The sequence below is a fragment of the Neopsephotus bourkii genome, unplaced genomic scaffold (assembly GCF_033783945.1).
Source record: "Neopsephotus bourkii isolate Nb327-2 ecotype Australia unplaced genomic scaffold, CSIRO-AGI_Nbou_v1 NB_463, whole genome shotgun sequence".
Taxonomy (NCBI): Eukaryota; Metazoa; Chordata; class Aves; order Psittaciformes; family Psittacidae; genus Neopsephotus; species Neopsephotus bourkii.
The window spans coordinates 1268569-1380919 of record NW_026900965.1 but is presented as its reverse complement, the minus strand read 5'-3'; the positions used below and the strand labels follow the sequence as shown (position 1 = coordinate 1380919).

General features: G+C 48.6%; 2 protein-coding genes across 3 annotated transcripts; both read right to left on the bottom strand.

The window, feature by feature from the left end:
- Window positions 1-2538: 2538 nt before the first annotated feature.
- Window positions 2539-46100, bottom strand: BBS4 (Bardet-Biedl syndrome 4). Of its 2 annotated transcripts, none has more exons than XM_061349944.1 (16): window positions 45973-46100; window positions 43732-43783; window positions 26293-26372; window positions 22179-22242; window positions 21076-21187; window positions 19523-19595; window positions 16712-16765; window positions 14547-14674; window positions 12531-12585; window positions 11042-11110; window positions 9675-9827; window positions 9372-9543; window positions 8230-8299; window positions 4646-4787; window positions 4073-4283; window positions 2539-2719 (listed from the first exon to the last, which is right to left on the bottom strand). In XM_061349944.1, exons 1-16 carry the CDS (start codon window positions 46015-46017, stop codon window positions 2568-2570), a joined length of 1632 nt encoding a protein of 543 aa, XP_061205928.1. In that variant the 5' UTR covers window positions 46018-46100; the 3' UTR covers window positions 2539-2567. The 2 variants fall into 2 exon arrangements, with proteins under 2 accessions (XP_061205928.1, XP_061205929.1); XM_061349945.1 differs by having other exon boundaries at window positions 45988-46100.
- A 1544-nt stretch (window positions 46101-47644) lies between these two features.
- ARIH1 (ariadne RBR E3 ubiquitin protein ligase 1) lies at window positions 47645-108241 on the bottom strand. The gene is made up of 14 exons (XM_061349943.1): window positions 107803-108241; window positions 82652-82719; window positions 75015-75159; window positions 69622-69714; window positions 69178-69233; window positions 65599-65665; window positions 64351-64457; window positions 63976-64018; window positions 63097-63168; window positions 54449-54579; window positions 54295-54352; window positions 52780-53040; window positions 50984-51096; window positions 47645-48438 (listed from the first exon to the last, which is right to left on the bottom strand). Exons 1-14 carry the CDS (start codon window positions 108169-108171, stop codon window positions 48354-48356), a joined length of 1668 nt encoding a protein of 555 aa, XP_061205927.1. The 5' UTR covers window positions 108172-108241; the 3' UTR covers window positions 47645-48353.
- Window positions 108242-112351: the final 4110 nt, after the last annotated feature.

The following is a 112351-nucleotide window of genomic DNA, read 5'->3' as shown; positions in this document are numbered from 1 at the left end:
AGAAACTAAGCTCATTATTCTTTTCAGTCTTCAAATTTCAATTAGGGGTCGAAAAGAGAAGATGAGAATTATGGCTGATGCCAGAAACAGGTTTTGGAACATAAGGTGTGATTTCCAAACTCCCTAAATGAGGGAGTATAGGCCTGCTGAAAAAGCCCTTGCTTAATTCCAGTTGAAAGAACTGTTTGGCCTCAATTCTCATCATTAGATAAGAAAAGCTCTCCGTAAAGATACCATGAATGTACTGTATGCAAATGCTATCATCACCATACCCAGGGGGAGGAGAGAGGGCAGGACAAGGACCCTCAGCTCTGTTTATTATCCAACCATAATTACACCTTCAAAAATGCTTCCTTAGACACGGAGCTCACTTCTGCTCCCTTCAGATGCAGGAAGTAACAAGGTGCTGCTGCTCCTTTTCATAGACAAACTGATCAACCGTCTGCAAAAGCTTCTCACTAAAATATGTATTTATTTTAAACACGTTTACAGGACCTCCACACAAGCAGAGGGCAGGGCAAAGCAGCTTCTGAAAGCCAAACAAAGGGACATGAGCAGATGGAGCTAAAATCTTCCTGTATTGAGAACGCTGGCACTCACCCACCTGTAACCTGCTCTCGTCACTGTTCCTTGTGTTGGAGCTTCTTCAAAGCCTTTGTGATAAAAGATCACAGTAATCAATTGCTATTGGGAAAGAACATCTTGAACTGAAGCTTTGGGGGTGATTTAACAGTTGCCATATTCTGCATCTCTGCTCTGCAATCATAACCTCTTCTCCACAGGCACTCCATCATGCTGCAGTAACTGGCCAGGTAAGATGGCCAGTGTGACTGAAGTGGCTGCACTGTACCTGCTCACACTGCTGCGTGTTGGCTTTGATCCATACTGCCAGGGGTCCACAAAAAATCCTGTTTTCTTCAAGTCTAGCACAAGGGGAGCCTTACAGGAGTGCTGCCCTGAAGCTGCACTGCCACAAACCCAGTGGTACAGGACAGCTGGGGGATAAAAGCCACCTTTGAGATAAGCAGGCAGTTTTGGCAATCACAACAGAGGAGAAAGTGAAGGGTTCCTGCTCTCCTAGTGTTCTCCAGGGAGCAGGATAGCACTTTAGTTCCTCGTTGTACTCTGAAGATGCATTAATGTCATTTTGGATAATAGCAGCTAACCACAAAGCACAGCTGAAGGATGTTAATGTACCCAGGGCCGTGGTCATGCTGCTTTTCCATTGTTGCTATGGTGGAGCTGCCATCAGTAACCCTCCTCTGCTGGATTTGTTAATTGTGGAGTGACACAAGGCAGCAGCACAGAGCTAAAAGCAGGAAATCCATTCTCAAGAGCTGGGCTGCTTCACCAGCAAACATTGATCCCTGAAGCTTCAGCTTCCCACAGCCATGGCAGCTTTCTGCATGACTCAGTACGCAGCGGGGAGGATGAGGAAAACTGCTTAACCCAGTACTTGATGTAAAGTCTCATGGTTCCACCTTTAGTTCCCAAAAGAAGCTGGTTTAGGACCTGTACCAAGCTCTGAATAAATCCCAGAGGCAACAAACTGACAGTAGCAGAGAAGAGGAAGGCTGAGATTGGGCTGTTTGAGGGTAAAAACGTTTTGAAAGCAACTCCAGTGCCACGTGGGCATTAAAATTCCCTGCTCTGCTCACCAGGGGCTGCTTTGCCACCTTGCAGCTGCAGCAAATGATCTCTCCTAGAACAAACTGCCAGGAGGGTGTAACTAAACCCTTCCGAGCATGGCTGCTGGTACTAAACCAATTTACTTTCAGCCCTGAGGCTGACCTATCATCTTTGCTCCAAAGGCTTGCTCATTTTTTCCCCTGCAAACCAATCTTACACCCCATGCTGGGCAATACAACCTCTCAAGGCAGAACTCCGATCCCATGGGCAGAGCTTTCCTGAGGCTCATTTACCCTCTTTCTCAGCACAGTGAGGAATTTGGCAGACTTTCCTGCTAGCGGCTTCCCTAACAGCCAGCCTTGAGCACATGCCTTGCCGTAGGCCAGCTTTACAATGTGCTTAGCTCCCACAGAGAAGCTGAAGCTTAAGGGTAAGCCAGGCCGTGCTAGTCCTGAGCCTGGCTTCCTGCCCTGCACTTGCCCTGCTGAGGTGCCACCTTCACCCCTCTCTGAGCATTATTACCACTGACCTTACTACAGCCTCTGTAGGCCTTCCCCCATGCTTACAAGTTCAGCCACTGGAAGGGTTTGATCTCTTCAGGGTCCAGGATCCTAAGTCACTACTGCTGGCTTTTCTGATCACACAGCGTACCTCAGCATCCTCCTGGAGGACTTACACCAAACCCCTGAAGATTGCATCTATCCTGGGGATAGATGGATCTCCAGCCTCCAGCCTCTTGTAGTAAGCTCTGACCACAGTAACAGTAGCTACACAGAAACCTCTTCTGGTTGCTGCAACTACCCCTTGGGACAAGGTAGGGACCACGTGCTAGAATCGTCAACAGGAACTGCTGTATTTGGAGTGACTGACAGTGGGGTGAAGCCCCTGAGGGTCAGGGCAAGGGCTCCTGCCCCTGCCTGTCCTGACCAGAGTCCCTCCTACTCCACTGCCTGGGAGCTCTTGCGCTTCTCCTTCCTCTGCTCCTCAGCCGCTGCTGGTGCCGGGGTTTCCTTGGGGCTCATTTCTGAGCCCGGTTCTGGTTCCAGGGGCAGCGAGGGAGACTTGGCAAGTGGGGCTGGAGCTCTAGCGCCTGTGGAGAGAACACAGTTACAGTCACTGTATGGCTACACGTGTTTTGTCTATTCTCTTTGCCCTTCCAGGCAGCACGGAGACGCAGAACGACCACAACTATCAGTTCCTCTCAGGTGTCTTCTGCCTATCAATAGCACTTAACTGTTTGTGAGTTACTGAGGCAGAGACCTTACAGTACCCAAAGCTCTGCTGAAGGGAAGCCCAGTATCTCATTCAGCTGTGCTGCTGTGGTAAGTCAGTACAAGCTTAGACATTAATTCATGCTTTGGAAAGGAAAAGAGTTCCACTGAAGCTGGTTTATACTCAGGTATCATTCTTAGTTCACAGTTTTAGCAGACTCAGGGAGAGATTCCAGGGGGTTCATGTAGCTGCTTTGTGAGTAAAATCAAAACAGGACACTGCCGTGCTCAAGTTGTTTCTGTACTTAGCTTTAGGCTGACAAGTGATGGTTTGAACTAGCCCCCTTCTCCAATATGGGTAATGAGGTCCTTCAGGTAAGCCCTAAACTCCTGTTGCATTTTATTTTACAGCTTTTCTGGCTAAGTCTTCCCTGCATGGGAAGTTTGTTCCATGCATGAGAAGTGGAACAGGTCCTTAGGGGGAGCAGAGCAAGAGGCCTGGACTACACAACCTCTTTCCTGCTTCAGTCTGCAGGCAACAAGACTGATGGTGACAGAACATCACCATGACGAACCCAGCGCATTCCTCCTCAGAAGCCAAGGGGTGAGAGGAGGTCAGGCTATGATGGTGGCTCAGGAGATGCTCCTCCCCAGCCCCAGCAAGAAGCAGCAAGTACAGCTGTCAGGGTAAAGCTCCTAAGGCTGATACTGATACCATCTCCTGAGCAAGCTCCAGCCCAGGAGCCGCCACTAGAAGGTAATCCAGCTTCAAATCAATCCAACTGCAGTTACTTCTGTAACAGAAATGATAAATTGCTTCAGAATGTCCTTAATTCCCTTCCTCTCCAGCAACCTCCCTGTGCAGGCACCTCCTGCGCTCTTCCAAAGGCAGACAAGAGGTCTGGTTTCTGAAACCACCCCCTGTCCAGGGCAAGAGCTCAACCCTGTGCTAACAGAGTCCTGCCCACAGTGGCTCAGCCAGGAAGGGAAATCTCACTGGCTCTCCACCCCCCTGCAAAGCAGGACAGTATAATGTACCACAGAGAGCACCTTCTTTCCATGCTTCCTTCACTCAGAAATCTGGGACAGTTAGTGCCAAATATTGACATCACTGCTGTGCAAGCAAGTCAATACCTTCCTACACATGTGCTGTAACTCTTTACTCAAAGGAAGAGTGATTTCTCTTTTCCCCTCCCACAGTTCTCCTTTTAAGAGAAGCAAAAGCGAAGTACCTGAGGGAAGCTGCATGGTTTTCCCATAGCCTGCAGCTGAGGACATGGCTTGGCCCAGGGCCTGGTTAGAGCCCAGTGGCTGCTGAGTGCTGGAGGATTTGCCTGACAGAGCAGCTTTCTGCTTGGGTTTGGATTCTTTAGAAGACTTAGTCCAGACCAGGCTCTCCCCCACTTGCAGGGCAGCTCCCATCTTCCGGGCAACCTCCACCATCTCAAGAAGCAAAGAGAGGAAACCACTGTAAACAGGAACAGTAAAATCAACAATAGCACAACCCCCCTGACAAAATGAGAGCTGGCAGGGCTGGCCACTGCCACGGTGCTCGAGGGAAACATCCCCACTAATTCAGTCCTTTAATTAAGAGGGAATCTTCTCTTGCTGTGTATTGATTGAAGCACTGTGCTTCAAAGAGCAGGAATGAAGCAAGCAGCTCTCAGCAGGCGCCTGCTCTGCCTGGAAACCTCAGAAGCAGAATTTCTTCCCAAGAACTGGGCTCTAAAGCCAGATTTCCTCCTTGGCTGTTGCCAGCCTTGGTGTGGCTGCTCCGTTCCTGCTGACAACTGTCGGGCACATACCTCAGGGTCAAAGTCAGGAGTACTGCTCTCCTTCAAGGCATTGACCTTCTTCTCCATCTCCTGGTACTGACAGAGGGCTCCCTTCTTGTCACCCTGGTTATACAGCAGGACAGCGTAGTTCAGGTTAACCAGGGGGTTGCACCTGCAGCAGACACACAGGATCCATCACATTCCCTGCGGTAACGCTTATCCAGACCTGTGCCCAAGCAGCAAAGCTGGAGACACCATTCTGCCTGGCACAGACAAGCCATGGGCACTGTGACTCCAAAGCAGATGAGGGGCTGCACAGACAGAGCTCTTTGGGAACATGAGAGTCCCATGTGCTTGGCAAGAGACCCGGCACTTGGGCTCAGCAAAGTATCCCAGTGTCCCTGGCAACACAATCAATCCTGTGGGTCCCCTCACCCCTGCAAGGCTCTTCCCTGCAACAGCCACTTCTTTGCACTTGGGACTGCCTTCAGTTGGTGCCTGGTGGCAGAGCCCCTTGCTCCTGGCACAGGTATAGCAGTGAGGGGGGATCACTGTGAAAGCTGAGCTCTGCTGTGACTTACCCCAGGCTCTCCCAGCTTGTACAAGAGCAGCTTGTCATGGGACAGGGCAGTGGAACAGACTCAGGCTTATTGACTGTGTTTTGCAAGCCAACATGCTACAGAACATGATGTTCACATTTTATTTTCCTCATCTCTTTCCTCATTCGCCCAGTACACGCACACATAACTGTATGGACTGTTGCAGAGGAACAGGAGGTGATAGCCATTAGTGAAGGACTCGAAGAGGAGACCAGCACCCCAAATAACACTGATACCTGTGCAGTCCTGCCTCCCTTCTTGATGCAGAAAAGCACACGAAGAGGGGAGGCTGAGCTGAGCTCTTAGGCAGAAGCTCTTCCCTGTGAGGGTGCTGAGGCGCTGGCACAGGGTGCCCAGAGAAGCTGTGGCTGCCCCATCCCTGGCAGTGCTCAAGGCCAGGTTGGACACAGGGGCTTGGAGCAAGCTGCTCCAGTGGAAGGGGTCCCTGCCCCTGGCAGGGGTTGGAGCTGGATGAGCTTCAAGGTCCCTTCAACCCAAACCAGGCTGGGATTCTGTGATGCTTTCAAAAATTACTCCACAAGTTCTTATTTTCTACAGTATCCATTTTCTTCACATTAACCCCAAACAGCAACTTTCCTTCTGGCATAGCCAGGAGTGAGCAAACTAAAGCAGAGGGAAGAGTGAGCTGACTCCTTGGCTCTGTAATTGATACCTGAAGCTCTCAGAGAGCTGATCCTTGCCTGACAAGCCACACTCAGCAAACTGCTCTGACCTTTATCAGCCTGACTCTCACCCTTATGGACTGTATATGTATTATCTGCCACAGAAATGGAATGCAAGAACCCGTGTATCTGCACACAGGTCAGTGAGAGATGCTTTGTAGTTTGCTCAAGAAATGTGAGCAAGGGACTGGTGCCCTCTCCTGGAGCTTGGCAGGGATAACTGGAGCCATCCAAGGACTCCAGCACCCACACTTAGTGCCAAGCCAGAGAGAGCATCCTTTGTGAGGAGCATGGAAGGGAAGGCTTCTGCTCATACTGTTCAGTAAATAGGAGTGACATCTGCAGCCCAGGACTATCCATCCTCAGTGCTGCAAGACAGTGACAGTGACAGTGCTGCAAGAACAAAGACTGTTGGCAGAAACCTGAGAGCATATATAACCATTGGTTTTCCTTTAAGTGGAGCTGGAATGCTGCTCCTGCATCCCACAAAGCCCCTCCTCAATGTCTTTGCCAAAGCAAAGGAAGTAGTGCATGAACAAATAAATAATCAAAACCCCATCATTTTGCCATCTCCCTCAAAAAGTCAAGCTACACAAAACCAAACCTACACAGCAAAACCCTGCTGAGATCAGATACATCTGGGAAAAGCCAGTTTCAAATCCATGAAGCCAATTCACCATCAAGAGCTGAGAAGCAACCTGACACTTAGAAAAAAGCCAGTAGCTAAAGAACCCCAGAAAGAAGGAGAGCTGTGAGCCACAACTCATAGTACTAAGAAGAAACAGCTTTTTGAAAGGTTTTTCCAAGATGCTTTCCACTGCAGAGCCTATGGCACCCATGGCACCCAGGCCAATGTCAACCAAGTACTTTTGGCAATGCAAACAAACACGGCTGCCTTCATCCCAGCCAAGCAGTTCTTCATATGCCAGCAAAGCAAGCCTGTGGGGACAGGGATTCAGCCACACAATAACAGTAAGAGCAGTCTCTAAGGTCCTGCACTGCCTTTCTGGGCCTGGAAGGCTGTGTAGGAAAGCCAGGAGTCAACGGGACTTAGTGCTGTTGGTAGGAACAACTGATGCATCATTGCAAACATTCTCCCACAGCAATCCATGTACAAACCCTTGAGCACAGTTTGCCCAGGTTTGGTTCCAAGGAGGAGGCTGCACAGACCTACCACGTTTGAAACAGATTAATTTTAACAGATTTGCAAATTTTAACAAATTACAGATTAATTTAATTAACAAATTAATTTTAACAGATTACAAAGCACTACCTGCTTTGTAGTTCTTTTGATGCATAAGTATGAAGAACCCCAGCATCAGATGCGTGCAGCATGTTCAAGCCAGGTAATCCCCAGTAAATATCTGAAAGCATTTACAGCACCTCATCACAAGAACTGCACTGCAGTGGGTTTGGAAACCTCCTGCCCTTTACAATGGGCTTAGGAGTTTCCAGAATTCCCCAAATTGAGCCTGGCCATGGCACCCATGTTAGAGAGGACAGAGGAAAAGGGACCAGCATCTTCTCATGCCACCTTGTGGTGGCCACTGCAGGCGGAGAGTGCTTTTGCCACCGCCCTGTGGCCAGCATACAGACTCCAGGCTCAGGAGCAGTGTGCTGGTGGCTCGAGTATGCAAATATCCCCAGTAAAGTGGGGAGAGAGACAGAATTTGAGACAAATTTGGGTTTCTGTCTTAAATTCTGAAACGCTGTGAGGTTCAGCTTTACACTTCTGAAGCCAAGAATCTCTGATTTTTAGAGCTGGACTGCAAACAGAGAGATGGGTCTCAGAATGGAGCAGAAAGGGCCACACTGCTGCCCTACTCTGTGCTTTGCATGAACTTCTTGCCCACATTCTCCAAGCTAAAAATCGTCCCTCTGCCCAAGTCAGACCAGGCTTTACCCAGAGCACGCCACTGCTCCGCACCAAGCTCAGCCTTTGGGTGTCAAAATACTTGGGAATGGCTGGTTTTCTTCTATTGAATCTGCTCCACTGTGTACAAGTCTTCACTGAAAAGAAGGCTGGAATCCAAAGTCATCACCACTGACTCACTGACTAAACAGCAAAACAGAAACCAGCTTTCGGTTGCTCTGAAACAAAATTTCCCCTTCAGTTTTTCAGAGCTGACTTGAAATTTGGGGTTGTTTTCTCTTTTTTTGTTTTAAGTATGGGTTTAAAACTGTCACTTGAAGCACTGCAGGAATAAAAATGTTCCCTCACTGCAAACCTTTTAGGGTCAAAGCAGACCAAGGAACAGAGCATGCAAAGGAAACCAGGTTCAGGGAGGCAAAGCGATGCACTCAAATCCTGACAGCCACCAGCAAGACTTACTTGTCCAGTGCCACAGCTTGCTCATAGGAACGCTTTGCATTCTCGATGTCCTCAAGGTTTGTGAGAGCAACTGTAAAACAAAATGTGCACACACAAGCTGATGCTTCACAGGGACTTCATTGCCATTGCTGTGCTGGGCTGCACCCCCAGAGTGTGAGCAGCAGCTCAGGGAGGGGATCCTGCCCCTCTGCTGTGCTCTGGGGAGACCCCCCCCTGCAGCCCTGATCCAGCTCTGGGGCAGCAGCACAAGAGGGACCTGGAGCTGTTGGAGCGAGGCCAGAGGAGGCCATGGAGATGCTGTGAGGGCTGGAGCAGCTCTGCTCTGGAGCCAGGCTGAGAGAGCTGGGCTGGGGCAGCCTGGAGAAGAGAAGGCTCCTGAAGGGGAGACCTTAGAGCAGCTCCAGTGCCTAAAGGGGCTGCAGGAAACCTGGAGAGGGGCTTGGGCCAACGGCCTGTAGGGACAGGCCAAGGGGAATGGCTTGAACCTGCCTGAGGGGAGACTGAGCTGAGCTCTTAGGCAGAAGCTCTTCCCTGTGAGGGTGCTGAGGCGCTGGCACAGGGTGCCCAGAGAAGCTGTGGCTGCCCCATCCCTGGCAGTGCTCAAGGCCAGGTTGGACACAGGGGCTTGGAGCAAGCTGCTCCAGTGGAAGGGGTCCCTGCCTGTGGCAGGGGATGGAATTGGATGAGCTTTAAGGTCCCTTTCCAACCCAAACCAGTCTGGGATTCTGTGATTTTTAGGACAATTCTGAATAGCATTACATCATCAAATAAACAGGTGCTACCAGGGACTGCTGCCACAATTAACCCTCACAATGTCGCTTCTGACACACTTGTCTCACTTGACCCCAAAAATATCCAGTCTTGAAAACGCACACCCACTCCTTAGGCAACCCAAACACAAACTCTAACATGTAAAAAGTCTTTTTTAATGCTTAATCTGGATCTGACTGCAATTTAACCTTCCTATTCATCACTGAGAGAGAACGACTAGTAAGACTTCATACCTGTCAGTGACCTCCTGGGGAACAGCTTCTTAGTTTAACCTTCATCCAGCATTTACTTCAGCCCAAACTTTCTGTATCTACAGAGTTGCATCTCCTAAGGTGGCTATACACAGACCTGGATAATGGAGCATTGCCTACCTGCAAGGAGCATATAGAGCTCTCCCATCTTGGGCTGGAAGTTGATGGCAGCACTGAGGAAGTGGAAAGCAGACGCATACTGCTGCATTGTGAGGTGAACTAATCCCAGATTGTACAAAATCTTCCAGTCAAAGGGAGCCAAGTAGTTTGCCCGCTTCAGGCAACTGATAGCCTTGAAAACAAGGAATGAATGTGCTGTAACACAGCCCTCCCAAACAGACCTCCTGCCTCTGCCACAAGAGGAATCTTGTTCTTGCATGACGTTAGCTACAGATCTAAAAGGAAAGGAAACCGGATACTTACAGCTACATACTTCTTCTTCCCAAAGAAGCACATCCCGATGTTGTTCCACAGCGGGGGGCTTTCAGGCGCAGTGCTGGCTATCACCCGGTACTTGGAGAGGGCAACGTCAAAGTCTCCATGCGCCTGCATCATGCTGCCAGCAGCCAAGGTAGCCTTTGGGAGAAGACAACAGGCTGAAGAACTGCATTTTCCCAGATAGAGAAGACGACAACAGGACAAAGTGAATAAACAAAAGCCATCTCGAGCAAGCCTTTAACTTCTTTAGGTGTTTTCCTCCAGGGGCAGCCAAAACCAACAGTGGGGAGCAGGTGAGGACTCTGGAATCTCTTGACATTGAGCAGAAGACAGGGGAAAGAAGGGACTCAAAGCCTCCTTCTTCCTGCACTATCTCAATCTTGGAAACATCACAACATGACAAGTGTTGAGGGTCTGGTCTGGGGTGACAGTAGTACCTCTGACAGTCTGAGTCTCTGAGAAGATCCACACACTAAATAGGTTCCTTTTACTGACAAGCACAGATAGAAATAGTGCTGGTGCAAGTTAAGTGGAGAATAAAACACACTCCAGCAAGACACCCGCAGCAAAGCCAGCCTAGTTCGCACTGACTGCCTGAGACTGAAAATTCATGGAAATATGCATGCGGGGAAAGGCAAGCAATTACAACACATTTATTTAAACCACATTAGAGAAGGCCTTTCTAGTATTCCACAGTGACACGTCGGATTTGTAAGTGTAAAGGTGTTTGCACAATAACATTTGCCTTGCATTCGTGTATCATTTGTCAGCCGCACGTTTCAGTACTCCCCGTTGTTAGCATGGTGCAGAAGGGGAGGAGAAGCAGACAGAAATGAAGTAACATGCTTAAAAAGGGAAGCAGTTTCACAATCAGGGAGGAAAACCAGACGCCAAGCTCAGCTTCCCAAACCGGAGCCAAGGAAAGGCACATTTCTATCCAACAGCTGGAAGCACAGACAGGGTTAGTAGCAGAATGCAACACCACCTGCATCTGTGCTCTGTGCTTAGGCAGAGGGACCTGGGCACAGCTCTTGGAATTCTGGAAACACTTTTAGAAGACTTGCCTTCCAAAGTAAATTCCGCTTGGTTTTGCTGCAACTTCAGATTAGAAATCAAAGGGATCCATTTAATGTCCCATATTCTGCTTCTTCCCCTTTCCCTACCTCCACACACATCCAACTCCCTGCCCAGGGAAAGGTCCCAGAAATGTACTTCAAAGAAAGCTTTCTGGGTGTGAGCCTTTTCAGCCTCTCCAGGCTGACCCCCACTACGGGTGGCAAAGCTCTGATACTGGAATTAGCTTTGGGAGGTGTCTCATCATCATTCAGCTGGCTCATCTCCACTCCTCATACCTTGTAGTTGCCTGGGTCATAAGTAAGTGCATTCCCAAGGTGTTCAAAAGCCTTCTGGTACTCCCCAAGCTGGGAAAAGAAGGAAATAAGCATCAGAAATACAGGAATAAGGGGGTTAAGAAGGAGAAATCCTCCCTTGTCTTCCAACAGGCTGCAAGTGGTAGTGGGCATGACTTTGCCCATATAAAAGCAGATGACTCTTTAGAATCACTTAAATAAATCCTACAATCTTCAATTGAGTTATGCCAGAATTATACCAGTCCAAACAGGATAAAATTCTGGATACTGGTGTCCTTTTTTGGTCACAAAAATTGATGAGAAGCCCATCTGTCACGCCAGCAATTGTACTGACGCATCCAAGTCTAGCACCTTCTGTAATTAGCAGCAAGTGGGAAAGCTGTAGAGGCATCTTTAACACTCCTGAAGGTGAGCATGTACCCAGAGACATGACAAACGGAACAAATGAATCACAGCACAGACCTGGCAGCTAAATTCACAGGGTGAATGTTACACTCGTGCTACCTCCATCTTACAGATCCCCCTTCCCACGTCATACTCCCCTTTATATCCACACACAGCCACCTCAGACATCCTAAGCTCCTGTTGAATTTCCATATCTCTGGAGCAAGGCAATTCTTTTCAAGATCTACATTTTACTCTCAAGCATCTAAACAAAGCCAAGGGGAATGGCTTGAATCTGCCCAAGGGGAGACTGAGCTGAGCTCTTAGGCAGAAGCTCTTCCCTGTGAGGGTGCTGAGGCGCTGGCACAGGGTGCCCAGAGAAGCTGTGGCTGCCCCATCCCTGGCAGTGTTCAAGCCCAGGTTGGACACAGGGGCTTGGAGCAAGCTGCTCCAGTGGAAGGGGTCCCTGCCCGTGGCAGGGGTTGGAGCTGGATGAGCTTTAAGGTCCCTTCCAACACAAACCCCTCCACGATATGATTCTACAAAAGGTTCAAGGATCTTTCCAAATCCACATTTGGTGCCACATTTCCAGCCCATCAATCCTTTCAGGAGTAGAGACTACTGCCTATTCTTTGCTTGTTCCCTCTGTGGGAAGCTTACTTTTGGAATAATGAGACAGTCCTTCCCATACGTTTTACAGACCCGAGTGATAAGCATTCCTTTGTTATTTAAATCGATTCCCATTCCCTTCCACGGTGTGTTAGCACTAACAATTTCATGGCTGCTTTTGCAGGAGAATAACTTGCTAGACTCCTGCTCCAGAAACAAGGTAATGACTAGTCATGTTCTGTTATACCTGGCGGATTTATAACAGAATTAGGCTGGTTGCCAAACAGAATTCCTGCCCTGGCTCGGGTCCAGGAAATCAACTTGCTTTTAGTGGCAAAAGGGAAAAAGAGAGAGAAAAGCAAGCTCTGTCGTGTTGAGGGCAGGCTTCCGAGAACCGTGCGCAAGTCATGGGCAGGTGGACAATGAAAACCCTGGATCATTCTGACAGTCATTAAGTTCCTCAGAACAGCTTCAGTACCTGCAAGTACAGCAGCCCCAGTGTTGTAAGGAGGTCTGCGTTCTCCGGGGAAAACCTGCAATACAAAAGCCAGAGCTGGTTGCTTATTAACACTGCTAGAACAAGGTAAAACCAGTCCACGCAGCCGTGACACTACATTATAGCATCATAGAGAGTGAACCCTAACCCTATTATATCATTATATCACTCCAAGAAATTAACTGTTATTACTAAATACAAACATTAGAACAAAAATTGTCATCGTGGGGGCTTCGATATGACACCCAAGCTTTCAAAATCTCTTTACAAATGGGAAGGTGACAGAGTTCTGTGAAATAGAACTGGATGCATAAGAAGATAATGTGGTTTTGTTAAGCTTCAGTGTGAGTCTGCATCAGTGACCTGGAAATAGAAAATGGGATTTTCCACAGTCTCCCATAAACCAAGCTGTAAAACCATCCTAAGCCTCCTGGGCCATGTAGGACATGCAAACTTCAGCATTTCTGACGGATCCTACACACACTCAACATCAGACTTTTAATTCACCCTATAAAATGATTACAAACCTGGTTTCACAGACCAGCTGTGGACCAGAGTGCTCAGAGAGGCACTACTTGTTAATGTAACCCTGGCCATACACACCAGTCCTTTCAGCACAGAGAAGCCTGACAAAATATGTCCCAAGGGCTTTCAGTTACTGTGTGCAGCTCCCCATCCTTTGCTGTGTGAGTTCACACAGCAACGCTGTGAACCCTTTTAAAAGCATCCCCATTCCCAGTAGCTTCTGAAGACATGCATAGGATGAAAAGAACAACAACAACCAAAAAAAAGCAGAAAGAGACATTGTATTTGTGGCATCCCTCACCTTAAAAGAAGGAAGTTTTCAGCTCCCTGTTATCAAGGCTTATGAAATGTAACATACACACACTGGCACCTTTACACCCCAAGCAGAACAAAGCGGCCTGTGCCTGTTGTTGAGTAACCACAGAGCAACAACAGTCTGTCCTGGGGCTAGTAACAGCAGGCAGATGAGAACACAAGAAACCTCCAAAAACCAGAGGAGTGAGGAAGAAGGGAGGGCACAGGAGCACTGAGATAAGAGACATCAACCTGGTAAGATTTTTTCAAGGCCAGGTTGGACGAGGCCTTTGGTGATATGGTTTAGAGCAAGGCCCCCCATGCCCATGGCAGGGGGTTGGAACTTGATGATCTTAAGGTCCTTTCCAACCCTAACTATTCTATGATTCTATGATGCTTAGCAAGCAGTATTCATGTAATAAACAATATGGATTAGAATAAATGTTTTCCCAACCCAATACACTGTCAGACATACTGGGTACAATACATCTGACATTGGGTCAGAAGTACAAAAGCAGCTGTGTAAAGCAGCAGCCTGGAAAGCGCCTGTACAGAACGTGGATACTCCAGTGGCTTCTGACATGCTCCTGCTTTTCTTTAGTGTTTGCCTCCATTACAGAACTACATCTTAAAAGCACTGGTAAATCAGATGCTCAGGAATGCCCTAACCCAAGATAGATCAGTACTGAGAAACAGCAAGGGGGTGGGAGAAGCTCCCTGTCCACCACCCCATCATGTGCTTGCCTACTTACCCGCTCTCCAACACAGATCATTCCAAGTGAAAACAGCATGTAAAACCCAGCAACTGATTTGTGCCAGAATCAGGGTCAGAGAGACACCCAGGTTCCATCTTTTTAGTGCATAAAGTCAGGTTTGGATAGTTTTGCTCCCAGGTATCTCGGTCCATTTGGTTTTCCACTTTTGCTTTGGTGGCCCTTCCAACATCTGCCTTTTTCCCTAACACACTGTCAGCAGGAGCAGGACTATAGCTGAGAGCAGAGACAGCTGAAGAGCTTGAAAGTGCCAGCTTTGCACAGAGGATCCATTGTACCATCAATGGTAACCCATAATCACCATTGCCTTTTTAATCATGTCCTCAATTCAGTCCTGGGACATCAATCAAGTTCCTCCTGGCACAGGATAGGACATGGGCAGATAGAAAAAAGGATTTATTCTTACTCTATGGCTTTCTTATAGACTTCAATGGCTTTCTCCATCTCCCCCTCCAACAGGTGAATTTTCCCCAGCATCATGTAAGTCAGATCATGTCTGCTCAGCTCCAGGGCATTGTTTAGCTGGTCTCGTGCCTAAACACAACCACAGAGAATAGAAACAAGTAAAAAGTGATTACAGAGACCTCAGGGAAGCAACAGCTCAGGAGCAACCCCCAGCAGGCAGTGGAGAGAACAGCCCCCACCCCCTGAGCTCGGAGAGCCCGCCAGCACAACCCAGCCAGCTAACTGTTGAAACAAGTCCTGTACCAGGAGCCACGCACTTGCAGGGACAGCAGAAGGCAAGGCAGTGTGCTTCAAGCCAAGCCAAGAGGCAATGACCTCCCAGGGAGGAGAGGAGCATGGGCCTGTTCCTCTATTTGAATGCGTTTGGCTTGAGGGAAGCTCCAGATTTGTGAGGTTAACAGGTACATTGCAGTTTATTCTCTGCTAAAATGCTTATTCCAGCAACGAGCGTGGATTGCCAAGGAAACAAGAGGAGGGAATCAGCTCTTGTCAGGCACACACTGGTCCCCTCCAACAGGAGACACTTGGAAGTATATCTTCTTGCCTCCTTGGGCCAGCATCCTGCTGTCTCTGAGCACATGATATATTAGAGAGAGATGCTGTCACACTAATGGAATTCTGCAATACAGGGTATTTGTTACCAGCCCCTACTGAAGAGTTGTCCTGAAGGCTTCATTGTATTTTAGATATCCTCATGGAAGTATTGCTGCCCATGGTGACCAGTACATCTCAGACAAGGTGTCAGCAGTTTGGAAGTTTGGAAGCTGTCAGTGCAGGCAACATATCCCAGGTATGAACCTGCACTCCAGAGCTTCTTGCTTCATTGCCTCGAACACAGAACACAGCAGGGGTTTGCTGCAAGGGCCACAGCACTCCACCAGGAAGAGCAGCAGGGAGCAGCATGGCCAAATTGGGAACTAAAGGTTTCCAAATGCTGGATTTTCCCTTACAAAGTAACCCCAGCGGGTCAGAGACAGCTCAGTGCTCATCCCCAGCACCCAGGGCAGGGTTAAGTGAGGAACTGGCAATGGCATGCTCAGACCTGGGAAAGAAAACTCCCTTTCAAGCTTCCAAGCTTTTGATGAGCTCCAAAGCTAACAGTTAGTGCTGCCACACTGCAGCTATGCTCTTAGGTGACTTTTGCTCCAGGCTTGGTGCAAGAGGAGCTTTGGACACAGGAGCAAATCCTTTCCATGGAGGACAAAAAGAGCCTGCTGCACCTCCAGGAAACCAACCCCATGACTCTTCTCCCTGAATCCTGCCAGACCCAAGGGACAGCAAGTTTTCTTCTGAAGCTCTCTGCACAAGCTGCATCTGCATGCAGGGGAAATGGTTTGGGTCTTTACCATCCCGCTTCTTCCCTCAAGAAGACGGAACTGGCACACTCTAAGGACTGCAGCTCCTCACAAACCCAGCAGTGTTCATGGCTCTGGCTTTGACAGGCTCAGAAACAGAAGGTGCTCCTGTTGGAGCACAGCTGGTCTTCTGTCTAGTTTGAGGTGGCTCTTTCAGGTTTCTCAAACATTCCCTTTAAAACCAGAAATGCTCCCTGGCACAGGACCAGCCTCCCGACCTGCGACGAGGCTGCCTCCACTCCACAAGCATCCAACTTCACTGCCCTGCAGCTGGCTCAAAGTAACTCAACAGGCAAATGATACCAGAGGCAGCTCCCAAACTTTTGCTCCCAGAAACAAACACTGAAGCAAAAAACTTCCTTGATACCTATCACTGCAAATGATCCACTTCCACCTACCAAAGAAGGTGAAATTCCTGGGAACCCGCTTCCCCTTCATCAGGGAGATACAACGCAAACAATGGCAAACAATGATAAAACAAGGGGTAATAGGTACAAACTGGAACACAAGAGGTTCCACTTAAACTTGAGAAGAAACTTCTTCTCAGTGAGGGTGACGGAACACTGGAACAGGCTGCCCAGGGAGGTTGTGGAGTCTCCTTCTCTGGAGACATTCAAAACCCGCCTGGACACGTTCCTGTGTAACCTTATCTAGGTGTTCCTGCTCCGGCAGGGGGATTGGACTAGATGATCTTTTGAGGTCCCTTCCAATCTCTAACATACTGTGATACTGTGACGAGCATTTCCATTACCTTGTTGAAGTGCTTCAGGTACATGTAGCAGACACCCAGGTTGTGGCTGATCTCCTGTATGAAAACAAAACCGAACGAGCATTACGAAAAGCGCCCCATGACCAAGCTTCAATGAGCGCTTGAGGCCAGAATCCCCCCATGTGCTGGGCTGCACCCCCAGAACGCGAGCAGCAGCTCAGGGAGGGGATCCTGCCCCTCTCCTGGGCTCTGGGGAGACCCCCCCTGCAGCCCTGATCCAGCTCTGGGGCAGCAGCACAAGAGGGACCTGGAGCTGTTGGAGCGAGGCCAGAGGAGGCCATGGAGATTCTGCGAGGGCTGGAGCAGCTCTGCTCTGGAGCCAGGCTGAGAGAGCTGGGCTGGGGCAGCCTGGAGAAGAGAAGGCTCCTGAAGGGGAGACCTTAGAGCAGCTCCAGTGCCTAAAGGGGCTGCAGGAAACCTGGAGAGGGGCTTGGGACAAGGGCCTGTAGGGACAGGCCAAGGGGAATGGCTTGAACCTGCCCGAGGGGAGACTGAGCTGAGCTCTTAGGCAGAAGCTCTTCCCTGTGAGGGTGCTGAGGCGCTGGCACAGGGTGCCCAGAGAAGCTGTGGCTGCCCCATCCCTGGCAGTGCTCAAGGCCAGGTTGGACACAGGGGCTTGGAGCAAGCTGCTCCAGTGGAAGGGGTCCCTGCCTGTGGCAGGGGCTTGGAGCTGGAGGAGCTTCAAGGTCCCTTCCAACCCAAACCAGGCTGGGATTCTGTGATTCTATGAAACACAAGCTACAAAATCTGCCAGTGATAACAGTCATGGGGATGAGCCCTGTGCCTGGCCACAGACTTCTTGCTGTGTAGATCAAGCAAACCTATACATTCAAGTTACTTCAGGAACTTAGAGAGCTTAATGGTGATTGCACACAAATGACTCCAGGCCACTGAGACTAACAACACAGAAATGATGATAGTTCTTTAGAGAGCAGGGAGCAGACTGGTTTCTTCATTGAGATGTGATTCAGTTCCCAGCGAGGTCTCTGAGGCTCAGTAAGTTGCCCTTATGTGAGGCTCTCAGTGCAGCTGTACAGTCACTGTGATACACTCACTGCTGCACCCAGCTGGGCACAACTGGGAGACAATGTCTAGTTCTCCAAACTAGAAGTTGAGCATTGGAAGAGCTGATACCCCTCTGGGATCTTAAACCATTTAGCAACAGAGTAGGAAGATCACTTAGGGATCCCAAACACTCTGATGACACTGTAGGGAACAATCACGCCTCTAGTTCATCAGTGTAACAGACAAGCTTCTTGACACCTTCCCTACCTGCCCGTCTTGGGAAGCTGAAAGCGAGGTCCACTAGAGTTCCTCCTTTCCATTCCAGTGAGCCTTTCACTGCTTCATCAGCTTAGACAGCCTTGACCTTTAAAAGGAAACTCTCTCTTATTTCCCCATTAACCCTCTTAGAATGGTGTTTTCTTCTCCAGCTGTGTACAACAGTAATGAATCAGTAGCTCCTGGTTACTGCAGGTTGCACGACGAGATGGCATGAGGAAGAGCACAGGCTGGCTCTCCTTCCCCTGCTGAACCAGGCATGGGAAATAACTAATCTAAATACCCACCAAGGTCTGCCTGCTGTGGCTGTAAGCAGGGTTATAGGATGTCAAGCACATACTGCAGGTAGTATGGTCAGTGAAGGGAATGCAGACTTGAAAGGAGACACACAGTCTAAAAGGTTTGAGTTGATGGGCACAGGATAAGTTGAATAATACCAAACGCATCCTTGTATCAGGCCTGAATTTTCAGAGCACCAAAGGCACTGCCAAAGTCAGTGAGTGCCTGATGTCTTCAGGAAGGAGATCACATGTAGCAAGTCTTAACTTGGAAACACCACCACCGCAGGCAAACCAGGCTCTTGCAGAAGGCTGCCCCCAACTAACTGCAAGCCACATCCTCTCTCCTCTTACCCACTGCCACACATTTCCCTTTGCAATGCTCTTCCTTCCTTTTTTGTCTTCTGTGAGGATGGAGGCACGGACCCAGAGGCAGAGTGCAAGCTGGATCTTTTATTGCAAAGATTACACAATATTTATACGCTTCCAAGCAATTAGCCAAGCACACCTGCGTTTGCGGTGTGGTTACATCAGGTGAAAGGTCTACCTGATTTTCTTACTGACATCCTTTCCAACGTCTTTGTTCCTTGCCAGTTCCAACATCTTCCAAGTACCAGTCAGGGACTGGTCACTCTCCATTGCCTGCTGTAGTTCCTCCTTCCCATGGTCTCTGACAGTTTTGATACATTCCACCTCCAATAGTCTTCTTATTTAGGAGGTTGAATATGCATACCGCTCCTTAGCATCAGCCTACATTTTGCCAAAACAGGCAATGCTTGGTAGGTAACAAGTAACCCTCGCAGCCAGTTTGAGGACAACCTTTTCACTGGTGTTTTGCATTACAAAGCTTTCCCAGTTACTCAACCACGTCTTAATGCTACCTGAGGGTTTCCAAACAGCGAGCTCATCCCATCTTTTCCTTCATGTATAAACATGGCTATGTGAGCACTGACACTCTGCAAAGCCCAAACATGTTGCTGGGTTCTCTGTGAGCCCCGACAAGGAGTGGGATTTGCAGGCAGAAAGGAAGCCTTGCTCCTGTGATCCCAAGCTGGCGCTGCAGGGTCTCAGCCGTGCTTGGGAGCCTGTGCTAAGAGGCGATGCCTCGCAGCCCTGCAGCTCCTCATCTGCTCAGGCTGAGCTCACCTCTGCTTGGAACACATTTGCAGATGTCTTCATAAAGCCACAGAAACATCGTGCACTCCAACAGCCTGCACCTCACTGAAACACTTACCCAGTCCTTTTCATCGAGTTTAGCTGCTTCGTTGTACACTTCAATGGCTGCCTTGTGCTTCCCCAAAAGAAACCTGCAAAAGCATTTCAGGTTTTATTGTTAATTGCTTTGAAACCCTGCTGTGCAACCACTATCACCTCTGCCAGTGAGAAATGATGCTATTTGCTGGCTCTCCAGAGACCTGCACGAGAAGCCCTGAGAAGTTTACAGTCTCAGCAATATTACAATCTGAGTACTGCTCCCTTTCGGGGCTAGGCCATCAATCCTGAGAGATGCTGAGGCACAGCCTGGCATTACTGGAGATGCAATGAATGAATTCACAGGCTCTGAAGTCTGCCTTTGTCTCAAAGGATAAAGAGTGATCTAATACCCAAAGGGGCTGCAGGAAACCTGGAGAGGGGCTTGGGACAAGGGCCTGTAGGGACAGGCCAAGGGGAATGGCTTGAACCTGCCAGAGGGGAGACTGAGCTGAGCTCTTAGGCAGAAGCTCTTCCCTGTGAGGGTGCTGAGGCGCTGGCACAGGGTGCCCAGAGAAGCTGGGGCTGCCCCATCCCTGGCAGTGTTCATAGAATCACAGAACAGAATCATAGAATAGAATCATGGAATGGTTTGGGTTGGAAAGGACCTTAAGATCACCCAGTTCCAACCCCCCTCACATGGGCAGGGACACCTCATACTAAATCATGGCACCCAAGGCTCTGTTCAACCTGGCCTTGAACACTGCCAGGGATGGAGCAGCCACAGCTTTCTTGGGCAACCCATTCCAGTGCCTCACAATCCTAACAGTAAAGAACTTCTCTTTATGTCTAATGATATATAAACTTACCCTGTTTCAGTTTTAACCCATTACCCCTTGTCCTATCACTACAGTCCCTAATGAAGAGTCCCTCCCCAGCATCCCTATAGCCCCCTTCAGATACTGGAAGGCTGCTATGAGGTCTCCACGCAGCCTTCTCTTCTCCAGGCTGAACAGCCCCAACTTTCTCAGCCGATCTTCATATGGGAGGTGCTCCAGCCCCTGATCATCCTCGTGGCCTCCTCTGGACTTGTTCCAACAGTTCCATGTCCTTTTTATGTTGAGGACACCAGAACTTGTTCAAGGCCAGGTTGGACACAGGGGCTTGGACCAACCTGGTCTAGTGGAAGGTGCCCTGCCCATGGCAGGGGCTTGGAACTGGATGCGCTTTAAGGTCCCTTCCAACACAAACCAGTCTGGGATTCTGTGATTCTAAACCAGACATTCAGGGACACAAAAGGGGTCTGTAGGGCAAGTTCACACAGGTCAGGTCAGCTCCCTTAGCTCTGGACCTAGAAATCAGCATGTTACTCCTCATGCTTGAAGCACAAAGAAAAAGTAGAATAGCAGCCAAGCAGATAACAGAGATTCTGCTTCTAAGGGTAGCCCATGCTTCTGGAAACCAATTTAAGTGCTGATAAGGAGTCAGCATGCCTGGAATTAAGCAGCCTGGGATTTCACCTGATGACAGGGCAAAAAACAAACCATGGAGAGTCCTGGGTGGCTCATCAAAGAGAAACAACAAACCAGGACTCACAGCGATCGTGCCACCTGCTTGAGGTTGTCTGTGCTTCGGGGGTTCAGAATGGAACATGTCTGGAAAAGTTCAAGAGATTCTTGAATCTTCCCTTCCAAGCGAAATATCAAAGCTGTAAAGACAACATATACCAGGCAAATTAGTCTGTTGTGTGCAGGAAAACCGTGCTTCCCTGACAGCAGGGGAAACAGGGGGAGTATGGATATAACAACACTCATTTGGTCTTTCCCCCTCCTGCAGCCTCAGCCAGATGCTGTGTTTGCAGGCAGAACTAAACACAATCAAAGGATTTGTGTGTGTGTGGAAAAATGGCTGGGTTTCAGAATAAAGGCAGCTTTAAACCCCAACTTCTATGGGCTGCAGTATGCCCTTGGATAACAAATCTCTGCAGCCCCCACCACAGCAGTTTGAATTGCAATGCCAAGTGTTGGGGCATAGTTTTTAGGGGGCAGAGGACAGGAGGAGGAATACCACCCTTTAAGCAAATAGGGAGGCTGGGGAGGGACTCTTCATTGGGGACTGTAATGACAGGACAAGGGGTAATGGGTTAAAACTTAAACAGGGGAAGTTTAGATTGGATATAAGGAGGAAATTCTTTCCTGTTAGGGTGGTGAGGCACTGGAATGGGTTGCCCAGGGAGGTTGTGAATGCTCCATCCCTGGCAGTGTTCAAGGCCAGGTTGGACGAGGCCTTGGGTGCCATGGTTTAGTGTGAGGTGTCCCTGCCCATGGCAGGGGGGTTGGAACTGGGTGATCTTAAGGTCCTTTCCAACCCTAACTGTTCTATGATTCTATGAATTACCCAAGACAGATAGCTCTAACAGAAAACATGCTTCTGTAATACAATCAAACACCCCATCCAATGCAATGAAGGCCAAGAGCCCCTAGTCAAAGGAGGAAATGATGAGAAACGCATCGATACGGAGAACACAGAAAATCCCATCTGCCCATTGTGCAAACCCCAAACTTCTAAACTAGGCCAAATATTTTTCACATGTTAATTTTGTACATTTCTGTCACCTGTCCCCTTCTTATTGTTGCTGTATCTCAAATCAGAACTTGCTTGAGCAAAATTCAGACTTCCAGAGGTGTCCTGCAACGTACCTTGAACGTAGACTGCATATTCACACAGCCCATGAGATTCCTGGAGCTGCTCTTTGATGAGGGCCTGGAATGACAAAGCACAGCGAGTACAACTCAAACACAAAGCACAGAGAGTACAACTCAATCGCAGCCTTCCTCACTGAGAAGCCCTCTATCTGCTCCACTCTTCCCCCATCATTAAACTGCAGCATCAGCAGACCATAAAGCCTACAAGTATTTCAATAAAGGTAATCTCTGTGCACAAAACCTGATTTCTGGCTGGCCAAATGCCTTTTGCAACCTTGATTTGGAGAATGTTGTGGAAGGGCTACATATAGCTGTGCTGTATCTGTGCTTACTGCAGAATGCCTTGAAATAACTTGAATTTAAACAACACCAAACCCATGGATGGGCACAGCTCTTCCTTACGGTATGGTGACAGTGGTATCACACAGGACAGAACTACAAAATGCATTTAAATGCTTGGGAAAGTCAGTATTCATGCACCATTTGTAGCTAGTTGCTGTAAGATACTACATTTAGCAGCTATAAAAGTTGCAAACTCCCATCACTGTAAGAAAGCTAAGGGCAGTTACAGAAACACATCCTTGCCTATAACAACAGCACTGGACTGTGGCTGGGACAACTACAGGAGTGCACAGAGGAGCGCAAGCTCATCGCTGCACGTGAAGAGCATGGTGCCAGGAATACTGCAGCCCTTGTAGCATTTCCTAGGACAAAATTAATTAGGTATTACATGGAAAGTGCCCCAAGGAATCTCTGGAAGCATCCTCTGCTGGTAAGGGTATCTGCTTCCAGCCATTTGTGAAGAAATAAACTGTATTAGAGCAACTGCAGCTGTGTCAACGGAAGTCAAATGAACAAATGAGGAGTATAAGGAAAAAGGAAGAGGAAAAAAGTAAACTAATGAAAATGTCAGTTCTTGCTGGCTGCATTCCTGCAGTGACAGGCTTGGGGTGGGCACAGTTTGGCATTATTCCATAGTCACACGTGATCTGAAACTAAAACTGGTCAAAAGAGTGAGTGACCTTTGGGAAGATGAGGGCTCTGACTGTGAACTGAGAGCATCATTTCTGCTCCAAGACCCCTCTTCTGCTCGAAGTGGCAGAGACAAAGGGCAAAAGAAAGATTTCTGGGTTAGGAATAAGGTGGTGCTCATCTAGCACTCCTGTCTGGTGTATGATCAGCACCAGCATCCCCTGCCTCCAAGCCAAATAAAACTGAAGGACCTGATAACAGGAAGGAAAACTGAACCTCAAATACAGCACGCAGAAGAAAAGTGGAATGAAGACAAGGAGGGTTATTACTGGCAATCCGCACCTTGCCAAAAGAAAACTAAAGAGAGGAAGGAGAAGGAAGAACAAGTTGAAACTGTTCATCCGTATCTGTTAACAGATCTACATTATACCCTTTATAAAGTACGTTAAGGTAGGAGCTATATCTGCTAAGATATCTTTTACAAAGTCCATTATTACATGACATTCAACTCAGATATAACCAAGCATCTCCTGAATATGGATACTCTCTATTGCTCCATCTACATAAACCCAGTTTCTCAGAGCAAGAGAGGGCAATAGAGAGCTATCTTTTGGAGAGATCTGCCTAATTCTATAATATCCCAGAGCAAAAGGCCCTGAGCTGAGAAATATGATGTGTAATCCCAGTTTTTCCTCCCAGATTTATTTAACCGACAGAATTCAGACACTGGCAGGAGACCAACCAGCACGAGGGATTGTAAAGCATCTGCTAATTTTAATAACTCCTTCCTTGCACACAGCAGAAGCAGAAGAGAGCAGAGCTGGAACTGATGTGGGAGCAGAGAGCTCAGTGATGCTCAGGGCCTGTCTCTGCTCTCTCCCCGGGCCTGGCTGTGCAGTCACAGAGGATGCTGCAGCTTTACATACACTGGGTACAAGGAGAGGCAAATCAAGCACTCAGCATCACTCATCTCTTGCTGTAAGGAGCACAGAAACATTTGTCAAGAGCTTGGTGACACCAAAATGGATGCAGGAGTGGCACTATAAGGGGTAAAACCAATTTAATGCCTTCACTTTAAGGAAGTAATGTTGGTAAATACACAGCTTTTTCTTGGCCTTTTATATCATTGAAAAATAGGGGAGTGTTTAAAACAGTGTTAGAGAAAAAGCATTTTAATGCCCTGAGTGGGAAAGAATGTCTAGCAAAATTCAGACCCAAATGAATATCATGGGTTATTGGTTTCTTAGCTGAGTCTTAAAAGAAAATTAATGGGCTCTAACAAATGCCCAAACTATGCTGAAATCAAGGAGATAACAGCAATTTAAGCCACTGGGGATACTATCAATAACCTTCTTAGTTTTGAAGCTATTATCCCCAAATAGCATGTTTGAGAATAATGGAATCCCAGACTGGTTTGTGTTGGAAGGGACCTCAAAGCTCATCCAGCTCCAACCCCTGCCACAGGCAGGGACCCCTTCCACTGGAGCAGCTTGCTCCAAGCCCCTGTGTCCAACCTGGACTTGAGCACTGCCAGGGATGGGGCAGCCACAGCTTCTCTGGGCACCCTGTGCCAGCGCCTCAGCACCCTCACAGGGAAGAGCTTCTGCCTAAGAGCTCAGCTCAGTCTCCCCTCGGGCAGGTTCAAGCCATTCCCCTTGGCCTGTCCCTACAGGCCCTTGTCCCAAGCCCCTCTCCAGGTTTCCTGCAGCCCCTTTAGGCACTGGAGCTGCTCTAAGGTCTCCCCTTCAGGAGCCTTCTCTTCTCCAGGCTGCCCCAGCCCAGCTCTCTCAGCCTGGCTCCAGAGCAGAGCTGCTCCAGCCCTCGCAGCATCTCCATGGCCTCCTCTGGACTTACATCTGTACTTAACATGTGCAAGCATCCAGGGCATCAGCTTAGATCCACAATCCCATGTAGCACCAGTGGAGCAAGGCAGAGACTACCATAGAGCAGCTCAGCCCACCTAAGACCTGCACTGCCTTCTGGACATGCCTATTGACCCCCATTGACTGATGAAGCAGCCTGGCATGCTGAGGTTCCCATCTTATCCATGTCAAATCCAGGCCTCTGAGCATACATCCATCACATCTGGGGAAAGGATGGAAGATCATTCAACCTGCTATGGTCTGTATGGCCAAACTTGTTCATATTTACAGCAAAGACCCTCCTTTGTGAGCCCTGCGTAAAGGCTTTACTGCCTTTTATTTTTACAGCTACAGCAAAGCTGGCCTGCCCAGTACAAGCTGACTCCTCCCAATTCCCCCCCCTATTTTGTTTGCTGCTGTGACGGATGAGGACATGGAGAAGTCAATGTTGCCATTATGTCATCCACTTGGTTGCTCTGTCTCCCTGAGCCATGCATCTTCTCTGCACCCTGTGATTCCACATCACATCACAGAAACAGTGACTGTACACAGAGACCAAACAAATGCAGTCGGATGAACAGAAAGTAGAAACAATTTTCCATTTGGATTGCTGGCCCAGCCTTTGTTTGTATCTATTTAAACCAAGACTGCTGATAATGCAACCCTCCAGCTCCATTAAGTAAGAGCTAAATGAGTTTACTCCAGCTGCCCCCAGGAGTTCTCCAGCAGAGACAAGTCCTGACCAACCCTGGTGTTTCAGAAGCAAGAAGTCTCTTCAGCTCTTCTTTGCCCATGACCGAAGCAGAAAGCCAGCTCTTTGTGCCCCCCACCTGCCCACTGCCAATCCGCTTCAACAGCTCCTGTTCATTTTAGCAGGAAAACACATTGCTTAATACTAGATTTGCCATTTCCTTACTCCACTTGTCAGTATAATCCTGAACAACCACTTCCACGCCACCCACCAACCGAGGAGGAATCAAAAGGTGCAACGTACAACACACAAACGAAAGAATTTTGTTCAAAGGTAACCAAGATTTCTCTTTTTAGGCTTGGCAGTGATGTTTTACTCGGTCGCAGTGTTTTTCATAGTCTCTCTGTAGTACCATCAAGAGACCTGCACTATAGAACTGTGTTATCATCAGTTTGTATTTTCTCTTGGTCCCTTTATCCCAAAACAGTCAGGAAAGAGGGTGCTTTCATAAGTGGTATGAAAACTATCACTCATAACATCAGTAAAATACTTCCTAATGCAAAGTCCTACTAGCAGCTCCTACCTTGCACTCGTCGTAGTCCCTGCGGACATAGAGCAGGTAGATCAACCAGTTCTTCCTCTCTAGGACTGGTAACTCTGGTGCTGTAGATGGAAAATAGTAAGAGAAAACAGGAGATCAGTTTGATGAGCAGAGAACCAGGGCACAGAGATCTGCAAGCACAACACCACTGCTTCAGCAACTGCAACTGCACTGGCTGGTGCAATCAATCACTTGACTTGAAGCCTGGACTGTGAATGTATAAACAGTGTCTGGGTTTAGTTTACTTCTCAAACTGATGCATTGCTCAAGACAGACATTAACTAAGGCCTCTTAGCACAAAACTACACCTCAAAAGACTTGAGGCACTGGCTCCTTCCAATCCAGTTACTGGAGCAAACAGCCCCAAGCACCAACTATATTTGAATCCAACACTAACACTGCTCCACTGCTCTGGGGGAATTGGTGCTTCCAAAAACACAGGCAGCAGGCTGGAGGAACAGACTCAGATTCACATTTAGGAACTAGGGCAGAAGAATCAGAGGGCTTTAAAATCGGTTTCTGGGAGTGAACAAGAAGGAAACGGGTGAAACACACAAAAGGAGATTTTGGGGTTTTTGGAGATGTTGCTGGTCTGAAGGTGTGAATAATTTAAAGAGGTCAAACTTAGTTCTTTGAAACTGTGAAGGGACTATGAAACATCACACGTCTGAGACACTCTGAAGCTCCTGGCAGAGAAACGTGTTTGATGCAGCAGAGACTGGCTGGTGCTCCAGCATTCCAATTCTCGGGAGCCAGCAGCAGTAATTATGGCACATCACGAATGGATGTTGCTTAGTGATATTCACGTTGGGTTTCAAAGTTGAACACACTGCTGTGCATTTCATTAAGGCTCGAAATGTATTGCCTGTTATTCCTCTCTACTGCGAGATGCAGGGAGCTGAGAGGTAACCATAGCAACTGGCCCAAAAGCTCTATGTTTGCAAGTCAATATTATGACAGAAGTGCAGTGGCAAAGCAAGGACCAGGCTGCCTTCTCCCAGCCCGTGGAGCACGGCACAGACCCACACCACTGAGAGACACAGGCTCAGCTTCCAGCACCCTGGAGCATGAGGTATGCCTTGGAGTGTTCCACAGGCTCGTCTGCCAGCTGGTGGCAAGGGTCATGATCACAGAATCATTCAGGTTCTAATCCTCTGGAGATCCTCTAGTGCAAACACCTGCCAAGGCAGGGCCACCCAGAGCAAGTTACAGCCCCAAGGAAGAAGAAACTCCGCAGCTGGAAGGAGTGAACCATGCTGGGAGATGTTCTTGGGGCAGAGGGCTCTTATCTTTTATAAGGAACACAGAGTTTAATCCAGGAGAACGGCACCTGCAGCGAGCAGCAAACACATCCCTCAGGCACACCAGGTGTTTCCCCACAATTCACACCAAGTCTGGTATCATAGAACCCCAGCCTGGTTTGGGTTGGAAGGGACCTTAAAGCTCACTCAGTTCCAAACCCTGCCACAGGCAGGGACCCCTTCCACTGGAGCAGCTTGCTCCAAGCCCCTGTGTCCAACCTGGCCTTGAGCACTGCCAGGGATGGGGCAGCCACAGCTTCTCTGGGCACCCTGTGCCAGCGCCTCAGCACCCTCACAGGGAAGAGCTTCTGCCTTACATCTAACCTGAACTTCCCCTGTTTCAGTTTGAGCCCATCACTCCCTGTCCTATTGCTCCAGTCCCTGATGCAGAGTCCCTCTCCAGCACCCCTGTATCCCCCTTCAGACACTGGAAGCTGCTATCACCGAGAGCACTTCAAAACAACCAGAGTTTCTTCAGCTGTTGAAGTTGGCAGAAACCTGTAAAACCATTTCTGGTTCTGGTGGGGTTTTTTCAGTAAATTCTGGAATACCCAGCCAGATTTACTCTAGAGCTGAGGTTTAAGTGTGCACACCAGCAATATAAAGGCAAATATCTTATAAAGAAGGAGCAAGTGCCCTCAAAAACACAGCCCAAACTAAAAAGTAACCCAAACAAGCTAAGCTTACACAGACACAGAGGTCAGGGATCCAACTGCTGCTCTGTGTGATGCCTGGATCTCTGTAAGTAAGGCATTTTAACATCTGTGTTCCCAGACCAGATTCATTGATTTCTGATGACTTAATGTTTCCCATTCATCCTTTTTATAATGAGACCATGAAGGGAAGAGTTAAGAGGTGCCTGAATAGCTACACATTGACTGAAATAACACCATGTCATGAACAGCCTGAGAGCTGCTCTGAAGCTGGTTGAGGGGTTACCTGATCCATCAGCAGATTTATAATGACTTCCTTGTGAAAGGATTACTAGAGGTGCAATGGTTGAGGTGGACAGAACTTCTCCATCTGAGAAGCACAGCACTTGGGGATGCCAGACGTGCAGGAAGCGGTTGGACATGTGTCCTCTTCCTGCCACTGTCCAACCCAAAACCCCAAACCAGGCACATGTCTGATACATCTGCACACTTCCTACCTCCTTTTCTAAGTAGGGATTTAAAAGCAGGCACTGCAAATTCTGTTTAACCACAAACATTTCAGTTCAAGTCAAAACTAAAGCATACTTCACCATTTTGTGCCGGATACAGCTTAAAATTACAAAATCCTTCATCGTTACATACAATGAAAACCACCATAAATAGGGATTAATCAGAAGACTCTCCAGAGATACCACAGCAGGTTTCCCACCATCTGTAGCGCACACCTTGCTGAGAGGTTAAAATGAAACAGCACCATTAAATGTCCAGAGGAGGCCATGGAGATGCTGCGAGGGCTGGAGCAGCTCTGCTCTGGAGCCAGGCTGAGAGAGCTGGGCTGGGGCAGCCTGGAGAAGAGAAGGCTCCTGAAGGGGAGACCTGAGAGCAGCTCCAGTGCCTAAAGGGGCTGCAGGAAACCTGGAGAGGGGCTTGGGACAAGGGCCTGAAGGGACAGGCCAAGGGGAATGGCTTGAACCTGCCCGAGGGGAGACTGAGCTGAGCTCTTAGGCAGAAGCTCTTCCCTGTGAGGGTGCTGAGGCGCTGGCACAGGGTGCCCAGAGAAGCTGTGGCTGCCCCATCCCTGGCAGTGCTCAAGGCCAGGTTGGACACAGGGGCTTGGAGCAAGCTGCTCCAGTGGAAGGGGTCCCTGCCTGTGGCAGTGGTTGGGACCGGGTGAGCTTTAAGGTCCCTTCCAACCCAAACCGCTCTGTGGTTCCACGAGACAGAAAAGCACGCGGGCTGGGGTGTGTTGCCAGATGAATAAATTATGTTAAAGCCTACACAAATGTTTTGGGCTAAGCTAAGGGGACAGCAGAGCAGCGAGCGGATGGAAGATCAGTTGTTGAATTCCTGGAGGAAAGAGCTTTTTCACACTTTGAAGACCAGAGGGACATCACACTCCACTCCCACGCTATGGAAACGCCTGCTGAGGATAGGGCTGGCAAGGAAGACATGCTGCACGCAGAGCGGGTGCTGAGCAGTGTGTCAAGCTGAAAGGAAAAGGGTAAACCTGACAGCAGCTGCCTTCTGGGGCCAGGGCTGCAAAAACCCAGCAGAGCCACCTAAAAGAGCTGGGCTGGAGAGAAAACAGAGATCAAAACACCACAGGACACAGGAGTGAACACGTCCACATCCACAGACATGAAACAGTTTTGCTTCCCCCAGCGACACACTAAGGGTAACTACGTGGAACTGGGAAACCACATGGAGCTTTTACACTCCTAGGACTCATTTGGAAATGGCAACAAACTCAATTGAGGGGACATTACTCTCCTTCTCTCTTTCCCTAAGACAAGCCAACTGCAAAAAGGCAGTTCCAATGCCACTCGGAAGAGATGACTGGATTAATTCACAGCTCTGGAAGGGAATCTCACATCTGAACACAAACACAAAGCTGTGTAGAAGAAGGTTGATGCGCTCCCCAAGTCTGTTCCAGACAGTGAATGTCAACAGTTTAGCCCCTCCTCTGAAGCAATCCAACAGCACCACCAAGAACCAAATCCGGTGTGGATCCCTCCCAGGACCAAAGAGAGAGAAGGCCACAGGAACTGGGAGAAAGGCAACAGATTTGACACAGGAACATGCCTGATGCTCTGTAGGAATCAAAGGGTTACTACCAGGCTCTATACAGACAGAAGCCATGGAAATTATTTATACGCCTCTCCAGAGCCACAAGCACCTTCATCTGCACTTGTTTGTCAAAACAGAGCAGGAGATACCTACCTCTGGTGCTTTTATCTCGCTTGGGGTTGCTCCCCAGCCTGCTGGTACACTGCAAAGGGTCACTGCATTCTTTGGAAGAAAATTAAAATGGAAATCCCCATCTCTGTGGGGCTCTAGCTCCACAGAAAGGGAATACAACATTCCGTGCCTTTCTGAGGACATGAATCAATCATCACTGGTCCTGATATTTTCATCATGTTTAATGATTACCCACAGAATACCCTAAAAAAAAAAAAAAAAATCCCACATGTAGCTGATGGCTTTAAGCTGAAAAGCTTAAATTAATGATTTTTAACCTGCCCGAGGGGAGACTGAGCTGAGCTCTTAGGCAGAAGCTCTTCCCTGTGAGGGTGCTGAGGCGCTGGCACAGGGTGCCCAGAGAAGCTGTGGCTGCCCCATCCCTGGCAGTGTTCAAGGCCAGGTTGGACACAGGGGCTTGGAGCAAGCTGCTCCAGTGGAAGGGGTCCCTGCCCATGGCAGGGGTTGGAGCTGGAGGAGCTTTAAGCTCCCTTGAACCCAAACAAGGCTGGGATTTTATGATGATGATGCGTCACTCAGCTCTTGCTGCATCAACCTGAACAGCAGTGTATGGGTGGATCTGGAGACCGGGGGCTGCTATGAGGGGCAGAAGAACAGAAAGCAGCATGGGCACTGCCTTCCCAAGTACAAGGATGATGGGGAACTCTGGAGGCTCCATATGGCATACAGTGGTTTGCAATCTTACATTCATTATACCAGAAGCACATACTGCTGCAATGGATCACTTCAAAGGTTCCTGCACAGGGAAAGGCTGATGAATTTGGCCTCACCAGGAGGAGCTGAGCACATGGATCAGGCTCCTCAGGCTGCCCACACTGCAAGTTGCCACCTTGCTCAACATACAGCTCTTCAGGAGTTTCCCATATGCAACTGCTGTGGATGAGATGAAGACATGCTTGTCGCCTTTCACAGAGCCTTGCAAACAACCCCAGCACCACAGGGATACAGGGACTACAGGTCAGGAAATAATAGTTTCTCCCATTCCAGCAGTGGGGCCATTATTTGCTGTAAATCAATCTGGTCAAGGGGCAGTGCAAGAAATGCAATTATCCCCCAACTGGTATCTACAGTGATGAGTTTATAACTTGCATAATTATCTTCCAGCCTCTCTTCCTGGGCTTACTGAAGTCTGCTCTCATTAAGCAACAGTGACAGGGAGCCAGGCACCAAGTACGTGATGAAATACCTCAGCCAAGAGACACACCAGTTCCTCTGAAGTGTGTTTTGATTGAATTCCAAAGGGAATCCATCTGATCCCCACTTTCTCGGTGGCCAGTGATTGATTGCACGACCCACTTCCCACAGGGTGATTTTTCTTTCTGACAACGCTCCTTTAAGGAAGCCACTGGAGCAGAAACCCGGCAGAATCCGAGTGAGATCATCAGGTTTGTCTCTGTGCTGCGCTATCATCACTCCTGGCTTTGTTCATCCCCTTAGAGATTTTTTCCAAGGACTGAAAAAATGATACAGAATCAGAGTTAGTTCCTTTTGTGCAAACCTCCATTGGAAATTGTTTTGTGCTTGCATCTTCAGGTTGGGTAATTATATCTTAGAGAGGAACTATCAAACTATGGGGTTTAGTTGTAATAAAAGGGGCCTGAAATCAATGTAAAGAGAGAGGAAGGAGTGGGGAGAAACCCCGAAAGGCTCCTATCAGATGGGAGAAATGGTTGCTAAAGCACCAGCCATCCTCCTACGGAAATCACAAGTGTAAGCAGGCCACTTGTGCTGTGGGCACAGCCAGAGGATGGTGGCTTTCACCAGAACTGCCCAACTGCAGCCATCAGGCAGCTTTCACCTTATTTCCTCCAGTGTGCAAACTGTGAGGGGCCAGGAGCAGCTAGGACCATTCCTATGGAAGGCACTGGTCAGTTATGGCTCTCTGTATGATCAGAGCCCAGCCTTTTTCCACCCCAGCTTATAGGAAAGAATCTGAGCCCCAGTCCACTCCCCATCCTCCAGCTTTGCAACCCAACTCAGCAAACTGAGTAAAATCAGCAACAAGAGCCTTGCAGGAGAAGCAGAGACACAAAAGACTTACGGTGACACAAAGAAGAACCTGTTGTCAGACCAAAATCCATAATAATCTAAACCATACATAATACAGAGCACATAGATCCACAGTCTGGATCCACTGGGATAGGCAACATGCACACGCGTAAGATTATCCAAAAGGTCTCATTTGGATCTTGACTCAACTGTCCCTTTCCAAATCCTAAGTAAAACTGTGTGGTGCAAACCAGCATTCAGGCACACAGGTATCTCATATCATCTGCAGTGACTCCAGCCTCTGTTGGAACATTCTGCTATTAAGAGAGCAGCACCAAAGCACAACGTGGTAAAGCACATCTTGCTTTGCAGAAACCAAAGCAGGAAGCTTTGCTGTGGTGAAGGGCATCATCTCCCATTGTGGGGCCAGGCTTACCCTAACATACAGAAGCAGGATTCACCTTTGATTAGAGATCAGTTGCCCATTTCCAAGTCATTCCATCACCACCTAGTAATGGCACAAAGGCAATTCCCTGACCACGGCAGGAGAGCAGCCAAATCTGAAGGCCAACACATCAAATTCCTTAAGGGGTCTTTCAAGGCCAGGTTGGACACAGGGGCTTGGAGCAAGCTGCTCTAGTGGAAGGGGTCCCTGCCTGTGGCAGGGGATGGGACTGGATGAGCTTTAAGCTCCCTTCCAACACAAACCAGTCTGGGATTCCATGACCAACTGCACCCAGCTCAGCCTCCGGAAGGCATTTGCTGCCATTATTGCCAGTGTTACAGTTATTCCCACTGGGAGAGCTTGGGGAAGATTTACCATGGGGCATAGCTTTGGCTGCAGTCTGAAATGAAGCTCGGTGCTCTCACAGCTGTGTTCAACAAGCACTGATAAAGAAGGAAATGCAGGATGAAACCAGCTGCACACGTCTCCTTTTGCCTTGAGCTTCCCAAGCTGCCAGTGCCAGGAATTATGCGATCGGCTGTGAAACCAGTGACACAGAGCTAATGAGTATCTGCTAAACAAAAATAACACTGAAATCATAAGGCTCAAACTCAAATAGCTACTAGAAAACAACGTGCCACTGCCAGGGAACTGTATTTTCCACAATAAGGGATGAATAATGGATAGGAAGCAGTATTAAGCTCAAATATCAAGGGGTTTAGATTTAAAAATAATGGCCTGCCTTTATACCACAGGAGCATCCTACATATTCCTACTTAGGCTGGTGCACAGACAAACTGAATGAGAAATCCTCTTCCTCACTCAGACATAGGCTTTCATTGAGATTCTAGCAATATCAATACATTCCATCTTGGGAAGGGAATTCGTGGAGGAATATTGGTCTCCTACACCCGGATCCATCCTTGGAGTTTGAAAATGGAGCCATAACGTATTCAAAACTCAACAATGATGAAAAATCACTCCAAACCCCTCTACCCAGAGGAGGTTTTATATGTTGTATTTCACCCATTGTGAGTACACGCATACATATGTGAGCATACAGGTGGCGTGTACACAAACACCTGTAAAATGGACAGAAACAGCAGAGAAAAGGAGAGCTCCTGCTGTAGCCATCCTCTCTGTTTATCCCCTTCCCTTGTTTTCCCTTTTGCAAACTGCTGCTGGCACACCTTTAAATCACACCTAAACCGTATGGCTGCTCATTATTCAAGGCAGTAGGGGTTAATAAAACTCATCAGACACAATTCCGGTGCTGGCGACAAAGTCATCATTCCTAGCGTGATCTGCCTGGGGTGGAAGAGCAGCTTCCCAATGCGCAGGGGCAGCGACGAGGAGGCTGGAAAACAGCAGGTTTCAAGAAAAAAAGCAGCATTTCTGACTCTACACCTCCCCCTGCAGGAAAATGAGCCAAAGCTAAAGGGAAGAGCTGGAATTCTGGCTGAAGACTGATTCATACACAAGGGAGAAGGAAAAAGGGGGATTCTGTGGTGGTAGTTTACTCTGTCTAAATCCTGAAGACTTGCTAGCTTCAGTGGGTTTTCTGACTTAAGGCGTTTCAAGTTGTGAGTTACTCCACACAGAAATGGTTTCACACACAAGACAAATTCCTACCATGGTTATTCAATGTAGATATCTTCTAGTGTGTGCTGCTCAAGTTTAACCTTAAGGGAAAGGGGGAAGATCTGTAAATACACACCTTTGACACCCTGGTCCTTCCAGTGCCACAGCATGGTTCCCAGTAGCAGAACCAGGCTGGCTACTGGGAAATCTCCATTAGGAGGACGAGGCTGGTGAGACACTGCTCCGCAATCCTTGCTCCGTTCAATGTATAATCACCACCACACAAAACAACTGAATCAAGCCTAACAGTGCTTGAAGGTTGGACTTGATGATCTTAAAAGTCTTTTCCAACCTGGCTGATTCTATGAATCTATGAAATTTAGTGGCAAATGAGAACTTTAACAAGGACTTCGAAGTATCATCATCTTTATTTGCTTCAGAAAAAGTCAAAACTGAAAGTGTTTCCTCTGCACGAGCTCATTCTGCCCATCAGCACTGACTGCTGAGCAGAGGCACACGCTCCAAACAGAAGGAAAACAAGGATCTGAAAGAGCCTTTGCTATTTTGGGGTTTAAACACCAGCTAATCTAGCAAAAAGCAGGCTGATTCACACAACAGTTCTCAAGTCCCTGAGGATGCAGACACTGTGCTTGGAGCTACTCAAGGAGCCAAGCCCTGGCACAGCATCCCAACTGTTATTTTCTTCATTGAAACCATTTTGTTTCCTGGTTGATGCCTCAAGCTCCTGTAGGCAAGGAGACTGAGAACGCCATCACAGCAGGCTCCTGAGAAACACGGCTTATCAGCAGCATAGGACATCTGAGGTATTAACTGCAGCCACACTTTCTGCCTTCAGAGATGCACCTATTGCAGCGTGGCCTTACCCCTGTCTGCAGCCCCTCCAGGGGAGTATCTGCTCTGTTGTGGGCTTCTCCATGGCCACAACCCTTCAGGATCATGAAGACAGAAAGGCCCAGAGAGCTGAATTTGTTCAGGCTGGAGAAGAGAAGGCTCAGGGGAGACCTTATCACCATATTCCAGTATTGAAAGGGTGGCTACAAAGAAGATGGAGATTCCCTTTTTACAAGGAGTCCCATGGAAAAGGTGATGGGCACAAGTTACTAGGTCATGCTTTGCCTAGAAAGGTTAGAACAGATGATCCTTGAGGTTCCTTCCAACCTGGGATTCCATGGTCCCTTCAGAGGTACACCCACTGCAGCACAGATATAACCACAGCCACAGACACTTCATGATGTACCTGCTCTGGTGTGGACTTACTCACAGCCACAGTCACTTTGGGTTGTCCTGCTCCTCATCCACAGGTCACTCATCCCTTCATCTCGAGCTCCCACTGCCTAGTACAGCAGCACAGACACGGCAGCGATGCCCCCATCACCTGCCACACCAGGCACCTAGAGCTTTCCAGTCAGATCTGTTGTAATCTCAAACCCTTCAAACCCCACGCTGGGTGCCAAAAAGGGCGGCTGTGGTTGAACCCCAGCCGGTAACTCAGCCCCACACAGCCGCTCGCTCGCTGCTCCCGTGGGCTGGGGGAGGGAATCAAGAGGACAAGTGAGAAACCTCGTGGGCTGTGCTAAAGACAGTTTAACAGGCAAAGCAAACACTGCACATACAAGCAAAGCAAAAAAAGGAAGTCATTCCCCCATTCCCACCACAGGCGTGTGCTCAGCCACCTCCAGGACAGCAGGGCTCCAGCACACGTCACTTGGGAAGGCAAACACCATCACTTCCAGCATCCGTTCCTCTTCTTCCCCCAGCTTTATACATTGAGCATGATGTCATAAGGTGTGGAATACCCCTTGTCCCACCTGTGTGCCCTCCTAAATCCTTGTGCCTCCTTGCTGGTGGGGTGGGATGAGGAGCAGAAAAGGTCTTCACTCTGGGAGCACTGCTCAGCAATAACTAAAAGCTCCCTGTGTTATCAACACTGATTCCACCACAAACCCACAATATCACCCCATTCCAGCTACTATGGAGAAAATTAACTGTATCCCAGCCAAACCCAGTCTGTCACTGTCTCCTCCCACAGCAAAGCAAGGACAGAAGATATTTCCCGTGCAAACAAAGCCACACTGGCTGCAGGCATTCCCAAAATAACCTGTGTAACCAGCTTCTCAGTAATTCCACTATCAGGAGCATAGCAGTTTGGGGATTTCCAGTCTAATCCTTCCTTTGGCTTATATTCTTTATGCTTAGTCTTTTTCTGTCTACAGCACGAGGTGTTTTCCACAGGAATTGAAGCTAAAATCACTATAAAGCATTTGTAAGAAAAAGCTTTCCTCTGAAAAAGCAAACTGAAACTGTAATGGGGGGGGCACAATGCAGCCCTGAATGTTCTCACTCAACAGGAAGCAACACCCAGAAGCTGTCCTCACTCCATCCCTCCACCAGCTTTGGCTGGAAAGACATGAGAGCTGGTATCTCCCAGGCAACACTCGCTCTGGCAGGCAGGGCAGGCAGCAGCCGTGCTCCAGCCATGGATGTGTTCATCTGCAGCTCTGCAGAAGCAAGACCTCAAGCACTGGGGAACCCAGGATGTCTTCTTCACAAGCAAGTGTTGTCTCTTAAGAGACCTTAAGGTACCATGGGCAGTTTGAGTACAACACAGAAGGTCCTTGCAGCAATCCTGCAGGATTTGATAGCTGAAGATAAACACCACAACTGGCTGTATGCTGAAGCCAGTCCCATCATTCCTGTTCAGTGGATGATGCTGGAGACCCAAGCTAAAGCCAGTGGGGAATTATGTCACTGAAGACTCAAAGGCTCCAACTCAAGTTGCACAGACAACATTAACTCTGACACCGAGCAAATGCATCTCCTTTGACTCACATGTCTGAAAATGAAGACATCCCAGCTACTTGCCTTAGGCTGTCTCTAAGGAGAGGAATATGTATGCTTGGGAGTGGATTCCTTGCATCCCACCATAGGTAGATAGGATAGAATGCAGAGGAATGGCATCAGTGGATTTTCCACCAACTACAGAGCACAGGTGATCTGCTGAGACTTGTTCTACCTCAGAGGTATCTCAGTTCAGGAAGATGGATCCCACCCTTCCTAAACCTGTCACTTACTATTTTTATACAACTATTTTTAAACCCACACTGGGAGATGCCATTTTACCTGTAAGCAGGATGCCAGCAGAAGCTGAATGCTTTAAAATACAACAGAAACTTGCCTTGACTTTCAAAGGAATTGCACAACCTGAATTTACCAATTCAAATGTGATGCTAAAGCAACATGTTGCAATAGGACAGTCAGACCCTCTAAAGCTGAGCTACTGCACTCCACTGTACTCCCCCTCAGCCTAATCCAGTGTGCTGTGATTCTTAATTACCAAAAGGCACTCAGGTTATACTCACTGTCTGCAAAAGGCACTTTGATGGCACTTGTCATTCAGTTTGCAACCGGCCTGAGAAGCAGATAGAGATTTTCCTCTTTACAGAGAGGAAATAAGTAGGTTGAGATCTGCCAAAAGACGTAATGCTGGAACTGGAGCTATAAATCTTCTGATTTAGAAACTAGCACTCAAATTTCAGTGCTACCAGCCTGTCCCTGCGAAGGTTTCCCTGTTCCTGTAGTCATGGATATTAATGTACACACACAAGAGGGCAGAGCTGTGCCAGCACATTCAAACTTCAGCGTGATCAGTTTGTGGTGCAGGGATTACTGGGCTGGTTTGGGGGGAAGAAGAGGATGAAGCAGAGTGAATTATACAAGTGAAATACCCAAGAATGATAATTCATTCTTTCAATGTCACTATTCAAAACTAACAGCTGTATCAGGTCCTGAACAAGATATACACAGCACTACTACCCACTTAGGGCAGAGAGAGGAAAGCATCAATGTCTCTTCTATAAAACAACATTGTAATTACCCACTAACCTATGTTATTTAGAAACCATTTTCTTCCCAGAAGGTTGTAGGTTCAAATGGGGTAAAAGACCTTGGCTTGCGGTACATACAGGGACAGGAACTGTATCTGCTCCCCTCCAACCACAACATTTCCACTAACAGCTTTTCCTTCTGACACACTTAGAAGTATTAATTCATTTAACTCAAGGGGGTTGCTTTTATCAGGATTTCTCAGGCAGCTTCACTCTTACAAGTTCAAAGGCAGCTTTGAAGCTGGCTCCAAGAATGGATTTCTATTGATTTCAGAAAATGTATCAGGAATTCAGAAATGATCAGCTCTGCAAGCACATGGAATCAGCTCCTCGGGGTAGGAACATCTCCTGCTCCTTGGAGTACTCGAGCCATTCAAATACTTACAGGACCCCTTAAAGTATCTGTGGCAGCAGGAGGCATCCCCACTGCTTCATCTGTGTGAGCAGGAGCTGCCCAGAGAGAGCAGCTGTCCATCTGCACAGGACTCACCATAAAAAGCCACTTCTCCTTCTGCATAACCTGAAAGTTAGATGTTACCTAACAGTGACATTTGGGATGGCTTAGCACTGTGAGCATCTCAGCAGCAGATAAAGCCTGCTTCGCTGCCCATCAAAGCAGTGTATGCAATTAGTTCCTATTACAACCCATGGATGACACCCTTGGCTTCAAGAACGAGCACCCACATGAACAGGATGGTATTTGAGCTTAATGCTGCTGTGGGATTTTGCTGGGCAAGAGTAACTCATACTGCTTGAGAATAAAATCTATTAAACAAAAGAAACTACCCTGGTAAGATACAAAACACCACGGTGTTGTACCCAAACCCCACGTTTCTGTGTGGTAGAAGCGTGGTAACTTTGAGCTTCAAAGAACACCCTCATTACCACTGAGCTCAAGCACAGGATACAACCACAGCTTCAAAACACACACACACACATCACACACTTCCCTATTTCTACTATTTATCTGCAACATCCAAACCTAATCAAACTTTGCTGTGACTTACAAAGGGACACTGAGCACTCACGTGTTTATCCCTGATAAACCTACCTCATCAGCTGTTGAAATCTCAAGTCAGTACCTTACTTTGCCTCTGAGAGAGTGTAATAAAAGCAGGGAGAAGTTCATTTCCTCCCTCTCAGTGACCCACGCGGGCCTGACAAGACATTTTTGCTAGTTTTGATCATAATTATATGAGACTGAAGTGGAATTCACCAAACCCAATATAAGACAAAGACTCACACCATCCTTGAAACATCCAGACACGAGGCTGACTTTGCTCCAAGGTGAAGCCAACAAAGTAAGTGCTTTGCCAAAGGTCACAGTTAATCCAAGGCAGAATTCCCTGCTTCAGACTCTAGAAAAACACATACCTAGAAACCATCCCTAAAATATCCCAATGCCCAGGACCGAGAAGAACACTTAATCCCTGCTGATGCTTTTCTACTTCACAAAGGGAAGGTTTTTGCTTTGACAGTTATCTACCTGACCCTTCCTTGGACAAACATAAAGGTGGCTGGTAACAACTCAGCCTTCTTCACAGTCTAATGGATTTCTAGCCCAAGTTCTCAGGTGAAAACTACTACTTTTGCTCTGGTTTATTTATTACAACACACACATCTTTAGGTTCCTACCCTGTTATTAAAAAGCCATCACTGTACCTCACAAAATCTGGTATTTGTGTGGAAATCCAAATGCATTTGAAAATGTTCCATTAACCTCTGAACTGTTCTGAGACTAAAAGGAGCCCAAAGCTTCCCTTCTGAATACGTTTTTCCACCGTAAAGGGAAATAAATTCAAGTTGTGTTCCATAAAAATCAACAAGTGGTAAAAGCACTTCTCCACTACCAGAAGATACTCCAAAATGGCTTGATTTGCCCACGTGGCCACAGGAAAGTGGGAAGATGGGAATCTTCAGCTTACTGCAATTCAAAACCAGTTTGGAAAACATCCAATTCATTTAGAATGCAGAAGGGAGATTAACCCCCCATCTCAGCAGGATGACAGTAACTCTACATGGCTTCAAGACACAGAGCTCCCTTCATTATACCATTAATTGCTTGGGGACAAAATATGAGCCTGGGCAGAGTTATGGATCTCAAGGTAGCAACAGAGGGAATTGATTTTGAGAGCAGCTCTCCCCACGGGGCGAAAGGACAAAATAATGAGTGGGTTTAGCTCCTAACGTGTCAACTGCTGAGTAATGACAGTCACCAAGTGCAGCCACAACATACTCTGAGGGGCTTACCTTCTACTGGTCCCCTTAGATTGCTAGATGTAGAGATTTCACATCCTATCACCATGTACAACACCTTTCCCCACCACCACCACCACAATCTGCTCCTGACCCTTGATATGCTTGTTGGACGCTCATCCTCTTCCCTGCAAGAGAGGCTCTCTGAAATCCCAACCCTTTGGGCCTTTGCAGCCTAAAAGCTGCACAACAGAGTGACCCCAGCAGCTACTTCAAGAGCAAATTCCACCTCTTAACTCCAAGTTATTGTTCAGGAGTTGTAAAATGAGGTTGAAAACACTGGTTCCAGGTTTCTGCTCTGCCTTCATTTACACACAGGATTGCAGGAGCATCCAGGAGAGTAAAGCAACACAACAGTGAAGGGAAGCCACTTGACAGATCTCCCAGTTCAACTTTATTCAACATATTATCATCTGCATCACAGGTCAGACTGAGAACACGTCCGCTGCCGTGCCTCCTGGTTAAGCACAGAACTCACAGCTGCCTTCCATCATTCACATGATTCCTTGCAAACTTGAGATCATGTCCATAGGAACATGTTTAATGCCTCTGCCCTACTCAGTACAAACACAGGCAAAGATGATATAATCTGAATCCAAGCACTGTGATGATTAAAGTTAGGACTTCAGCAGTGACAAGGTCAACTGTAAGGTCTTGCCCCTGGGTCGGGGCAATTCCCAGCACAAACACAGGCTGGGGAAGACTGGATGGAGTCCTGAGGAGAAGGACTTTGGGGTGTTGGTCAATGAGAAGCTCCCCATGACCCAGCCTCAGTGTGTGCCTGAGTTCAGAACCCCCCCACCATGTGCTGAGCTGCACCCCCAGAGCATGAGCAGCAGGTAAAGGTGAGGCTAGATGGAACTAGATGAGCTCTGAGGTCCCTTCCAACCCAAACCACGCTGTGATTCTCTGATTCTATGACGTGGTCATACTCTGCTACATTTCTGCACAACATTGTTTAGTTATTGCAATACATCCTCTATCTGGGCAAAATTTCATTCACACTAAACTTCATAGGAGACCATATTTTACCAGATAATCTCTGTAGTTCATAGATCTTAATGCTGGTTTCAGTCTGTCTCTGGCATACAGTGTAAACCTAAAAAGGCAAATTGCTGCACCAGAAAGCTACCAGGGTTCAAAAACGTCAGTTTAAAACAAGTTTATTCAAACAGAACTGATGTACATTTGCCTGGCTCCTTAAATTTCACCAGGATTCTCCTCAGGCAAACTAAAATAGGATAAGACACTTCATTAAGATATCCTATGAAAATCCTATTTAAAACAAAACAAAGCAAAAGCCTGTCATGGGAACAGGATGCTGTTCTTTGCTGCCAAACCCCACAGAAGCACATATAGCATCACTTTCAGTATCTCCCCTCCTCTCTTACATGACCCCAGCATCACACCCACACACAAAGGACACTGTTACATCACTCCCCATTACAAATCTTTCTGCTGCCCTCATTTCCTAGAGATTAACCATCAGGCAGCTCAAATCAGCTTCTGCCCACTAAGCTAAAGGCAACACAGTCAAGTATTAAACAGCAAAGCACAAAGGCTTCCAAGGCATTCTGTTTCAGAGGTATGACTGGGACTGGAGATGCCTCAGTTTACCTTAAGAGACAGAAAAGAGAACTACAGAAGTCACAGGCTGGATTACTTTTTGTCTTCACTGTAGTTAATTTGGAGTCAAGAGTCATATCAGTATAAAAGAGAGATCCAGAGCCACAAGTAACTGGATTTCATTCATTACTTTCTCCCCTCTGGTGTTTTCCCCAGATGGGTGAACACCAACAGAAGGAGGTGGAAGGTGGCTGGTGGTGGATGCCTCCTGAGCGTGTCTGGGAGGCCCATGGCACCATCTTTCTTTTTCAGCTACTCAGTTCATTCATGAATTATGCAGAGTTGGTTTATAACCCTCACCCCACCATGAAAGACTGCTGGAGTTGCCAAACAAACTCCTTTTGAATGCCAGTGTGATCACTGAGGCAGTTTCCACCACAAGGAATTTAGTAATATGGAAGATCTCCTCCCAAACCATGCTCCAGTGGGCACATCACACATTCAGGGTAGAAAATGGCCAAAGTACAGCGCTCCCCAGCTGAGTTTCCCTGCATTAAAAGGTGAGGGAAAAGAAACACTGTTTTGACTGGCACTGCATCAGGGTTCTAGCAACACTCTTAATTATAATCTGAATTGATGGGGTCCTCTGGATACTTGATAAAGGAAAAGCCACAGAAAAACACCCAAAGTTCATCTTAGGTAGGCACAAAAATCTCTGTAGTGGACGGATCTGTACAGGGATGTGTGCACAGCTCAGTACCACCAAGAAGTGTGCTCATCACATGCACTGGGATGAGTTACACCACAAGGGCGAGGGAAAAGGGGAAAGGAGGGGCTGCAACACCAAATTGTGCTGCAGGCTTTGTAAAGGGTCTGGGAAAACATCAAGCTTCAGCCTAACATTTTCAACCAGTAACTGAAATTGTTCCTGTTCCAGTTCATATTCAACCAGGATTTGAAAACAGTAACTGGGACCGAGTTAAACTGTTTTCACCACAGCCAATCAACCAATAATTAAACGCAGTTACAACCTGACTGGTCTCATCTCACCTGCACATTCCTTTTAAATCAAAGCTTAGAACATGCAACATGAAAAATCACCAAGATGCAGCATTAGTTTGCCAAGATCCTTTTTATAGCAAGAAGACCCTAAAATGAACAAAACCCTCTTATAGCTTAAGGAGCTAAATGTATATCCAAGTCATTAGCATATACACCATACAATATACAGTCTCTTAGATTACAAGCAAACATGATTCCGGCTGTAGGTACAATAAGTAAGGCAGCAACAACACTGAGCTGATTATACAGACCCTAGAAAGAACCACTCGTACTCAGCAGCTTACAGTCTAATAGTCCTGTCTGTTCCCAGTGGACATTTATTTCTTACTAGAGAGCTGCCCACACTATAAAAGGAATCTTAAAATCAACCTGCCCAAGAAACACAACTGTATCTTCAAACAAACCTTTCTTAGGATGGGGTTTCAGACGTTCTGTAGCCGCTGGCAATGAAGAAACCTGAAAAGACAGAAAAGAGGAGTATTAAATACACCAGGGGAGGTTTCTTGAAGATCTGTTCTAGAAAATAATCAGAAAGGACAACTGGCAAATCCCAAATAAGGATATAAATAGCATTGTTGCTGCGAGGCACAGCCTGCCCTGCCAAGCACTGCTCTTCCCCAGCCTAGCTAGGTCATTCCTTAAAAACCTCACTTGCTTTAGAATCACAGAATCATAGAATGGTTTGGGTTGGACAGGACCTTAAGATCATCCAGTTCCAACCCCCCTGCCATGGGCAGGGACACCTCGCTCTAAACCATATCACCCAAGGCCTCGTCCAACCTGGCCTTGAACACTGCCAGGGATGGAGCATTCACAACCTCCCTGGACAACCCATTCCAGTGCCTCACCACCCTCACAGGAAAGAATTTCCTCCTTATATCCAATCTAAACTTCCCCTGTTTAAGTTTGAACCCATTACCCCTTATCCTATCACTACAGTCCCTAATGAAGAGTCCATCCCCAGCACCCCTATAGGCCCCCTTCAGATACTGGAAGGCTGCTATGAGGTCTCCACGCAGCCTTCTCTTCTCCAGGCTGAACAGCCCCAACTTTCTCAGCCTGTCTTCATATGGGAGGTGCTCCAGTCCCCTGAGCACACTCCCGTTCCATAGGTTCACTGCTACTTGTTAGGATTCTAGAAAGCAATCCCTACCTCGCAAACACAGAACTCAAGCGGTTAAGATGCCAATTAGAGATCACAGAGGCAAACCTCAAACACAGTTGCTATAAAATGCATGGGGAGTTAATTAGAACAAAGCTGTTCCTGGGGAGCCAGCTGAGGCCGCAGGCAGGTAACGCAGCCACGTCCCATCACACAGCAGCCAACCTCAACCTGCAAACACTGCCCCGATGTCATGGACCAGCAGGGGCCCAGCCAGGGGAAAACAAATGCGTTTGATATGTTCTTCTGTCTTTGCATCCAAACTTGAGCCTTTGCAGAAGAGAAATGCGCAGGAAATTGGTGTTATTTCTCACTTCCAGGTTCCTGGGGACAAGACATTCCTCACTCCTCTTCTCCAAACACAACAGGACTGCGCAGGCCTGTGTCACCTTCCCTCTCCCTCATAAATACGCTTTTAAAGGGGAGATGCTTGGGAGATGCTTGCGATGCTTTGGGAACACTTTCTAGCTGACTGGAGATGGGGAGGATGGGAGATCCTGAGCGCAGTCTGAAACATGGAAAATAACCCAGATGGACACAGGCGAGGTTTTATATCTTCATAATTTCCAACATTTTGTTCATTTCTCTGATTCCTGGAGTACAAGGCTGAGTCGATGTCACAGAATGTGGCCTATCTGCTGTATGACAGAATCACCCCTCGCTCCTAAGCAGCAATAAGATGCACAAACCCCTGAGGTTTTAGATATTTACAATATCCCAGTTCCAAGTCCTGTCACTCAGCACTGCCAACACTTCCCTGCATTTCCCTCCTTCACCTCAACAGCTTTCCAGCCATTGCTTCCCCCGGGCCCTTTGGACACGCTTTCATCACCACAGACCTGGTACGGAGCTCTGCAGGGCTGCACGAACCACCACAAAACCAGAAGCGTTTATTCCTTCTCACCTTTCAAAGATACTTATCCACGAGAGGATTTTTGTCCCAATAATTCCAAGACCATTTATTTTCCTTAAGAGCTTTTGACAGTCATTTAGAATCATGGAATCCCAGCCTGGTCTGGGATGGAAGGGATCTTAGAGCTCCTCCGGTTCCAACCCCTGCCTTGGGATCAATGTGTTACAGCCTGGATGTCACACTGAGCTTCTCAGTGCACCTCTGGAAGATGAGGAAAAAACCACTTCCCCTTCCAAAAAGGGTACTTTGAGGTACCTTAACATCTCTTTAACAAGTACGGGTTCTCAGGTAGGATCTATTAGCATTATGTAAGTCAAAGTATTATTCTATGACTACCTATGTAACACCTGGTTAATTTAACTCCGCATGTGAAGCAAACACAGGCCGGTGACGGAGCCGCGAGAGGCTGAGCTCTCAGCAGCCACCCCGCTGAAAGCCGGACCAAGGCTGAGCTCCCGTTGCGTTTCCAGCACCAAGCGTGCGCAGGTTCAACCCCTCTCTCAGGAGTCCGCCCCTCCCGCCGCCGCAGCCTCCCCCCCGCCCGCAGCCCCGGGGCAGGACGCCCCTCACCGTGGCGGCCCTCACCGGTGCGGCCTGGGCCTGCGGCTCCGCCATGGCGCCGGCAGCGGGAACGAGCGCCCCGTTACCATGGTTACCAACACCCGCGGAAGCACTTCCGGGACAACCATAGAGGCGCCCGGCGCTAGGCCCGACGGGAAGGTGGCGGCGGGAGCATCCCCGTCTGTGTTCGCTGCGGGTCCGCCGTGAAGAGCGATCACGTCAGGAATGGAGCAGGACCATACACGTTTATTAGGAAGGGTTTGCTCGGCTCCCCCGCTGTGCCAGGGGGAACGGGGCCGCCGGTGAGGCGGGACGCGCCGGCCGGGGGTGCCTGAGGGAGCGGTGATGGGCGGGCGGCAGCGCGGAGGTGCGGGGAGGGCTCATCCCTTGGCGCTGTCCAGGGATGAGGGGCCGGGCAGCGCTCCCACAGCATCAGCTGGTGAACCGCCATTATCTGCTTAATTATCATTATCTCAAGGTCTGCCATCAGACCAGGGAGCCTTTGTGGACCCACCGCCAGGTCACCCCCGCGCTCCGGGGGGCACAGAGCTTTCCAGAACGTGTTCATGCGCTGACAGGGAGCTGCGAGCCAAGGGAAGCCCAAGGAGCCAGTGCCTGCAGGTAGAGAGCAGCAGGCCCCAAGCAGGCTCTGAAGCAGCTGTGGTCTCCCACAGGAATCCCATAGGAAAACAGGCCAGTGTTGGGAGGGCTGAAGGGGAAAACAGGTGCAGAGGGATCGAACTACATCACTGGAAGTGATGGGAGCCATCGGTGAGGCAGATGAAGCAACATTTGGTGTTTAAGCCCTGCCTTCATTCACCTCTTTGCAGGCGATTCCCCCTCGCAGCTGGCAGAAAGCCTTCGAGGCCGCTAACCTGGCGAAAAATACCACAAAAGGAAGTCCTATACAGGAGTAAATTTAATAAAACCACCACCACTTGTTTACTTTAACATAGCTCTGGTTACAGAAATCATAGAAATGGACTCAGCAGCTAACTCATGAGTTCTGTCCCCTGATCATTGAAAAATAGCCCGCTGATTTCAACACCTGCTGCACTAGATGGAGTGGTAAATACCTGCCGGGACAGGATTGAGCCCAAAACAAACACAAAGACAATTCAACCATCTTTCCTTTTCAACGTTACGACTCGTTATAATGTAAGCGAAACTCAAACAGGAAGGAAGGGTCCTTTTGACAGATGAGAGGGGGAGAGAGAGGAGATCCACAGTCTTGTGAGAAGCGGTGCAGAAACACCCCTTCCTTTTCCTGCCTTGGAATTAGAACTCTAAATCCACACACACCCCTCCTCTGGGGTCAGAGCACGTGTCTGGCGTGCACGGGTGGGAACAGCGGAGCTGCACTGGGGCAGGTATTGATCCAGGGCCAAAACGAGGAAAGAAAATAGATGAAAAGGCAAAACGCACCCTGAACCACAGCGCTCCTGCATTGCACAGGGGTCACTGAGAGCCAGGAGCTGCGCAGGGGGACAGGGCTGGTGCCAGCAGCGGATGGAAACACACACAGAAGGAAGAGGAGAATCTACTGCTCTGGGAAAAGCCTTCCGGTAAGAAACGGACTAAAGTGGATATTCACTGCAGCAGCACACGCTTCCCCCCCCCAGCCCAGGGCAAACCAAACGAAACCAAACCAAACTGAAAGAAAGTGCACAGCAAATAGACATAATCTTGAAGATTTTTAAAGAATAAATATTTTTTTGTAATTAAACATTATGCAAACACGTGCCACGCTTGCTCTTTGTCCATGCATATGCGCTATATACAACTTTGAAAAATACTGTGTTGTCCTCTTTTTTGTTTTAAAAGTCATATACAAAGGTTTTTTTGTTGTGGTTTTTTTTTTCTTCCTTGCTGTGTACCCCTCCCTCCTCCCCTCCCCAAAATCACCTTTACAACGAGCCAAATCCACATTCATCCATGTACGTGGGTGGCAGAGAGGAGGAGGAGGGGGGCAGGAGAGCCTTCCCCCCCTTACCAAAGTACATCAAAATGGCTGGTTTGGACATGAAAAGCAGTGTCAAGAAACTGGTTTAAATTTCATCTGTACTACACACAGGAAAAGAAAGATAGAAAAGAAAAAAGGAGTCGGCTTGGAGAATGAAGCTACGTTACAAGTTAAAGTCGGAGGGTTTTTCGTTTTAGTGCGTCTGTCACACGCGTGTTGGCCGCCTAGAATACTGTTGTACAATGGGTTATCTACCTTTGTTTTTTATTACAATATAATTTACTTAAATGTTCTGTTAACAAAACAGAATCCCAGTACTACAGACCAGCGGTGTAACAGGCGGAGCGCCTTGTGTGTGTTTATTGGAATCGCATGAGCACTCTAGAGATGGGAAAGGTTTCAGAGTTCGTTTTATGCGGGGCCGGGCTCAGTCCTCGATGTATTCCCACAGGTCCTTCTCGTAGCCTTCATGCACGTGCTGCAACAAAACCCTTCGTCGGCTCTCGCAGTATCTGGGACAAAGAGGAAGAGCACAGAGGGAGCACGTCAGGAACCACGGCTCAGCCCTGGCAGCCAGCAGTGCAAGTCTACATTAAGCCTCACTTCCGAAAGAGGAGATCCCCCTGAGAAGGGCCTTCGTAGCCCGTTAACGGCACTAATTAAGACTTGAGTTACTCCACTCACTCAGCTCCAGGTCCTTGGCTGCAAAAACAGCATGCAAATTTAGAGCTTCCCATGCAAAAGCATCCCTACAGCTGAGAAACCGCCACTAACAACTGGAAAAGGAAGAAGCCACGGCTGCTAAGTGCTAAAGCTGGAGCACGGGGCAGCAGTGACACCCGAAACAGGCTTAAGCTCCCTCAGAGATGGGCTGGTGCCTACTCTGGGCTGTAGCAGGATGACAAAAACCATGAGGCCGGCTGGGCAAAGCTCAGTTTCATTCCCCCTCCAGAATCCCAGTGGCGATGGAAGCAGTCCTGCTGGCTACAAAAAGGGTTGCTGGACTGGATGGAGTGCAAGTGTTACCTCACATTGCAACTCCTGGCTCTCAGAGGGTTACTACACCCTTGCAGGGTCTTCCCACCTACACTCATTTCAACAAAGCTGCAGATAAACCTGATCCCAGAGTTAGGTACAGTCCTACCAGGATCAATGATACTGAGGAAAAGTGATATCATAGGAACATATCAAAAGATGCCATGTTCATTTCGGGTGCGTTAGCCAACTAAAAAGATAAAAAGCAGAGAAACATTTAAAGTATTCAGGTTCCAAAGAGCAAATGATAAATAAGCAGCAGCATTTCCGAATCAAACCCCTTCCAGTGGTGGTATCCAAGCCTCCAGCATCTTTAGGCATGCAGGGGACAAGACAAGTCTCAGTTACAGCTCCCACGGCCCAGCTGTGGAGCCAGTTCATGGATCAGCAGCACACAACACACCACTCTGGGCTGGAACGGGAGAAACTGGAAACCAGGAGCCAACCGCCAAGTTACTGGTTCCTGCTGGGAATTGTGCATTTTCCTGCAGGTTTATGTGGGTGAAACTGCTCTGCCTCTTCTCACCGCTATCAGCTCTTATAACAGAAGTCATCACACACGAAGTCCCACTGACCTTCTGAAGCATGTGACAGCACACATGCACTGTTGCTGCTCTCCCAACTTCAGACACTGCTGGGGGGGTTTAATCCCACTTTCTGGAAGTGTCTTTGCAAGCTAAGGGATTGAAACAGCTCAAACCAAACCAGCTACGGGGTCAGGTCCTGCACCTTCCCAGAGCTCTGTAAACCCACGTCAACAATGTCCTCAGTCCCAGTCTTACGCCATAACTGGCACACAAAGAGCACTGTGCAGGACACGACTGAGACATGACTGAACTAGTTAACACAGGACCTGCACAGGCTTGACAGCTGCATACTTTCATGCCAGAAACATGAAAGCAGTTTTGGGATACTGTGTTTTCAGGCAATTCAGGCTCTATTAGGTTTTAATTTCTTCTGGATAGTTGTTGCTATGCCTAGAAGTGCATCCAGTTTCAGAGGACTTAACTGAACATGCAGCTTGATCTGAGATACCAACTTAATGGCTGTCTTAAGAGGGTTAATCACAAAATACCTCAAAGGAGAAGGTCTGGTAAGGCTTTTCCAGCCCCAGCTGTGCTACGCAGGACAAGCCACAGGCCCACCACACCTTAATGGCTACTGCCACTCCCCAGAGTCCCTTAGTCACTAGGGCTCACCCTATTTTGGCTTTATTTCCCCCTTAAGCAAGGCATAACAAATTCAGTGACTTTGGCAAAACGCCTCAAAAGCACAAGCCCTAATCCTGTGACTCATCTGCATTCCCAGCTTTGTATTTTTCCACTGTGGAGAAGTGATTCCCCTGGGAATGTGAAAACCCTTGGCACTTGTGCCACCTGGATCCTGCTCTGCTCCCTCTCTCTTCCTTAAGGACAGCCTTTCTACACCCACTTTTTGCAGAAATGAACCAAAACCAGATACATAAGAGAGCTGATTGCTCTCTCATGGCAACTCATCCTAAGCCAAAGCTGTCAGCCTGGAATAATAAAGTCACTCCTTGTTCTTCAGCCCTCACTGTGCAGGTCCCATCTTGGTCCTGGCCATTCCCACGCACTCCTGTGCAAGGAAAGCACTGTATGTAAAGCTGCAGCTTCTGGTCACAAGATTTGTCCATTATGGGATTAAATCTTCCCGCTACTGCTCAGCAGAGTGGCTACAAGGCAGTGCTGGAGCCTCTCCCTGGAGGCTGCCATCTGCCCAAGGGCTGGTCCCAGCCAGGGCACACAGAATCCTGCTGCCAGCATCTGCGTGAGGGCTTCACCACTGAGGATGAGGGCCTGGTGCGGGACAGCACCACTGCTGTTCTCTGGTGCCCAGGGGCTGACTGATGATCACAAGGTATGGCAGAAGGCCAACAGCAAACAGCTTCCCAGGGATGGGACTCTGCAGAAACCATAGCTTGGCAAGTACACGTGCCACTACCTGTCACACGGGATGGGAATACAGGCAGCTCTGAGGTAAAGGATTATTCAGACAACAAACCTGTACTTATCCTGCACTTTCTGCTTTATGTCTTGCAGCGAATCTTGGGATATATCTCGCTCAAGGTACCCAGAAAGCACTTCTGTAGCATTCTCTAAGTCTGCTTGGTTATTCTGCAAAGACAGGGGTAAAAGAACAAACAAAAAGAGCATGGAGGTTAAGGAAAGCAAGACTCCTTTTTCCTCAATGCATCTGAAATCAGTATTGAAAGAAAACAAGGATAACATAATGTACAGAGTAATGCTCAAGTAACCTGCTCTGAGCATCAAGACTAAAAAGCTGAGATTTCTTCATTTATTAGAAGAGAACCTGCATATCTACCATTAAGGCTTATGTATTCCTAGATCTGCAATATCCCAGACTGGTTTGGGTTGGAAGGGACCTCAGAGCTCCTCCAGCTCCAACCCCTGCCACAGGCAGGGACCCCTTCCACTGGAGCAGCTTGCTCCAAGCCCCTGTGTCCAACCTGGCCTTGAACACTGCCAGGGATGGGGCAGCCACAGCTTCTCTGGGCACCCTGTGCCAGCGCCTCAGCACCCTCACAGGGAAGAGCTTCTGCCTAAGAGCTCAGCTCAGTCTCCCCTCGGGCAGGTTCAAGCCATTCCCCTTGGCCTGTCCCTACAGGCCCTTGTCCCAAGCCCCTCTCCAGGTTTCCTGCAGCCCCTTTAGGCACTGGAGCTGCTCTAAGGTCTCCCCTTCAGGAGCCTTCTCTTCTCCAGGCTCCCCAGCCCCGCTGTCTCAGCCTCTTTCATGTCTCATTCTGTCCCTTTTGCCAGCAAAGCCTCTCCTAACTCCTGGTACCTGCCCAGCAGCACTGACACACAGCCTGCACTCCTGCTCAGCAGCTGTGTGTGCCCTTTGCCGAGCAAACGGCACAGAAGCATCCTGCTGGGCTTCTGCACAGAGACCAGCAAAGGACTGCTCTAAATCATAAACAGTCAGCACAGTTTCACCTGCAATCAGATTTGGCCTCCATATTTAGACCTTCCCGTGCAATTGTAATGGCAGGGCTCTTGGAAAAAAGCCAACACCAGGTAAAGTCAAAATGCCAGACTGAAGCTTTAACACTTTTTTTGCCAGTTCAGAACCTCATTCCCTTTCCTGTTTCAGGGGACAGCATCTTGTAACTCTGCTTCCTCTTCCAGCAGATAATGCTACACAGAATCACAGAATCAACCAGGTTGGAAAAGCCCTTTAAGCTCACCCAGTCCAACCATTCCCCATCACTGCCAAGGCCACCACTAACCCATGGCACTGAGGCCTCATCTCCACGCTGTGTGAACACTCGCAGGGACGGTGCCTGCAGCCCTGCCCTGGGCAGCCTGTTCCAATGCCTGAGCACCTCTGGGTTCCTCAGCTCCATCTAAACCTGCCCTGGTGCAGCTTGAGGCCGGTTCCTCTTGTCCCATCCCTTGTTCCTTGGGAACAGAGCCCAGCCCCTCCTGGCTCCATCCTCCTGTCAGGCAGTTGGAGGCAGTGATCAGGTCCCCCCTGAGCCTTCTCTTCTCCAGACTGAACCCCCCAGGTCCCTCAGTTGTTCCCCATCACCCTTGTGCTCCAGGCCCTGCACCAGCTCCGCTGCCCTGCTCTGGCCCCACTCCAGCCCCTCAATGTCTCTTCTGTAGTGAGGGGCCCAGAGCTGAGCACAGGATTCGAGAACTTCTAACTTTTGCTCCACAGAATATTAAGACAAGACTCACTTGGGCAAAACCAGGGACCACAGCTTCCCCCAGCATGAGAACTGTACCTTCCTTAGCTTTGTAATCTGAGCTTCTGACAACTGTGTTTTCTCCTACCTCAAAGATAATGGACTGATTATTCTTTTTGAGGTAGAAGGCAAAGACGTAAGTGTACATGAGTGTGGCACGACACTGGCAGAGGACGTCGACTGCTTTCTTCAGGAACTGCACCTCAATCCACGACATGTTGTGCTGCTGCATCTCCTCCATCTTCTGCTTCACCTGAGCATAGAGCTTGTGCTCAAAGCGCAGGCTCTGCATGTGGTTCATGTAGCGGTTGCAGTAGAACAGGTACCTCTGCAGGGCTGCTCTGGATCGCTGTGTTAATTCCCATTAGGGAAAAAGAAAGTGAAGAGTTAAAACAAAGTACTGGCTGCAAGAGAAGTAAACCCTTCCTTCACAGGGCTCTTCCTGACCCCAAGAACCAGCTTCCTTTCCAAAGGTGTTTCCTCTCCTCTGAGGCTGGCCAGGCTGTTAACCCTGGCACTGCTGACACGCAGAGATGAGAGGCCAGGCCTGCTGCAGCTCCCTGTTCTGTGGCCGCTTTCCTAGAGGGGCTGCGACATCCTCACTCCCAACCTTGAAGGTAACTGGAATCACACAGCCTGAGCCCCACCAGTTCTGAATTTCAGCCTTCCAGGACTTAAATGCTCCAGTGTCATAAGAAGCAGTGGGAAACACATTTCCTGTTTCTTGAAGGGTGGGGGCTTGGCTAATAAGGAACTCCAATTAAACAACTACAGTGCTTGTGTTCAGAGGACAACCTTAGGTTGCTTAGACCACACTGATTACAAGCAGGGGAAAGAGACCATGTGCTAAATAGTACAAGAGAACCAAGATGACTCAGTCCACAGCTATTAATCTTACTTCTTCCTCACTGACAGACGAGCTGTAAAGAAAGGACAACAGGGGCAGAGTTAAACCTGTATGTTGTGGCTGTGCAGAGGCAGCACGGATCAGCCAAAGACATCTCTAACTGCAGGAGGAAGGGCTGCAGGAAATCCTTTGGTTCTTGGCTATAACAGAGATGCAGGAAAGGGATTTCTGCAAGCTGCAGCACACAATGCAATCCCTGCCCATTTAAAAGATGGGTGGCTCTATCCTTATTCACCAAACAGCTTAACGCAGCTGCAACTTCACCCACAATTTCTTCAACGTCAAGCCTCCAAATATAGTTATTGGCACAACAGAAGCCTTCTTTTATTGATATTCAAAAGCTCTGCTGCATTTAAACACCTCAGGTTTCACATTAAGAACGTCACAGAAAAGAGCATTTCGTGCAGGATGTGAGGATCGTTGTCTCAGACCCACGGCATTATGATGACTTCATGTGAAGAGCTGCTATAAAACAGGCAAGGCAGCACGACAGATAACAACTGAGCTAACATGCTCTTTAAATTGGGTTAAAATGGCTTTGAACAGTTTCTTTCTGGCAGGAAGCAAGAGTGGAAAGCTGCGGGGGAGTGTAACTGTCGACTGGATTCGTGCCCAAATCCAGGGATTTTTATAGGTTTAGAGAAAGCACACCACAGGGCTGGTGACCCCCCTCAACACTACAGGTTACGGACTCACCTCCTGTGCATCCCTTGCTGCCTTTGCATCATCCTCATTGTAGCGATTACAGTTGTACCTGCAGCAGGGGACAGAGATGCCACAGATGTCAGTCCAAATCGTGCTGTTTGTGTCCCAGCTCCATCGCTTCCAGCACAGCACGCTCCGGACTCACCAGGCAGATCCGTGGGGCTCCCAGGGGCCCAGACACACCCAGCAGAACTCTGCTTTGCAGTTCTGGTTCCGACACACCATGTGGTTACAGCCCCCGTCCTTCTCAATGGTGACGTGGCATTTCGGGCATTCCTGGGCACAGCACAGAGAGCACCATTAGCAGGGGAAGCACAGAACCCACCACAGGCCTGGGAAGGTGACAGGTACCATGGCAGAAAGACCCGGCATGTCAAGTGAAATGCACAGAATCCCAGAGCGGTTTGGGTTGAAGGGACCTCAAAGCTCACTCAGTTCCAAAACCCTGCCACGGGCAGGGTCCCCTTCCACTGGAGCAGCTTGCTCCAAGCCCCTGTGTCCAACCTGGCCTTGAGCACTGCCAGGGATGGGGCAGCCACAGCTTCTCTGGGCACCCTGTGCCAGCGCCTCAGCACCCTCACAGGGAAGAGCTTCTGCCTAAGAGCTCAGCTCAGTCTCCCCTCGGGCAGGTTCAAGCCATTCCCCTTGGCCTGGCCCTACAGGCCCTTGTCCCAAGCCCCTCTCCAGGTTTCCTGCAGCCCCTTTAGGCACTGGAGCTGCTCTCAGGTCTCCCCTTCAGGAGCCTTCTCTTCTCCAGGCTGCCCCAGCCCAGCTCTCTCAGCCTGGCTCCAGAGCAGAGCTGCTCCAGCCCTCGCAGCATCTCCATGGCCTCCTCTGGCCTCGCTCCAACAGCTCCAGGTCCCTCTTGTGCTGCTGCCCCAGAGCTGGATCAGGGCTGCAGGGGGGTCTCCCCAGAGTGCATCAGAGGGGCAGGATCCCCTCCCTGAGCTGCTGCTCACGCTCTGGGGGCTCAAGCACACACACTGAAGCCAGGTCATGGGGAGCTTCTCCTCACTCAACAGCCCAAGTCCTTCTCCTCAGGGCTGCCCTTCATCCATTCTCCACCCAGACAGTCGCTTGTCACAATTTACTTCTTCCCTTTGGTCATTAAGATCCTCTTCTAAGTCAGGCCTTAAAACATTTCCAGTCGGAACAGCTACATAACAGAAACCTCAAGTAATAACACACTGGATCTATGCTGCTGTCATAGTGCTACACCGGATGGGTCATTTCATGACCTCTCCACAATCACAGCAGTAGTGATGGTCTGTAACAGCCTGGGGAAGGCATCTGGCTCTCCTCACCATCAAGTGCTTGGTCCCCTTCAGCACTCAAATTGTTTATGTCCCATGCTCCAAACTGCATCAGCCTCACGGTGAGCTGATGTCATGCTGTTATCAATCCAAGACACCTGCAGCCAACAAAATGCCATCCAGAAAGTATCTGAAAACACGTAGCAAGGATCCAATGCGCTTCAAAGAAGCTTCCTCCAGCTAAAAAGCCACTTCTCCTGGGGCATCCCACATTTCCCATCAGGTCACTTCCATCCCCACTTCATGTGACACCCCACTGAAGACCTTTCTACAAGAGCCAACATGGGTCTTCCCTTTCAGGTGTGAGGCCTTTGACAAACACAAGGCTATCAAAGAGCAGCACTGCACAGGCTGATCTCTGGGGAACAGGGTGTATTTCTAATAGCGCCGATCTCATTCTCATACATCAGCAGCATGTGGCCGCTTCTGAAATGACATTCAACTCACGTGGAGCATGGAAGATTATTTCTGTACGCAAACGGTTGCAGGAATATCTGTCCTAAGCTGCCTCTACGAGCAAAGGAAGCCAGTCCAACTGTCTTCTACCGCCTGTTCCTGTCCCTGTGGCACTTCTCCAGTGGCAGGATACAAGGCTCCTGCACAAGAGCTGGCCCAAGGAACACATCAGGTAAAGTCAAGCAGCAAAATGCCCCCCAAATAAAGCCAAAACCATTTTAGCCTGGATCAGCTCCGAAGTCCAGCTCAGCACACAACCACATCAGCATCTGTGAAGTATGTGCAGAAGGCAGGTTTATCTACAAGGCAGTAACAAAAGTAGCCAAATAAGTAATCCCCACTCAGGTAAAATCAGCTGCAGCTTCTGGTCAGACGTGTATAAAATCCCCTCCCCAGTAGGAGCACGTCTTTGCTGTTTGCTAACCAGAACAACCACTTCCTATGCTGGCATTCCAGTGCCTAAGGGGGCTACAAGAAACCTGGAGAGGGGCTTGGGACAAGGGCCTGTAGGGACAGGCCAAGGGGAATGGCTTGAACCTGCCCGAGGGGAGACTGAGCTGAGCTCTTAGGCAGAAGCTCTTCCCTGTGAGGGTGCTGAGGCGCTGGCACAGGGTGCCCAGAGAAGCTGTGGCTGCCCCATCCCTGGCAGTGCTCAAGGCCAGGTTGGACACAGGGGCTTGGGGCAAGCTGCTCCAGTGGAAGGGGTCCCTGCCCGTGGCAGGGGTTGGAACTAAATGGTCTTACAGTCCTTTCCAACCCAAACCAGCCCGGGATGCTACAGTATTGTGATGGATGTTTCTGCAGTCACACCTCTCCTCCCACGCTCATGCTCTGTCAGCACACTGCATGCTCGCTGGCTGCTTCTTTGTTTTGGACCAGGGGTTTTGGGACTGGTTGTTACTCCAATGGATTCAAGCAGCAAGAAATCACATAATGGGGTTTTTCCAGACCTGCTTTTCTCCCCATCACTTCTGTTTGCCCAGCAAAGAGAGTAACTGACACACAGTAGCTCCTGTGCTGGCCTTCCTGGGGCACAACACCAAGATACACTCTTGGGCTGTCCATAGGATGGATACTCAGCCAGGTTAGCTTGCTCCTGGTTAGTCAGTCAGTGCAGTTCTGTGATCTTCAGAGTCAAAAGTGGTGGCCTTGGCAGTGCTGGGGTAATGGTTGGATTTGATGATCTTAAAGACCTGTTCCAGCCTGGCTGATTCTATGAGCAATGGTCTCTCCTTTGCATGCAGTACCCACTGCACTCTGTTTTCTTTCCCTTTCCAGGCAGCTTCCATGCAGCCCTTCTCCCTCTTCCAATCCTGCACCACCAAGTCAGGACCAAAATTTAAGTTTATCCCAACAATGTCCTTAGATCCCTGCTCCATTTGCTCATCAACCAGGGTGCATTTTGCCAATACCTGTGAACAATGGCACTGCTCCCTTGCCATTCCAACACCGACCCTGGGGCAGGAATGATGTACTGTTCTCCAAGAGATGGTGGTGGTCATAGAGCCACGTGGTTCCTTGCAAGCACATTTCATCTGATGAGATGCCCATATCTGCACCCATGGCACAAGACACAGCTAACCCAACTGATCAGCTGCAGCCATCCCTACTGCTTAGCAGAAATCCCCCAACTGCAAGGTGAGAGGAACAGTTCCCAGTGGCCTGCCAAGCTGCAGAGGTGCGCTGGGGCACATCCACACCCCAAGGACATGGAGCCATCCTCATCTAGGCTCAGTTTGGAGCACTGAAATCCTGTTCTTGGGTCTTTGAGAGCAAGACTACGCTCTTCAGCGTCTCAGCACCTCTGGGGCTTGCAGCCGTAGGATGCAAACTAGAACAAAGACCTCAATTACAGCTCTTTTATTACAAGGAACACCATCCTTTTCAAGCCTAATCCACCTGTCAAGCAGAGCACAAGGAAAACCGATGACACAGATCCATGAAGAGGTGTCAAAGCGTGCCAGTGGAATGTTGCTGAAAATTAAGGCAAATCCATGAGGAGAACAGCCTAAAGAAACGCTGAACACCAGTGGAAAGGGAAAAGCCACCGATACAGGGTGCAGGAGAGGTTTAGAGATGAAGGAGGCTGGGGAAGGAAGAGCTGCTGGAGAATTACGGCCACACAACAATGTAAGAGCCAGCAGATCAAACACTACCCCTGGAGATCATTCTGCACGCTGCCTGCCACAGCACATGAGAAGCGGCCTTGCTAACACCGCTGCACTGCAAACAGCGCGCTTTGGAACAAAAGCCAGGGCAAACCTGGCCCAGAACAAGCCCCAGTCTGTGGTAAAAGGCTGCTGTACCTGAAGCACCATAAAGCTCAGCTGCTGTTTCGTGAATGGGAGGATAAACAGAAACACATTTCCTCTTTCAGGGCAGGTGGAATGGATTAGTCCTCTCTGGACCTCTGGAGCACAACTGGTGTCCATCAGCCTCCCAGCCCCGCTCACTGTGACTGCTTCACCTACAGCCCAGCCTACTCAAAAATAACAGCAATTTAAAAAATCTTCACGTTCAGAAATCAAGATTTCTGGATGCATGTCAGCAAAATACAGAACTGCTGAACTTGATTATGGTTACCACAAAGCAGTGCAACATAACAGCACTTAGAGTCAGAGAATGGTTTGTGTTGAAGGGACCTTAAAGCTCCTCCAGTTCGAACCCCTGTCACAGGCAGGGACCCCTTCCACTGGAGCAGCTTGCTCCAAGCCCCTGTGTCCAACCTGGCCTTGAACACTGCCAGGGATGGGGCAGCCACAGCTTCTCTGGGCACCCTGTGCCAGCGCCTCAGCACCCTCACAGGGAAGAGCTTCTGCCTAAGAGCTCAGCTCAGTCTCCCCTCTGGCAGGTTCAAGCCATTCCCCTTGGCCTGTCCCTACAGGCCCTTGTCCCAAGCCCCTCTCCAGGTTTCCTGCAGCCCCTTTAGGCACTGGAGCTGTTCTAAGGTCTCCCCTTCAGGAGCCTTCTCTTCTCCCTGAGGGATCCCCTCCCTGAGCTGCTGCTCACGCTCTGGGGGTGCAGCCGAACCCCTTGGGGGGGGGGGGGGGGTGTCTGGGCTCAAGCGCACACCGAAGCCAGGTCGTGGGGAGCTTTTGCACCAGCACCCCAATTCTCACATTGCTCCATTCAGTCTCCCCCAGCCTGGGTTTGCGCTGGGATTGCTCTGACCCAGGGGCAGGACATTGCACTTGGCCTGGTTGAACTCCATGAGGTTCACAGAGTCCCACCTCTCCAGCCTGCCCAGGACGCTCTGGATCCCGTCCCTTCTCTCCACTGAGCAAAGCACTGAGTGTTTTCCATACTCGCTGAGCTGAGAGTAGAAGAGAGCACCTTGACATCTGAGGAAAGATGCTGCTCACAGCTCCAGCAAGAAACAGCACTGGCAAGAAAGCAAAGAGCAAAGTTCGATGCTGGTGCCCAGGAGGATCCAGCGAGCTGCCAGAATTCCTGCGGGTCAGAACAAATGTAGGACTTCCAGAAAGTACAGAGGAAGCGCATGTTCAGACACTGAAAAGTGACCTGAAAAGGAACAGAACTGGGTTCGTGCCATTTTATCTCACTTAGGGGAGAAAAAACGGCCAATAGCTTTTCTGGAGGAAGAAAATCCGCCTGTTTTATACATCAGACGTTCAAGCCCTGTCTAGCCCAGAAGATAATGAGATGGTGACATGCCAGGAGCCAAAAGCAGCAAGGCGGGGGCATTGTTAGTATCAGATGAACAATCTTCATTAACACCAATTTAACTTGACAAAAAGAGCCCCAAGAAGAAACAGTGCCTTGGGTGCAGAGCAGCACCGTTAGCCCCTTTGTTCTTCCTCCCTTAGTGTTTCAAGGTGCAGAGAGATTATCATCACTGAAACTCAGGTTTGAAACAGGTTTCCCCTCCTCCTTTTAGACTCCTTTCAGTCCTTATATGCCTTAAGAGTCCAAAATTAAATGCACAAGTCCAACCTTTCTATACTCCTTACTCCTCTGAATGCCTACTTAACAGAAGCAATGGATGTGTGGTTCCTTTATTCCCAAAGCCACACAAACCAAACACCTGAAACTTGGTTGAATTCAAGAAAGGAACTATTTAAGAACCAAGTTTGTACAACAAACAAAGCTGCTTTCCTGCCTCAGACTATGCAAGACTCTACAAGGCTTGATAAAAAACTTGCATTGGCTTATCTAATTAAAATTAATTCAGTTAAGCTGAACTCATGTGAAAGGAGCTTATTTTAAGTAAAAGGACATCTACTCTAGCCCCCATTCTCCTACTGCAAAGGATTACCCAGATTTGAAGCCCACATTCCAGGAGAACTGGTATTTTTCTCTTATACCTTCACCTTGGCAAGGCAGGAAGTTCTCTTCCCTGACTGGAGACCACATGGGATAGGACTGTTGCTCAGCATCATGCTTGGATGATTCAAGAAAGCACTTTGCAGCAGGTAGAAACAGCAACAGAGACCGTAATAGCAACTGGACTGGGAAAGTTCTTCCCCCACAGAAAAAGGGAATTCTTACATCTGGAGGTGCCCAATTCAATTCCCTTCTAGGTTCTTTAAAATGAAGAAATTCAACACAGAATTTGGGCTCTGACTCGCAGCCACTGAAGCAAACAGCTGCGAAGGCACAAAACATCCCTCTCCGAGCACAACTGCCTTACTTTCCTGCTAGATATGGTACAGACAGATGTATGAGCACTCCACCTGCGCGATCCCCATCCCAGCCCATCACTGCAGCCTCACGCTCCGGCAGCAGAGGCTGTTGCTTGGTTCCTCTCCAACCAGCAGCAGGACCATGGCTGTCAGACAGGCACTCGGGTTCCTCATGCCTCTGGCTGAGGGCCAGCAGGCAGCTGAGGCAGGACGAGGTGGCTGGTGGCTGGCAGCCCCGCAGCCCGGGCCGATCCGGTTCTCCAGAGGCTCCAGTTGCACATGTTCCAGCAGCCAGCACTGCTTCACCATTACAGCAGTGTGGAATTACCACCTTCCACAGCCTGCTGCCCATGAGAAGCAGAGATCATTACGAGGGGTAGGTTACGTTTCCTGCCAACGTTGCCTTCAATTGAATGTAGTGTCAGTTCAGAGAGAGAAGAATTGTGATATTGTCCCTCAGCTGATACAAATACCATGGGACTTGAGACAGTTGGCGTGCTCAGATATCTGGTGCAGTTACTTTTTCCTCCTGCTGCTGCTCAACAGTCTGGGCTCCAAAGGATTTTCTTGCTGTAGGAGCATCTTGTATGGTATTAGAGCAGGTAGCTTAGACAGTGATGCTGAAGGACAACAGCTCTTCTGCTGCTGATGTCAGACTACAGAAGCTAACAGATAAGCTGGGCTGATGCCAGCATGTCTTGGCCTCACTCATTTCCCCTCATCACTAATCTCTGGATGGGTGTTTCCCACAAAAGTCTTCACACTCGAGCCATCCAATACTATTTCTGACAGTCTGAGCTTTGCTTTAACTACCAGCCCAACCACTAGCATGGCTCCTACCTGACAAAGCCTAGATCCGGGTTACAAAACAAGAAAGGATGACCATGTCTACACTATTTCTGTCTATGCTTTAGTGCCTGGGAAAGCAGGCTGCAGAAACCATCGTCATCCTGTCCAAGGAAGAGACAAGTAGCTTCCTATTTCCAGTAGCCAGCGTTCGTGGCACATTATGCATGTTTGGTCTATGTAACACATCGACGTCCGTCACTTCAGCCTTTTCAATGGACACAGAATCCAGTAAGGGAAATCTTAACACTTGATCATAACAAAAGCCAGCAAAGAGAGCCCAGACCCTGGTCTTCAGCAGCACATAACAAGGTAGGGGCAAGTAGAAGATGGGGAGCCCTAAGGCCATGACCAGTATCACTCCCCTGAGGAGCGGCAGCAGCTCCTTACCTGGCTGCCAAGGGCTTTGTCACAGGCAAAGCAAGGCTGTGACCATTCTGACATCCCAAATACGCAATATCCAAAGCTAAAGTTCATCCCTCTCCAAGCAATCCAGCTATTCTTCATCACATTTAACACCAAGCAATACCTGAAGACCACGCAAGCTTTGAACAACTCCAGTTCAGCTCTGGAGCCACAAGACATTGTCAGTCAGCCACCTCAGAACAAGCCAAGTTCACTGTGTTGAGCAACAGTCAGCCTCCAGGCAGGGACCACACAAGTCTAAGCCCCCGAAACAGAAAGCAGCAGCTGAGACTGCACAACTTCAGCCTGATTTTAACTGTGTTTCTGCACGATGGGTGTTTCTGCTTCCACCAGAATGCAACATTCCAGCCCGATGGAAACCACAGCCAGTCCCAGAAAGCAGCAGCCACTGCTGCAAACAATACCATTAACCAGTTACACAAGAGAGCTAAGAAAACAAAGCAGCCATTTCCTCACACCCTCCCCACCTTCTACCACCCTCCCGGCTTCACAGACAGGAGACACAGGTCAGCTCCTGAGCTCCTGACCCCCTGACAGTATCTGCTGCTTGTGTTTTGTGGTCCCCATGCCAGCCTTTGTTTTAATCCCTCCCAAATGCTGAAGTTTCAGGCAAAGTTGGGTGAGCTACAAGGAAGGCATTTACATAACAAAATCTTCCCAGCTGTTGTGCCAGTCTCCATCTGGAATCCTGCCCAGCGGAAATGAACAACTCCTCAAGGGGCCAACCCAGGGGATCGGAAGGCAGATGTAAATTATCACAGCCAAATGAAGCAATGGGTGGTGTGAACGTGCTCCACACGCTTGGAGTGAGGCACACATTCGCTAAGGGAAGCCATCAGTGCCAGACAGGAGCCCAAGACTTCAAACTTGAGCTTCCTTTGGGTTTCCAATCAGCTCCTTCTTACAGGAGCAAACTCCACTCAGCCCAAAGAACCTCACCTGGCTCAAGGCAGTAAAACCTATTTGCTCTTCAGACAAGAGTACTTTGGTGTACTGTGGATTTCAAGGCTTGATTTTAACATGCGACAGAAAAAAATAAACCCAGTACAGAGGAACTGGGCTGTCCTTTCCATCTGATAAGTCTATGTAAAATATGGGAAATCCCCCACCTTTGTGTTCGCTGCAATCCAATTGGAAGTTTCACTGTCATCGTCACACTTCTTAATCCATTTCTTTAACCACTGGTAGAAAAGCAAAGAAAGAGGAGAGTTACATTTAAACAGAGGAACAGTGAATGTCCCCAAGACAGCTGCTTACATTGAGGTAAGGTGCACATACCAGATGGGAGTATGGGGGTGTTGGTGCTGGAAAGCCATGCAAACAGCAACTGATTTAGCTGCAGGCATTTCCTGCAGCACCTTCCTGACCCAGCAAGCACAACTGATGAGCACAACCCCTTCTGCATTGAGTCTGTAGGTCTTAAATCAACAGAAACTTCCCATGGGACTCTACAATATCCAGCTAAACAATGTTAAACCTCTGGTGAGGTTTCCCTCCTCTCTCCCCAGAGGAGATTTTGTCACTAGGAACAGTCTGCTCTGTCCCCAAGGCGTGAAACATGGCTGCCCTGTGCTCTGCACAAGCCATGGGATCACAGGTCTGATTGCAGCTTTCAGCAGCTCCACAAACAGTTCCAGAGCTCACTTCATGACAGCAGGTCCCAGGACCAAATTAATTCCTTCAGCAGGGCAAACCACAAGCCTACATCTACAGAAATGCCAGTACAGGAATGCTTGTTATCAAGGGAAGCTGCAGCAGCCTCCTCCTCCAGACACTTCCCCATCTGGCTGAGGCTCTGCTCCTTCACCAGCTCCAAGGCATCCGGGAGGATTGCACTGATTCTGCTCACACTCTGATCTAACCAGGTGAACTAGCACACTTCTCACTGAGCAGCCACAAAGCTTGTGCTTCATTTCTACACCTTGCACGTAAATTAACCTTCAACTTTTCCAAGTCATGCATTTAGACAAGAACTCTGATGGGCTCACCTTGCATTTAACAGGATCGTGCCAGTTTTCACCACAGTTAAAGCTGTAAGTGAAAAAAAGGGAAAATAAGCAACAGGACAGATGCTTACACTTTTATTTAACCAGGTTAAGAGCGTGCAAGTTTTCTTCAGGGTTGTTCTGCTAAAAGAGCAAGCCTGTTTTAGGGAATTAATATACATGTCAGCCCCTCACCCCAACCCTCAGTTCCCTCAACAGCCATTTCAGAGCAGTATGGTAGCTGCCCCATCCATGGCAGTGTTCAAGGGCAGGTTGGACACAGGGACTTGAAGCAAGCTGCTCCAGTGGAAGGGGTCCCTGCCCATGGCAGGGGTTGGAAATGGATGGGCTTTAAGCTCCCTCCCAACCCCTTCTTACCAAAACTGACGTCCACATTTGCAGCGAACAGGTTTAGCATCAGGATATTGGACTTTAACAACGTGGTGGCAATCTGGGGCAGGACACCATTTTAACAGTCGATTACACTATGGAATAAAGCAAAAAGAAACCAACCATAAGAGGAAAAAGATGCTCCAAAGGACACTTCCTGCCCTTTATCCCTTTTCATCCTTCCAACCGTGCCTTCACTCACACTCCTTCCTGTCTTACCAGGCCTCTGCAATAAACTGCTGTCATCTCAGTCTATACATTTACTTGCTTTCTACTGAAAGAAAGCAGGAATATGATCGTCAACCCTTCACTGTCAAATGGCCTCTTATGAGGAATACAAACACTTCCGCTGACCCTGTAGCTCACCCATAGAAAATGCTTGAAGAATATGAAGCTCTGAAGTGTTCTATTGAAAAAAGCATCTGTCTGCAACTGCCAGCTCTGCTCCACCACTGCCGGAGCCTTCTGCAACTGCTCACAAACCAAGCACACTCAGTTTTTTCCCAAGCGCTGCTTTCCAGCACCCCTTAACACCACCTCCTCACGTGTCCCTGCAGTACTGCAGCCTGACATGGGTCTGCATTGCTAGACTACTGTCAGCCTTCATCTACAACACATGCCCAGCTCCATTCCATTTCAAAACCCCCAAACCACTGCATATATCACCTCAAACCAGGAGTGAAAGCTTGAACCCAGTAACCACTCAACAGCCTTACAACAACTTACATCAGTCACTCCACGGTGAAGCTGAACACACACAACTGGGGCAGTGGGAATGTCTTTCTTCCAAAGCACCTTTCTCCAAGTTGATTTTGAGGTTGCAAAGCTGTTAGTATTTTGCTAAAGCAATTCTGCAGCTTTACTTCAACTGGCAAATGTTAAGGCATGGTCTTGGCCACAACAGTGGTTCCTGGGTTTCAAGCTGAAGTACCTCAGGTAGGATTCAAGACTCCTCAGAACCTGTATTTTGCACAGCTCTTGCATTCTCTCTATCAACAAGTGTTTGCTCTATCTCTGTGTCTTTTGTCCTCCAAATCACATTTATATTTTCCTATAACTACACCTAAACTATAAGGGCTATAAAATAACCCCTGCAAAGCCTCTGACTTGTCACACTTGATTAGAGACTATGCAAAAACCTTGCTCGACAGTTATAAACAAGCCTCAATTCTCTGCTTTGGTATATACACCGAAGAAAGACAACCCAGAAGCCTAAAATGGGAAATGAAAACTCACCTCTACAAAACTATTGGTTATTAAATGCTGGTACTTTAATTTAACCTTGGAATCTGTGATCAGGCGCCTGTGGAAAGGAAGACAGAACAATTATTGTAGTAGAAAACTCATTTTTCGCCCATACACAGCCAGTAAGTTAAGACAGACAAATGGTTTTGATTCCTCCCTCTACGCTGCAGGTACTTTTCTGTAGTTACCTGTTCTCTCTTCAGTTGTTGGATTATATATTACTATGAACACTACAAATATTGTGTTTAATTTATAGTATTAACTAGGCTGACAGGAATGCTTCAAGAGCATGGTGACCACTTATCTCCTGAACACACCAACCCAGCTGGAACCTGCATACTGCCCAGCCTAGATACATTCAAAACACTTTATGTATTGCAGGGCACATGTATACATGTCTTTCAAGTGTCTTCTGCATATATATAGATATAAAGCTGGACTAATATGCACTTTTTGGTATTTGTTTTAAATCAGACCGTGGAATAGAGCTTTATATAGGCCATATCATGGATAAATACTGCAATTATGAAGTTAACCATTGCAGGGTGCAGCCAAACATCAAGTGTCCTCCTTATGTGACCACAGCAACGTCCACTGAAGAGCAGTGCATGTGATGATGCAACACAGCATAAATCCAAGCCCTTAGCAGCCTGGGTTGCTCCTTACCAAGCCCTGAGCTGGTTATTACATAAACGTAGCAGGTGGCAGGCAACTTCCCATGCTAAAACAAAACACATCAGTTGACAAAGCATCTCATCAGGCCCGTGTCCACCACAAGCCTGCGATTCTGGAGTGAAACTCCTTGAAGAATGAAAGAACAATCTGAACTGGGATTATGCATTAGAAATGTCACTTTCTCACTCTGTACCTGGGCTTCCAGACATAACACATCTCACTTTAAAGCTTTATTGTATTGCATGCAAGTATCAGGAGATGGAGTTTCAGTGAAGAGTAACATCACAAGTAACTGGAGCACATGGAGTACACAATCTGATGTCCCAGGCTGGACACAGGGGCTTGGAGCAAGCTGCTCTAGTGGAAGGGGTCCCTGCCCATGGCAGGGGCTGGAACTGGATGAGCTTTAAGGTCCTTTCCAACCTAAACCATTCTATGCTCTATGTTCAACAGCACTTCCATAGCACCCCTCACGTCAAGAACTTCAAGAACTTTGCTCTGAATATTATCATCTTTTGACAAACAATGAATAAAACTGGACAAATTCACAGATCAAACCCATTCCCAGCACCCACAAAACATATTCTGGGGTATGTTCCCCTGTGAGCCAAGCTATATAAAAGCAACCTCACCAAAGAATCCAGGCTGGAAAGCAAAGTGCTTGCAAAATAACCTGAACCCTTGACATCTTCTGGTAGCTCAGAACTACCGAATCTCAAAAACTCTTCCAAAGATGACAGAAACCCTGCATCAACCCATACATTTTACATTTATTTTCCATTCTGATAATGCAGACTCCTCGAAGACACCAGTCAGTGTCATCAGCAAAATGCACATCAAGTAAGAGGCCAAAGAGCTTCCCACAGGAATTACTTCAAAACCCTGCTATGTTCTGACGTGATGCAGCAGCAGTGGGACTATTGATGAACGATGGAACTATGCAAAGGAAGACAAAAACACAGCAACATTCCATATGACTTCCATATGGGAGCCCAAACCCCATCCATTCCCGGGGAGTGGGGTGTTCTCAGAGGGTAGTACCACAGTGCTGCCATGCACGAGCAGCAGCCATTAGATGTGCTGGTAAAGAAGGAACCTGCCTTGCTCATTCATGAAATCAGCTCTGCATGTAGGTTAAAGCAATTACCTGCAGCATTAGCAAAGGTGACCAAGGGATAGAGGCAGATTAGCTTCAGCCCATCTGAAGGTCTTGAAGGAACTGAAAGGGACCCTGACTTCAACCTTCCTACTTAAGCCCAACAGGAACAAAGGAAATGGACAGTAAGATAGGGGAATACTCACAAATCCAGGGAAGTCATATGAATTTGGGCTAAGTCTGGACTCCTAAGGAGATGACTCAGCTTGGAGATGTACTGCCTTACTGAAGGCAAGTGCTGAGAGGGGAGCAAATGAATTCCTTGGCCTATCTACTTTGATTTTCTCATAGATGAAGAAACTGATGTGTCTTTACATTACACATTGCCTTAGCTTGGAAGCCTAGAGCTGGAGACTTGTAAAAAGAGACCTAAAATAGAGAATAATCAAGGAGATGGGAGGGGGTGCGGATTCCAGTTGGGTTTACTTGTATTTATTCATGCCGTTTCCTACGATGGCCACAGCTGGTTTTAAAGGAAAACATTAGGCTTTCACAAAAAACTGCACCTCCCTCCCCAGACATTCCAGGTGTCCCCTGCAGACCAGGAAAAGGCGCATAGTTTGAGGTGAAGAGTTACCCAAGTGTCATGGGGTTTGTGCTCTAAAAGCTGTGAAGGATACTCAGAAGCCATAGCAACAGAAGGCAACGCTGCTCACTTCTTCCACCCTTTCCTTGCTATTGGCACTACCACAGGCTCCAACCATCCCACCACTTCACGTGCACCATCTGAACTGCTGCAGTCAACAAATCACTGCAGGGATTTCCTGCTCAGTGTCTGACACCACCAGTCCAGATCAGGCTCTGCTAAACTAAAACCTCCATCAAGCCACTCCAGGTATTAAGCCAACTTCAGTTCAGTTTCCACCTTCTGGACTCCACAAACCACCCCTCCACAGGGCACAAAAATATTTCAGCTACTTCCACTTCTATGCAGCCCACACGCTGTGACTAACAGAGCCACTAACACAGAGGGGCTGGTCTGAAAGCAACTGATAGAAACACAGCAAATTAATATCAATGAGTGAGTCAGGCTTCAAGAAGGGAAGAATAAGGTAGCAGAGTAAGCTTCTATTTAGATGCTTTTTAGCATGAAGAATTAAAATGAACTTAATCAAGGTTGAGAATGATGAAGGATATTACTCATGCAATAACACCACCCATTACAGAAGAGAAGGAAGCTCATGGAATTCAGGGCTTTGCCATGTACGAGCTGTCATCCTACAGCTGGACAACTTAATAAGCCCAGTGACACAGGCTGACATACCAGCTTAATCAAATCTTATGTTCAAGGGTGAACTGCTTTCTATCAGAGGGCATAAAACACACCCTCCATCAGGCTGTATGCAGGACTTATTTCCTCTGACTCACATATTAACTACAGCTACAGGACTTGGGGAACCAGTGGGTTGACCTCGGTAGGAAGTCTTAAATTCCTACATAAATCAAAGGAAAGGAAAATGCACAAAGCAGTTAAACAGGGTTTGGGGAGTCGGCCTGGTGCTTATTCTGCTGTCATGCTGACCAAACTGGCCAACGAGTCTTTTCTCCAAGTACCGTGGCATGGGCTTTTAGCTGGACAGAAGCTAAGAGACAGGCTGGTATCAAAACAGACAGGTCATGATCAACCTCTCTGCTACCTTAATGCAGGGTTTATCTTAAGTCAGTACATTTGAATAGTACATGAATAGTAAAATGGAAACAGAGAGGAAAGCCAAGAGGCAGCAACTCATCATACTTACATAACTGTATTGTCATCAACTAAGATATCACAGCCATGAGCAGGGCATGAAATGGTCTGGAAAAAAAAAACAAACAACCAACACACAGAAAGGTCACAAAAGAATCAGTTTATCCTGGTTTTGCATCACAAAGAATACCAAGGCAACAGATTTTACTCAAATCCACAGCAAAAATAGCACACTGGCTCTATCATCACATCCCAGATGTGCCACTGTGCACAGCACGATTCCTCCCACCCAGAGCAGATGCCTGTGCTGACACCATGTAGCTCCCTCCAGCTTCACCAGTGGCAAAGGCTGTAGCCCCCAAAGCTTTACTTCATGATTTTGCTGGTTTTTTGTTTCATTTTGGGTGGTTTTGGCATTTTAGTGAGGAAAGAATTCCCCCCCTTTCTTTCCCCTTCGTCTCCAATACGCAGGGTTTCCAGAAATAAGTCAGTTTACCTGTCCCATGCCTTCCTCCATTATTTTGGTAGTTAAATATTCACTCCAGCACTGCATACAGAACTTGTGTCCACACTCTAGGCCAGTGAAGTACTGCAAGGACAGAGAACACAAGACAGTGGATGGCTAGCTAGTGGATGCACTGGATCTTCATCCTTCTCAAGCTGAGCCGTTTATCACATCTCACCCCCACACCAAACTTGAGATGCTACTATTTATTTTAGTTCCTCACCACTACAGAACATTGCCAAGGCAACTTCAGTCATGATTTCATAGCCAGACTTTAATCCCAACCCTAGCAGCAAGGAAAGGTGTGGCTGACGTTTCCTGCCTGCCCTTTTAAGCTGGTCCTTGTTTTAAGAGTACATATGGAACACAGGACAGCTCTCCCCTATTTTACTCTTGCAAATGGGTGAAGTAAATGCAACGCCACAAACAGGTCATGGTTATAAGATGATACAGACTCTTCTTTCCTCCTTGTTTTTCCACTTGGCCTGCTGTCACATGTGGGTGCCACCCAAGAGACCCAGAATACACACACCAGCTATGCACAGGCACCGATTTACTCCCTGTTGTACAGGAAACTAAGTGATCAGTGAGTAGTCTGCTTAACTGGGTGAGCACTGAACAGCCACAGGGAGGTTTGTGTGCACCTATGCTTTCAATGCACACACATCGCATTTGCCACCATGCCTGGTGAACTGCCCCCTGAATCTCAGATGCTCCTCAGATGAAGGCACTAAAGATCCTGATGGGCAGGTGTAAATTACTAACTGAAATTCACTACTGATTAGCTTGCTGCAGACAGCAACAAGGACAGCTTCATCTGTGTATGTTATCACCGACACAGTATGTTAAGATACCATCTGGGACTGAACGGTTACACAAGGCGTGGAGAAGCAAACACTGCTGAGAGAAGACTGAAATGAAGTTACTTTATACTCAGAGCCAGGGGCAAGGACAAACAATAGTCTTTCAATATAGCTTTTCAAACCACCTTATTCTCAACCAAGAAGATAAAACAAGAGCCCCACCCTGAGATACCATCAACTTGTCTGAAACTCCACAAACAGGAGAAACCTGGTACCCTCCATGGAACAGACCCAAACAGCAGCGAGATGCTGATAATTAAGGAGAGAGCCCATTTTAAGAGGAGATTAGTGTTCTTCCCAAACTACCTCCTTGACCATTACATGCTCAATGTTACAGCCACCGCACATTCATCCAACACTGGCGTATCAGCTGGGCACGCTCCTCCTTTGCTGCTGCAGCACTGGGATCACACAGGGAAGGTGCTTGTTGGTATATTCTTCCCACTGCCTCACCCTTTTGTGGATCACACCCATCTGGTGCTCCTGCCATCACTGTTTGGACATGAGGCTTGGAAACATGCTGTGGTGCTGCAGCCAGCAGCTTGACTCTGCCTGTCACCCCCACAGCCTGCCAGAGAGCTCAAGCAGGGAATGCTGACAGCTGTGGGATGCCCAGGTACACTAAAGCTGACAAAAAACCTTCCAATCCATTGCCGAGTCAGCTAACAAGGCACCTCATGCTCCAGAGATGCTGCTGTGGCCAAGTGACACCCCCAGCACTTGCAGAGTTATGGTAAAAAAGCCCGGACATCTGCACGTTTAAGGATGCCGAGAGCATGCAACCATGCTCTGCCTAGAAATGTTGGACCAGATGATCCTTGACGTTCCTTCCAACCTGGGATTCAATGATTCTATGACCCTGAAGACAGCACTGACTTTTCCCCATGATGGGAAGAAAGTGCAGGTGAGGGGATCATCACTTAATGAACCTAAATACTGCTGCAGCAAGCGCACACAAGGAAGCACTGAAGAACACAGGTAAGAATGCATCCTACAGGTTATTTCAGGCAATGAAAACCTTACCTAAATGCCCATATACAAGGCAGGCACCAAGCTTTCTCCCAGGCTGCAAAGAATTCAGAGCTCTCTGTCAACTCTTTACTTTGAGGGAGTTCCCAATTATTTTTGGCTAAGCTGACAGTAGATGTCAAGGGAGCGAGCACAAAGGTCGCATTAAAGCATCACATGGAACAGTGCATTGCCGCAGCAACAGCTCTGTTCTCACTGGATCCATAACCCATCACCTGCTCTCCCTGCAAAGGCAGGTGCTAGAGAGGGTCCAGAGAAGGGCCACAGAAATGCTCTGAGGGCTGGAGCAGCTCTGCTGTGAAGAAAGGCTGAGAGAGTTGGGGTTGTTCAGCCCAGAGAAGGCTCCAGGGAGACCTTATTGTGGCCTTTCAGTACTTAAAAGGGGCCTGCAAGAAACACGGGAAGAGACTTTCTGTAGGGTCTGCTGTGATGGGATGAGGGGTGATGGTTTTAAACTGAAGGAGGAGATTCAGGCTGGATATGAGGAAGAAATTCCTTACACTGAGGGTAAAACACCGGCACAGGTTGCCCAGAGAGATGGTGGATGCCCCATCTCTGGAGACACTCAAGGCCAGGCTGGATGTGGTTCTGGGCAACATAATCTAGTTGAAGATATCCCTGCTCATTGCAGGGGGTTAGAACTGGATGAGCTTTGAAGGTCTCTTCCAACCCAAACCATTCTATGACTACAGTTGATCCTAGCAGCAGCATGTTGACATTCCATACCTGTCCCTGCTCTTCCAGTATCATCCAAGTGATCAAAGAAGGTATCGGCTGCTCCAAGATGTATTTGCCATGACAGCCTCACTCAGCAGCAGCACTGACAGACTAAGTCAACCTCAGAACAAACACATGGCTTGGACAACAGTACAACGTACCCTGAACACCCCAACTTTGCTCTCAGACGGGACCAGAAGGGCAAGATGGAAGGGAGGAGGGAGGCAAAGCCATGACCCTCCCAGTTCCCATCCTCACCAACATGGGTTTCACATAAAACAGATGGAGCTTGATACTGGTTCATGGTGACACAGAGGGACTAAGAGTTCTCCCTTCAGTGTCCAGCTATCAGGATGCAGGCTCAAGGAGAGCACCAATGCCTTGGCTGGCAGGTGCTTCCCAAAACTTCCAAACACAGGTCTTTGGAGGTTACCCTGTATTTCCCTTGTAAGCGCTTCAAAAGGCAGATAAACACCACCTGCAATGACCCTACAGGAGGGTGAAGAGTCGAGACTCTTGCATTCCTGTGACAGTTGTACACTAACATTCCTTAACAGGCACAGCTCCAGAGTCTGAGATTTCCATAGATGAAAGGGCCTCTTGGAGAATGGAAATACAGGTTTTTCGGGGGGGGGGGGAACAGGCTGACCACTGCAAGAGGGTTTAAAAGCTGAGGTTTTAGGTTAGGGACTGAGCATAACTTACTGTAGAATTTGTAATTCACACTGGCCAACGCAGATTCAAAACAGATTTCAAACCAGAAGGTCACCTTAGACACAGACACTACAGATGCTGGCCTCTTACAGAAGAAGTAATAAATATTAGTTTCCCTAATGCTCCAACATTGATGAATGCCAGCAAAACAAGGATCCCCTCTGCTGTGCCTCGACTGAGCACCAACGATGCCCCTGCTCACTGCAGCATCTCCCTGCTCCAGCTATGAAACTGCTCTTCTCACAGCTGGCCCAGTGCTATTTTCAACGTGCTGTCTGACTGACACACCAAAGGCATCAGTGTGCTTTGTGCAGTTCTGCCCAGCAGCACATGCACCCCAGGCAGAGGAGGTGACCCTCAGCTCGAGCACGGGGCACGTTCCTGCCCCTCAGCTCTGAGCACGGGGCACGTTCCTGCCACCCAGCACCTAGGGTAAAAAGATGAGAATACATTAAGAAAGTGAAACCTAAGTTTTAAGTTTCCAAGAGAACCTTCTAAAGGGAAGAACAACGTATTAAGAGGGTGCTGAGGCGCTGGCACAGGGTGCCCAGAGAAGCTGTGGCTGCCCCATCCCTGGCAGTGTTCAAGGCCAGGTTGGACACAGGGGCTTGGAGCAAGCTGCTCCAGTGGAAGGGGTCCCTGCCTGTGGCAGGGGTTGGAGCTGAATGAGCTTGAAGGTCTCTCCCAACCCAAAGCAGTCTGGGATTCTCCAAAATCGGGATTTGAATTTTTCAAGAGGATTTTCCTTGGGATGGGCATTCAGGTGCTCAAGATGTCTCCTCCCATATTTGCTCCCCAAACAAAATTCTCAAGCTCATCTTTCTTTTTCAAAGCACCTCTTTATACAAAGCAAGAAACAATTCTCCATTGCACGTGCTCTCCAAAAAAAGGAAGTCAGTGCACACAAGCTGCAGAAGAAGACACACAAAGTCTTCTGGCTCAAATCAATAGTGGTCTTAACATTGAGAACCCTGGCAGCCTGAAACTGGGCTTTCCTCTCCTCTGCCTGCTCCAGAGCAAGGGAAGGGCTACAGCACTTGATACAGGGCCACTCATAAACCCTAAAGGTCATAATGGTTTCCATTCTTGCTGAAAAGCAAGCTCATAAAACACACCCAGAGCACAAGTGGAATCTTATGTAAGGGTTGCTTTAAAGGTCAGGCAGACCTTAAAGTGTTACAGGGGAGGGTCAGGACAGCTCCACCAGGAACAGTAGGTTCCAACAAAGGAAGAATTCCTCCTGCATGTCAGCGCCCTGCCTTTTGGCACAGCCACAGATGAACTTTTCCACTCATCTCATTTTCTGCCAGGATCTCCCATCATGATGTCCTGCCCCTGGAAAGCCAAGGCAAGCTGCTCGCCTGTACAAAAGGCAGCAGACGCCTGGTCCTCCCATTAGTGCATGGGAAAGTACAGTGTGTGTTAACAGCTACAGAACCAAAGAATCCTCATCACCCATCTCACCAGAAACTGAAATTCTTCATTTAGAGCCCCAGCAAGTCCTTCTACCCTCATCTTCTCTGATGAAGAAGGTATTGTACAAACACAAGAGAGATCCAAAGAGAGAGATCCAAAGATACCCATATTGGTTTTGTATTCCAAACTGCACAACCTCATAGATGTTATTTCTGCTCCTCCTCAGTTTTACTCTAGGCTTCCTAGCTTGATTACCTGGTAACATTATTTACTACTTTTATAAGAAGGGATAATCGTTTCACTTGAAATACAATCCCATGTGGGGTAAACTACTACTGTTTGAGATCTGTTTTAGAAACACATCATAAGAACTAAAGGGAACACTAAAGCACTAGATAACGTGGTGGGGTGACCACACTTGGATCACCTGCAGCACACAACACAAAGTTTATAGCATTAAAAAACAACCTTGAGCATCATGTTTTAAGGCATATACTACCAATTAGAGGATTTAATGAACAAAAGAAGTGAAATCTGAGCTTCATTTCAAAGGCTTTCTTAAAATACTGGTGGAGACGGCCTTGTAGACATGCACCCAAAATGTTTTCTGGCAGCAGTGTGGGGACTCACTGGCCAGGTACTCACCGAGTTGGGGTAATTCAGGTAGCAGATCTGACAAGGCATATCCTGGGCTGATGACCTGGTGTTCATCTGGCGCGTTCGAGACTTTTTACTTGGATTAATTACATGACACTCTGCAAAGAGCTTCTCCAAGTTGCCATCGAAGTACCTGCAGGACACACACAAGACCATGAGAGGTTAACTGCAGCCCTCTAAGTCAGTTTTCAAATGCTGTTTGGGAGTTAAATGTGCTTTAAATGTACAAAGTTGGTTTTGGTATTTCAAAGACTCACAGCCCTGCTGCTTGCACCAAACTCCTCACTACACAGCTCTGAGCACAGAGGCAGGTATTGAACACCTACATCACTGCAGAGATCTGGCTTGAATTGCATGCTCCTGAAAATGCTGGTACCTTCAATAGTTCTGCTGCATTTCAAGTAATTCATGATTCTCCACAGTGACTGCTTTATATTATAACTCCAGGAAACTAGAGCAAGAACATCCACAGGCATCGGGACCCTTCTTAAAGCACAGGCCTGATGCCCCCAAGTTCAATTCTCTGTTCAGCTTAAGCCTTCCACTCTTCCCTAATATTCTGATCATTAAAACATGAAAGAGGAGGCAGGAGGCAGCAGTCAGTCACAGTCTGTGATTCAGCAGGCCCCTAGTTGCTGTACTTCCTGCTTCCCTCCATGTCCTCAGTCTACATTAAGTGTGTCTCAAAAAGGTCCTGACTTAATTTTGGCATTTCCTCCTCTGATCTAAGCAGAAATGGGTCAGCAGAGACAAACACTCAGCTAAGCTGATCAAGCACTTACCCATGGTCACCATCTCCCATTGAGGCATTGCCCTTCCCATGCTTCAGTCATCTCCATGGTTTGGGAACCACTGCTGCAAGGTGTGGACTCACACCTCCAGTTAAGACTAGACTGCAATTTCTCACTGAAAACCCTGCCCAGAGCCTACACATTCCATCTCTTGGGCCAAAACCTGAGCCATTTGAGTATCATTTGTCTCTAGTCAGCCTGAGCTATTTTAACATCCTCCTAGGAAAATATCATTCCAGGTATTCATGGAAAGCAGCATGCAAAATTGGTTGGGGAGGAGACAAAAGACCACTTTCTTTCTGTTTCATATCCCCTTAAGAAAACCAACACTGCTTTGGGCTACCGGCTGGCTTAAAGCTCCTCAGCTTGATGAGGAGGACCAGATTTGACCCTCGTTACAGGCAGGTCATCGTCCTCCCAGCATCAAGACACCATGTACCTTCCTCCAACTTGCAGCGAACTAATCCAGTCTGACCATTAACCAGCTAACCTGCTCTGTACATGCATCCCCCATTCAAACCCCGTAATCGAGTCATTCCCCCACAGCAACAGCAAGTTAAATCCAAATAAGAAAGCACCTCCCTAGAAACCCCCCACATTTGATCGTGGTGCAGTGACTTAGATTGAAGGCCAGCAGACTCATTCCCAGCAAACACCTGCCCTTGTAGTTAAGGCAAGGCTGAGATTAGTGTCTTTACAAGACACATATTTAATCTCACACAAACCAGACAGATTGATAACAACAACGGAACAGAACCTGCTGTCCATCAACAGACAGAAGAAACCCAGGACTTTCTGTTGGGGAATGAAGTTACTGGGGGTGTCTCAATGATTCAGGACTAGGCCCGATACACAACATCTAACCAAAGCATCCCTGCCAGATCGTCTTATCCTGCAGTATTCCCCAGAAGTCCCAAGTCCATAGCAGCTCCCTTACAGAACTACCAGCAAGACCTGTCTTAAATTCAAAAGGGTTTAGTTCACCGTTGGTTTCTTGATGCAGTTTCACATACTTTGGACCTTAATTTCCAAGACACTGGATTTTGAAGCTGGTGGTGAATTCTGGCACTGCAGCATACACGAGGCTTTGCCACTGTTCTCCAGCCTTAGCTCAGGGACTCAACTCAGCCAGGATATTTTGTGTGCCTTCAGGATTAGCTATCTCTAGAAACCTTTAGCAAATGAATTCAGGGCAGTCCCAAGCAGCCAAATGGCCGTGTGTGATGCTTGCAAGGAAAACAGTGCAAGACAAATGCGGTGACACAACTCGAACACCAGCAATCGTAGCCAGCTGAATGCATCCCATATTCTTTTCCATCTCTGTGTTGATGAGACCTATCATGACACTTTGTACCACTTCCATTGTTAGGATCCTCCCAGCTGCCTGGATTTTTCCTGTATGGTGCCTGCCTGAATCCTCCTCTGAACCAAACGCCTCCAAATAGGTTTGTGCCAAGTCATTCATTAACACTACCAAACACTCATCCCAAAAGCAACTGATAAGGGGCTTACTAAGAGGTTCCAGCTAGTCTGCTCCTTCCCTTTGAGCAAGGTAGCTCTATACACAACATGCTCACAGCTGAACTCAGTGAATGCCCCACATTTCACATAATATAGTTGCATGTTACCACCTCTGCTGTGAAACGTGTGAGAAAAATCCTTTAATTCCCTCCTCACTTCCTTTACAACTCCAAGGGTTTTGATTTTTCTTCAAGTTCTCACCATTAAATGGCTGCTTCTTGGTAGCTCAGTCCTTATTTTTCACTTAGGGAGAAGTGGGGCACCTTTAACAGCCTTTTAAATCCCCTGCCCTCTTTGCAATGTAGATACTCACTGGTTCCAGCACTTACGGTACTTGGGAAATGTTATGGTCTAGTCAACCAATATTACACTCTGCTCAGTATAGCTGACTTCCACAACTAGCTTTATTAGTTTTGCCAAATTCACTCTCCATCACAAAGTTGTTTTCTCTGCTATTTTCAAATGAACAGACACACCAGTGAGTTATTTTCAAGTTCTATCATTTCTTCACTGCTTACCAACACCAAGTCCATAATAGCATCCAGTCTTTCTGGCACAGGGATCAAGCTGTCAGCTTCTTTATTTCCTCCCGCTGTAACTGCCTGATCACAATTTTCTAGACATAATCAAGTCCTCTCCAAGGAGTACCAAAGATAAAAAGCGTTTTCACTGGGATAAAAGCTTCTACTACACACTTTGGGATATTTACTTTAGTGAAAGTGCATTTGTGAATGTCAGAGAATCAGTATATTCGCAGTAAAAGGCATCCTCAAACCAAAAGGTATCTTCCTGCCTGCCACACACAACTTCTCACCTGCTCAGACTCTGCTGAGTAGTTTTAAGCACTTATTTGCCCAAAGGAAAGCAGACAACCAGGTATCTACAGAGAAGAGTCAAGCCTTGGATGCAAGAGGAAGAGGCAACCTGGGCTAGAGCAAAGGCACCAGGGCCACCCTGGCACCGTTCTCTGCTCAGAGGGAACGGAGACAAGCAGCCACTAAGGTACACACATCCAAGGGACTGCAATACCTCTGCCTGTACCTCCAGGGATCAAATCAGACCTTGGGCTACATGCTGACACACGTTTCTTTTTAGGAAGTGAGCAGAGGAAGGCACGTAAAGCAGGAGAGCTGCATTTCAGCCTCTTCATCATGAGGAGGTTTGTTCCCAAAACTGCCCTCAGGAGGGCCAGATGCTACCAGCCATAGTAAAAGCTAAAGCACTTCCTTCACTCATTGCTGAGGTTACCTGATCAATCCATACCTGGTTGTCTCCAGCCTCTATTAACCATGCTTGTAAGACACAGGGAAGCACACTGTTTCATCTCTTTAGTTTCCAAAACACGTGCAGCAGATCAGAAGCTGAACCCAGCTGTTCCTCACTACCCACTCGCATCCTGCAAACAAACCCACCCTACGCACCAATCCTGCTTTCAGACACAGGTGAGTAACTCGTGTTTCACCAGAGGGATGGGGCAGTTTGTCAGCTGGGGCTATTACTTCATTGTAAGTGGAATAAATACCTCGAACACATCTGTCCTCTTCACAACACCATGCAATTACTCCATGACAAAGCAGGCACAGACACAACCTGCTTATTAAAAATATGCATGACAATACCAAACCCAAACAGCAATACAGGGTTTTCATGGTTCAAAACATGGAAATTTCCCTCACACAAGCTCAGGTCTCACCACACTCAACGCTTATCAGAAAAGAGGCCACTTATCTGCTTTAGTACAGCCAAAGGGTGATACGGTGCCTGTTCAGTCACGCTGACTCAGGGTAAACAGACACAGTAAATACACAACATGAAGCAACTGAGCTCAAGCTCTGACTTGGTGTGAAATCGAGCACCAAAAATTGCACCCAAACATTACATCTCAGCAAACATGAAACACACCCAGACTGCAGGCAACAACAGGAATGTCCTGGGAAGGCTTCCTAATGGTTAGTAAGAGGCCAAATGCAACTGTGGAGTTGAATTTGAGAGTAGTTCAATAGTTTAAAGTGAAAGTCACGCAGGGAAAAAAAGCCGTTGTTGGGGTCATACACTGCAGACAGTGAATGGATAGCATTATGTTCAAGTAAAACCTATGTTCTGGGGCTCAAAGTTATTTTATTGCCTGACTAGAGCTACCTCTGCTCCTCACCATGAACATCTCCCAATGCTTTTCAGTTCCTTTGCATTAACACAAAGATACTTTAAGATCTGTTGGACACGCACGAAGCCAGGCAAGTCTCAAAAGTTATCTCAGTTATGGAAGAATAACCAAGTCTAATTTTGGGCTTAATCAGCTTGTAGTGTTTGTTTAAATGAGAACAACCTCTTAACATAAGAGAGGAAATGAAAACAGGTGATGTGTAAGCATCATGGCATCATGTCCACAGGAGACCATGGAGATGCTTCTTAGGCAGAAGCTCTTCCCTGTGAGGGTGCTGAGGCGCTGGCACAGGGTGCCCAGAGAAGCTGTGGCTGCCCCATCCCTGGCAGTGTTCAAGGCCAGGTTGGACGCAGGGGCTTGGAGCAAGCTGCTCCAGTGGAAGGGGTCCCTGCCCGTGGCAGGGGGGTGGAATTAGAAGATCTTTAAGGTCCCTTCAACCCAAAGCATTCCATGATTCCATGATTTCCAGTTCCATCACTATTTCAAACTATTTCAAACAGTTTCACATCCTGGCTCCTGAAGCGAGCACCCACCTCCCACTCCTGCCTTCACCTATTCCTGCAGCAGTCACAGAACCTTCCTGGGAACCAAGAGCCAGCTCTCTCCTGCTTTACCATAGCAGAGCATCAGTGGAGCAGTGCAAAGGGCTTTGTGGAAGCTGTTTGGTGAAGAACTGACAGAAAGCAGCACCAACTACTTGAGTGTTCTGGTGTTTTTCTAACACAAAAGGACATAATCAGCACCAGAAGTGTGAGTTGTGTACAATAGGTCTGCACAAGCAAGGGTCAGATATTACGTTACTCACCAGAAAAGTCCTATAGAATTAAGATAAGTATTTTAATGAATATTTAGCAGGAGTAAATGCTGACCTGTTGACTCTGTACATATTTATTATGTACTTAAAAGTGTTCTGCTTGGAAACTGGGAAAACCTTCCCAGTAACACCTGCCATCAAGGTGCTGATGCCCCTCTCTCAAAAAGACTCCCAGCCCCATTTTATTGTTTTAACTGGTGACAGCCTTAAACAAGCTTCCAGTGAGACAGGGAAAGGCCTACAGAAGGGGTGGCATTTCAGCACACTCATGTCAAGGTATCTCAAAGGTAGCCAAGGAGAGTGAACTTTAGCCTGACCAAAAGAACCAGCCCAAGAAACTCAAACAATAGAAGAGAACTGACCTATGTTACAGGGAAGGAACTAAATCAGAATGCTTAACAGTGGCAGTGCAAGTTCAATAGCCTCAATGTGACTGCATTTCTAACTTAAAGTGTTCATACTTCCAACATTAACTAAAAGAGGTCAATCTTGGGAAAAGAAAGTAATAGAAAGCTTTAAAAAGTACAATCACCTCAGAAAAAAAAAACAACCAAAACCCAACAAATTAGGCCAAATAAAACATAAAAGACACCTCTGAGCATCATCAATAACCAAAGATGCTACACAAAGAGGGCTACAGGTGTCCTAAATCCATTATCCAACCAGAGTAGAAGTATTTAAACTCCAAAACTATGCACCACCAGACTGAATATCTGTTGCTCTTTCATACTTGTATGCTGCATGGAGGAGTATCGAACTAGCAGGGCTCAGCAAAGAGCACCTATGGGTGCTTTTGCCATTTCAAAAGTACTACCAACAAGTGTTTCTGTTCTACAGACCACAGACACATGTCTTCTCATACCTGAGCACCAGGAAAAGCAAAAAGGGACCAAAAGCCAAACAGTCCGACCAGACACTGAGTCCTACTGCCCTCACTGCCATCTGTCCTACACTGCACCCCCAGAGCGTGAGCAGCAGCTCAGGGAGGGGATCCTGCCCCTCTGCTGTGCTCTGGGGAGACCCCCCCTGCAGCCCTGATCCAGCTCTGGGGCAGCAGCACAAGAGGGACCTGGAGCTGTTGGAGCGAGGCCAGAGGAGGCCATGGAGATGCTGCGAGGGCTGGAGCAGCTCTGCTCTGGAGCCAGGCTGAGAGAGCTGGGCTGGGGCAGCCTGGAGAAGAGAAGGCTCCTGAAGGGGAGACCTTAGAGCAGCTCCAGTGCCTAAAGGGGCTGCAGGAAACCTGGAGAGGGGCTGGGGACAAGGACCTGTAGGGACAGGCCAAGGGGAATGGCTTGAACCTGCCTGAGGGGAGACTGAGCTGAGCTCTTAGGCAGAAGCTCTTCCCTGTGAGGGTGCTGAGGCGCTGGCACAGGGTGCCCAGAGAAGCTGTGGCTGCCCCATCCCTGGCAGTGCTCAAGGCCAGGTTGGACACAGGGGCTTGGAGCAAGCTGCTCCAGTGGAAGGGGTCCCTGCCCATGGCAGGGGTTGGAACTGAGTGAGCTTTAAGGTCCCTTCAACCCAAACCATTCTGTGATTCCATGATCTGTGTCTCTTAACATTTGTTAAGACCTGCACAGACCACCTGTACCACCTTTATTGCTCCTTCTGGTCCAGACTAATTCTCCTCCCAGCTTCTACAAGTAAACTGAATTCTCCAGCTCCCTCACACTCTCTCCAACAGCAACAGTGGTATTGAAATACCCAAATGCATTACCACTTCAGCTGGATTTATCCTCCATTTTGAAATAACAAACTATAAAATGTATCTTTAGCAGTAACATTCCCCAAGAGCTGGGAATCAAACACGAGAAACAACCATAAACCACTCTGCTATGAGGGGAAGAGGCAAAATTCAAGCCATTATTTACACACGCTAAAGAAAACCCAGAGCTGCAAAGGTGAAAACAGGGCAGATGTACTTCACCAGTACCCTTCATTAGCCACGAACAGTTCACTCATAGCAAGACTATCACACGTGTCAGGAATACACACACAGCATGACACACAAGAGCAACGGAACCCAAATCTGGAACAGCTGCAAGGTGACAGGAACCTGGTCCTTTCTCCAGAGCTTGTTTTGACCATGCTGTGCCTGTATGTGTGTCAACTGGAAGCAGCCCTTCCTCTGTTGAAAGTAACTTCCACAACTTCTCTGACACCTAATAGGTATGAATAATACTAAACCAAGGAGTCACTGTTAGTCAGAACAGACTGCTAAAGGAGCTTACACAAGAGCCATACACTGTGAGGCCATCCAGTCTCACATTAACCTGGTAATAAACACCTCCTGCAGGTCTCAAGTGCAATGCGGCCACATGCTACGAGTGCTGCTTACCTCTCCATCAGCTTCTCTTTGTCCCAGTTGAAATGGCTAAGCAGGATTCGGGTGATAGTCGCTGGATTCTAGAGAAAGAGAAGAAAAACAAGAGATAATTGAGTAACAGCTCCACGTCCCGCATGCTTACACAGTGTGTGTAAAGTGCCATAGGAAAGGCTAATTGCCATCTCTCCTACCCATTTTTGCCACAACCTCCACCCTGCTTGCAGAACAAGTATGGTCCTTGTTTGTCCCAGCCCCGACCACTGAGTTGGGCCGAAAGCTCTACCCAGACATAACTGACTGCCAGTGTAAGACAATGTCCTTTGAGGTCCCCAAATGTTCCTGAAGCACCCCAAGATCCAGAAAATAATATGTGATTATACAACTAAAAACAGGAAATACAGCCTAGAAAGGTTAGGAATAGGACCAAAACTAAATGAGCTTCACTGGGTACAAGTTTTCCTTCAAACTAAATCTGTATCGCCAGCCAAGGGTTTGGTTACATGAGTTGAGAACTGGAACAAACCACATATGCTTTAGCTCCATGCTTTAGCTCCACAAATCCAGACTCGCAGAGCTCAGTTTTCAGACCATTTACATGCAACAGAGGCAGCAGCAAGTGCCCTGTGAGGGCCTACGTGTCCTTTGCCATTTGACACCAAAATGGAAGTTCCCCTTAGGGCAGATTGTCAATGGACACTGCGAAGCTGTTGAAAAGTAGGACATAAACCAGCAATGTGATTTTCTGAGCCCGCAGGCTACAGCTACAGCTTGAAGCTGCCAAAAGCCAATGTTGCCACCCCAAGAGGCAATCCCACCCCATCCCTGCACGTCCCACGCTCACCAGACCATGCTCACACAGCCAGCTTACGCTGCAATGCTGCACATTACTGCTTCAGAAGACATTTTGTCTTCTTTTCCTCTAAGTTGTCTTTGCACTGAATCAGTTTCCTGATCTGTCTGGCTGCCTGACCATGCCAACAGCAGCACCAGCACAAGGTAGAGGGCAGGAGGGGACAGCATCTTTCAGAAGCAGCACCAACAAAATAAAGCCCTAGGGTCAAAAAGCACAATGAACGAGTGTTCTTGTTTATACCATAAAAACCTGATACTTCTCTCCTCCTGCAGTGTCTTTTATAACCATAGAATCCCAGCCTGGTTTGGGTTGAAGGGAGCTTAAAGCTCACCCAGTCCCAACCCCTGCCACGGGCAGGGACCCCTTCCACTGGAGCAGCTTGCTCCAAGCCCCTGTGTCCAACCTGGCCTTGAGCACTGCCAGGGATGGGGCAGCCACAGCTTCTCTGGGCACCCTGTGCCAGCGCCTCAGCACCCTCACAGGGAAGAGCTTCTGCCTAAGAGCTCAGCTCAGTCTCCCCTCGGGCAGGTTCAAGCCATTCCCCTTGGCCTGTCCCTACAGGCCCTTGTCCCAAGCCCCTCTCCAGGTTTCCTGCAGCCCCTTTAGGCACTGGAGCTGCTCTAAGGTCTCCCCTTCAGGAGCCTTCTCTTGTCCAGGCTGCCCCAGCCCAGCTCTCTCAGCCTGGCTCCAGAGCAGAGCTGCTCCAGCCCTCGCAGCATCTGCCAGTACAGCTTGTTTAAGGACAAATTAAGCAATTTTTCCAGCTTAAAAAGGCCACGTGAACAAAAGCAGCTTTAGAAAGGTCAGACCAGATCCCTGATGCAGTCCATGTGGATCCCCGTAAGTAGCTGGGACAGTAAATCCAATACACAGCACGAGGCAGAACAAAACAGAAACCGGTATTGCCAAGCTGTTGTCACAGGGCAGTCACAGCCCACCGTGGAACCAGTCTCCGAGGTGACATGGATCCCAGCTCCCACCTGTACCCACACAGCTGGAGCCACATGTGCTTGGGCACCACAAGCAGCACGGAGCACCCCGACCTTCCCCACAGGCACAGGAGTAGGGATCACAGCACTGCAGCTGCTCCTAAGGAGGAATCCCACTTCAGGGTGGATTTACCCTACATTCCCTTGCATGGCAAACAGCAAAAGTGCAGCTCCAGGATGGAATTACTCTCCCCTTTCTTTACAACTCTCAGCCAAATCAGCAGGCTGAGACACCACAGATACACGGAGTGTATAGCCTGAGGCAGGGTGAGAGGCCCTTGGAGCAATAGGATGGTCTTTGCATGGGTTGTGTCTCCTCAGGAGCTGCATCCTCACCTTCTGCCCTGGCCATGGGGACAAGCAGCACCCTGCCCAGCTAACACTGCTCAAGCTGCAGCAGCCAGGCACGAATGATGCCAACCCAGCATGGGACCCCATTTAAAGAGAAGAAAAAGAAAAGAGATCAAGTAAAGGCCTCCTGATAGCATCAGTCCCTGATCCCACCCAGCACTGCAGACACAGGGAAGCAGCTGAACTGCTTCATGTTGGTCCTGCCACCAAGCACCGGTATGGGAACTTAAGGGTCTCCTTCACCAAAAGGCTGGTCCAGCTTTAGAAAAGAGAGGACTGCAGCCTTTTTCAGGGCCTTAGATTTGGATCTTTCCTGTATGTAGGTCTCCACCACATCTTTTCCTGTGATACTATTGGAATGATATAGGAGTGCCTAAAGGGGCTCTCAGTGGCTCACAAACACACATGTTCCTTGAGGAAATGAATACAAAATGAAAATACACTTTAGGCAACAGCCAGCTCTTGTCTCCAGATTCTCTCAGTTATGCTGATACCAGCTCCTACAGGCAGCACAACATCCCGTTTGTAAAGGGTATCCATGCTCTAGGACAAGTCTTGCCTAAACCCTGGAAGTCTCTGGCTAAATGTGCCCCACAAGCATCACGTTCAGGTCTCCCCACCTAACCCACCCAGCACGCCCACACCTATGAAGGACAGGACCCCCCTGCCATGCTCCAGAGCTACGAGGTTCAGACAGTCAAACACAGCTCTACCCAAACACAAGGATGCCCCACTCAGATCACAGAATCACAGCCCAGGTTGTGCTGCTCACCCAGCTCCAGCCCCTGCCATGGGCAGGGACCCCTTCCACTGGAGCAGCTTGCTCCAAGCCCCTGTGTCCAACCTGGCCTTGAGCACTGCCAGGGATGGGGCAGCCACAGCTTCTCTGGGCACCCTGTGCCAGCTGTACAAACCCACCCATGCTCTTCATTTCTCAAGCAACAGCAGGATTGTTGCAAGTCTTGTCCTATTTTCTGCCTCAGCAGCCCACTTGGCCGCTGTACTGACGCTTCTGGGAATAGCCATTTATCACTTAAGAGTCTAACAGGAAACAGAGGTGGTCTCTGGCTGACTTTTTAAAGACAACAGACAGGTTCCCCTGCACTGAAGGGTAACTTATGTCATGAGAACAAGGAACTGAAGCGGTCTAAAGCAAACACCAAGTGCAACAACAAGGCAAACCCAGGAGATATCCTCACCTGTCATGGTTTAACCCCAGCCAGACAGCTTTTCACTCACTTCCCCCCCTTCTTGCCTTTCCCCTATTCCCGGAAGGACGGAGAGGAGAATCAGAAAGAATGCAACTCCCACGGGTTGAGATAAGAACAGTTTAGTAACTAAGGTCTAACACAAATCACTACTGCTACCACCAATAATAGTAACGATAAAGGAAATAATAAGGGAAGAGAATACAACACCTCAGCACCAGCCGACCGATAACTCGCCCCCCCAGCCCAACCAAGCACCAACCCCACAGTCTCCTAGCCCTTCCAGGAAACTCTCCCTTACATCCTGGGCATGACGTGCTGTGTATGGAATACCTCTTTGGTCAGTTTGTGTCAGGTGTCCTGTCTCTGCTTCCTCCCATCTTCCCCTCCTCCCTGGCAGAGCATGAGGCTCACAAAGTCCATGGCCAAACCAAAACATCATTGTTACCAGCTCTGTTCCAGCCCGAAAGTCAGAACACAGCACTGCACCAGCTACCAAGAAAGAGACAAATGACTGCTGCTGCTGAACCCAGGACATCACCAAAGGACACAAAGTGGTCACAAGGAACGAGAGGGTCTCATTTTGTTTTTCCCCAACACCGCCCCTGCAGCTCTCCAAACCTCAGGATTATACTCCAGGGAGCAGCACTGTTGTCTCAGTGGTTTCTAACACAAACAGGGTGCAGGGGGTAGCTGCTCCTGGTTTGTGGGGCTTTGGCTTCCTTCTGCCTACAGCAGCATTTGTTCAATACTAACTTTATGGCCTTGCTCATGTGAAGGGGGACAGACAGCAACACAACCCAAGCCAGCCTTACACTGGGAAGACCGGAGACAGGGAGGGAGGCAGCACTAAGAGGTTTGCATAACATAAACCACAGTGACACACAAATGCAGAAGCCTCTGGCATGAAGGATTGTTCCAATTCAAGGCAAGACACCAACACAGTACCAGGGAAGAGCTGCTCCACATTCATTGCTTCCATGCCCACGCTTACCTCAGTTATTTGGGAACAGCTTTGGAGCCCAAAATCCCACATCTCTCACAATGAAAGGTTAACTGCTGCACAGCACCTATGTCCTGTAACTCTGTCGTACAGGGTTAAAATGACAATGAAACCATTTGCTGTTTCCAGCTGGTTTGACACTAGCTGTGCTACAGCCCTTCATCAACCATGCCACAGCCACGTTGGATACTCACTCTACCCAGAGCTCCCAGAATTCAGGCTAAGACAGTTGAGCTGTTCAGCCTGGAGAAGAGAAGCTGCATGGAGACCTCAGAGCAGCTTCCAGTGTCTGAAGGGAGCCTACAGGGATGCTGGAGAGGGACTCTTTATGAGGGACTTCAGCAATGGGACAAGGGGTTATGGGTTCAAACTGAAACAGGGGAAGTTCAGGTTGGATCTAAGGCAGAAGCTCTTCCCTGTGAGGGTGCTGAGGCGCTGGCACAGGGTGCCCAGAGAAGCTGTGGCTGCCCCATCCCTGGCAGTGTTCAAGGCCAGGTTGGACACAGGGGCTTGGAGCAAGCTGCTCCAGTGGAAGGGGTCCCTGTCCCTGGCAGGGGTTGGAGCTGGATGAGCTTTAAGGTCCCTTGAACACAAACCACTCTATGAATCTGTGATTCTAATGCTTAAACAACACTGGATTCCTGTTGTTTCTGTTCTGGAACCGGACGGTCTCTTCCCTCAGCACCAGGATTATTGTCTCACAGCACCAAGATTAGCCATGAGCAGGCTATGCTGCTGCTCAGGCAGGATTACTGCTTAGGCTTGAAGCTGCAGCAGGGGGAAGTGTGCGTTGACAAAGGGCAGCTTCTGGTTACAGAGACGGATTTGCATGAGGGAAGTGCCAGGACCAGGCACAAGCAATGGGAAAACCAACACGTTCAAATGCTCCCTCCTCCTCCCAACGTGCTTTGATGAAAGCTGAAGCAGCAGATCCCATTTGCAGCAGCCACCTAATAAACTGTGCATGTGGAAGCCAAGGAAGACTGCCGAGAGCCTGTTGATATCCAGAGAGGAAGGAATCCCGAGGAAAGCAGCCATTTTGTTGGAATTCTCAGTGCAATTTAAGAGACTCCCTGGCTCACAAAGCTGTCACAATGCAGCTCTGCCCAGAGAGAATCAGGCAGTGATTTTCTCAGTAGTGATTCTGGTTTTAGGCTAAGAAAGCAGCCAAGCCCCAGGTGCGCTGCACACGGATCCCACTTCCCACCTCTTTTCACTGGAGGTATTTACATTTACTCTTACCTATGCTGCCATGCTCAGGCACACCAATGCAAGTGGGAGACACTGGGATGGGAAACCCTGCAAAGGTCTGGACTTCACAAAAAAAAAAGCATTATTAATGGAAATAAAACTCCCTAATTTAATAGGATTTAACTGAACTGGAAGCTTGGTCACTACTATTCAAGTTGCATTCTTTTTGCTGTCAAAATAAGTAGGAATTGGAATGAGGAACTTGGATGCACTTTAAATGCATGCATGAATTATAAGTTATAGCTGATGAGGACATCAGCTTAAACCAGAGCTCCCAAGCAGCACAATTTGCTGACTGACAGTTTGCTGTACTTGATCCATTCACATTTTCCTCCATCTGGGGTTAATTCTTGCAGTTATTACTGAGAAAGGCGTATTTCAGAGCTCAGCTCCTCACCCCATGCTGAGAGCAAGCTCCCGTTTCAACTCCAGCATTCACTGCAAGTAAAAACCATTCGAGAACAACCGCAGTTCAGTTCTGCAGTGAAATCCTTTCCCACCTGAGACACGGTACTGAGAAATTCTTGATGTTTCTTTCCATTTCATGACCGGGTTTGTTTTCTAAACATGGCAGCTTTTGCATTCCACCAGTTTTCATCCCAACCGCACCATCTCTGTCCCAGTTCCCAGTGCAGGACAACAGTAGAAGTTTGACGCCACTTCCAGTTTGGTTTTCTACACAAGTGCTTTTGCATTCAGGAATTAGAGTAGACACATCAGAAACATTGGCTCTGCCTCTGGTAAACAGTTCAACCCCCTGCTACATCCACAGTTCTATTGCATGGGTGTGCATAAGAGACAAGAAACCATACTGAAATTCCCCAGCAGAAGGACACTGACTGGTTTCACATCAGCTGAGAGTAAAGCAGAAGAGTTTTGCACACACTCGTGGAGGAAATCTTACAGGCACAAAACCTCATTTCTAGCTTTTCAATACAATCCCCAAGACCTGAATGTAGAAGATGAGATCTATGTGTGGAGTACTTCCAGGACGTGATCCCCTGAAGAGGTATCATCAAACTTGCTAGTTTTTAAACACCACCAACCGAGCACTTGGAAAAGCTGCTGGAAAACTTTCATGTAATCTAATATTCCCTGGCTTGGTTACAGACAGAACACGAGAGGGCTGTTGTGAGGAGAGGAGGACAGCAGCTGAAGACACCAGTCTGCCACCACCCATCCATACTCCTCTCCTCGGCCATCCCCTGAGGCTTGGGGGAGCATCACACCGCAGTACATTTTGCCACCAGCCATCTCATGGGTCACAGGGCCAGTACCACACGCACAGGTGGATGCGAGTTCCCATCTTCCACCCCTGTTGTAAGCAGTAACAACTTCAGTACCAGCCATTCCCTACACCCACTGAAGCCATGCTAAGTGATCTGAAATCACCGCTTCTGAATCACCTCAAAGTTTACCTGTTTTCTGCTACTGGCATGTCCAAGCAACTCCACATGAGGCAGGCTACTTCCTTGTGACACTGCCAGTCACCACTGTCACTGCTGTCCTCCAGCCAGCGTTAACCACTGCACTGTAGCTTCCCACTAACATACAGCCAGGCTCCAGCTCCAGCACTGATGGTCCCCGGAGTTCCCACATCTTTCTCCATCTCATTAACTTCCCTTCACACATCACCTCTGAAGTCTCAAAATTAACTTTTGCACAATCAGCACCATTCTGTGATGGCAGAAACAGCAGCTGGATATTACAGCCCGTTGGTAGTAACCTGCGTGCACTTCACCGCTGTCTCCAGCTCTGATGAACATCCTTCTAGGAGAGGAAGAGAATAAAAAACAACTTTGGAGAGAGCTCTATTACTGCAGTTAATGGGTTCAAGAGCCAGAAATGAAGCAGTCAGCTGCTTTACATTCTGTCTGAGCCTTTTGGAAAGTTTTCAGGTTAATGATTAGGAGCCGCAACAAAGATCCATTGTCCAACCAAGCTTTTAACAGCAGGAATAAAAACCATCCTGAAAGCAACAACTCTGGGATGAATTAGCAAATCTGGGAGCGCAACAACTGAATTCACACTGTGATACTTCTAACTGAAAGCAGACAGGGGGGATTTGCCATGCGTGCTGGGCAGCACTGGCTCTCGTGTGGCTGCAGAAGCTCCAGCTCAGCTCAAATGAAACACTGCATATGGGCTACCATCAGGGAAGGTGCTGCCCAAGATTTCAGCTGCACTTGCTTCCACACCGTATCTGTGGTTGGATGACAGAACACAGAGATGTTAACCCTTACTTTACGTATTTGATTTGAAGAACTATTTGGTTTCTGCTTCCTTTTGCTACAGTTCTGGAGCATAAAGTCAACCCCTTACAGAGCCAAGACCCACAGGAACAGAGACCCTGTGAATTCAAGGAAGTTGTGCCACTGGACACTCCTTCCAGGACTAGGGAACAAGAGATAATCCAGATGCCCATGCTCTCACAGCCCATTTCTCACTGTCCATTCTTCTAGATGAAGGAGCACTGTTGTTTCACAGCCCACAAAGGCACTATCACCCACACATCTCTCTCCCAGTGCTGTCTCCCAGCAAAAGAAACCCCAACACAAGCAAATGCTCAGCAGAGCTGTGTAAAGCATCATGAACCATGGCTATAGCTTCCAGAGCTGCCACTGAGCAGCTATAGCGGGTGTGCTGAGAGAGAACTGGAGTGGGAGCACATGGGTGCCAGAGTACGTTTCAGAATGGGTTTATTCAACCCATTGCCTCCCACTCATGGATTTGCAAAGACTTGCCTTAAAAGAGTAGGAGAAGGTGATGGCATCATTTCCATATAATTCCTCCAGTTTACTATTTCAGTAGCTCCTTAGTATCTCCCACTGCGGAGGAAGAAACAGCACGCAGCACTGCACTGAGGCTGTCTTTAGGTGATATTAAAAGCCCCAAAAGAGTTTTGGCTGCCCTAAGCGTAAAGGACCTGCAAGTTTATCCAAACAGAGTCTGGGTCCCTGGGAATCACCACCTTCCTCTCATGCCAAACCCTCGGTCAGCATCCAGTGCCTCCCAGCACTGCTTCTGGCAGGGTGAGAAACCAACGTTAACACAGGTGACTACTGAAATAAAGCAATCGGAGCTGCGTGTCCCCATCACTAACAACAACACTTCGTCCCTTCCCCTGCTCATCCTTAGACTGTAACTCCCACAAGCAGTAAGCACAAAGTACATTTCAGCGCTTTTCCCTCTTGCCATTACACACCACGTGTAATCTTCAAGATCCCTCACACTTTTCCCCCTTTTACCAAGGGACAGCATTGAGATCAGCCCTGAGAAGATCTCTGGGTGTTGAGGAGAAGCTTCCCATGACCCAGCTTCAGTGTGTGCTTGAGCCCAGAAGCATCCCCCCCGTGTGCTGGGCTGCACCCCCAGAGCGTGAGCAGCAGCTCAGGGAGGGGATCCTGCCCCTCTGCTGGGCTCTGGGGAGACCCCCCCTGCAGCCCTGATCCAGCTCTGGGGCAGCAGCACAAGAGGGACCTGGAGCTGTTGGAGCGAGTCCTGAGGAGGCCATGGAGCTGCTGCGAGGGCTGGAGCAGCTCTGCTCTGGAGCCAGGCTGAGAGAGCTGGGCTGGGGCAGCCTGGAGAAGAGAAGGCTCCTGAAGGGGAGACCTTAGAGCAGCTCCAGTGCCTAAAGGGGCTGCAGGAAACCTGGAGAGGGGCTTGGGACAAGGGCCTGTAGGGACAGGCCAAGGGGAATGGCTTGAACCTGCCCGAGGGGAGACTGAGCTGAGCTCTTAGGCAGAAGCTCTTCCCTGTGAGGGTGCTGAGGCACTGGCACAGGGTGCCCAGAGAAGCTGTGGCTGCCCCATCCCTGGCAGTGCTCAAGGCCAGGTTGGACACAGGGGCTTGGAGCAAGCTGCTCCAGTGGAAGGGGTCCCTGCCTGTGGCAGGGGTTGGGACTGGATGAAGGTTAAGCTCCCTTCAACCCAAACCAGTCTGTGGTTCTATGATTCTAGGACCCCAACCCTATAAAAGTTCTCACCTCAATACACTTTATTTTGGCCACCAGGTAAGTTAGTGCACAGTTCCTACACATGTAACACGCATGGATGCAGCTCCATCGGACAAGAGAAATGGTGCTCTTCTCCATATCACCACCATCCCCAACGGCAGAGAAGCAGCATTTGATACTGTCAGCCCTGCACAGTCTCTACCAAAGACACAAGGTCTCAATTTTCATCCCAAACCGCTGTGACGACTCACTAACACCGGGCTTGAAGAAAACATAGTGTCGGTTCAAGTGGAATGCAAAAGCACATTTTGTCACAGAAAGAAACAGCAATGCTGAATGGAGGTGGAAGTTTGGTGAGTGGATAATAGGTACCAAAATACCTCAGTTTAGCCCCCAGAGTAGAGGGTGTGAGAACCAGGTAAGGAATCTCTTCCCTTACACTAGATTTTAGAAGCCCTGAGGAAGACTGCAGAAATCCGGAGCAGCTTAGCTATGCCCAAGCTCTATTTCTGCCTGCGAGATAAAACACCAGCTACTTGGATTATTATTTTACTTTGAAATAGGGCAGTAACTATGCAGGCAGTAAAACGTGCTCTTCAGAGCCTGCTCTGAAGGAGCTGCATCCCACTGCCACCAGACCAAGCAGCAGCAGCTCAGAAAGTATTTACTGCAGGAGTGACACAAGCTCGTGCAACCACTGGCTCCTGGCTCAACCACCAGCTGCTCAGTGATGGGAACACGACTGCTTGCACGGTCACAAGTGAACCAGGTCGAGGAACAGACCCAGGTTAAGGGGTTGCTGGTTTATTTTAACCCAGTGCGGGGTCATCAGACACTGAGTCAGCACAACTCAGACAACAGGGACCTGCTCCCAAGAGGTTTGTTTGTGAAATCAGTCTGCTAAGAGCCATGAGTCAGGCACAGCAACGCTGGCTCTTCCCCATTTCCAGACTCCCCACATCTTCTTGTCCCAAAGACTTTAAACCATATCAGGGTATAATGGCACACAAGTCAGAGCCAGAGGGCCCACTTTTCTCCCCCATTATCTCCCCAGCAACTGAAAGCAAAACCCAGAACTATTGTTTCTCCTGTTGAAGATAATAAAAGGGTTTGACATCTTTCTTCCAAAAGCTCTATGTGCAAGACACATCTTGAGGGCAGTAGCTGCTCAGGACCTAACCCCATCTGCATCATCGCTATTATCTGAGGGCTCTATTCAGCTGGGTACCAACCATCAGATTTCAGAGAGTAGCTGGTGGGAACATTGCCAACCTCTACAGATGTGTCCTCACCATCACCACGTTGTGAGCCTGGCAAGACAGAAACACGCTTTTCTTTTTTATAGGATCTTTTATTAGTCAGTGTTGGAAAGACTGGAAGTGGCATATGTCAGGTCAGCTACCCGTCAAGTTGGTACAAGGAAAACAACCCAAAGCACCACATTTGGGTTTCAGGGAAAGCACAGGTCTGTCCTGAGCTACAGAAACTGTCTGCAGGCAGGAACAGACAGCAGAGGAGTAAAGCTGAAAGAGAAGCTGTACAATTGCTTTTTCCTTTAGATCATTTTGCAGAAGTCTTAAGATGCCTCAAAAAAGCTTCCTCTGCTTTTCTTCCCTCACTCAGATATGTATCGGTACATTAACTTCACCCCAGTCAGCATTGTACATTCCCAGGTTCTGGTCCAGAGCCAGGCTGGACATTGAAGGCCAGGTTGGACAGAGCCTGGAGCAACATGGACTAGTGTGAGGCATCCCTGCCCATGGCAGGGGGTTGGAACTGGATGATATTACTATCCTTTCCAACCCAAACCATTCTATAGGATGTACCCATCTCACAGGCCTGATGCATCCATAGTAAACTGGCCCTGTTCCTCATGTCAGGTAGCACAACTGCTCTGTCTGCCAGCTCTGGGTCCAGCAGCTCATGCAATGGATAGAACAGGCCATATTAGCCCTGACAAATCAACTACTTGCTGATCAGCAGTACCCAGGAGTTCTCTGTGCATTTTCCATGCCCTCAGGGTAACAGAACATCACATTTGCTGCTTTAAGCACATTCAAGGGCATCACCTGGTCAAAGACAGCATCAGAATTAGGAGGATGCTATCAGCAGATCAGTGGAGGTATCAGAAGTTGTACTTCACCTTTGCTGTCAAATGTCATGATGTCAAAAGACTATTTTATCATAAGATTACTTGAAGAAGTAACGATGCCCTGGCACACCTGAAGCGTGCAGAACACATCAGGCAAATGGAGAGGATGAGAGTATTCTTCTGGTACCCAACATCAGAGCAGTACCTGGAAGGGGAAATTCCCAATAACTTGAGTTCTTCCTCCACAGCAGCTCTGTCTGGAGGCTCAAACAGCTGCCAAAGAAAGAACCGATTGATTTTCTGCATCAAGTTTTATAAGTTCTCTGCAAAGGTCCCTCAAATTGTCCTTTTCCTGGTCTCAAAGATCCTTCCAGATGGTGATGAAAGAAGGGTGTCCTCTCTTAAGCCAATGTGCAAGCACAGGATCAGCCCCCAAGATGATTTATGTTCAGCATAAATGTGTTAAGCATCAAGTTGTTGGGTGCTCCATCTCCCACCTGCTTTTGTTAGTGGGCACTAGAGAACATCTATTCTACCATGCTCAAAGCCAGGTGAGTTGTGTATCACACAAGATATAATCCAATCAAATCGTCCATCACCTCAGGACAACTGCTGCTGATTCCTCAGTGTCCAACTGTGAACAGAGCCTTACCCAAAAGGCACTGCCAGCACAGAGCTCTTCTCCCCCAGCAGCTATTGCAGTGCCTGATTACACAGCATCTTCCTCTGCTGACAAGAATAGGGGCCAAAGGACAGGCCACCTCATGAAGCACACGTCAGGTACTCGGGGGGAAATATTCACTACACAAACATCTTAAAATAACAGGCCTGGGCAGCCTGTGTCCTGAATCCCAGCTTCCACTTCAGAACACTGTCATTAACATTTTCCAGCAGATACACAGACAGGGAGAAGAAAATGGTGCAGCACAATCACTTCTGCCACAAGCACAATCCAGTAGCACCCACAGACATCAGTGAGTTAAAGCTTTACCATGGGAGCTGAACAAATGCCATCCCAAATGAACACTTCCCCCATGGCAATGGCCAGGTTAGCTCAAGTGTTATGAGACATGGTCACGGGTGGCATGTTCGCTCCTTCAGAGACAACGTGACTGGGGAAAAACATGGGCTTAGCCGAAGAATATGTAGCCAGGGGCACTTGACAAGAGCACTAGAGAATTTGGATGAAGACGAAAATCCTTCACATCCTTCCGCCTTATCTCTCCCCTCCAGGCCTCAGCTTGGTGGCCATCCAAGCACTGCCTGTTTCTCTGCAGTTCTCTGTCCCTTACTGCTTCTCATTTTGTCTCTTCCTCTAACAGCACGCACTTGGTCGAACCATTCCCTCTCCACACACTTCACTTGGACACAGGAGTTTTCCCCACTCTCCGAAGCATCGCCACACTCCATAGTCCTTAGGAAGAGAAAAAAAACACCTCCCTTGGGCTGATTTATCTCCTGAGCACCACACAAAGGCCCTCAAGTTGTCTCCTGGCAGCCCATACGTGGCTCAAGAAGCAGCCGGGTGCACCATGCCGTACCACACCACTCAGCACAGATTTAACCGGCACTCATTCAGCATCCAGTTCCACAACTGGATCCCAGTTCTTATCAACACCTTCCCATTTCCCAACAGCAGCCTCTGCCCACAGGCCATCTCTGCATCGTTCAGAAGAAAGAGGCTGCCTTGCCAAATTGCAATACAATATAGAACAGGAAAAGCTTAACCCTTTGACAGATTTACTGGCAAAATATGTTCTGTATGCACGATGTCACCTTGATAAATGGGCAGTAAACCTCCCCCAGTGGTACCTGTGCTCTAGTCTGTAACTCTCAACCAAGCAAAGAAAACATGATTTAGCCATCTTAACACTCTTTAACTCTACACGCCCAGGAAATCATTGCCAATGCAGCAGTATCCTGGGGATGTAATCTTTGGCAACATCTTTGCATTGGGAAAAGCCCCAGAGCAGATGTGGTTGCAGCTTATTATCACTTCCCCACACAAAAGCAGCTATACCTGCAAAAGCACTTCTTTCTGCTGGCAGGATCTGCATCTGCACTAGGATGAGCTGCCAGCATCCTCTTCCCAACAAGCCTCTTCTAGCTCAGCCCATTTTTTAATGATGACTTTGCAGTTTATTCACCATACTCTGCTCATTTAGTCTCACTTAGTTTTATAGCAAACAAAACCGAGCCCTAGCAGCAGCCAACTTTTATGAGCTGGGATTTCCTCTGCAAAAAGAGATTTTGCCTGTTTACACCCCACAACTTTTTCCTCCAAGGGCTCCACAGAAGCCACCTTTGAAGAAAGGATGTTCTGGAGGCATGAAGAGTTCAGCAATTCTCTCGTTCGGTCTCGCTCCCATCCTTTCACAAGATCCACCTAAAACCATAACTGCAGTCTCTACATCCACCTAAAACTGTAACTGCAGTCTCTAAGGGCTGCAGGTATTTTTAACTGACTACCTGAGCTCCCTTGAGTTATGAGAAACACTCCATTGGGATTCGGCACAGAAATAACAAGTCACAAATCATACAGCAGTGGGGGAGAAGTGGAAACCTCAACTTTTCTTCCCTATTCTCACTTAAGGACTTTGAAGACTTGCCTTTATGCAAACCTGCACTCATGTCATCAGAAGTGTCTCTGAAGCTGTCACGTTAAACCTCCAGAGCACCTGGAGCCCCAGGAAACAAACCTGAATATGCAATTCCATGTTTGATGGACTCTGCACTAGCTGACAAGGTTCCCCCTATTCCTTTCTCATTAAGATATTACCACCTGTCATCAGATACTGGGCTTCCGCACGAGGAAAAACCCACCTCATCTGTCAGTCCTGCCTTACAACTGATATGAAGGGTTCCAATGTGAGTAATTACACATAGTGAGGTGCACTGCAAAGGCTGGCACCAGCCTCTCCCAAACCACAGCACTGCAGAGATACCCTGACAAGCCATAGCAGGACACCAGGGAGGGGAATTCCACCGCCACACATGAGAATGACAGAGATCCCAACCATGCCAAGCACCCTCCCTCCAGCTTCAGCCATTCCAGGCATCCCGGAAGACAACTGCAATTCTTCACCCTCTGCTCCCCTCCTAGAATCTCTGATCCCAGCTGAAAAAAATCAGTATCACAGATAGGAAGGTGGCTCCTGAACAGGAATGACACAAAGTAGAAGACAGTCAGCGAGCCAAGAAGCAGCTCAGCAATTTCTCAAGCATCCTACCAGTGTCTGTAAAATCTCCGAACCCATTTCCAGTACCTGAACACAGAATCCCCAACAGAAGGCAGAGTACCCTCCATGTCTAAACTGCAACAGCCCAAGATCTATATCACATTATACTTGCCACTTACTCCCAATACAGAACTACACTTGCATTTACTATCAACTGTCACCATCCAGCATAAAAAATACAGCAAAGTACATTTTCAGGTATTAATTTCAGCTCTCAACAATACAAATAAGTAAGTTTCAAACACATCATTTCCCCAAGTAAAACAGACTGGTTACTCGAGAACATGCTAATGCATATATAAAACACACACAAACCCAAGAATACCACCTCCATATGCTCAGGTATCTTTCAGTCATCACAGAAGTATTACTGACATCAAACCCAAGATCTTGGATGCATTCGTTCATCAGATCCTCGCAGCACTGAGGAAATCCAGGAAGTAACAGAAATTGTTCCTTCATTAATCATTTCTATTTCACCCCCAAGACGCCCCACTTCACACAAAGCCAAACTTCACACTAACTGCATTCATCAGGATCATTTCAGGTGAAGAGGAACACAGGAGAACCCTCTTTCTTCACTCCAAGGCACGAACTTGGGTCAGGGCTTACTAGAGCCTGTCGGAGCTCCCAGAAGAGAAGTGAAGCTGCTAAGTGAATGCTGGAGGGTTTTTCTCCCTAGCTTTTTAATTAAAAGCTGCTGTTCAGCCTAGTTTTAACGCAGATTGATCAGCGAAGCTCTGTCACTTCTGAGCACCTACTCCAGAGTCTAACCTCATCAGGCTTCAGCATGTCTCCTTCAGTTACCCCTGAGACATGGATCTCAGACATTCTCCCTTCTTCCCAGAAGAGGTCCTTAACTCTTTTCCAGACCATTCCTTCCACTTCCCTATTTCTCAGATCCCTGAGACTTACCAGGACAGAGATTATTAGGAGTTAACTTATTCTTAGGTTAGTCTTCCCACACAGGAAAGCTCATTGCAAGGGGGACTGTTTACTCAAGTGAATTCTCCTGGTTTCCCCTAATCCTTCTCCACATTTCCATCTGCCAGACAAAGGAATGCTGATTGCATTTGTATTCGTTACACAAGAACTCACACAGTCCAGAGCTACCAGCTGCAGAGGGGCTCAGAACCGGGAAAAACTACCCTGAGCTCTTTCAGAAGTTAAATGCACACCTATAATGCAATGTGCACCCAAAACAGGCCACCAAAGCCTTGCCTTCAGGTGCATCTCTTTTGCTGACAGTACAGTCGAGCAGTCCAACCATCACTTCAGGAAGATGGAGCAAAGCAACTGCTCACAGGGGCTGGCTGAGAGCAGTCTGTTTCATCAGAGTTCACCAACCCCATTCATTATGTGGCCCTGCAAGCAGCTGTAGCCATACAGCAAGAGAATGGGAACTGCCCAAGCCAAGAGCAATGTACATGTAACCATGCCCCTACTTCAGGCTGCAGGTACATGTCTCCCTACACATCAAGAAGCACTGCTTGGGATATTAGGTGCCCAAAGAAACTCAAAGCATCAGTACAGCTTGAGTCTGTTGGTGTTTCAAGCCAAGCAGCAATGGGAGCCTACCAGCCTTAGCTCAGAAAACCAAAGTAAAACCTAAAAGGAAGTTACCTGTATTTCCCTACACAGTGACTACTTCAGCAGCTTCCACTCACACATCAAAGCAGCACAGGAAGGGTAAAAACCAAGTATGTCCTGACTTGATTTTTATGTAATGGGGTTGTTCAAGCACCAGCCACTTCCTCTGTGGCTCTGAAAAGGTTTTGCTGAAGTAAACAGGACAAACACACTTTGCCAGGGCACTACACTCACCAGCTCACTCAACGCACTCCAGAGGCAGGAAGCAGAAGCCTTCAGAAATACTGAAAAGTTTTCATTTCTTTATCTTGGAAGAACGTCCCTTTGTGCTTTCTCCTTAATAGGAGAAAGCAGATATTAAAGAACAAAACAGTCAGAACTTACACCCAAACTCATCTGATATTTTGCCAGTTAACTACTTTAAGGTGCAATTACAGAGATTCTTCTAGTTCTATGTTTTCAGTGTGTTTTCTCCACTTCAAAGGACTTTAACTGTGCCCAGGCAGAATCCTTCTGAGCCAGGATCTCCTACTCTATCCTGTTTACCCACTGGAAAACAGAGCTCTGAGTCTTCATCCCTCATCTGTGAAATTAGGTACAAAACATTATTCCATCAGGAACAGACAGTTTTTCTGAAGGGCTGTAAAGGCAATATGCAAATATCCAAGCTTTTCCTTTCCCACGTCAGGGATCACCTCCCTGCAGCTCCCAGATTCCTCACTTCACAAAGCAATCAAAGCTTGATCTTCTGGGAATTAAGAGGCACCCTCCCCACACAGAAAGGCACACTCATGCTGTCACAGGACGTGCAGGGTGCCTCAGACAAGGAAGTCAGGCAGAGAACAGAGTAAGTCATAGGAAAAACCTTTTCTCTCTCATCCCTTTACGTATCAGCCATGAGTACTTTCCCAGAAGACCTAATTTTGAAGCAGATGGCCAAGACAGGATCCTTGCGCTGCTCATCCCTGGAAAACAGAGGTGCCACATGGTGCTCTGGGATGCAGAAGTCTTAACTGAGGAAGACACAAAACCAAGGATGCTTTAGAAAAGGAACTTAATGTACCAGCATGAGCAAGTGAGCACCACCAAGAAGTGATCAGTAACTAGAAAGAATGCCAAACAGCAGAGATAGCTGGTACAAAGATTAATCCTAAATTATGGCAGTTAATCCTAAATTATGGCCAAGAACCACTTGCCACAGCACTCTCACAGTTGCTCCCTGTCCCTAGCAGCAGCATTTGGTTCCTCTCCCCAGTATACCCAGAGAACTATAACCTTTTGCCATCACACAGATGTGCCAGAGCTTGTCACAACACGGTCACAGCTACAACAGCTTACTGGCCTTTTCCTTGTTCCAAGTGACTTAAACACTGCTGAAAATCACCTGTGTAAGGCTTCGGATCTGGAATAATTCCTGACATTTGGCATGAGCCCTCTGTCTCTAAAAACAGGACTAGGACTGGATGCAGACAGTTGTTGGAGCACTACGTACATACAGCGATTCAAACACTAACCACAGTGAACCACTCTGAGGACCAAAAATAATCACTCAGCATTGCTATGCCATGTAAACAAGGGGCCTCTTCTGAGCGGGTGGCTGTGGTTACACAGGCATTTCAAACCGTGAAAAGACACCAAGTTGTGAAGCACAAACACCACCAACCCAAGTTACATGTGAAACTCAACTACTGCAGAAGCCTTGGAAAGCAGTTTTCAAAGCATACATTCAAACAGCATTTCCAGCTCGAGATCAAAAGCTAAAAGCAAGCTAAGGAAGCAGATGAAGGCCAGGCAAGGTTGAGGTTTTCAACATGCCCGATTGCAAACAGCTGGGATGGTGAAGATACTTACATGTTGTCCCAATTTTCACTACCAATTTAAGAGAACTGTGTTTCTCCAGCTCACGCAGGGTCCGTCACATCCTCATCACACTGGAGCCTCCTGCACCCACAGCCTACAGGAGCCCAGCAAACACACAGGCATCTGTATTCCAGGCTGCACTCAAATGCACCATTCGGCACCAATGAGTAGCTGCAAACCCTCCGTGTGTTTGATGCTGAACGAGGCTGCAGGTTGCTTGCAATTGCTGAAGTTACTGCAGGACTTGATGAAATCCAGCAGCATTATGTGCTTGTAGACATGCAAGAGAAAAATTCTTCCCTGTGAGGGTGCTGAGGCGCTGGCACAGGGTGCCCAGAGAAGCTGTGGCTGCCCCATTCCTGGCAGTGTTCAAGGCCAGGTTGGACACAGGGGCTTGGAGCAAGCTGCTCCAGTGGAAGGGGTCCCTGCCTGTGGCAGGGGTTGGAGCTGGAGGAGCTTTAAGGTCCCTTCAATCCAAACATCCTGTGATTCAATGAAAAGCCCCAAAACATTCCTTAAAGCTGCCAGTAATACAGTGCAGCCAGACACAAACAGAAAACATCACTTGCAATACTTTGAGATCACTCTAACTCCACATGTAATAGAAGTCAAGAGGGCTGGAAGCATGACCCTGAGCAGGCAAGTTACAGACAGAAATACATAGATGCATTCCCAGACTTCAGTTACTTCCCATGGCAAGTCACAGCTCATGACAAATTCTGGATACTTTTCCCAGTTACCAACCATTCAAAATGAACTTTCCTAAGCAGGGGAATGAGCAGCTACAATCTCTAGATAGAAGGGGCTTCTACTATTACAGCACAAGCACAACTTGGAGATCGACTTCCTTAAACTGCTCCATTACATATGGGAGCAAACAGCAGAACCCCATTCTTGCTTATTTGATCCCGTTCATGAAGTGAAGGGGAAGAGAGAGTCTTCTCAAAACAGAAAGCTGAAAACAATTCAACAGGCCCCAGGGACACTTGGGGAGGTGCTGTACATGGAGCTACTTTAATGGCATCACTTCAAACAAATGGTGAAGTGTTCCAGGTCTCAGTTTGAACGGCAAGAAGTGGAGACTGTCAAATTGAAATCCTGCACACTCTGCTCCTAAATTTAACTGTGCCAAACAGCATCGAGCAGAAATAATGTCAAATATTCTTTTAATAGCCACAGGGCCACTCTGTGCTTCCACACATCACAGGAACACAAAGAGCATCTGAGGCTGGCGGGTTATTTCCTACCACCATCTTCAACTCACACAAGGCTAAAACAAAGGAGTCAGGGGTAAGTATAAAAGTGGAATTTGTCGTTTCATTTTAATCATGCTTTAACACCCAAAAATAGCTATTGTTTTACATCAAGGGCCTCAAATGCTGCAGTCTCGATTACAACTTCTCTGTGGCATACCAGTTTGCAATTTATAGCAGAACTAACACTCCTCCTTTGCATGGCAAGTAGGGTCCTGCTCACTAAAATTAAACCCACAGGGAATAGCAATAACTGTATTTACTATTTGTTTCTCACTTTCAGAAACAAATGTTTAAAAGCAGCTAAAAAACAAAGAGTGTTTTCAGTTTCACTCTGAAAACATCCCTAATGCATGCCAGTCCCCATCTGCCTCCACGAGGCCCCTGAGAGAAGGCTGCCTTGTTGTGATGTTTGAAAAATGATGCTGAGACAAAAGAAAGCAGGATCAAATGTTTTCACTCCTGGCCAGCCATGAGATTTACATCTGGCCTAACCGAGAGCTGAAGCTCTAAAGCAAACAGGTCATTTAAGTACAAAGTTGAAGTTCCTCTGGAGACTTCACAGACACTGGTTCTGCTGAAACTTAAAATAAAGCTTCAAAATACTCTATTATATTCAGAATTACATGTCTTGGCAGGCAGGGAACAAATACCATGTCAATTGCAAAAGTGATGGCTTATGCCAGATTTCAGGAATGCTTTGTCACAACCAAGTCTACTGCGTTCCTTGGAAATATTAAATGCATTCCTACTATAATGAAACACCTTATAAACGCCCCGTGACAGAAACACAGCATATAACAAGGTATTTCCTTCCAGCATCACAACATTAGGGCTCTAACAAGAATTTTATTATCAAATAGCTAACCACATGATAAGACAAGTTGGAGGCTGCAAATTCACCTCGCGCCACAGCGCGAGCGGACCCGAGTGCGAGAAGCATCAGCCTCAAGTGCTTCCACCCACGGCCTCCTACCCAGCGCTTGTCAAGTAGCTTCAAGCACTCCGAGTCTTCAAGATGTCATCTCTAGATTTAAATATGGATTTAAGCACAACCCTGTACCAGCAGCTATTCCTGCTGCTCACTGGCACGTCATTCCTTTTTGGACAATGTATTTGGAACGTACTGCCCACAGCACTCAATTACACCAGCATCAGGGAAGTTTCCTCAGTTACAACTGGAAATCAGTATGTTCTGTCCAAGCAAATGAAGCTGCTGTTTGATTAAGACCCCTTTTGTAAAGGGATAGTGGGGGTCACACTTGCTGTGACAGGGCTCTATTTAACAGCAGGGCCGTGACATTCTGGGGGACATCTGCACCACCTCAGCTTTGCAACCTCTCGAAACAGCCATCCCTCAACACGTTAACAAACACAGCTTTGTAACTTCAGAGCAAACTCGGGTTTGGCCTTGTTTTAGTGGCAAAGCTTTTATCCTGTAAGGACCTGACCTTACATCCAAAGACGTCATCCAGCTTCATCATGTAAATGAGTAACCAGTGGTTGTTACCAACACTCTGATGTTACACATTACCTGTTCTGCTATGAAGAACTTTAAAGCCTGTAGTAAAAAGAAAAGGTATTTTTGACCTAGAGTAACTTTTGTTGGGTCCGGTGATGCCACCTCCTTCCAGAGGAAGGCCAGGTTCGGGCATGAAGTTCAACATGCCCACAACCACACAGCACAACACCCGGCTGCATCCAGGACCCTGCTCCCTACTCTGGGGTGGGGAAACAAAAAAGTAGCAGCTCAACTCTCATTTCAGAGCTTTGTTTTAAACACCACCCACCTCAGAGCTCCATCCCAGTATTTCCAGTCCCTCACCATTACAAAGTCCAGAAAGAATGAAGGTGGTCAGCAACATCACAATGATGTCATTGGAATGCTCCAGAAAAAGGTGACCAAAAAGAGGAAACAAACCCAACTCAAATATGGAAAGCACACAAGCTCTCAACAAGGCAAGGAGGACACTGGGCCAAGCAAAGCTACAGAGACACAGATCATCATGTGCTCTCTTCAGAGTAGAAATAAACATGCTGTTCTAAACAGTTTTCAAGTTTATTTTCAGAGAATCTAGAGCAAAGATGGAAACGGCAATCTGACTGCTCTTAAAAAGGCATTCACAGCAGCAGCAAATTATTTGGACCAAAGTTCAGATATAAAGAATATGGGGAAGATGCTCAACTGTGGGGTAAAGGCCTCTGAGAGAAAGCCTTTTGTGCAGCACCACTTCTATGTCCAGGTTCTCACAGTTGCTCAGTTTTCTGCCAGCAGCTGGGAAACTGTCAGAAATCAGCCTGTTCACTTTGACAACTAGAAGTCAAACTAACATGTTAAATGACTCTTTACCCTGCATAGTTGTAGGGATGGAAGTGACCCTCTGAGGTGGGGTTTAAAAGTCTCAGCCAATTGACAGTACAAGTTTAAGGAGCTAATTCATACCCCTATTTTTGTGTTCAGAGAGGAAGGGGAATTCTTGTGCAACATACAGAGTCAAAGGAAATTATGAGCACTGATGCCACAAATACTGCACAAAAATCATCATGAAACACCTGAAGTCCTGCTTATGCTCAGAAAAAAAAGGAGGAAATGCAAAGTAAATACTTGAGTCATTCTGAAGCCTGCCTCGTTCACTGAAGTTCACTGGTTTCAGCAGGCCAAGCGATAAGGAGAGGCACCAGCTCGGCGCCGAACAGGCGTCTTCAAGAGCCCATCGCACACTACAGCACAAGCTCTGTAACCAGCAAGCATACCACAAGTTAGCTACCACTTCTGCAGAGTCTTCCTCAGCTCAAATCCCTGTCCTGACAAGCTCATTTTTGTATGCAGTTTGCATTTGGAAATGACTAAATAGATGGAAGAATGAATGTGAGTCCCTTCAACTAGCAGTACTACCAGCTAATAAGCTGTTAAAATGTAGTGTTTTAATATGAAAAAAGGCTGTTTAATACAGAGTTATACCTGCCACGGCTCAGATACCACCTTGAAGATACATCATGGCTCACCGATAACTCTTCCTTTCACTGCAGCTGCTGAGATGATCAACTGAAAAACACAATCTCATTTATAACCTTACTCCTGATCAGAAGAAATCAGTACCTCCCTGATCAGAGGGCATGAAACCTACAGCTGAAGTCTTCAGGTACTGGGCACCTCCACATTACACCCTCACTTGAACAAGTAAGTTCCCAAGCACTACAAAATATAACCACAACCACCATTATTTGATACCCAAAATCCCATGCAGATACCCAAAGACCACAGCCATCCAATACTTGACTGGAAACAAGTGAATCACAGCACTGCAACTGAGGATCTGCAGCAGGATCCTGAGCCAACGGGTCTCCAGAAAAGGTTTAGTGAACCAGAAAAGCAGCAGCAGCAGCAATCCTGGTTGGGTGCCAAAACCCAAGGAAATAAACAGAACAGAGCCCTGGAAGATTTCGTCACCACCAACAGAAGCGAAGATGAGCAAATACTGAAGCATCCACTGAACTGAGTTCACTTACCCCTGAATAGACTAGAAATCTACTGGCAGTTAAGCTGGCATTTAAAAGCCATTCAGAGCAACTGAATGTTTTTCTACCCTCTTCTGATACCTTCCAGGGCTTAAGCTGATTTTAGGTCCCGAGTTTACGCATGACAATCTAAACAACCAGAGTTTCTGCACTCTGCTCTGTTCAACCAGGAGTAGCTACTGCAAACCCAACACAAATAACTGAAGCATAGGCAACAGCCACGGCGGTTCTGCAGAGCCCAACGCAGCCAAGTCCATGGCAGGGTCAGACCTCGTGCTGCCACCCATGTGCAGAAGGAGAAGGGGCTCTTCACCTGTATTGACTTCTCTTCACTATTCTGCAAATCAGAGGTTGAGTGCACATGTCATACAGCTCAAAGCCAGTACAAGAGAGGGGAGAAAACCCAGAGACCAGAAACAAGGACCTTGTCTAAGAAATCAGTTCATGAAAAACATGCAGGTCAGTGCAGCAAGGTGTCCAGGTCTGGAAGACCTGGAGCAGGAATACTCACTGCTCCAAAAGGCAGGAACTTTTCCACCACTGATCTTATGCAAAGATAGAACAATGGCAGAATCTGTTCAATATCATCAGTTCACGTCATGATTTTCAGTATTGGTCACTAAATCCAGACTCAAAGAATACAAACTTCCAGTTATTATTTGCATGTCTACTCATCATTTGTTTCCCTCTCTATATGAGGATCAATAACTGGTGGCAAAGAAACATCCATACTTATCCATGAGACTGCCTTTAACTGCAGGATAATCAGCTAATCTAAAGAGACTTCTTTATTCAGCTTCACATGTACAGTACTGTCATTAAAGTTATAAACGTTAATTTGACTGAAGAAATGCCATTTACTCATTTGGTACGCAAATACCTGTAGAGCTGTTTGCATAAAGCTCCATATAAGCTATGGTGCATTTATGGTACATAAAACAACATTTTAAAGCTGCTATTAACAGCTACCGTAGAGCACAGAGTAGCTGGACAAATGCATTCACTGAAGCATCTTGTCTTTAAACTGACCTACCAACACTGGAACAACTACCAACAACTGGCAAAGCAACTGGTTTTGGAGCACTCTACCCTTCAATATTTCACCTTCTCACGCAAATCCTCTTGGCAGATTGGAAAAGAAACATTTTCGGTTTACCCTAACTCTGAATAATCCCATGTAAACGGAACAAAAGGAAACTCGCACACTCAGGTCACCTGCAGAAACTATGGTGAGCTGGAGTTAAGCCTGGCCATAAACACTTACAAAGGGAAGCCAGAGAGCTCCAGCAGCTTGAAATTTCTGCCAGAAGCTCAAGAGCCAACTGATAAGACTCAACTGATACCCTCATCTGGAGTCAGCAAATGTTATTTCGAACTCAGTATCTATTTTAACACTATGCGCTTAAATCTGGAGACAGAAGAGTTAGTGTTCGCAGCAGTGGCTCGCATCCCTCCCGGTCTATGCAGGAAATAATCACAAGGTTCAGCCCCATGAGCTGGTGGAGCGCGTCTGTATGTGCCAGGGGGGAAGGGAAGGGAGAAGGCAACAAAACCAGAGCCGTGCCCGGCTGCCTCTCCCGAAATTCCAGAGCTTGCCAACGGCTCGCCGGCCCACGGGAGGAGCTGCAGGGCTAAATCCCCCCCCGGACAGCGGGAAGACGGAGCGGGGGGAAGGTAAAAGGCAGGTTACAGCCCACCGGCTGGCAACCACACAAAGAAAGAGCAGTCCTTTATAGCCAACGGCCGCGTTCCCTACGCTTCCCCGGCAGGAAGCGAGCTCCAGGCCTGTCCCCAGGGGCCTCCCCGCGCGAAGGGAGTGCCGAGGACCCCCCGGCTGCCTCCAGCGAGAGGCTGGGGGATCGTTCGGAGGAGCTGTGGGCCGCGGGAGGCCCGGGCCCGGCGCCGCTCAGGCGAGGCCCGTTGGTGGCGCGGGCCGGCCCGACCCGCCTCCCCCTCGCCTCCGGTGCCCGGCCCCGGTCCCGGGGATGGGGGGTCCGCACCTGGATGACCTCGTTGACCTCGCGGATGCACTCCACCATGTGCTGCAGGATCTGCTCGGCCGTCAGCACCTCGTAGCGATAATCCTCCTCCTGTTCGGGGCCGCCGCCGCCGCCGGGGCCCGGTCCGCCGCCCAGGCCGCCTCCACCGCCGCCGCCGCCGGGGCCCAGCCCTCCCGTTTCACCGCCTAACAACCCGTCGCGCTCTCCGCCGACGCGCAGCCCGGGCTCCACCAGCTCCACCTCGCCCAGGTCCAGGTTATCGTCGGGCTCGTCCTCCTCGTCGTCCTCCTCGTCCTCCTCCGCGCCGCTGTCCTCGCTGCACTCCTCGTCCTCGTCGAACTCGTAGTTGTAGCCCTCGTCCGAGTCCATGGCGAGGCGGTGAAGTAACGGCGGCGGCTCGCGCGGCGCCCCCCGCCCCGCCACCGCCCCCCCGCTGGCCCCGGCCCCGCCGCGCCTCAACCGCCGCCAACAAAGGGACGCGGCCGACCCGCTCCGTCACCGCGCGCCGCGCACGCACCGCACGTCACGCCGGGGCGCGTGACGCATCGCGCCGCGCCTGCGCCGCGGCCGCCATCTCCCCGCCACAGCGCCGGGAGCCATCTTGAGTGAGCGACACATCCCTCCCCCCCCCCCCAACACACTCCCCTCACCCCGCCCGCCGCCGGCGCCATCTTGAGTGTGGCGGGTGGAGCGGGGAGGAGGGGAGGTACCGGCTTGCTTCCCTTTTACCGGCTTCCCCTTCACTGACGCAGGTGTGGGCGCCGCAGGGTGGCGGGGATGTATGGTGGAGGTGCGGCAGGGAGCCCTCCTGTGGGGTCCTGTCAGCCGAGCACGGAGGGAAGGCCCCCAGCACTGCCATCACACGGTGCAGCACCTGTGGGGAGTGAGTTGTGAGGGGAATGTGAGGGAAAACCGCTTGTTGTGCCTCGAAATCGGAATAAAACTGCACTGAGCCCGCATCCAGGCGGGAGTTCATGTGAAGCCATGGGCTAATCGTGCGCCTGCCATCCCTCGAGGGACCCTGGCTGTGCTGGGAGCACCTCTGCACTCCCTCTGGTCAGTGGGGATGATGACACCCGGTGTGTCACGGGCTTGACTCCCTTTCTTCATTGCTGCTGTTTTGCGGGGTGGGGAGAACACGCCTGAGTGTCAGCACCAGCACACGGCCAGCCCATCCTCCCTCCAGCAGACAAGCCCGCCAGCAGCACACCCCGTGCAGGCCGGGGGCATGGGGCAGCGCGGTTGCTGGGCTACCCGGGCCTCTCGCTTGGACACCGCACCCCCGGCGAGGGGCGGACCCCGGGGTGCCGCAGGGGCTGAGCACCCTTCGCCTCAGCCTCCCCTGCCCTTTGCAGCAGCACCTCCGAGGCTGCTCGGCCCGGTACGGGGGAGGCGAACCGGGCTGTTTGCAACGCTCCGGGGAGCAGAGGGGACTCCAGCTGGCTGCGAAACAAGGCTGCAGCGTGGCCCACAGGAGAGCCGGCTGCTCCCAACCCCTCAGAAGCCGGCTCCAGGGCCGCCTCCTCCGCCCGCGCTAATCCTCCGCTTCCTTGCGGCCCGAGGAGCCGCTCCTGCTGCGGGGGAAGCGGGCCCGTTCCGAGGTGCTGCCATCGGGACCGCAGGACGGGCGCGCACACTCGGCGGGGCGAGCTGCGGGCACTCTGCGGGCAGGAGTCACCGCCGTGCCCCGTGTGCGTGCGTGCAGCGCCCGGCGCGGCGGGACCCCGCGGCCCGCTCCCGTTTCAACACAAATGCCTCGGGAAACAGGCAGAAAATTAGAAGCTGCCTCCAAAAGGGTGTTTTATTTTCTGCTGGCGCACAGGCAGCGTAATGATGGCCGCAGTGACTGGGGTTTACGCTCAGGGTGACGCAGGCAGGTGCCCTTAGGGATCCGAGCAGATTGAGTGTCCGATGTCCTGGGTACATGTCTCCAGAAACCTTGATGGGTACAGCCTGCATCTTCAGACACACCAACAGCTCTAAAAGTCAGCTCCACGTGTTCCATGGCATTACAGTCCTCCTCCGACTGTCACCATGTGAAGCTGTCCCATCACACAGCTGGGGACAGCCTAAGCTCCCTGCGTTCTGCACTGCCCGGTCAGGAGCAGCGCCGGGGGGTATGGACCGGGCACACACGTTGCTTCATGCCAAGCTACCTAGTAACTAAAGCGAGGTCCCTAATTACCCTACTTACAGGGAATGGCAGCCGCCCGGGTGTTGATCATCCTGCCCTACATAAATACAAGCAGCCCCAGCTTTGTTCCGCTCCGGACATACCAGCTGGACATTCCCCAGGCAGGTGCCCCTCTCACGTTAAGCCTCGGGGCTCAGTTGGTCACCATGCCCCGAGGGAGACAGTGTGTCACCTCCTGAGTAGCACTGTCCTGTCCAGCTGGAGGCATGCCCACCTCCTTGTCAATACATGAGCACGCATGAGCGCACTGGACCCCAAGAAGCCAAGGAAGGTGTTGCCCAGACAGACACGTTTTCGGTTTATCAGAGCTTTGCAGCTCCCCTGAGCCTGTGCTTGGACGCAAAACCGAGCCCAGTCCTTCACTGAGGCGACCTTTCCCCCCGGGACACACGGGGTTATCCGTGTGTCTGGTAACCAGTTCTGCTCCGGCTGCCTGGGAGCACCGCAGGGGCTGCGCAGGACCGGGCATCCCCCGTGCCCACGGTAACCCCGGCCGCGGGATCCCAGCGCCTCCCCGCTGCCCTCTCCTGGCCCCGGCACGGCTCTGCGAGATGCGCTGCTCCACACCGAGCTGAAGCTGTCGCCTTGCACAGTCCTTCGACATCCAAGGGCAGGAGCCGTGCTTCGGCAGCACCGAGCACAGCCATTTAGGAGCACACTTAAACCTCTCTGGGCACCCGGACTGCTTCCCTTCCTCGTATAACCCCCGTAATACACATTTATAAACAGTGATGGGATCTTCCCAGTGCCATCCCGCAGAGATGGGAAGGCAGTTCTACAGTCACAACCCTATCTCTTCCCACAGCAAGACAGGGATCAGCACTTCACTGCAGGTTACTCCTCACTTAAAACACTAATACCTCTCAAAAATACTCTTTGGTATGAAATTTCAGCTATGCCTTCCGCAAAAGGTCTTTCTTTCATTGCAAAGTTTCCTACCTAACGGTCACACATGGAGCCCTGGGCATCCACAGGCTCCTTGTAGATGGTTGGCAAAAGGTACTCAAGAAGAGCAGGCCTGCTGCCTTCAGCTCATCCCGAGGGGATCTGCTCGGCCTCTGGGGATTGTAGGACTCCAGCTACAGAGGAATGTGGAGAACCGCTCTTTTACCTGCTCTGAAAGATGATTTAGATGTTCATAGTCATCTGCTGCTTTTCCATTTTATTCATGCAAGAGCTTAATTACCCAAGTGATTCTAGTGACTGTTCATGCTTAAGCTGACAAGAGTAAAATATTGCATTGCAGTCCCCTCGCTCCGTGAAGCACACGCTCAGTGGATTTACAGGAGCAGGGTCTCCGTGCACGAGGAGTTTGTCACCGCGCATCCACGGGCTTTGATTGATTCCAGTTCAGCTCCACAGCTGTGATTGAGAGCAGCCCAGGACAGCAGGCACAAAACCTCAGCCTCCACAATAACTCTCAGCACGTCCCTGTGACAAGCCCTGTTTCATGATATCAAAGTGCTGTGGAAGTGCTGGTGCCCACAACACAACCACCCCGGGGCTCCTGCAATTGGAGTCACCATGGAGTTGGTTGAACCCCCCCACCTCACCCAGCCTCCCTCCTGCTGCCCTGCTCCTTGAGCCAGGTGGGATCTCTGGGAAAAGCCCCTCTCTGCCATCACATCACACACGGAGCTCCCACACTGGGAGGAAGGAAATCCAGGAGATGTCTTGATGCCTTGGGTTTGAGGCATTAACAACCTCACCCGTGACATGGGCTGAGGTGCCCCCTGGGTCACCGCTGTTTGTTCAGCCACCCCAAAGCTGTGTGAGCTGCAGATAATCCAGAGGAAAACAGGCTTTGCAAGTAACACCAACAGTGCAAATACCACCAGGCTGAGCTCAAGTCTGGAACCCGAGTGCTTCAGACAGATTAACACATCTCACCTTGACTTTTGTGCCTTAAACTCCATTTTAAAGTTTGTAATTGTTGAAATACTTCTCTGGGGTGAGGCCCACTCCTGCCTGCTAGCTCTGAATCTCCCAGGCCTCGCTCCCCTTACATGTACTCTCCCATCTGAAGAGGTCCCTTCTGTTCAACTCCATCTGTGCTGAGAAACTCATTTACCACATGCATCTGCTAAACTGTTCCATGGCAGCATCTAGTGTGGTACATGGTGGTCAAGGTGGATTGTAGCAACAGGAATGGTAGCTCCCTGCCAGTGACACCACGATGAGTGACATCATCCCTAAAACACAGGGATGTGCCACAGGAGGGCTGACACCTGCAAAGACCCTCACTTCCCCCTGATCACCACCCTGAGTAATGCCACTGCAACACAGCAGCTGCCACCCGCACTGATTGCAGTCCAAACACCATAATTATTCACCATGGCTGGAAGGGGACATAAA

Excerpts from the sequence above, each read along its gene's own strand:
- ARIH1 (XM_061349943.1), bottom strand. The coding sequence starts at position 108,171 with ATGGACTCGGACGAGGGCTACAACTACGAGTTCGACGAGGACGAGGAG. Across the intron at positions 75,160-82,651 it reads AAAGAGAAGCTGATGGAGAG|GTACTTCGATGGCAACTTGG; the intron begins GTAAGCAGCACT and ends TGTGTCCTGCAG. Across the intron at positions 54,580-63,096 it reads GGATTGCAGCGAACACAAAG|GAATGCCCGAAATGCCACGT; the intron begins GTGGGGGATTTC and ends TGCTGTGCCCAG.
- BBS4 (XM_061349944.1), bottom strand. The coding sequence starts at position 46,017 with ATGGCGGAGCCGCAGGCCCAGGCCGCACCGGTGAGGGCCGCCACG. Across the intron at positions 12,586-14,546 it reads GTCTATAAGAAAGCCATAGA|GTTTTCCCCGGAGAACGCAG; the intron begins GTAAGAATAAAT and ends TTTGTATTGCAG. Across the intron at positions 4,788-8,229 it reads CAAGCTGTGGCACTGGACAA|GTGCAACCCCCTGGTTAACC; the intron begins GTAAGTCTTGCT and ends TGTCTGCTGCAG.